Below are 141,344 nucleotides of genomic sequence, written 5' to 3' on the forward strand. Positions count from 1 at the left end.
CAGTGCTATGTTAGCACAGTGGTATAATCAGCTGTATGTGGGACATACAAGGAGAGCAAAACAGTCACATTACTTTTGAATCAGCATTAGATCATGTCTGCCTTCAGTACGGTGTAAGGACATATGCTATATCAGCTCCGGTGTTTTCAGTATAGCCCCAGTGCTACAGCCACGCTTTCAAACAGCTCTGTGGACTCAGTCTCTTCTATGCACTACATGGCAATCAAAATAAGCAGCACCAAGACTCAAGGGTCTGGTGAGGCTCCAGGTTTTAGGAACAATTGGCCCATGAAAAGGAGTGTCTTCTAACTGCAGTATAGAGAAGCAGACATCATTGATAAATAAAATTTCAAGACCTACCATTTTCTATCCAAGTGACAAAGAAATGCAAAGGCTAAAGTGAATATACTAAATTCCTGATGCAGCATCAAAGTCAGACATATTACTGGTCCTTCTCTTTGCACCAGAGGAAAACTCGAGTTGAATAAAGATATGTCTGGCTGAGGAAGACAGTGTCACTAGCTTGTGATGCAGACTGATTGACTGCTTTTTCAACTAAAAAAAGATATTTAAAGATAATGAATTTTCCTTCAAAACAGTGCAGGAGGGAATTGGGCCGACACTTGAAATGAAATGCTATTTTCATTGTGAAGATATGAACATATCTTTTGCTGTTTCCACTAGCTGCCAAAAATACCTGTCCTTAAGTTTGCTCCACATACTAGTGCAGAACATCATATAGCCTGTGGTCAGAAGGACTCTGCAGATAGACATCACAGTACAAAATCAAAAGTGTGGCTGCAACTAAATTTTCTGATTCATCTTAAAGACACTCGGGTCAGTCTTGTGCTTTTCCTTTGATAACTCTCAGGGTACCTAAGGTGAAATTGTCTCTGCAGTTCCATTTTGCTGAAATCACTGGGTGATGGTGACAACAGATAACATCAGCTAATAAATGTGTTTCTCAGATACTTGAAATCTTTCAAAAAATCCACCTCTCTCTGTGAAGCACATTATCATCACCAGGCTAATTATACCCAAAGCTGATATTCTAAAGGAGTTCAGGGATTTCCTTTTATATAAGAAAGTGAGATGATTAAATGCCCTTGCAGTGTCTATTTCTTTCAACAAGTAGATTTTTGCAGAACTGCTACAGTCTGAAACATCCCAGATGGTGCTTTCCAGTTGCACTGGAGCATGTATTTTCTGGTAATTGCACGGCTTACCTAATTCCCTTGATCCTGAAGTCTATTCTCTTGTAACAAACTTTTTTTAAAGGGAAGCATCTGTTTTATGCAAAACCACACTTACCATTTTGAAGGGGTTGGGATGTGGAGGACATAAGAAGTATGATTTTGAAGATTTGGAGTGACAATAGGGACCCATCTGGAAATTATAAGTAAAATGTCAAACTTGAAAAAAAATTGTAAATTGTAAAACCTCAAAAATTTTAAGTAAAAGGTATGTCTTGAAAGACATTGAAAGCCAATATTATCCTAGGACATACAAAAATGATTTGGAAATCAGGCCTCTGTGTACTGTGGCCTCTTGTCTTGTTCCCTACAAATTACACATTATTTTGTTCACAAATCTTTATTACTTTATCTTTTTTTATCACAGTAAAGTGCAATGTGCCATAGTAATCTATTTAACACTTCACTAAGGATTCTGCCTAGTGCACTAATGTGAATAATTACTGCATATGGTTAAATGTTTAATCATCTGTCCTAGCATTGTGTTGATAAAAGTAATCACTAATAGCAGAGGCATTTTATTCAGTACCTGAACACAAAATCTTTGGGAAAGGGATCAACTTAGGCCCTGTGACTAAAACTGAAAGATTTTTTTTCCAGAAAAGACTGGCAAAAACTGCTGAGGATTATGCAGGGGAAAGGGAGTTTGCAGTTCTCTAAGGATGGGGGCAGTTCTGAGGAATTATCCTAGGAAATGGTCTTCACAGATAACTTCATCAAATAAATTCCTTTCCAATAAGAACAGCCTGGTGCATTGACAAAACTCTCAGTGAATTCTGATCTCTTTCAAGGGTGCACGTAGTTTTTAAAGCTTTTAAAGCTCAGGGATTTTTTAAACTAGAGGCTTCGCATTTGCTGTTGAACACGATGGGACTGTGTGGGAGAGAAGGGGATTGTGCCAGGGACATGTAGGCAGCAGGGTAAGTGTGAGCCAGATATGTCTGCACTGAGCAGCTATTTCTGGCTGCTGAGGACAAGGACGCCTGGACGTCAGCATGAAAACAAAATAAATTAATAAAGTTGAAGAGATGGAAACCCTCTAAGATACTGCAAAAGACCTGATATATCCTATTTATACTCTTCAGCGACACATGAATAACACAAGATCACACTGGTAGCTGACTTTAGAACAAGATATAAGTTAATGAAGTGACTTGGCAATTTTTATTTTTGAAACAAAATGAGTTGAGTGACAAATAGGTACCACAACTTTTTGTCCATGCCTTTTATTACTTTACTCTGAGTAAGGTAGGGGGAAGGTATAAAGTGTTTGTCTGAAAATGTATGTGTATTTTCTGGCAATCAATTATTCAACTAATACTTTGATCTCAATACCGATGTAGCAAGTTCTGGTGAGTATTTTCATCATTAGTGAAATGGCTAACTTCACTGAAGAAGACAGCACCTTTAAAATAAAATCCAACATGCTTATCTTTTTTTGGTTGTTGCTCTTATTTTTTTAATTAAAAAAAAAGGGGGAGTATCAAACTAACTAGAATAAGAAAGAAAAAAAAAAGCCCAGTATTTCTGCAGCCACACAAATACCATATTGTGCACTTCCTTTAGCAGAACCAAACTGGACAAGGCTGCTTTTGTCCATCCATCAAGATACGCTGTGACAACAGACACGGAGATCAGTTTAAGAATCAGGTCACAGTTCTGTGCTTCTTTTGTGTCATTTACCCTGTGTTCTCCACCATCACAAATGAGGTATTAAGGAGTTACATGGTCTTCATCACATAACCCATAATTCAGAAAAGTTTCTCTCAAGATTGCCCTGAGGACCCCGAGCCAAATGTCAGACCCAGTACCCAACAAATTACTTCCTTCATCCTCAAAAAAATCAGGTTCATTGTGCAAGAGGTCCATATGCATGAGCACAGAAAAACAGCAAGCCAGCACCACGCTGGAAATGCTGCAGTTCTCTCACTTCTGCAGTTCCTGTCAGCTCACCTTATGGACACTTTTGACACGACAAACTTCATGTGGCCCAAGACTTGTCCACCCACCTGGTAGCCCGTACCACAGTGTCCACACATGTAGGCTGCAAGGCTGACCCGGGTAACTACAGGCCTGTCAGCCTGACCTCGGTGCCTGGCAGAGTTATGGAGCAGATTATCCTGTGTGAAATCACACGGCAGCTACAGGACGGACAAGGGATCAGACCCAGCCAACATGGGTTTAGGAGGGGCAGATCCTGTTTGACCAACCTGATGGACGAGGGAAAGGCTGTGGATGTGGTCTATCTGGACTTCAGCAAAGCCTTTGACACTGTCTCCCACAGCATACTCCTGGAAAAGCTGGCAGCCCACGGCTTGGACAAGGGCACTCTCTGCTGGGTCAGGAACTGGCTCGAGGGCCGTGCCCAGAGAGTGCTGGTGAACGGAGCTGCATCCAGTTGGCAGCCGGTCACCAGTGGTGTCCCCCAGGGGTCAGTGCTGGGCCCAGTCCTTTTTAACATCTTTATCGATGATTTAGATGAGGGGATTGAGTCCATCATCAGCAAATTTGCAGATGACACCAAGTTGGGAGGGAGTGTCGACCTACCGGAAGGCAGGAGGGCTGTGCAGAGGGATCTGGATAGACTGGAGAGATGGGCAAACTCCAATGGAATGAAGTTCAACAAGGCCAAGTGCCGGGTCCTGCACTTTGGCCACAACAACCCCCTGCAGCGCTACAGGCTGGGGACAGAGTGGCTGGAGAGCAGCCAGGCAGAAAGGGACTTGGGGGTGCTGATCGACAGGAGGTTGAACATGAGCCAGCAGTGTGCTCAGGTAGCCAAGAAGGCCAATGGCATCCTGGCCTGCATCAGGAACAGTGTGGCCAGCAGGAGCAGGGAAGTGATCCTTCCCCTGTACTCTGCATTGGTGAGGCCACACCTTGAGTATTGTGTTCAGCTCTGGGCCCCTCAGTTCAGGAAGGACATTGAGGTGCTGGAGCGGGTCCAGAGAAGAGCAACGAGACTGGTGAAGGGACTTGAGCACAAGTCCTATGAGGAGAGGCTGAGGGAGCTGGGGTTGTTTAGTCTGGAGAAGAGAAGGCTTAGAGGCGACCTCATCACTCTCTTCAACTACCTGAAGGGTGGTTATAGCCAGGTGGGGGTTGGTCTCTTCTCCCAGGCAACCAACAATAGGACAAGGGGACATGGGCTCTAGCTCTGCCAGGGGAGGTTTAGGTTAGATGTTAGGAAGAAATTCTTTACAGAGAGGGTTATCAGGCTTTGGAACAACCTACCCAGAGAGGTGGTGGATTCACCATCCCTGGAGGTTTTTAAAAAGAGATTGGACGTGGCCCTTAGTGCCATGATATAGTAATTGGAGTTGGATCAGGGGTTGGACTTGATGATCTTAGAGGTCTCTTCCAACCCTACCTATTCTATGATTCTATGATTCTATGATTCTGTAAGTAGCCACGTTTCCAATGTCGGCAGAAATTGTAAGTGGATATCTCAGTCCACCCCTCCGTAACTCCACAGAAATAAAGATGAGTCTGGCAACAACTTGATCTACTGCTAGACTCTGCATCAGGTTGTTCATAGAAATGATGTTCTTGTGTCCTGAAAGTGTGCCAAAACCTGCAGCAATATGGGCAAGGTAACACCTTTGGCACTTAATTGAATTGACTGGTATATGGATAAATAATAATCCTAGCTTGTGGCTTTGGCATGTTAGGGAAGATCTGGCAGCTTTCACAGTACACAGACATGCATCCCAATTCGTTTAGCACCACTGAGGTCCTTTTTCTGATTTCATCTGTTTTTAAATACCTCAAATGCAAAGACATTGTTCCTTGTGTAAACATCCATTAACTCTAATGCATGTCTGGACCTGCCCCAGCTTCCTGAATCACCAGCTCAAAAAGCATGAAAAAGGAAAACATGACAAATGTCACTGCAAAGTGAACTGAGTCCATCTCTATAACCATGTAACACAGAAATGGAGAGGCCTCAAAACATTGTCTAGGTCATCCCCAGCGGGTGACACTTGGACTTTCTCAGGTATAGTTAATTTTTTCATATCTCCCAGATGAATCTTTAATAATTAATTTAATGTCTCCTGTGGGTTACATTTCATAAAGCTGTTTCGCTATTGCCATTGATCTGCATCTTTTTTTGAAAGGAGGTATGCCAATAAGGAAATGATGGTCCAGATAAAGCCTAATAAAAAAACAAATAAAATATTTTTTCTTGAATTTTAGATAGAATGGTTTTTACTAAAAACCAGAACCATGTTTCCCTTAGGTTCTTATTTTTCCCTTTAATTATTACTACCTTATTTTTTTAACTTGTTTATTACTACCTCAACCAATTATCCTGCACATTGAAGAGGTCTAATTTTTTCTTTCCTTTGCATTTTTCTCCATGGAATTCAATTAATTCAATTAATCCAATTAATTGATTTTTGACTTCTCAAGTTTTCAAAGATGTTTTAAATGCTGATTCTTTCTTCTAGTCTACTGGTAACCCTTCACAGACTTTTACTATTTGTCTATTTTGTAAACATGTTCTCTAATCTCTAATCAACCAAGTCAATACTGAAAGTGTTGAACGATACTGGCTGAAGATGCCCTTCCAGAATCCTACTTATATGCGTAACAGAGAATCAGAAATAGCTACTGTTTAGGTACAAGTTTTCAAGCAATTCTGCATCTACTGATCTTGACCTAACTTTGACCCAAGAAAGCCAGAATACTATTTTCCCATAAGTTATGGATATGGCACATGGAGCTCATATTTTTAAAAACTTTCCTAGAGGCAAAATATGTCACTATTATTGTTTCCTGTCTATCCATCACACTACCTATTCAGCAAAGAAGAAAATTAAATTTGGAACTAGCTTTGGCTCAAACTGTTTTTGGCAATCTGTTCTGACTGTTTTTCATCGTATTATAACTTATTACATTTTTATTAATATTTCTCATTCCTTTATTGCTTACAGTTTTGTTTTGTTTAAGAGAGTGTTCCTGTATCTTCCTAGGGCCCTAAGGTTAAGCTTGATTCATTCACAATTCTCCAGAATGTTACACATAAAGCATCCATTTCGTGCAGTGAAATCTTTCAGGTTGAATGACGTTGACAGGCGCAACCAGGGAAATTACTTTTGTGTTATGTTAGTGAGTTATGTTAAAAGCAGTCCAATATGTGATGGCAATTCATGCTGATGTTCAAACAGGTATATGTTTAAGGACTCAGAAGAAAATAAGGATTTCTACCCCAAGATAACCTCTTTCATATTGAGACTACACCACTCCGTATTCTAGCTACAACAGGTTCTCTGAAGTCCTTTAGCCACAAAAGGTAAACTTGCTCAGATATGCAAAATATTCTTTTACTTCCTGGCTGCAGTCACGCTTTTCTCTTTCAAATTTCTGTTGTAACTGCACTTACACAGAGCTGTGGATAGCTTCTGCACTTCAGTTCCCAAGATCCAACATAATTTTTGAGTGATTTATACAAAGCTTCTACAGACTATTAAGGGAAACCTTACGCACAAGACTAGCATCTGAAACTATAATCACACATCTTGAAATACCCTAGCATTTAACCTTACCCATCCTCTCCCTCTGCCTTTCCAAATAAATCTGTGGAAGCAGATAACCTTGTAAGAACTGTATGACAATACTTAGATTATGAGGAACCATCCATGGAAAAAAGGATCTTTCCAATTTTGTATTCATTTTTTGTTTAGTCTCCCAAGGCAACAATTTTCAGGAAGGGTTTTATGGTAGATCAGAATGCACAGTTCTGCCAGGGATTCCTCATTCACACAAGCACAAAATCCGTCAGCTACATCACCAGAAAAGCTATGTATAGTCCAACACATTGTGAATTAAAGGAGGAACGAGGAAAAAAGCTGCTCAACTTCCAGGATAAAGAAGAGAAGGAACATGTGAAGAAATGGTTGCTAATAAACCAAATGTAAGCAAGCATTTTCTTTTTTCCAAGCGAGTATGCAGGAATCTCCTTGCTTTGGTGAACTGCAAAAATGAAGTGGACTGTAGACTTCCTAATTAGGCAAACTTTTCCACAGTTGTTTTATGGGTAGGAACAAAATTCTGATTCTTGAATTTTTTTCCGGATGTGTAAATAGTTTCTCCTATGATGATTCATCTGAAATAATTAGGAAGTGTAGCAGAAGGTGTGAACATCACTTGTACAGAAGCCACGTGTTATCCACATTATACTTTTAAGCTAACAATAATCCTGAGAGGCAAGAGAGAAATTGAAAACAATTAACATCACTTCTAGAGCTGTGAGCTCATATTTACAACATCAGGAAGTGGTGTTTTTTTCTCTTTGAAAGCAGGTTGAATTTCTTAATATAAAAAGGTTCATATGAGGTACAAAACTACCTAGAATGGGGAAATTGCTGAAGGGGACATAAAGATACAAGCAGTGGAAATCCCAAGGACCAGGGGAACATTGAAAAAGCAAACTGCGAGAGTGAGAGAGGCGAGGAGGTTCTGAAAGGAAATGTGGGGCTGGCTCAAACAGAGATCAGATGGGAGCAGGAGACTTGGATCAGAGCAAGGAAGGATGTGAAGAGAAGCAGAAGAAGATAACAGCAAATTGATAGATTATGGGAACTGTATATCTTACATCAGAGTCTTAGGGTAGAAAAATGAAGTCTTCAACAAACAGCCAGATGGGAAGGGCACATTTTTATATATGCATTAAAATCTGAATTTTTCAGACTTAGAAAAACAAAATCAATGACAAGACCACATAGGAAAGCTCAAAACCAGAAAAACATCTGAATAGTTTTTAATAATTTTCATATAACTGTTTTAGGAATAACATGTTCGATCTTTTTTTTAACAATTGACATTATAAACTACAGTGCATTGTAAACCAGAAATAACTAGTGCTATAAAGCGTCTTTAGCAACCTAACTCAAGAAGAGATCAGGTTGAAAACTTTCAATCAGGAAATCAATCTGTAGGGATATAGGGAATTAGCTATGTCCTTTTCTTAATTACTACATTCTGGCAAAGGCCCTTCAGTAGGAGTCTAAATGAACAGGACAAGTAGATTAATTACGATGTATGGCTTCCAGACACATTATTATTTAATCTTTGCACTTTTCAGTTGGCTTTCATTATTAGTCAATGAAAAAATTTCTTCATCATCATCTGTTTGCTATTTACAAATCTAACTCAGTTATCATCTCAGACTCCGGAATTCCAGGTCTCCCTGTAGTCCTTCCTTTTCTGACAACAATCTTTATGGAACACAGGCAAAAAATGGAAGGCTTTCGCTGGTGAATAGGGCATAGCCATAATATCTTCTGTTTCTACACACAGCAGAAAACACAACACTACACTACGCCTACTAAGACCTGCTTGATGACATCATCAAGGATGATGACTGTGCATATGCTGTGTTTCAACATAACATTCGTTGCACTGATGGCTCTAGAATCCCTGTGTAAGAGAGACATTGTATTCACAGGAAAACTAGATTACAAAAAGGAAGATGGAGCAGAAAAATATATTATCAAATTTACTATTTATCCTAAGGAAAAAAAGTTGTATTTGTGCCTAGAATGGATTTGAAGTCTTCCACTGGACAGAGACATAGGACACAGTAGTACATATTTTATTGTCCCAGACAGCACAAAAGAAGGGTAAGGCAGGCATAAGCTTTCCTTTTTCCTCTCTCCTTTGCATGGAATTCTTTAGAAAAGTTACTTTGTTGTCATTTCAGAGCCTGTGCTGAGACCACCTCTTCCACAGAGAGTAGGAAAGGTATGAAAAGCACAAGCAGAAACTAGAAGACAATGTACTACATCAAAATAGGAAATATTCCTTGAAGCATGGACCTCTTGATTTCCTTGTGTATCACATTCAAGCACTGAAGTTCATGAGTGTGGAACAGGGTAATGTAGATCTATAAGGTAAATTTAGTCCCTAATCTATTTGTTTGAATGTAGTCCATATGCTTCTATTCTGTTTTATCTAATGAGCTTACCTTAACAGGGACAAACCAAGTTGATTTCCATATAGCAGACTTTTGTCTTTAATCACTGGAAGAAGTTATTACAGTGGTCTGGTACAGCATGATGATTTTTGCTGTTGTCTTACTGAGCAAATAAAAGTGTTCTCAAGTGTACGGCATTTCCTTCAGTGATCCCTTCAGTGACTCCATATAATCTATTTATCCTAATTTGTAATTGCCTGTACAAAGCAGAAAATAGATAAATTCCCATGTATATTTTTTTTATGCAAAAGATATATCATGTTAAGAAAAATTAATTATTTTTCACCCCATAAACTGAAAATTGTTTGAAAGCAAACCAAAATAGTAGCTTAATCATCTTGGCCTAACTTAGTTTTTTTTTGATGAACAGGACAATGAAGAAAAATTACTTTACTTATACTTTTTCTGTCACTGAGAAGCTTTCAAGGGAATGCTTAGTGTTTACTGCTTTCAGTATATTCAGCACCTCACAGGATATACTTAATACGTCACAAAACTGGACTCAGAAAACTAAAAATGGAATTACTTAAAATGAAGTTATGTGGACTATGAAACACTTTGTTTTGAGAGATACAAACAGAAAAGCATAAGAGAGGAAATTGCGGGATTTTTTCCTTCTCAGTTTAACCACCTCTAATGACTGAGAACCCCACAGAGCATTTTTAGCTCACCATATGCAGATTTTCAGCTAGAATAACTATGAAGTGATTAGAAGGGTGTTTTTGCTAAATTGTTCAACCCTTTCGTGTGCATCTCTCAGTGCACTCACACCATTTGGAAATGCACTCTGGCATGAGTAGCAAAATAAAACATTCTCTGTGCTTTTCTTACAAGATGAGGAGGAAGGAGCTAGTAGAAATAGTGAAATGCAAAGGTCAATGAAACTAAAATAGTGAAGGAAAAAAATAGCCTAACAGCTTTATTCAAGAGTAATGTAAAAAAAGAGAGTTTTGTGAGCTTGCTGTTGAAAGGTCTGTCAAGAGTACATGAAGCTGAGTAGGTCAAGTACAGGTCAGAAACAGTTCAGCTTGCAGTGCTTTTAAGTTTTATAGAAAGCAGCTCTCATTTGTCAGAAAGTCGATGGGACAAAAATATCCAATGTAAGTAGCTTAGGATCAGTCTTCTTTCAGTATGCAGATAGTCCCAAACACAAAAGCAAAGAAAAAATTTTCTGTTGTGGAAAATGATGGTGTAGGTAAAATAGAGGTATGGAATGAAAATGTCCTGCTATGTGATCTGCAAAACCAGTCATTTTTGTCTTGTATCTAGTGCACCCCTGCAATCAAAAGTTCCTGAACTCAGTTAAAAACTTCAGGTGCAAGCGAGCCAATTTCTTCAAGTCAGTTCAGCCAAGACGTAAGAAATGCCCCACTCTCCTCGCTGAAACACAGCCTGTCTCGCCTCTGAACCAGAGAAATTCCAGTTTCTCTAAAAAGTCTTCTGTCTGAGCTTGTAGAGCAAGCTGGAGAAGTTCCCTAACACTTAAAACATCAGTACACTTTGAACACGGATTTAAAACAAGTCTTTAAATTATTTTGTGCATCTCAGTTGAGCCCTGTAAATCCCTTGGAGGGAAGCCTTCATATGAGAGACAGTGAAAAAGTGAAACCCAAAGAGAAGGTGTGAACAATAATAATAGCGCAAATTTTAGACAAAACGGGTTCAGTCATTTTAGTAAGCACCAGATACAATCAGCATTGCTTATAGATTTAGAGATTTAGGTGTTTTTTACACCAATAGCATGCACAGACATAGACCTAAATACTATTCTAAGACAGCAAGCTTCTCTTTTATAGGCTGATGTAGACATAAATTGGGGCACGTGCAAATGATGATTGACTGATTGAGTGTCATTGGCAACTCTGGACAGACTAACTGCCCGGAAGGTTCCCAAGGCTGTGAGTGTGATATCTGGGATCTGTGGAATCTGTGAGCTGAGGGACTGTGGTGGAAACCTTTCTTAAATGTTTCTCTACCACATGTGCCTTGCACCTGAGTGATTTTAGACTTTTAACACAATTCATTGGTACCATTGTCCTTTCTTCATCCACAAGGTCTTCCTGTCCCTTTTCATTTAGGATGTATGAAGAGGTGTGCACATTCTTTCACACAAGGAAATCAGAAAATATGCTCAGGTTCCCAGTGCCCTGTGTGGGGGTGAGTTGCTCCTCTTTCTACAGCACGGGCAACAGAAATATCACCCAGAGAGGCACTGTTACCCAATATGGCGCTAAAGAATATATCAGTGTGATGTACAGAATGAAGACACTAAGGAACATTTTGTGTAGAAGAAGTCATGTCATGCCAAAAAAAAAGTTTGGCAAGCCTCCTGGCCTGGTGTGGCAATAGCCAGGCAGCCGCATGTCCACTGGAATCTGCAGAATTATGAGTGCATTGTTAATTTTAATGAGATTACTCTCAGAATTAAAGTTAAACTTGAAGGGCTTTGGTGACTTTTACTGAGAGCATTGCTTAAGTTGGTAGGTCTACAGCATGCCAACAAAGCTTAAATATGGGTGCTGCACAGTCAGACATACTGACCTTAAGTCCTTTAAGTATTTACAGAGCACTTACTTTATAAACACAGTGTTCTTACAGGCACTTGAGGCTGTGAAGTGTCAACAAATATTTATAGTGCTGTGGAAAGAGCTCCTTCACACAAGTGTGAGGGGAAGCTTTGGAGTGCAAAGTACATTAAAAACCCAATGTGTGTGTTGTGTTGTTTCTGTGCTGTGCACTCTCTTTGCTTTGGCTCAAATCCAGACTGAAATCCCAACACTCTCCACGAAGGTGGGGAAAAGCTGTCTCTGGGACTTGGTCTTTTATCTCCTAGACTAGATCTGAATAGAAAACAGGATTTTTTTTTTCCATTTTTCAATGGAAAACTCTTTCACAAAGAAAGTCATATAAATAAACAGCTCTATTTGCTGCTTGGAGAAAAGAATTATAAAGAATGGCTCCTTGCCACCTGGGTGGAAATTCCATTAGCTGCAAAAATGCACCAGATATGGTGAAAATGTTAATTTCGCACAGTGCTTGTTAGTGATCCACAATTATCCACCAAAATACAAGACAAAGGAGAGTTGCTCTTAGTGTGGAAAACAAAGAACCAGTAAGAAAGGAAAGTATGATCCAAAAAAGCTCAAATAACACTGAGTAGCTGCACCTCCCAGGGAATCTGCTAAGACTAAAACAGGACAAAACAGAAAAGCAATCCAGCATCCTCACCTTTATTTAATTAAGAAAATTAAAATCAAAAAAAGTGGAAGGCTGGTGGTTTCCGAAACACTGTCATGGTTCTCTGGACAGCATGTGCAAAGCATGGACACAACGGGCTGCCTAGACAGGCTATCTGAATCTATTCTGCAATCTGTATGAGATGGTGAACCACGACACTGTCATATCATGATTCATTTGAGAACTCCATTTTTCCCTGCAGTGCACAGCCCACTAAGACAAATAAAACAACAGAAATATAATCCTCATGAGTCTCTGAGGCAATATAGGCAAATAAATGTCTTGGTTTTCAGAAATTTCATTTTTCAATCCCAAGAAACAAAAAATTTTCACAGAAAGCAGAGACTTTTTTAATGAAAAATCACGTTTCATTCACAATCCAACTTTTCGTCAACAGAATTTATGTGAAAAATCTCTCTGGGTGATGAATTTCAGGCTTATTTTCTTGAGAGGCCAGATCCACTCATGGCATAAATCATCACAGTCCTATTGAGCTCATCACTGAGTTTACCAGCTCAGCCCTACGCTCAAGTATAACTGAGTACACACAAACATTAGTTTTAATTTTCTGTGGTGCAAGAGAGATCCCTGCTGCTGAAGCATAGCTATTTAGCAATAGTTCATTTCACAGGAGTTAAAAAAAAGAATAAAGGGACTAAAATCACAACTTAAGAGGAGTATTTCTTAATTTTTTCAACAAACTTATGATATCTTAAAGTATTTCTTCTTCAGGTGCTTTCAAGAGAGAAGAAAAAGAAAGAACAAATTAAAGGGAAATAATAAAACCACCTCACAGAGTGCAGCCTGAGGCTGTAATTCTGCTTTCAAGAGGAGACATTAAAAGAAACCTCAGAAAAGCCTTCAAATATCAGGTGAAAGAGTATAAAAGTCATTCGTGCTGTGTTTGATGTGGTGCCCTGACGTGGATCTTGGAATTGGTTTTATCAGCTGTAATTGAATTGAGATGAAGGAGACAATTCACACACCCTCCCCATCTCAGGCTGGAGAGCATCAGCACAAAGCAGCCTACAGTCAATAGTTGATCTGCTATCTACAGAGGAGAAGCCTGATTAAGAGCCCCTGGTTTGTGCAGTTTTGCAGCTCTTGTAGAGTCCCCATAAACGTATGTATCTTTGGAAAACTATCATGTGTTTTCAACTTCCTGAAGAATTCTTGTAAAATATAACTGAACCACATTACCCTTTGTCCTGTGCTTTTATTCCACTAATGGACAAATTGGGAGGAGGCTGAGAACAAATGTGCTATTAATTACCCAGATGGCTTTTTAATAGAACCTTGGATGATTGCGCAGCTACTAAACATTGTCCAGAAATTTCTTAATAATGCTGGTGAATGAAGCATTCCTTGGGAGAGAATAAAGATGCCATTGACCAGGAGGCTAAGTTATGTCAGGTTAGTTTAAGAGATAGCGGACAAAGGGTGTGTATTGTACGGAAGGAATGACAGGCCATATCCTAGCTGTCCGGCTCCTCCAGCAATGACAGATTTTCTAATTCACTGCAGATTCTCATAAAAGTGGGTGGTCAGTTCTGTGGAACCAAACAGTGGACCTATTGATAGTGGGTGGGAGAGATGTAATTTTGAATTAACCTAGGTTGATTTAATACAGCAGAGAGTCTTAGTATCAGCATAAAATTAGGATTAATACATTAAATGTTAGGTCAGAATGTTAAATCCCATTGTTGAAAGACCTACATGCAGTCAGTCAAGGCTCAATATGAGTATTTCCGTCAATCAGAGCTACTGGCTGGAGCGTGCCACACTTCCATTGCAGTAACAATGAATGCAGTAGTTAGAAACTGAAGATATTGTCATGCTTTCTCTTCAAACAGTAACTTTAAACATTCACATTTTTAATGTATTTGTGTCCATATTAATTTTACCTTCACCGGACATCATAATGGATAAGCCAATAACTGGCTCAGGCTTGTCCCAGCATTCTGTAAATGATCTTGCATGAAGAAGAGCTGTTCCTCATGTTTGCTGTATATACTGCAGTTAATTTCTGCCTTGGCTTTCACAGATTTTTTGATACACCAAAAGTTATATGGGAAATCATTCTATCCAGTATCATTATAGTTCTCCAGGCTATAGGACTTGAACTCAGGAGGAAGAGAACTGATTTGGCTTGTTTTTTCCTGCCAGAAACATATTTTTAAAACAAACAAACAAGCCCAAAAAACTAAACAAAAAACCCAAAACAAACTAACAAACAAAATCCCAAACTAAACAGTTGTGAGAATTATGATAACTGCAATGAAGAAAATGTAGCATGAAGCAAAGAAACTGCCAAACAAAATAGTAAGTGAATAAAAGAGAAGTCAGTAAGATCCCATAGAAAGAAATGCATTATATAAAAACAGATTATCTGTGAGCATTTAGTAATGCTTGCCTTTTTGCTTCAAAAATTAAGATTAGTCGGAACTCTATCCATGCTTATTTTACAAAGACATGACATGAAGTCGTAGAAGTAGGAATTTCTTTTAATAGCATTGCCACTCTTCTGGAGCAGCTGACACCCCCTGAGCTCTCAGCATATTTCACAGACCACCAAGATAAGATTAGAGACCAGCATCTCCAAAACCAGCATCGTGAAGTCAATATACTGTTGCATAAGGGTGTATTCTCCAGGCTAGCCAAGGTCTCATATCCCGCAATTGCTCTCCCACCTGAACATTTGACAGCACATGTTGCTTCCGCTTGACTACGCCATCCCTCTGCTTACCCCTTAATTTTGTAGTCTCCTGCATGTCTGCCTTCCTGTGCTTACATTTGTGGGTGATGACTGCATGATCTTATTCTAAGGAAAGAAGTTTCTTATTCACATAATTTCATTGTAGAAAACTGGCAGTGAAAAAAGTCACTAACCCAGTTAGGGATAATGGCAGGTTTTATAAGGCCATCCTATGTAGGAATTATTAGTGGTTAAAATAATTGGTCCACAACTAGGGTCAAAATGGTGGTTTAATTTATAAATGCCTTTATAAATGCTTTTCTCATTATTTTAATGTCTTTGTCATTTAGTCATTTTACCTTATTCAGGTATGTCACTTTCAGAATCATGTAGTGAGCCCATCTAATATAGCTTTCACAGGTCAGGAGAAAAATCTCCTAAATTCTTGATGAAGTAGAAGCATCCTCTTATGACCATAGCACAGAACAATCTTTAGATTTTAGAAGCTAATGTATCCCCACATGCCTGCTGCATTTTCAAAGATATGTACCCTTCAGTCTCAGATTTTAGCAGTGCAACTGCAGGGCAATTGGCATAAACAAAAAACTCACCCATTGAAACAAAAGATAGTTTTGCTACAATAATCTTGTTCCTGTAGAGTACATTAAGTGCAGGTTATGTTTTTACTTAAGGAACTCTACTTGAATAAAAATGAATAATGCACTTGTACGGCTTTTGCTCATCCTGGTTTGTTATGCTGGTATTACAAAAGTGATTGCAACACACCTTTACTGTCTCCTTAGTTACAGCCTTTTTGTATCTTTTCCACTCACCACTAAAACTGCTTTGCTGTCAAAATAGAATGCATTATACTGGTCCAATATGAACAGCATTTTCCTATACGTTTACAATAGACTATATTACAGCCATTTGAGGGCATGGAATAGCACCTTCTCCAAAGGAGAGATTTCATAGCACAGTCCAATGAAGAACTTCAGACTTACTGAAAAATGTGTTTCTAAGGAATGCGTTTATACAGGTTTCCAGGTAAGCTCTCAAAATCAGTAAACACCCACTTACCTGCTTCACTGGGAAAAGGATGAAATTTAGTAATTTTACACAGATTAGACATCTATGCTAAAATAAACATAATGTTGAGGAACTGGACAGGAAAATCAAGTGTATCATGGCTAATTTCAGTCAAACCTCACATTTTTAGGCAAGTTGTAGGATTGCACTTTAACTGTAGGAAATAGATCCAATATAATTACAAGCTGACCCACCAGTGGATATTTTACAGAAGTCTCTGCATTTCAGCAGTTCCAACAAAGCCAGATGTAAAGGTTGTGCATGTCTAATACTTTATGTGACGGTCACGGAGGTGATCCTATGGGCATCTACACTGCCCTTCCTGAGATGGTGTGTCACGGTCAGAATTTCCACTCTGATGGATTTTATATAAGTTTAACTCTGATCCTCCACAATATTTTGCCATCAGTATTTCCATTTAATTGCAACATACCAGTGGGATAAATGGAGAAGCAACAATCAGTACACACTGCAGTGTCAGTGCACTTACTAGAGAAACAAGAGGCTCTTTGGTTTCCAGCCTCTCTCAAAGACTGTGACAGACAGCCTATCAAATGGTGAATGCTTACTTCAGTATTTACAGTATTAGGGACTACTTTTTACAGATTCTTGCTTTAACTCTCTTAGTGAACCAAAAGCAAACCTTATGAAAAATCCCTGCACGAGGAAAAAAATAATTAAAAGAAAATAGGAAAGAAACCAAAAATTGATAAGCATGAAATAGCTTACAAATATTTTTTTTTCTCAGTCCTAAAGTGTCAGCTTTGAGTAGAACTACCTCTCAAAGAAGGCAGTGGGACAGAAATGGGAACTTAAGTACAGTGAAGCATCAAGGAAAATACCTGTAGAGTGTCAGTTTTTCTTGCAAAGACAACATTGCTCTTAATGTACAAAACAAAACACGATACATGGGGTCAAGACAGAAGTTGTCTTAGCTCTAAATATCCTGGCAATGTAACAAGCTAAGCTCACTGTCTGCCAAGAAATACCTGGCCAATACAGTCTAATATCCTTTCTTGTTTTCTTTTGGACATATTTTTGTAATTGCTTGTCCTCAGGTACAAAGATGCTTAGGGGAAGTCATTAATCTTTCATGAGACTATTCTACCATTTCTTAATTCAGAACAATAAAAGCTTGGAAAGGCATGCATTCTCATGTCACTGTCTACTTCAAGGGAAAGGAAGTTTCAATGGAAGATAAATCTGATCAAATGATAGCAAGAGATAATGAAATAACTGTGTTAAAAAGAGCAGTATAACAGAGCAAAAGAAAAAGTTCTTGAACTTCACTCTTTTTTTCTCTGGTACAAGACCAGATGGGTTGTACAAACTTTGCAAAATATTACAGCTGAAAGAAATGTGATTGGCCCAGGATTTTCCATTTTCCTCTTCCTCACGACCCCTGCTCAACTTTTCCTCCAGATACGGGAGATAAAAACACTTCTTTTTTGCTATCTGAAGCAGGTGTGGTTGAACTAAATGTAGAGAAGATGTCCAGCTGGAGGGACCCATCAGCCAGCTGCCCAGTGCAGGCTGCTTAGATAAATACCACCTGTTTCTAAAGAGCGGGGGAGAGAGGGGAACAAAAACAAAACAAGCCTAATGGTCACTGAGCTGAAACCTACTGATCCTCTGGTTACTCTGTAGGTGCTTTTGTAGCTGGTTAGTCCCCAAACTCAATATGAGTTTCACAGAAATTAGTGCATGCAATATGCTTAATTTGAGTCTGGACTATGATTAGATGCTTTCAGACAATCAGGGGAAATAATTCAACTCGTGCTCATAGCACACATGCAGAATGATAAACAGCATCCAAAAGGAACAGGGGAGGATCAAAAAAATGCACAGTTTTACTGGTGCTTTCTAAATGAAAGATCATATTGAAGAAAAGCCCAGCTAATAATATTAAAATCATGAGAGCACTGAGTTTATTTATATTCCTTTTGTTCTTAAAATATAGATCCTCCCTCACTGTGCATCAGTAATATAACACAAAAAGTTGCCATCCCTAAAAATAACAGCCTGCTTTTCTAAATCAGTCTGTACAAAATGTCCTGTACTTTTTTTCAGAGCATCTTACAGATGTGGTAATCTCTTGAACATTATTTGACCTGAAAGCAATTATTAAGCAGTGATTACAACACATCTGTACTGCTTATGGCTGTATATGAGTGATTCATTTGACTAAGATAGACTGTTTCCTAACACTGTGAGGCATTTCTCTTTCTGCTCAAATAGCCCCAAGGCAAACAACATTTTTTTCCTCAGCAGCAGTGAAGCACTGTGAATGCTCACAATCACAAGACTGTGCTCACAAAGCTAGTTTGACTAGAACTGTAGAGGAATAATTACCCTTTTGAAATGTCTTTGTCCCCTTTGTTACCAATACTTTAGCTTGAATTAGCGCTAACTTGGGCAAGCAGCATGATTCTGTGCTTAGTGTTAACCTGAACCTGAAAATGTGAACCCCCTTCCTCGCCTGCTGCTCTGCATGGCCTGTGTGACCTTCAGTAATTCATTTGTTCTTTTTCTGCCTCAGTTCCCCACATATGAAACAGATATCCAGCTATAGCAAAGGAAGCTTCATTCATATAGTCTGGATCTCATCTTAGAAAACTGACAGAAAATAAATGAGAACAAATACAAAGTCCAAGGGTTTGGAGGTTCAAAAGTATAGATTTTGCAGGATTATGATTTCAAGGACACTTCCTTAACCACTTGTAATAGAGAGATTTTATAGATGTGGTTGACTTTTATATATATATTTTTTAGATAGTGAGCATATATAAACAAACATTTGTGTGTGTTACAATCACTATATACCTAAAGTGTAATTTAATTTATCTAAATATATACAGTAAATTTTGCAACATCCAAGTTTTGTAAAATTTGGCTTTTTACTCTCTCTCAAGTCTTACCCTCTGTGGAGAGCTAAAACCCATCTCCATATTTGCCTGTGTAAGATGCAAACATTCTGCATATGTGCAGGATACGTTTGGGCACATTCTTGAGAGGTGTCACCACTTTCTGCACTCAGTCAGTATCACAAAATCCTGGAATAAGAGGTACCAGAGAAGAGTGAGCACAAGGTTCTATAAAGGCAAGTCATGGATCAAAAGAACTATTGCAGCACTTCAAATGAGAGACATAACATTCACATAAGCAAGAGTAAGTAATAGAATCAGAAGTTAGGACTAAAAAGTCACTTTCACAGCAAAGAAGGTCACCAGGGGATTTCACAGGGCTCTGTACAGAAGCAGGTGTCACTCGGTGTCACTCGTAGACAAGGGGCAGCAAGGTCTGCTCACCATCATACAGCTACATGAACAGTTTGCCCATATCTTTCCCCTTCTCAGGAAGGATACTGTAGAATGGCAACAGGTTCAGAGAAAAGCAACAAGGATAATCAAAGGGACAGGAAAGTGCTCAGGCAGGAACCAATGAGGGCTTTTCTGCCTGGAAAAGGCATCTGAGGGAGATTGGGAAAGGGGTCTGCAATACAAAAAGTAGCATGACAGATACAGATCAACTGCTCCTTGTCTCTTCCTAACCACAGTCTAAGAGGCATGAAATGAAATTAGTAGGTGGCAGGTTTAAGGCAGACAAAACGTATATAGATGCACATGCACAACAAATAGCTAAACTTTGGAAGTCCCTTCTCTCACACGTAATTAAAGGTAAGAGCTTACTCAGGATTTAAGTGAAGCCCTTGGATCCCAGGGACTCTTCCACAGATCTCACAAAATATTTGTAGCAGTTTCTCAGGGTTTTTTTTCCCTTTTTGCTAGGTTTTATGTAGTTATGTTAGATTATGCTTTAGCTATTAGCTGCACTGCTGAGCCATGCCAATTTGCTAGCATAGTGTGGTACCTTCCCTTTCACCTCAAAAATTAAATTAATGGGAAGGTCTTGATTCTGCTAATTATTAATAATAATAGTGAATGATGTGTAATTTCTGAATATAAAGAACCAATAAATTCTTTATGCATTGCAAATACCTTGATCTGCTAAACTCTCCATGCCAGTTCTTTAAAAAAAATTTTGTTTATGTCAGATATGCATTATTCCTTTCCCCTGTCACTACGAGAAAATGTTTTGTAGGACCCATTTATAAGGGAGACTGTTAATATTTTCATTTCTCTGTGAGGAGGGTCATCCATTTCCCATTATATATTATGTTTATATATATCTCAGTAATAAAAATATAGCTTTTAGTCTCTTTACTCTCTTTAAAGTCATTGACATAACCACTAATTTTGCCTGTATGAAAGCTAGTGACCCAGATTCTAGTCTAATTCTTAACATCCAAATAAATATACTTCAACTTGGATTGTGCATTTTTCTTTCTGTTTTGCCTGTGGCATGGCATAAAGGGAATTCTTTATACCCTAATAGTGGCCTCATCTTTCTAAATTGTAAAAAAATATTTCCTAGAACTATGGCCCAATAGTCTGAGGCCTTCTTACATGTCACTTTATCTGTGTAATCTGACCATGTACTTCAGTTAATGTCTGTCCCGTTTCTGTGACCCACTTACTTTACTGATGTTTGTAAAATAATGACTTTAGGTAACGATCAGCAGCAGTTGCATATAAATGACTTCTTTTTTAAAAAAAGAAAACCCTATAGAAGTTTCCTATTGGTTTATTTTATTCCTAAGGGCCAAGGGCTAGATGTTGTGATACCATGTACGCTAAAGGAATTCATTTTGTATTTGAGAGACCTTTAAATTATATCCTTTGTATTGCCTCTTAAAATACAGTCTTTGTTTAATACATGCAAAAAATAAATAGATGCAAAAAATGAAGCAAAAAATTATTTTATTTTATTAGGAAATACAGAAATACAGAAGAGCTACTATACTATTATGCTGCTTTCTAGTTACTACGTTCTGATGTTTTTATTGAGGGGAACGTTCTTGACTTTTCTATGTGACATCTTCTTAACCATGTTTGCCTGCAACAAACAGCCCCAAACTCTAAACACGTGGTTAATTTTTTTGACCATCTCCCTTGTAGTCCAGTTGTTGTCTGTCTTTCAGACAACTCTGGGTCTGGCCAGCATCTTACAGGTTAAACAGAAATAAAAGCATTAACAAAATATTGGGAAATCAATAATATTTAATGCATTAGTAGTAGTACTAGTAGTAACATCAGAAGAGATTCAAATTAGTTGTCTTAAGGGGAAAATAAAGTAAGTTTATCTGTTTCTTTATACACACCAGAGAATCTTGTAAAATACCTCTTATTCACTCAGACATAGTAGCTGATTTCACAAGGTGGTATGTGCAGACTTCTGCACTTGAAGTGTACCTATGACATTGGAATTAAATCTTTCCGGTTCAGAGACATCTTACAACACAAGTAAAATGGGGGAGGGGGGTGTTGTTTGTTCCTTAAGGTATCACTTTCTAGTTCATGGTGATGTCTAATCTAAAAAAAAAGGACTACAATTTTAATAATATAAGCTCTGGGACATGTTAGATTATAAACATGACCTACAGAATGTGCTTTGATCTTAAATAGCTATTGCTCTATTCTCCTCAAAATTCAGTGTTTCACTGATTACAAAGGGTTACCTTAAAGACTTTCATGTCTGAGGAATAATTTTTGAGAAAATGTTCTGACGAGTACATCTGAATAGGGAGTTACATAGACTAAGCATACTGCTAAATTTTGAAATTTTTTTGTTAATTTATTTAAACTTTCATTACGTAGAGCAGAGAAGTCTTGAGTCCATTTTGAAAAAGATTGATAAATAGTAAGCATATAAACTAGCTATTAACCAGATGTCACCATTCAGATGATCCCTGACAGGCTGGACAATTGGCCTCTTCTGAAGATCAAAAAGAATTGTAAAGTTCTGCACCAGGGGAGGAAAAACACTGTGCACCAGTACAGGCTGTAGAACACTCAGCTGGAAAGAAACTTGGCAGAAAGGGACCTGAGGGTCCAGGTGGACACCGGATTCAGCGCAAGACAGCAGCACATCCTTATGGAAAAGGTAGCCAAAAGCCTCCTGAGATGTGTTAGTCAGAAAGTTCTCACCACGCCAAGACTCCTCTCCACTCAGCACTGGTGACATTCTTCTGGGGTGTTGGTTCCAGTTCTGGGCTCCCCAGTACAAGAAAGATACAGACTTAGTGGAGAAAGTCCAACACAAGGCCACAAAAATGATGAAGGTGCTGGAGCATGTCTCCTGTGAGGAGACAGAGAGCGGAGACTGTTCAGCCTGGAGAAGAGAAAGGCTTAGTGGATCTCATTAATGTGTATAAATACCTGAAGGAAGGGTGCAAAGAGGACTCTTTCCAGTGATGCCCAGTGCCAGACCAGAGGCAATGGGCACAAGGCAAAACACAGAATGTTCCCTCTGAACATCAGGAAACACTTCTTCCGAGTGAGGATGACTGAGCACTAGCACAGGTTGCCTGGGTGGTTGTGGAGTCTCCATCCTTAAGAGATATTCAAAAGCCTACTGGTCCTGGGCAACTGTCTCTAGTGGCCCTGACTGAGCAGGGGGTTGGACCAGGTGACCTCCAGAGGCCTTTTTCCACATCAGTCATTCTGTGATTCTATAAAAGTTGACAGAATTACAGACATTTGTAAGGCTTTTCATCAGTTCTTCCCCTATTATGTAATAAATTAATAGTTTTCCCTTCAATGTATAGGTTGGAAAACTGTGATCTATAATGAAAAATACCAGCCAGCCTGCAGCACTATCAGGAATAGCATCCATCTTCTCCGAGTCCAAATTAGGTGCCTTGTTCATCAGGTCAACATGATATGAACAGCCAGAGCAATTGAGGGTGGCATTTGCCAACCATGGATATCTATAGCATGTATGATGAAAAAATCCTCAGCCTAATAAGAGATGAAGCTCAGTCTAAGAAAAGCTGATCTGTTTTCAAAGAGGATATTGCGTTTCCTCTGTGTTCAAAGAATCCCTGTGCTGATATTTGCACACTTTAAAGCCATAAGAGCACAAGTGAAAATAATTCAATTTTCATTTGAATTCCCTGTCATTTAAATGTCCCATCCCTTTCCTGTGGTATCTACAAAATGAAGACAAAACACTACAAAGTAAAGAAACAGAACAGAAATATGTGTTAATCATAGTCAGCTAAATGTATTGATGAAACAAAAGTTGAAATGTCCTAATGCTCTAATTTTATTTTATTTCATTCAGGTCAATCACACCTCCTAAAATGAAGAAGTAGCTAATTTTAAACATGTACCAGTCTGTGATGGATGGCAACATCATGTAGAAGAAAAAACACAAACTATTAGAAATTCCATTAAGCTATTTACTTTGGTATTACTCAAGAAAATAATGTGATACTTATGATCCATTAATTGTGAAATTCTTTGTGCTTGGTTTATGACTTTTCATTGCAGACTTCATGCAAAAGCTGTGTTACTAACTTGCATGTCAGTCCCTACTTTTTGTACATGACACACAGTTGGACTATTTGTTCTGAATGTTCTTAATAAATTTAGCCTGTTTTCTTAGAAAACCATTTCTGAATTTTGACTGGCTTTCCCTGAAGATATCTTTCTTATTTCTGAATGGTTTCGACTAAAATTCAGATCCCCAAACCCAGTCTTCTCACCAGCCCTCTACCAACAATGTATTTTTGATAAGAATTGCTGGACAAATCAGCCATAACTCCTGGTTGATAATTCTGCACTATAAACACTGAAAAAAAATCTCTGCAGGAGTCCAGTTGCCAGATTGTAGCAGTTTGCTTACAGTCTGATATGAAAATTGTACCTATATTACAAGAGGGGGCAGAAGGCATCATGACCAGACATACCTGTGGCAGGTTAGATTTAACTAGTTTGGGTAACCCAGGAAGCCAAGTTCAAGAAAATTGTACTGCTACGAGATTTATGGGCTCCCCTTAAGGAAAGGATCTGAACTGCTGTATCTTTACTTCTGTTGGTGCTAGAGTTGGTTTTCTCAAAAGTGGTTGATCAGAAGGTCCCCTGAACAACAAAGTATTTGGAGTTTCTTTACAAATACTGTGGTAAGAAGAAGAGGTACTTCTAATTCATAGGAGATGAAGTTCAAGTCTGTTTCTGGATTTAAGTAGTCGGGATGATGTCTGACTGTGTGGCTTGCAGTCAGTACCTGATTCTGCAGAGAAGAAGCAATAAGTTCTTGTTTAAGCCCATATGTTTTTTTAAATCACTGTAGCAATTGAAATCTTTCACCAAAGATAAAACAAGCAACAAATTGTCCCATCCTTTTTCATGGTCCTTATGGTAAAGTGAGTTGCCTGATCTTTAGCAGAGATGTTGCTGGAGTATATCATAGTGTGGAAAGGTGAAATGTGTCTAGCATAAGGCAGGGTAATCCATTCCAGACTCATGTGTAATGCAGGGGAAACAGGTGCAAACAATTGAGCTTGCTGTCAGTAAGCCACAGTGATCGCTTTTGATATCTTAATCGTTAGTTGATCCATGTGCAACATTGGCAACATCACTGTCATAGCTGACTGCCTTCTGCACATCTGTAAACCTTTTCTGGGTGCTTCTTGATGTGTGTGTGAGTCCACGAAGTCCTGACATCATGAGAAACTAAATTGGGCATGATTGCTGCCATTTCCGTTTTCCTGCTAGAAAACCAGAGGGTTGACAAATGTCAATAACTGCTAATAGCTCACTACTGTTTGTCAGATGCCACACAGGACAGGTGTGAAGAGAAGGCAGCATGTTTCTCTGAGCACCACTCAGCAACCACTTAATTTGTGAGACTGCTATCTAATTGCTTTTGCAGATAAAGAAGTTGCTGTTTCTTCACTTCATGACACCCTTTCAGCATTAAACAGGTTCCCATTGTGTCTACTGATCTCCAGCAAACCATGCTGCAGATTTCCTTACAGGTAATAACAATAGTTTGGAAATAAGTCTAGCCCACAGCATAGTTTTATATGTAATGCTATCAGCTAAAAAATTAGTCACCTCCTCTCTATTTTCCCTCAGAAAATATTAACATGATTATATACTCCCAATTTATGACCTTCCCAGAAAACATGACACAGATGACAGTCTGCCCCCTTCCTCCCAGTCAAAGGAGGATGATCTAAACAAGGCTCAAGCCATGTTTTCTAGCTTGTCCTAAAACCTTCCCATAAGGAAAATGTCTCCCACTTCTTTTTCTTCCAAAGTCTGATTAGAAAGATATTTACCTCATGACAGGACTCAGATTCAAATAGTGGATTAACTGTAGTCCCTTGTTAGGCTACGTAATTTCCTAACTTATAAAACCAGATGGGCTACCTTTGAGTTTTAGAATTGATAACCCTTAAAATTTAAGATTGGAAGAAGTAGGTATATAAGCTTTCACATGTGTTATAAGATACCTGTTTTTATACATATGAATATATAGATTCATTTAATATATGTATCTTTACAGGTATGTATAATCAAATTTATTTACATGTGATAAAAAGCAGCCTCCTATACCTTTCTAATGTCACTCTCCCTGTGAATACTTATATTTAGTGCTCCTACTTTCTCCATCTTGCCTGAATTAGATAACTTGTTAGGACTGAGGATACATGTAATGTTTATAATTGATCAGTGACTAACTCTTTTCATATGCTGAAAAAGAGCAAGTCATATCTCTGGGACGAGGAATTACAACACCTTCTTTCATTCAAATTTCCTATCAACCAAATGTGGGAATGTTGCAGGAGAGTGCAGCTGCACCCACAGGGATACCCACAATAACAGATTATCTCAATAAGGAATTGAATTTTACTACTATCATTCAAAAATATGCTCATCCGCTTCTGTTTTTTCCTACTTTCTTTTCAGGAAATTTTTAGAGATCCTCTGTCTTGACTAGGAATCTCTGTGCTCCCAGAAAGCTCACAGCTTACAGTTTGAACAAAAAGCATTAACTTTGGCTTTATTTGACATGTTTTCAAAGGCAAAAGTTTGACATATTTTCTCTTTTTGCAAGTTACATGTTTTTATGTACTGCTATTTTTCCCAATTGGAAAGATTTGACTCCTAGTGGTAACCCTTTGGAGCACCTGGCTCAGGAGAGTAAAAGAAAGGAAATCTTGATTTATAGAGGATGCCATTGACTTTCTTCTGGCTGTGAAACTTGGCTCTGTCCATCTGATGCCTTTTAAAGCACAACCATGTGTGAAAAATAATGAATCTTTATAACTTCCTTTGCCTTTTAAAAAAAAAGGTAATGTATTTCTTTCAAAACCTGATTGCTTTTTTTAGACTTATATTTCATTTCAAAATATATTGCTTTATACAATGTGGATCATTTAGAATGGATGCTGATAGGTAATCCAGTAGTACATCATTTATGTTTCTATAATATCATAATAAAATACTAAAGCATTGGAAAAACATATCTGGACGACATGATTGACCTTTAAAAGAAAAGCCTTGTAAGGCCAGAAAGAACCTATGTAATTATATGCAAAATTATGACCATGTAGTCAAGCCCAGCTGTTCTCACTGACATAATGCCATGTGTGTATTCCACCTATCCGGTCACATCCGTCCTCTCCGAAGTGTGCTGGAGTTTGCACCTAACCACATCTGCACTTTGGATAACCCATGGCCCCCCAGTCTGTATGTGCCAGCAGCCCACTGGCTCTCCTCAGTGTGGAAATGACTCAAGAGGAGCTCCAAGGCAGCAGAGCTGACTGAGCCCTACCCTGCTGCTGAACAGGGAGTTTCTCCAGAGCATGTGGTCAGGGAATGCTGCTGAAGCTCTCTGCCAGTCCAGCGGCTGCTGTGGTAGGGCAGGAGATGGGGCAGCAATGATTAAAAGAATTTGAATCCTGTAGACAGACAGGTGCAAAGTTATGCTTAGCTCCTATTTTGGCTGTAAATGTGTGGCAGAGTGTATTGAGAGACTGCCAGCGTAATGTGTGTCACATTTAAGAGCCTGGTGTAGAGGGAAGCAGCACAGGCTGCACTGCAGTACTCTGCTGCTGTGGAGAGGGTGGGAGCATTGCAGCCTTGGAGATCCACAATCAGATCCAGAAATACGACAAATAAGTTTTTGGTTTGGCAACCAGCTTTATCAGATAGTTGCAATAATTCAAACTTACAGAGGGTGATGTTTTTTGGCACATTCAGCTACATGCACCAGTAATGAGACATAATGTCTATATTAGAATTTGAGATGGAAAGATATATATGACCAATCAGATGTCTTCAGCATGGATTAAAATGCTTAGTCTGAAGAAGTGGCAATCAAGGCAGTAAAGATGGCAATCGATAAAATGCTGCATGGTATGAAGTTGAATGGGAAGTCACTGCTGTCACACAGTATTCTAAAAGTAGGTGGCATCAATTAAAAATATTTGGAATTATATTCAAAATTAATAAAAGAAGTTTACCGCTACCCCTGGTAAGACCCTCAAACGTAATGGATGCTGAGACATTACAAGGGTTCAAGCACTGACAGTACAAACTCACAAAAAAAAGCTCCGTTGAGGGCTACCAGAAAATCAGATAGTTTGTCTAAGTAAGCAAGACCTTGAGCTGCAAACAGGCGCTGAACTTTTCAACTATCCATTTGCTCTTCTCTCTTACATTTCTGTAAGCATTTGCCATTAGATGCTAATGAAAACAGAACAGTGGACTAAATCAGCCTCTATTCTCCTTGATATCTATATACTGATATATATTCTTAATTGCGCTGCAGGAAAAATTGGAGGACCGACTAGTTTAGTGGTTAGGTGGCATTTCCACTATTCTACAGTGACATCTGGCACATATTCAGAACAACAAAAGATTTTTCAACATAACTAAATGTGGAGAAATTCATTTCCAATCCTCTTTCCGTCAAATCCAATTCTTTGGGCAGCTTCTTGATCACAGCCTCAGCATTTGGCCTATTTAGATGAAGTACTTCCTCTCTACTTTATCAGGTTGCTCAACCAGGATCACCACAAATTTCCAGAAGCTCCCCTGTAAAGAGAAAATGCCAAATACTTCAAAATTAAGGGGACTTCTCTGTCAACCCAAGAGTAAAAAAGACTCTTGAAATTTATCTGCAGATCGGGTTACCACAGCCAGCTAGGCTTTTGCCAGCATATAAGGAATGAGAAACAATCCAAAATCTACAAAAAGGTTGTCCTTGACAGCTATAGCCAAACTAGCCTTTACATCTGTAACTTGGATCGAGGAGACTCTGGAAAGAATTAATTGTTCTGGAAGAAGCTGGATAAATCATGTTTTAAATTATTTTCGTGGGAAGGAAGCCCTTTAGTCTATTAACAAATGGCTTGCAAACTGACCCTGTATTCTATTTATGTATTAGCTGAATAGTTTAATGCATTTCAGCTTTTTGTGAGTTGTTCCAAAACAGTCTGTCAATGGTTACATGAGTCATAGGTCATTGTTTCTGAGACCTGATTGGATGTCTGTAGATTTTAATAAGGAGACAAAATGTGAAAAATAGCACCCAGAGAATAAAGCACTTAAAAAGGTCTGTGCCAAAAGATTAATCAATTATGGTGAAATGCCTTAGTTTTGAGAGTTATGGCCTTTTACGCTGTCTGAGCACTCAAAACACATGGGTGACATGACCTGCAAATAACAGCTGGATTCACCACTTCAGCTTGGACTGTTTCATACTCTACAACCACATCTATTTTATGTGACTTGGGTCAAGACATAAAGCGTGTTTCTTACAAAATAAATTTTTCATTTGCTCTAAACTGTTAAAGGCAGACAGTAAATGTGTGGCCTTGACTGCGGTTGATCTGAGTTGTTTCTTCTTGCTTCTTATTCAATGAAGAGCAGCTGCTCAAGCAGGCTAAGTTGAAGAAACGCAAGAAACGTTGAAGAAACGTTCTTCTGTCGCAGAACCACGCTCCTGTAACTGCTGATGTACAAGTGTTGATGGTGCATCACACCTGCCTCAGGCAGCATCTGCTGCCGTGCCTTGGATTTCACTCTGACGAGCCCCAGAGGTATTCACACACCACACAGCAGGTGACTTGATGCAGGAATCTCCCTCTCAGGGCCTGCTTTGTGAAACCAAGCCAAACCAAACTGCTCCTTTTCACCCCAGCAGGGACAAAATAGCTCCTCAGGTGCTTCAACTCCTTTGTATTATTGTATTGAGCTTGCAGTTGTCTGTACTTTGGCCATCATTGTCAGACTTAGTTCTTCCTGCCCTTGACTCCAGGGATACAGCTTTACAATTTTTAAAGGGACTGTTCCCCAGAGCAATTTTGCTGTCAGCACAGGCAGTGAATCCCCTAGACCATCTGCAAGCCCTGTCACAGGCTGCCTACCACAGCCACTCCAAACACACACATTTAGCATGTGCCATGCCTACAGTTTGCCCCCAGGATGACCCCATGAGCCATGTGCCCATCTTGGAAGTCTGCAGCCATAGGACCCATGCCATCCTTCCTGACAGCCCCTTTGACCCCATTGCTTGAGCATCCTACCTTAACTGCTTTCTGTCCTAGTGCCTAGGGCTTCAGCTTGTCAGTGACTGTTATGAGTCCTTTCCTCTTGTACACAATAAGGACACTTTTTCAACAGCCCTTTCCCATTCTGCAATAGGCTGCAGTCATTCAATAGTTATTCAGGTTGACAACTACAATGGACATCTATGTTACACATAGACAGCTATTTAATCACCAAAGTCAGATGAGATGAAGCCCTTCCAAGTCTCTACACCCTTGAGTAAAATTGTATTTCCTGAATGCCAAAGCAAGCACAGAGGATATACAGCCTCAGGGCCCAGGGCTTTGTTCAGCATCACCAAAGCAATCATTCATAAATCATTATCTTAAAAGCAGCAGCAATGGGTTTTAAATCCTCTTTCGAATGTTGAACATTCAATTCCTTGGCTTAACTATTTGGTTCTTTGGCTTCTAAGCCATTAAAAAGCCTCTGTTTTAGTGTTTCCTTCACAATTTTTGAGTACCTATAAATTTGTTGGGGGTTAGTTTAAATTTAAAGTAACTGGATTCTCACGAAACTCTCCCTGGGACTTTTAAGAAAAACACCAAACATTGCAACAGCAATCAGTCTTGAGAAGCAGTTGCTTTGCCTTTCAGTGGCATTTAACTCTCACATAAATCACAGCATTTGAACTGATTTCTTGACTCACTATTAGTGATTCCAGGACAAAAACCAGAAATGTAATTGAAATTTAGGCCAAATCCACCACCGACTGAAGGAAATGGTTGTTAGATGACTTGCACCGCAGTGAGAATCCCTGGGGCAGGTTGTAGGAAGGATGCTTGCAAGTGCAGTTAGAAACTAAGTCAGTTATACTGACTGTTAAATTTATCACTTTATTTATAATGATACCAAGATTAAATAGAATTTTTGTCTTTTAAGTGACTAGTTGTTTTTTTAGTACCTGTATTGTCAGGAGTTGAATTTGAAACACAGGGAAAGAAAATTGTCAGTGCTTCCTGATATAAGAATATTTTTGTAAAAGAGCCGAAGGAAACAACCTCATTAACTGTTCAGGTCACTCATCTTGTACAAGATCATAGAATCATATAATAATATAATTATAGAATGGGTTGAATTGGAAGCGATCTTAAAGATCATCTAGTTCCAATCCCCCTGTCATGGGCAAGGACACCTTCCACTAGACCAGGTTGCCCAGAGTTCATCCAGCCTGTCCTTGAACATTTCCAGGGATGGGGCATCCCCAGCTTCTCTGGGCAACCTGTTCTAGTGCCTCACCAGCCTTACAGTAAAAAATTTTTTCCTAATATCTAATCTAAACCTATTGTCTTTTAGTTTGAATCCATTTCCCCTTGTCCTGTCACTACATGTTCTTGTAAAAAGTCCCTCTGCATCTTTCTGGTAGGCTCCCTTCAGGTACTAGAAGGCCACAATTAGATCACAGCTAAGCCTTCTCTTTACCAGGCTGATCAAACCCACTTCTCTCAGCCTTTCCTCATAGGAGAGGTGCTTCACCCCTCTAATCACCTTGGTGGCCCTACTGTGGACTTACCTCAACAGGTCAATGTCCTTCCTGTACTGGGGACCCCAGAGCTGAACGTAGCAAGATCCCAGGGTCTTGTCTGATTCATGCAAGTTGTACTTAATACTCTTGGGACAACCTCCCCTTTTGACATGAAAAAGAAAAAAAAAACACTTAGAAGGACTCTCCTACAATCTCTTCCCATTCCATTTCACACTGAAAGACTTCATATTGTTTTACATTATCTGGGATGCGTGTGAGAGAGATTGTGTTCTTGGCATTCAGAATACTGTGCCAGCCTATGAAACACATGCACCAAACATTTTAACTTTTAAAGGACCTTTTATTTTGGGCCATTAAGTCACCTGGTGTCTGAATGAAGAAGCAGGCCACCCAGTCCCTCAAAGAGTTGATATTTAATTAGACAGAGGTTGTCCCCATAGATGGAGAGAGAATATGGATCTCCATTTGCCCTGGAAGCATCTGCTAGGTGCTAGAGTGAGAGCAGGAGCTGACCTGACTTGATGCTCCTCAGATTGTGAGCTACCAGCAAGCCAAAAAGACAAAATTTTAGATCAGCTTACTTGAAGGAATCTGTAGCTGCTCCTTAGAGCAGTTTGCCAGTGGTTTTGCATTGGCATAGAAAGATAAAGGTACAGCTAATACCAGGGCAGATGCAGCGCCTGGGTGAGTAAGCACAGTAGGCATGTCTAAGGAGAATATTATAGGGAAGTTAAAGTACTTGGAGGATTCCTAGGTCAAATACACCACAGGTCAGTGCTCCCTAGGATTTAGAGGGCACAAGCAAAAAGAGATGAAGATTCTTACACCAGAGGATTTTGCCCCAGAAATCCACCAAGGTTGTGCTTAAATCTGCTTAGAGCCACCAGAACAGCTTCACAAGGCCTAGGGATCACATTGGTGTCTACTTCACCTTTGCTCTATATTTAAGTAGAAGAAATGTGTGGTTTAGTTTATCCACCTTTGTAGGAATGCTTGGAAATTTCCATGTTTTCTCCCTAAATCCATTTTCCTGTTGTACCTTCGTTCTCATTTTTATTTAGATCTTTGTTTTATTTTTTGAGTCAACAGATCGTATCCCTGGAGGTAGATTGCATAATTGTGAAATCACAGACACCAGAGAAACAATCCCATGAGTACTCCCCAGGGCATAACCAACATGGAAATGGGGAAAAAATGTTCTCCCAAGGCTGGTGCCTCTGAGACAGTTAGAGTCTTTAATGTTCTGTCAGCTTCTGTCTTGCATATAAACCATAAGACACATGTCCTCTTTGCATCATTATTTTGCAGCTGCTTTTATTGCTCCATCATTGACACTAGAAGTCCAAAATTAGGCTGGAAGTAAAAACTTTCACATTTGCTGAAAAACATGGTGGTTGATGAACCTTACTCAGGTTCATATTTTTTTCCTTAATCCTTTAACTAGTCTTCAACCTGCTTGAAATTGCCAAGAAGTAAAAACTTCTCTGCCATGGCCCAGGGAGAACATGAACAGCTTGAATGCTGCCAAGGAATTGAGTAGTCTTTTATTTTTAGAAGGGTTTTAGCTTTTCTATTGTGTGATCCAATGTAACACACCCACAGAAAAGGGCAGGAGGCACCTGACTAAAAAGGTGATTACACCCCACACAGTTCTTTTCCTCCCCTCATTAAATATTTGAGATTTTCCATACACATAACAGAAAGCAGGAGAACAACTCTGTCCAGACTCTTTATTCTGAGTCTGTTGGTGGTGAACACTCAGGGAGAAGTGAGAAAGCTCAGGTGGTGCAGGCCAGGTCAGACGAGTCATTAGAAATAAGTCCATAGGTAAGAAGAGTCTCTCCTGACCCAAACACTCCTGAGACCTTGCTGGCTTTCTTTGCTGCAGCATCTTTCTGACATGCCTTAGGCTGGGGAGAGACATCAGGGCTGGGCAGTGCAGCGGGTGGCAGCCACCTCAGCAGGAGGTGCATTGTGAGAATTACCCTGGCTGCTATGCAAAAATCCCTGAGACATAAACTCCTTTCTCCTGGTCGCAAAGCGCCTTTTCAAAAAGAAAAAAAAAAAAAAGCTGTTTGCATAATTTTTGACAGGCTAATTTTTTTTTAATAATTCTACAAAGGATGATTTATTTCTTTTACTCCAGCTTTGGACTGAAACTGCACTTTTAGTTCGTGTTTCTCTATGCTTCTAGTGGCTTTTGGCAGTGTACTCCACAGTCAAAGTTGTAATGATGACTATAAAAACTTTTACTAACAGAGAATAATTTTGCTTCCCAGACCAGAAGCCAGAGTCTGCCCCTGAGGTACCTTTACTAAGGTAAAAAACCCTGCTCCCTTCCCACCCTGGGCTGATCAATTTCAAAACCTTCCCGAACCTGAGGAGTGGGAGTTCTTTGATACATCACATCTATTTGCCACAGCAATCTGTCTTGTGACAAAGTAAACACAAGAAGACGTCAAGATGTCCTGCTTTCTCTGGTTAGCATTATTCACAGTAGATATGGTGTTTACGTGAGGGGGTGAACAGACTTTAAAGCAAAACATAAAGTATAATCGAGGAAGGTTGGAAGGTTATTTAGATATATATCAGTTTAAAGCTTTTGATATAACATCATGATGTCAGCTGGGGTTAAACTTTTAAGATTGAGACTGGGTATAATAGAGATAGTCCATCATGGGGAATGGGGTTTCCAGAGATCTGTAAGGTTAATTTAAATTATCCTGGAGATTAGCCCTGAGACAGAGAATGGTTCCACAAACATCACCACTGCTGTCTCGAGCAGCTACGTGATACCTTCAAACCTCAGTTAGCATTTTCAAAGAGACTAATCCTGAGCTCACCAGTGAGGAGAGGACATAATTTTATAGGTGACGCTGTCACTCTCTCTCAGGGTGAGTTATGGGGCTGGGCTCCAGTGGAACAGGAGCATACAAGTTACAGGTCAAGCTCTTCAAAGACTGTCAGATCAAGCAAATCCACTCTGCAAATTTAAAGCTCTTCACCCTGAAACATCAAGCAATTTATTCTGTTTTAGAAGAGAAATAAGCTGTGACCCTGTTTCTTATATTTCTAGCTACTATCTTTGACTTATTATAGTCATCGTTCATCCACTTTGTAAGAGGCACCATCAGTAACACGGAAAAGTTCCGGGAAAGCTTTTCAGTACTTAGCTTGCAAGTCAAAAAGAAAGATGCTGAACTACCTGCTCTTTGACATCAGAAAGTGCAGATCGCAGAGATTTGCTACAGAGATTAATTCTGGGAGGCTTTTGTAAAATTAACTTCCTATGCCACTATTGAACACAGGTACGCAAAAAATGACAGAGCATCATTACTATAGGTAGCATCAGCGTATGTCATTTCCCACCCTGGCTTGCACCCATGGCCCAGCTGATACACTAAGTTTTCTTAGTACAGTAAAAACATTTGAGTTTTCGTTTTTTACCCCTAACTTGCTTTACAAATTACATAAGGAAAACCTGCATAGACTTCAGTTTCGAGTTTAGCAAATATTTGCTTCAGTGCAATTTTAAGGAAACACAGTGGATTCCTACTGCTAGAAAGCAGATTTGAATGGATCTGTGGACACAAATAGGCTTGTAATAAATTAGGAAAACTCAGAGTATGTAGGAGGTGAAATGACAAGGGCCACATGAAATCATACAATTAATACAGGTAGATTTTTATTAAACATTCAAATGATACCAGACCACCAGCTATTTTCGCAATCATGTTTCGCTCATTATGAGCACTATCACAGTAGGAAAAATAACACAGAGTAAGAATTCAAATAAAAATAATGTGTAATTATGAAATGATTATAAAATAAGGGCCAGTGCAGATGCTCTGATTATTTTTACTTAATTGTATTTTTAAAGTGGTGAATGAGGAACAAATGATGCATTAAAATTCAGGTAATTTTAAATACAGAAACATTAGAAACCTTTCTGAAGCCTGTGGGGTTCTATTTCAAGTGCCCAGAACTGCAGAAAACAAGAGGCACACATAACAGAAGCAGTTTTCTGTTTCATATATCTCATCTAACTTTCTTATTCAAAACGGAAATGGTGTGTGAATCAAGGAGTAGGGAAATCTCTTTCTTACTGAAGTATCTGTGGGGATGTGCTGTGTTAACATTGCCCCTTCTAAAATAATTTTTCATATAAGATAATTTCACACTATTGATAGTCTGAGTCCAGGAAAGAAGAAGGGACATCCAGGATCATTCAAGCATCTCACATCTGCATCTCTTTGTCCTTGTTACCACCCAACACTAATTGTCAGCTGAAGTGCTGGAAGTTTTAAAACATGCAGGTTTCATTTCTAGTTTCTGTTGAGAACTGAAATTGCCAAATAACAAAAAAAGAGGCAGCTGGTCACATTTTCAGCTCAGTTTTTCCAGATTTAAAAAATATGGACAAGTTGGGCAAGCTTCAAGCAAACACCCAAACAATTCAAAGCAGAGAAGTAGATCCAAATCAAACCAAGAGCGTGGATCTGAAAGTTCCCGCATTTCATACACACTTAGATTCAGATCCAAATATTTTAATGGACCCTGTATATACAAAGGGTTGAATCAAACCCATGCCCAAATCACCTTTCTTTTCTTCTTCCTCCTCAAGCTCTGATGGTGTTCGACTATGAAACCAAGTATTTGAGCACCATTTCTTATGTTGCTTTCCAGCTGGGTGCTTGATAACAGTTGAAACTAAACACAGATCCTTTGAGCATTGGCCAGCAAAAAACAAAGGTTTGAACAAACACTGTTGACTTGGCTGTGATCTCATGAGACAGCGTAACTGCGTCTGCTCTGAAGGCCAAAATATTTCAGATAGCAATATGAGCTACTTCACTTTTATCAGTGAGTACAGTAGCAGTAAGAGGTTCAGCACTTAACAGGTTTAGTTTTTGAAAAGTAACCAGCAATTTGGGGTTCTCAGTTTGAAACACCATATGCTTGATTTTTCAGAAAATGCTGAATATTTTAATTCTGAAAATTGGAACGCCTTAAAATTGCCAGTCTTTTTTTTTTAGCTTTAAATTGTCAAGTAACAATTTCCAGAAATATGAAAATTTTGCCACAATAGACATTATTTCTGTAAAAAATTGACAGTCTGCTGCTTTTTCACTTTTGTAAGTAATGTCTGTAGATTCCTTTTAAAAAAATCTTTGTTGCTAGATTCAGTCTGATGGATGGACAGCTGCATCAGCTGCTAAAGTATAAAATATATTAATTTAAAAAAAATCAACCTCATAAGATCACAGACTTATTCTGGTTGGAAGGGACTTCAAAGATCATCTAGTTCCAGCCCCCCTGCCTTGGGCAGGGTCACCTTCCGCTAGACCAGGTTGCTCAGAGCTCCATCCAGACTGACCTTGAACAATCCCAGGGATGGGGCATCCACAATTTCTCTGGGCAACCTGTTCCAGCGCCTCACCACCCTCACAGCGAAGAATTTATTCCTTATGCCCAATCCAAACCTGCCGGAGTCCCGCGGAGCGGCGCCGGGAGGCGGTGAGTTCGTGTGGAGGCAGCGCCATCTGCCGGCGGAACCGGCCCCGCGGCTCCGAGGGGAGAGCTCGGAAAACCCCGACCGAGAGGTGCCACCTTCCTTCGGGACATAACGGGACGGGCCGGAAAGGATAAAACGGGCCCCTGCACAATTTCCCACGCTGCTGCAGGGAGAGCAGCTCCGTTGTCGCTGGATCAGGTAGACACAAACGGCGTAGGAGGGGGAAACCGAGGGGAGCATCTGGCCTCCAAGAGGAAACGTGTAAGAACAAATCAGTTGCATCGGCAGAGAAATTAAGATAGTGCTGGTTTATGAATTGAGGGTCCCACTGACTAAGAGGGTTGAATTTACAGATTGCAACCACAAAATTAGGTCAATACCTAGGTTTATATGCTTTTGTGAATTATACTCTCCGTAAAGTACTGAGGAGACATCTTTAACTTCAGTGTTGGTTGATTTACAAGTTTAATCTTTGTTATTTTATTCCCGCTTTCTTAGCATGTTTTTTCAGTATTGCAAGCAGGTAGACCATCCTAGTCTTATCAGTACTCCAAGTGGTCATACAGTCCCTTCAGAAATACAAAATGACAAAAAAAAGAGCTGGTTACTACCCAAAAAAATAATAAAATCTAAAAAGTTCCTGTATTTCTTCCAACATTCTTCTCCAACAAAAAGAATGCTGTGAGAAGCGTTTTCCTGTGCTTGAACTGATGATCAACTAATTTGGATTTCAGCAAACAAGCATCAATGGCCTGGGTTGGAAGAGACCTTAAAGATTGTCTCGTTTCCAGCCCCCCTGCCATGGGCAAGGACACCTTCCACTAGACCAGGTTGCTCAGAGCTCCATCCAGCCTGGCCTTTAACACTTCCAGGGATGGAACAAACACAGTTTCTCTGGACAACCTGTTCCAGTGCCTTGCCTCCCTCACAGTAAAAAATTTCTTTCTAACATTTGATCTAAATCTACACTCCAGTTTGAATCCACTCCCCCTTGTCCTGTCACTAAATGCTCTTGTAAATAGTCTCTCTCAGAAATCAGGAGATATTTAGGGTTGACAATACTTAGTGATATTTAGAGCTAATGATCACTGTAGATTCATCAGAAAACAAAGTTGTGCCTCAACCACGTCTTTATCCACAGCAGAGTCCTATTGCTGTCTGTATCCATGGGTTGGCTCCTTTGACAGTGGTGAACTACAGCTTTCTTCAGGCAGTATTCATTTCAAGTGTGGGAACAAACTGAATGCAGGGACTGACTCAGTCTTTGATGTTACGTGTAAGGATATTGTAGAGCTCACCAAATGTAAACAGTTAACAAAGAATCAGACATTTTCTGACAGTAAACCATTGCAGCCTTCTCTGGGAATGCCTGCCTGGAAAAAAAAATCCTTCAGAAGAAAAAAATAAGTGAATCTAGAGAGGATTTAAAAATTATTTTTACCCTTCCTTTTTACTTTTTTGGCTGCATATTCTCAGCCATAATTATTTGTGCGGTTTATAAATACATATGATTGCCTATCAATGAATTAACCTATCAATGGCAATATTCTTGTGGATTCCTTGTAGAAACAGAAAACTGCAGTATCATACCTGAAATAAATTCTGAGCAAAAATCTTGGTAAAAAAGAAAAAAAAATTAAATTATCTGGATTTGGCATTAAAACTAAAATTGTTGTGTCTGTGTTTTCTCCAGTTATTTCAGTTACATTGTTGGTCTCATGGATTCTCCAGAGGAAAACCAGCCACTGAGGCCTGCTCTGCTAACAGTCACAGAGAGATGAGAAAAACGGTTACATGCTCATTTGTGTTTTCACTTGAGAAGATGTAATATGGCATTAATTTTTTTGGCACTTGAGATGTTGCTGATATTGGGCTGTCAGCCTATATGAAATAAGTCAGGCACAGTTTGAAGAGACATCAATATTTTCACTGTTTGACTGGTTGATAGAACTGTTAAGTGCACCAAGGCACTGGTGGGTGACCAGATTTTCCTTTTGTTCCTTTGCTGAAGAATAGCTTTGGGACACTGTTTACAGAGAATTTTAGCAATAACGTGATATTTGGCATATTTTGGAGGAGAAAAAGATTTTCCAGAAGTCCTTCTCCTTTTTTCCTTGCAGCAATCTCTTCCCTGGTAAATTTTGCTGCTCCCTTGGACTCCTTCCAGCCAATTTAAGCCACCACCATCATGACAGCCCTTTTCTAGGTGGCAGCACTAGCACTGACAGCAGATGGAGCGTCTGGGATATACTTATTCCTATCTGGCATGTTCCTCTTACCTCCTCCTCACTGTCTCTGATGGATAACCTCAGATGCTGGTGTAAGGGCAGCAACCAGAATTGTCCTCATCTATTCATTCCCAGTTTCTCTCCCCAGAATAACTCATCCTGCTGGGGAACAGCAATGCCGTGGCAGTGGTCACATTCACTCCCTCCACTGCTCTGCACAGGGCACCCTCCAAACTGCAGTCATGAAACCAGGGCCATGCCAGAGGGAATGCCATTTGCTTCATGTGGAAGTTTGGGAAGATGTATAACATTTCATAAGACAGAAGCCTAGGAAGGAATTTGAAAGAAAAGGATGTGGGCCAGGGTTCAGGAATTGCTATTTGAGATATTTTAGAAATTGAAAACAAAGAAGCCTCAATAATAACCAGTGACATGCCGAATGCCCTTTCTAAGTGACCAGAATATTGTAAGTTCCTACTACTAATACCGTCCTTCCACCTCTGTTCCCCCCTCTCCGCATATGCACATATACATGCCTCCCATAAAATCTCATACATACATGTAAAATCTCACCCGATTTTCAATGACCTCTGTTAAGAAGGAACTTCCCAAAAATGCTGAAGGTCTGGTGCTCTGTGTTTTTGAAAGAGTACAAGCTCCAAAGCACTATTACGAGAGCAAGTCACTTTGCCCTAGCATAATGTCATGAACTTGATACCCCATCCAGAAATGAGATCACAGTGAAATGAGGTGATGCATTGTTTATGTGAAAGAATGTTTGTACTAGATACCCAATTTTTATATGTATATAATCAGTTCTAATAGATCATTATCAAACTAAAGTAAACCTCTTAAATGCTCAATTTGTGAGTGTGTAAATGAAGTTCTGCAGAAAGGCCTCGGGATAGAATGAAGTTTATGAGGTTATAAGTGAGCTCTATTTATAAAACTGTTTGGGATTGAAACAAAGAGTTGTTCATCGTTTGTTCTACACAAACCATCATCCCTAACAAGCAGCCTGGGACCCCATACATTTGGAATTTCCTAATTCAGAGGGATGAAAGTATGTGACTCCTGTGTTTCAATACAAACAGAGTTTTTTCTAGCAAATAGACTGATTTTGAAATATACTGGAATAGAATATGCTGAAAGTATAAAAGAATAGTGGATCAAGTTCAGTTTCTGTCAGAATGTTGGTGAGAAAATCCATATTGCGTTTTAAACAGTCCTGATTTGAGTCCCCTTTTTCAGGACATAAAGTTTCATTTCATTCAATGGAACTATTTTACACTCTCCTTCAGATTTCCAGACTTGACTCCACTGTAGTTACCACACACTAAAATATTATATATTTATTACTCCTTGTCCTTGTGCATGTATATAATTAATTTATGTCATAAATTAACTATCTGAAGAACAAAGATTCATTTTAGAATCACAATAGGTGTGTGCTGTGGTCACTGTTACTTATGGGTTTTTTATACAGAGTGGATCACAGGATAGTTGAAAGAACATGATTGTACTGGATCTTTATTTGTGGTCTTATGAGCAGCACAGAAACTGTCCCAGATGCTCATCTTCCTTTTTATGACTCATTCTTTCAAGCCTAGGAAATTACTTTCTACCTTACTTCATAGTCATAAGCTGACCATCTCTACAGTGCCTTTATTACAGCGGAAATCTGATGCAGAAAATTATCAAAATAAGCCATTCTGGTGACTTTTTTTAGAGTTTGCCCCCATGGAAATGTTGACAAAAATTCAGTTAAGATTCAAAATAGAAAAATAATGTATGTCACAGATGCAGGTTGTTGGGTTTGGAACAAAGACCACTGATCTTTACACTTCAGAAAGCTTCCCCCAGCCTAGATAAATCCTTTAGCTTCCTATTTAATTTTCACAGATCTGTCTTTATAGGAGGCACACTTTATGAAAAGATCTTTAAAATATATGTATGTATCTATACATACTAAAACACAAATATGAAGAGCTTGAATCACAGGTTAAAAAGTCTGAAAAATGTCTATTTTTCTTTCTCCTCAATGAGCAGAACACAGCCTATGGAGAGGAAATTTTAATTCATCTGTATTTATTACAAGTGAATCACTAAAAAATGTTGTTTCAAACAGTTTTAGGTTCAAGACCTTTGTTCAAAAAAATGCAGATTTAACAGGAAGTGTTCAACAAAACTCATTGCACAGGGTCGTCTTACAGCCAGAGTTTAAAGCCTCGCTTGTGAACACTGGCAGTGCTCAGGACCTCCCCTGCTGCCCCAACTAAAGTGCCAGGACTTTGCACCTGCGATTTCTCCCACAAGTGCTCAATAACTATCTGGATCCAGGAGCAAAGAGTTTTATGGCAAGATCTTTCAGGCATGGGCACAATTTGAAGCTGGTCTCCCAAGGAGAGTGCAGCAGCAGGGTTTTGGGCAGTAAGCTCTGTGGCTCTCCTGTCCAGTCCCTGGCAGTCACCTGCTGTGCATGGAACCCACAACCTGCCCTGTTGGCACAAGTCCCTCGGTATCACCAAAAATCCTCCATTGCTCCATGTAAGGAGCAGGACATGTCCTCGCTTTCTAATGGGAACTACTGTATCGTATTGTGATGGTTTGGAAACTTCCCTGGGCAACGAAAGGCACAGGTCCAGGACTGCAGGAGCAGAGGGAGGTCTGGGCTCCAGTCACCCATGACTGCAAATGCTCTGGTGCAGAGGGAAAAGCAGGAGCAATGTCCCGGTAGTTTCTTCTGTATGTGCTCTAAAATGTTTCCTTCTGTACAAAAGTGCAGACAAACTGAACATGAAGCAAGAGACTTGTTGCAGGACAAATTAGGATTTCCATATATCCTAAAAATTTTTTTTTTTCACTTTATTGAACAAAGTAAAAGTCCTTTATTACAAGGTGAAATTATTTCTCTTTTAGAAAATTAAAAGCTTTTAAGCGGGGGTGATAAGTTGCATCTCATGTCTAAAAAATGCACTTTTTGCCTTAGGATACTGGGTTTTTTCTCTCTCAGTAGCTGGCATGTTCTACCATACAAACAGCTTGAGCTAATATTTAATTAGGTAAATAGAACATTAATGTTGGAGCAAGAGAGGCCGGTCAAAGCATTCTTGACTCAGGACAGCCTCTTAGACGCTCTGACCAGAAAGGAAATACCTCTACGTGTGGGCGAATGTAAAATGAGACATTTTATATGCAATATTATTTATTGTTCTATTTGAAGTTTGGATAACAATTGTAAACCATGCGTGTGTGTACACAGGCATGCCCTTAAAATAAACAGTTAATGAAATCTGGATGCAAATGCTGCTGCTGACCTCCTTCTATATATGTATATAGTGGGCTGAGCCAAAACACAAGCCTCAGGTTTTCCAGACCTGGATCAAGATCCAAATGTCGTGGCTCGTGCCCACCCCTACTTCTTTTCAAGGAACTAATTCATCAGTGGTGTGGACATTTATCTGGACTTTATTTTAGCTGCCAGAGATTTTTTGGCATTTTGTAATAAGACTAATTGCAGTGCACGTGAGCACCAAGGAATGAAGACATTTCTCTGCTTTAAAATTAGTAGTTGTGTCTGCCAAAGGGACATGCAGAAATGTTCTGGAGGGCAGATAGAAAGCTCAGTGAGGGTTTTCAAGGCCCCACAACCAAGTGCTGACTTTTTCAACTTAGCAGATACGGTTTTCTGAAAGACTTGTCTTCTTTTTATTCATAAGGGGTGCTGCAGCAAAAAGAATTAGAGTGAGCAACTCTTGTACTTAACCACTTGATTTCCTCTCTGATGAGTTTTCATCTCTGGTACTGAACAGCATGCCTTTTCTTGACTGTTTTGAATATTGGCTCCTTGGCTAATAAAATTTTACAAGTGATTTTGAAAACAAACAATATTATATTATCCCTTTTTTTCAACTCATAAAACAAATATTCCATCAAAGAGACTTTTATGTTTCACAGTGGCAGTTCTCAAATGACCAGCATGGTATCATGTTCAAAACAGGGCACGGTCCATTTTTACAGTAGATTTACTCAATCACAGTTACTAATCAGATTAGTACTGCTTTTATGTCTGACAAATTTTTAAAAGTTGGGGGTCATTAAAGCCCTTGCACATAGAGAGCCTGTGGTGCCGGGCTGTGTTTTCCCAGTTAACCATTTCTGCCTTGAAACAAATCAGAGAATTATATTTTTAAATGCACGTAGAAGTTATGTTGATCTTTTAGGCTGCAGTGCCACTGAGCATTTAAATCCATTGCTCAACTTCGCAAAGCACATGCTTACGTATGGAGTTAAGAAAAAACATCAGTTTAAAAGGTAGGAGAGGCTGAATGCTAGGGAGGGACTCATGTATGCTACTATCCAAAAGAAAATGCTTCATGTTCTCTTACGCCTTGCGCTTCCCACTCAACCATGTGCAGAAACTAACCCTCACCATCTGAAACACAGCTCTTGATATTATTACTTCACAGCTGTTGTCCAAAATTCTAATAAAAAATATTAAGGTTAGAATTAGCTGTCATGAGCTTGAAAGTGAATTCTCTTAGAAGTTAGGAAGAAACTATGTGTACCACCAAAGGGAGAATTCTGCCACCAAAAGACTAGGTTTTGCTCAAGAGGCTGAACTCCAGTGATGTCAGAAGGCTATTCCAGTTCTTGTAGAAGCATAATACAGGCCTTGTTTGGATGCTAGGCATGTATCTGCTACTCCAGCTGGTTTCATGAATTGCACAGGAAAACAACTAGAAAACTTTTACTCATAAAGTTACCGGAAAGTCCAATATCCTCTATCAGACAGTTGGCATAAAGTTCAAGCAGAATTAGTCCTATGTCAAAAAGAAAGCAGAGAAAGCAGACAAAAAGGGTAGAAAATGAAGCCTGATATTTCATTTTTTCTGGAAATTCCAACCTGGAGCTGGAGGAGGGAGCAGAGGGCATACAATACCCTTTCCAATAGCTAGTGCAGCATTAAAATTATAGGAGTGGTTCTGACTGGCTCATTGCTGAACAGGCAGAAATGGGATGTAAAATTGGTAAAAAACATACAAAACATTCCAGGTGTCATACAGCATCAACATCAACTAACAGTGTCTGTCTTTTCTTGGAATTCAAATCAACTTCAGTTCTAAAAGACTGGTACCAAAGGCTACCATGGGTGTTGATATCTGCAAATGGTTCCACTGCTGCCACCCCCAAATGCATGCAAACAAGAACCTTTCATGCAGTCATTGCAGCCATTGGAATGCCTTTATTTGCTCTAGTTTACTAAATCTGTAGGGTATAAGCAAAGGTTAGATTTCTTAATGGAAAATTTTTCTTAAAGAAAAATAAGACATTTAATTTTTTGAACATTAATCAATTACGACAAAAGGATTTCAGTAGAAAAAGATGCACCACAATACAAAATAACTAAAACAAAAATTGAATGAAATATAGTCTATGTTTCACATGCTCTCTATAAATACTAACTTCATGAGAAAGTGAATAGGTTAGCGTCAGCCAAGCACAAGTCAGGAAATGACCAAATTAAGTTTACACACCGTAGTTTACACTCTGTCCCCTGGGTACATGCATTGCTGTGAGATCTTTGATATTGATATCATATGTCATTTTCTAAACAATGAAGTGCAGTAGCATGCATTTAAAAAAAATATATAATTCTCCTATACAAATACACATACAATGGAGTCTTGCTGCCTGTGTGTCAACTCTTCTTTGGAAAGGAAAAACAAAATAAAAATAAAACCTAAATGCTGAGGCCTCCTTTGCAAGGCTGCAAAGTTCTGTTGCCCTGTAGGGTAAAAACAGTATATAAATATAAATCTAGCTTGCTATTCATTAACAGAGCTACTAGCTAGTCTGATGAGGAGATAATTAATGTGAATTATTATTAAAAACTCTGTCTTGTTTTTATGGTCAGGCATCAATTTATATCTTCTCAGTGGAAAACAGGAGAGGCATTTTTCCTTTGTTCTACCCCAAATAATTAACTCCTTGAGAGTTTCAAAACTGAATGCCACCTGATACCTACAGAGACTGTGCAACTACTATTAGTTCCTCAGCACTTCACAAATTAGCACAAATAAGCCACACGGAGCAACACACACAGTTTATAAAACTTCAAAGTCTAATAATGAGGCTGCTACTGTGAAGACACTGTAAAATACCATATAGATTATGAATATTACATTATATATCATATTACCATATCATAAGGTCTTTTAGCAAAATTAATGCTTGATGAGGTTTTGGCATTTATAAGGAAAGGTAATGATTGAATTAACAGATAATCCCAATTAGAAAAAAATACTAACTTCTGACAGTGGCACAGCAGGTCTTCCAAAGGCTACTATTGAGCAAGTTGCCAAATGCATGAACAAACCTCCTGACTCAGTAAGTCTATTTTAAAGGAAAAGTCACAAAATATGAAATTCACCTCTGTTGTGTGTTGTGCAAATTCCTCCACATTTTAAATCCCTTCTAAGGCCCCATGTGAAAACACCAGCACCATTGGATACTATGATTAGATGGGCAAACTGACACTAATAAATAATAATTCCTTAAACCATGTTGAGAAATACTAATTATAATCCTGAAGACTCAGGAGCTCTTAGTAGGGGCACAAGGATTAGGTTTCAGACAGAAAGTCACCAGAATTTAAGTGTCTACTGTGAGCCAAGGTCATCTTAAACTTCCAGACTAATCAATGGAGAACTAATCAATACAGTCAGTGAAGCCAGGAGAGCATTTCACCTTATCCTAAGATAAATAAACAAAAGAGGCATTCACGCTCCTAAAGAGAGATGTGGAGAGCTGTTTGAGGTGCTCTAGGACACTTGGGACAGAACCAAGGGAGGCTGGGCACAGGACATACAGAAAATCTCAGCCCTTCAAGAGTAGCAAATGGTGGCCAGGTGAAATATCCTGGAGCATCAAAATGTCACTAGACATACATGATTAGGCAGCTGAATCCCATCTGTACTGGATAGTGAGCTGAAAAACTCTCTAAGGAGCTCTAAGTTTGTGGATGAGACAACTAGTGCACATATGCATTCACTGCTAAATTTAGGTAGACACCTAATCCTGTGCATTATGTTAGTTCCATAGTTTCTAGCTAAAAGATGGATGGCCATGTACTCCTGACTACCTTGGCAAACTCAGTGAGAACCGAGAAGAGTATAATCTCAGGAGCAGTTATTTGCTGAACACCAAACAATGATGACCCCCAGAGAAGAAAAATATTGAAAGCACTAACTTAGTCATTTCATGTGTTTAAACTCTTGGCATATTACTAGTCACGCTGATCCAGTTTATTTATTCTTCTCAAGCAAAAATAAACAAACACAAACCCCAGGTCTATGGCAAGAAGACACTTATAATACTCATCCATTTCCAGAAATAGTAAAAGTATTGGCAGTAAAACCTTGTGATGAAGATGATCAAACAACTGGGGCATAAAGAATTTCCAGGGGAAGAACTCCACACTTGATTCATTTGCTAGGCTGTCTTTAACTAAGAGCAGCAAGCCCTACAGTAGCACAACATTTTTCCATCAGCAGGTCAGGAGGAAAGGCATATTTCATGCTCACATCACTGATCCAGACCTGTGGCCGAAAGGGAGTGATATTGATGAGCTCTGGAGCAGGTTTATCTGACTCTTAATCAGAAAGCCATTAGCCTGACACAGGGGTCAAAGGAGGGAGTATAAAATGTACTGATAAAGGAGGGATGTCCGTGATTTCCAGAAAAGGCTTGGAAAAAGAGAGTCTGTGGCACTTCCTCTAATCATTTTTATTACCATATTGGACTTCAAAACAGCAGCTCAGGAAAAGAAACAGTGAGGTAAAGTCTTGACCCCACTGAAATCAATGGGATTTTTATTACAGACCTCAGTTGGACAAAACTCAACCTCTTTTTTAAGTTTAAAGGAGTGCCTGCTTGTTTAGACCATATAAATATTGTAAGATGGGCAGTGATTTCAGTTGGACTGAGAAAGCTTTCTCCAATTTCCTGTGCAAACCAGAAGTTGTCAAACCAAACACGTTGCCTTAGCTTGGTCCTGCTGGGCATGTTTCCCCAGAGTCTGCCAGGGCCCCGACTACTGGCTTCCATGGTCCTGAGCAGCCTCACCTGGGACCCACACACACACCTTCTGCCCATGGCCTTAGGAGCCTCAGTTATGTTTGGCTTTGGGTTGTTGAAGTTTTCCCAGATATCTACCCTGAGTAGACACTGGGTCTGTGTGGTAGGAAGCTTTCTCTCCAACTCCATTTCTAACTGTAGCTCCTGCATGGACATCAGATCTGGGCAGTAGCCTGGCTGGTGTTCCCTGGCTGGACTTTGGAACTAAATCATTACTTTGACTTGTCAGAGACTATCAGTTGAAACCAGCAGCAACAGCAGGAGCAGCAGCAGGACCCTGTTCAGGTACTGTTGGGAGTGAGGCAACTGTGGCCTTTTTTCTCAGGAGAGCTAGAGTAGTCATCCTTGCTCCTCTGCTGCTCTGTATAATTTCTGTCTCCCTAATAAGATCCCGAGAAAGTCAGATTTAGTGACTGGAACTGAAACATTCAAATCACTGTGTTTCCCATTTGTTTTATGTTTTGTCATTTTTACACTGGTAGGTGGTTACTCATCTGTCCTAAATGTAGCTAGGGCACTAGCAATCCATTCCTATTGGTAGTCTAAAGTAATCATTAACAAATTAGATTTGGATGACTATTAAAATGTGTATCTCTGCATATGCAGTCCCACTGCAATGCTAACATTTCTAACATTCTGAAGAACTGGCTGAATGGCAGATCCCAGGGAGTAATAATCAGTGTAACAGTGTCTAGTTGGAGGCCTGTCAAAGGGACGTCTCCCAAAGTTCAATACTGGGCCCAGTATTGTTTAACTTATTCGTCAATGACTTGGATGAAGGGGCAGCTGCCTCCTCATCAAGTTCACTGACAACACAAAGCTGGGACGAGTGGCTGATACCCCAGAGGGCTGTGCAGCACTTCAGAAGAACCTCAACAGGTTGGAGAGGTGGGCAGAGAAGAACTGTCTGAAATTCAAGAAAGGCAAATGCAGGGTCCTGAACCTGGGGAAGAATAATCCTATGCACCAGCACAGGCTGGGGGTTGACCTGGAATCATACTACATTCTTTTTCTGAGATGAGAAAATAAGAACTGCTTACAGTATTTGAGGTCAGCATATTGTGAAGTTGTAGGATGGCACAGTATTGCTGCAGAAGAAATCCCTTCACACAAGTGTTGAGAAACAAAATGTTATCTCGTTTTGGAGTTTGACTGCACTCTTCTAACTCAAAGAAAGGTCAGGCCTACAGTTCATCTACAAAGGCAAGTGATTCCTTCAATAACAACAGAATTTTAAACAACTTAAATTGTCATCACTTAAATTATTATCTAATTCAATCAAACAGCTGATCCATCCTTGATCTGTTGGACCAAGTCTTGGCTAATAGGGAACTGAAACAGATTTCTCTAATAATCCAGAGATTCCTACATAATCCTAGGATAATTATAATTCTTCAGGTAAGTCCAAACTCTCAACCTGTGTTTATTCACGTAATCTTCTCTGCTTAGCTACCAATGTGTATAAGCCAGTGAGTTGAGTACCTCACTACAACTTCTCTGGCTTTTTGCAAGCTCCACTAAAGTTCTTGTCTAGAGAAACTGATGCAATATTACTGCAGAATCAAAACAAAAAAAGCTATCAATTCCTTATCCCATGCTCTAAGCGATATAAGTGACACTGATGCCACTTTTTCCACAAGGCAACTTTTCTAAAAAAATTTAATGTTCAAGTTCCTGCTACCTGACCTTTTCCAGGCAGACACTGCTTAAATTAACAGCCTGACTTGATAGGACAGGGTGGGTTGAAAACATACCATTGCCTGTGCTGCACATTTTTGTGGATAAAAAGAGAAATTTTACCTCTGGCACTGTCAACTTCTCATCTATGTAAGCCAAGGGAAAAAGAAAACCCTGACAGCTAGAGGGGGAATAGAGAGTAGAATGGAGTAATACAAAATGTTGCTAAAAAATTTAATCTATGAAATTGTTTTTATCCCTCTATTATGTTCCTTTCTTCAATAATGTTCTAGGTAATTAAATCTCAGAACTGACCTCTGGCATTATCACTATTCAAGGAAATCACCATACCATGCCCTGATCCCTATTTGAAAGATTACAAAGTCTTTTTAGCATTCTGCTAAGAATGTGTTTCTAATATAAACTGTTTTTCAGATTAAAATAGTCCCTAGATAAAGACAATTGGTTGCATGATGAATGCTAGAACTGCCAGTTAATAGTTTATGCATGAAGGAGATTAGTTGTTAGGCAACAGACCCAGGATGACAAGAAAGGATTAGAAAAATGAAAATCAGTCCCCACACTTATGGCTGCTTATACAATAAACAATACTGCCCCTCCCAGCACAGCAACAACCATCTGTTTTCATTATATGTATATATATATATGAATATTTTGTGGTGCATTATGCTATTTTTGTTGGTATCATGTTTTCTCTCTTTGTCACACCAGAAGACATCACTGGCATAGGTGCTCTTTTTGCAGTCAGCTATATTGCCTAGAGTAACAGAAGTAAAATACTTAGGATGAAATAAATGCAGATTGTACAGACATATATAAGCCTGGCTGTAGGAACATGTAGTTAAGTTAAATAGACAAGAGATCAGCCACTCTGGAGTCCTGGACAAAACCAGTCCATCTGCATGGATCAGTGAAACACTGTGGGGATACTTTGGCTGAAGCCCAGAGGGCCTTATTCACTCTTACACAGCACCACATCCACTCTATAAAACTCCCTGGGCCCAAGGTGCTCACGAAGCAGCTCACTGCAGTACACTTAATGCCTCCCTTCAAAGGGGTTTAGAGCTGGCCCTGTGTCCCTGCCTTTGCACCATGGTCAATCTCCAGCTCATGTGGACACCCACAAACAATGAAGATGTGACTATTCAACCTCACTCTATAGGAAGTTAGGGGAATAGCAATAGGGTCCTGTGATAGAGCAACCACATGTAAGCTGAGGTTTCTCACAAACCATATAAATGAGGAAGACTATATCAGGCTTTTCTATTAATATTTAGGTGTTGAAAGTCTTTTAAAAACCACATCTCCTTCTGGAAATTGGGTCCATGTTATGTTTTCCAATTTTTTTACCTGGAAATGCAAAGAACTGTGGCCTGCTCATGTGACACAGTAATTCAGGATCTGGGAGCTTTTCTTGGTGTGTTTCTTTTTTCAAGTTCTCACAATCCAAAATTTTCAAGCCGGGAACATGTCCTGTATGTTGCAACTGTAACATGACTGCATTTGGGGAATTTCTGTAACTAACAACCCAGGTGCCGATAGGTGTCCCTTCTTGAGCAGGGGCGTTGGACCATATGACCTCCAGAGGTCCCTTCCAACCTCAGCTGTTCTGTAATTGTGACACAGCTGGGCAGAAAGAGAAGTAATAAGTTAGTAACAAAATTATGTCAGGCCAGAAGTACAGCAATGGCATTAGTGTAGGCATTGGAGGATGGAGAAATCACATAAAGGCATGAAGGAGAAGGACAAGACCTGAGAAAACGAGGATATGTGCACAGAAGCAGTAAAATGGCTGAAATGGGAGACTGACAGACTTATGGAGACAGAAAAGATGGGTGGAAAAGACACTGGAAAAAAGTTCCTGAAAAAGGTGTGACAGAACCTCTGGTATAGAGAGAGGAGGACTATCTAGCACTCCTCATCTGAAAGAAGGTGCATGGCATCATAACTTGTGGATGGGACACTGACACAGAAAGGAAGAAAATGTGGAAAAGTAGGCCTTGTATGTACAATAATTAGGCCTACAGAAGCAAGGGAACTATGCAACACTCAAATTATCTTTAGATAAGCAGCAGGGCTGAGGTGCATCAGAAAAGCCTCACTTGGGGGCACTTATCTGGCTGCACAGCCAGGCTGTCCCCTTTCCTCCTGTGCAGGAGATGGGCTCCTGCCCTCTCCACAGGCACAAGTGGGGGACTAGTGGAGACTGAGCTGAAACAGGGGCTTTATGCTGGAACAGAGTAGGAACTTACCTGCTGCTTCTTCCTCTCTCTTCTACACCTCAGCCTCACTCAGGTGGTATCCAAAATCCTGTTGCCATTTAACCTACCCAAGCACAGACTGCCTGCGTGTCACACAAAGATGCTTCTTGCTGAACAGCAGCAGCAGAGCTCACTGCTGAAGAAGGACCAGGTGGGCCTTCACAGAAAATGAAGGAGTGAGAGAGACAAGGTATGGGCAAGTCTCTTCTGAAATTATTTTTTAATGGCTTGTGATGTTGTATGTGCTGTTTTCTCAAGTTGTGCTCTGACTGCCAGATGATAAAGCAATGGTGAATTGCACTTGCTGAGAACTTGCTGAGGTCAGTAGGCAGTAGGAGAATCCAGTCTTCTAAAATTTATGAAACAGGCCCTTTTTCTTTTTTAGTATGGTACCATATTGAATTGATCCATTTATTCCGCTGAGCAACACCCTTTAACTTTCTGAGATTAGCTACAGCAAACTGTATCACTAACTACAGATTCTCTCTAATCTACTGCTGAGAAAGCTCTTTTTTAAAACAAAAATTCACACGGAGATCTTAAATCATGTAGAACTTTTGGCTTGATGTATGGCTGTCTGACATATACATGAGATACCACTGACACAATATTGTTGTGACTTTTGTAAGCAGCGAATAAGTCATTGCTTTGACAGTCACCCATTTGAACATTTTATTGATAAATGGAAGCTGGAAGTGGAAGACTTAGTATTTTAGTGGCATTCACTTGCTTGTTTCCCAAGTGGCTGAGCTGAGCACCTTTCTCAAAACACGCAAGTGTATGTAGTCATTAACCAGCAAGCAAAGGGCTGGTTTGCACTCCACTTTGCATGTGGTGTTTGGTAATTGCCGAGCCTCAGAGGTCCAGCCCACTGTGGTGAGGGAAAAACAGTCATTGCCTATACAAGGCCTGCAAGTTAACAGTTTCTATTCTCCCATGCGCAGTCCCTCATTAGCAAAAAAAAAAAAACAAAAAAAACCAAAACAAAACCAACAACAAAACCCCTTGTGGTTTTGTGTTTTGGTTTTCTTTCTGATGGAAGAAGGCCACACCCAGCTGCTTTAATTATACTTCTAAATACATACTTGTAAATATTATTTCTTTGGCTTGGAGAACATAAGTGAGGAAAGGCTTTTCGTGGTTTCATTTCTTCCATCAAAGAAAGGCATAAATTAGTTACTGATAGCTACAATTGTTGTTCAAGTCTGATTATAATTATGGATGTCAAATCAGTAATTATAATTTTATACTTGTGTTTTTCACACAATAGTCATTCTTGTTTGAAACTGCCATGCTTATTTCTGTTATAAAATTCTTTTTTAACAGAACACAGTAGAAATGGACATGCAACTTGAAATACAACTTCGCTTATATTAGCTTTTTTAAAATGCTGTTGATTACGGTAACTGTTTGCCAATTCACAAGATCATTAGCTTATGCAAATTCTAGTAGTGTCATTTAAGAAGTTGTTTATAAGGGACTTCTTCCATGTTATGTGGCCTAGTCTGTTTTCCCTTGTGTTTATGTAACTATGCCAGTCAGCTCTGCAGAATATAAGGTCACACTCAGTGAAATCCGTGTACTCAAGGCCGTGGTAGAGAATCCAGGGAGAATTCACCAGGGGTAAGTTCCTTCCACTTTTCTTCTCAAGTGAGAAAATAGGGCTGTATCAGCAATTTGCACCTAATAAAAGTTGATAATGCATTTATCTTTCAAGCACTCGAGATGGTTGCTTTTGGCACAGGTGACATTAATACCAAGTTTCAGAGAAAGGTTACTTATTTCAACATGTTGTTCAGAAGTGGTCCAAAGTCTTTAATAAGGTAGTCTGAAATGCTAAATGTAAGCCTTTATGCTCAGGAAGCAAATGAGATTCAAAGGCTCTCAACACCTCAGAGTAGTCCATGTCAATAGGATAGAGAAGATGCATTCCTACCATTCACTTTTTAGCATTCAGTGGTTGAAATAGCCAACTAACATCCCTTTGCTCTCTATATAAACAACCTGAGGAAAAATTCTTGCTGATAATTTGCTGGAGTTCTGCTACATATGATAGTTTTATTACACAAAGGGTCAGTTACATAACCTCATTCTACCTACCTAAAGTGCACACTGTTGACATTTTTGCCATAGTCAAAAGGAAAGGGCACCTCCTAAAGGAACATTTACCACATCCTGAATAGGTGGCAGGGTAGACAGGATGGGTGTGAATTATTTTCTCCGTTGGTCAAAGAGAACCTTACACAACTTAACATGCAATTTGAATTAATTGTGTATGACAGAAATCTGAGGTAAATACCAACCTACAAGTATCAATACCACTCAGGTAACACTGCCACACACTAGTGAATGTGACAGAGTAGCACAGAGCTATATGAGGTACTGTTTTCTGCTTGAGAGTGCTGACAAAAGCAAGTGACAGGAGACGAAGACTTATTCTTTTAAAGCTAAGTTTAGGAATGTCTATAGCCCAGCAAAATACAGCCCCAAACAGCATGGAAGAGACCTGTAGTACGTAGTCTTTCTGTGTCACTGTACCTATTGTATGATACCATTTTCCAGAGCCCAGATTACAAAAATACTCTCTTCCCTCTCTGCCTTTTCATCCAATTCAAACAGTAAGACAAAGACCTGATGGCCTACAAAACTATCAATAGCACTCAGTCTCCATCATGACAGTGGCATGTATCCCCACTCAGCTTAACTTCAACCAGGCAAATGCATTTCTTCTATCAGTTGAATAATGCAATGTTCACTAAAGATGCACATCATCGTGTAGAAGGTAGTTTTTTGGAAAACCCCAAATATAAGCATAGCAGGATTGTAAAAACCTAATGGCAATTTTCTGAAGATGCTCAAATTTCTATGTGAACACACAGACAAATTCTGATGACTAAATACCTGCCACTGAAGAAGAGAAGCTGTGTTTTCAATCATGGGCTGAATATTCATGAAAAGAAACTTCTAAAGGAGACCAGACCCTAGGGAAGGCAGCAGTTGAACTTATACTTTAGGGTGGCAACCAAACACTCAAAGAGGGAAGAAGAGATAAGACAGAGCTTCTGCACAGAAATATTTGTGCTACAGTGCATTGAATTTGAGTAATTAAAAGTCATACTGTTGGAAAAAAAAGATGAAAATTATGTTTGAGGTTTCTTTCACCTCTAGTACAGCATAACATACTTCAAGTTAGACTGAATGTGTGGAGTAGGTTATGTGGAAAAAACACCAGCTCCCATTTTTTCTACCCACTATGCCTTTCTCTGTGTACCTTCATCTTTGCAAGTGACCTGCAAACATGTAGTTTTGTCGTTTACTTTATCACAGCAGCCAGGAACTGTCCAGTAACATTTGGCCCTTTATTTTCAGCAGTTTACTTACTGCTCACAGATCAAAAGGATTAACTATCTCTTTTGTAGGCTCCCACTAAAAAATATCTCTGCTGAATCAGAGAGACTTGAGATCACTTGTAAGTGCTCAGATAAAGCATTACAGAACTTTACTACTAATTTTTGTTGCTTTCCAGATCCAACAGATAGATTTTCTTCTACGTATTGTCATCCTAGACACTTCGACAAAGTGCCACTAGTAGTAATGATAATGATAATGATGTTCTGTTATTTACATGTTCACTGTCAGAAATAAAAACCATATGCTAAAAATAGAAACATATGGAAACCAGAATACAGTCATAGGAAGACCAGTGCAATTTGTATTTTCAATAGGTTCTAGCAGGCTACATTGCTTGAAGCATCACTGCCTATCCCACCAAACTCTACATTTTACTAAGCTAATGAATGTAAGACTTGCATAGTGAGAATCTTTGGTGTGACTTGTATTTTTTATATGTTAGCTAATTGGAGGTAAAAGAAGAAAATTTTTTTGTTGAAGATGGACTCCAAGAGATTAGCTGCACTCCATTCAAATATCTATGGTACAGCCCATCTACTTTGCTATTCTTCTACTAAAATTCTGTAAAATTAAACTAGAGAAGTGCATGAAGAGGTAAAACAGGACAATTCTTCACTTGGAATAAACGACAAGTACATGTACTTCTTCAGGTTCAGACAAGATATGTTGTTTAACCTTTCAAAGCTTATCTTTTCCTGGAAGAATGTATACATGGTGAAACCTGTGGGCAGAATGTAGGTAAGCCTAAAAATATTTGAGCTCTGTGCATGCTTCTACACTGCATAATAAAAATGAGAGATGTTAGTTTTGAAACCATCTGTGAGATGTAAGACTCTATGGTAGAAAAAAGAGATGGTACTTCAATGTGTAAATATACAAAGGTTGATGTTCGGGTTTTGGGCTTTCAGTAAGAAGTATGTCTAGTACCGGTATCAAGCAATAGGTGGAACTCAGCACTCTGAAGGGTTAAAGTGAACTTTAGTCTTCCACCAATCACCATTTGGTACAGTATCTTCATAAATTTCCCCCGTTTATGGAGTGTTTTTGATGGCAGGCAATTCTTTGTTGAAAGTTAAGTGCTCTTTTATATGAATAAATAAAGAAGGCATTGGTTTGAATGAATACATTATTTTGACAAATGTTTATTGGAAACCCAATTATGGCTTCATAAATCAATGCTATCTGTGGTACATCAGGTGAGCTCACCCATGCCATCACATGGCACGTTGAATATTAGTAAAATAATTAAAACAATTCTATTGAATGTTGTTCTTCTTACCCAGGCCTGACAGTAGTCAAAACAGGAAGAAATTGTTTATTAATTTTATTTTACCTATTAAAATACTTCTTGTAAGATGTAATGGGCATACTTAACACAAAAAAAAGGGAGAAAAAAACCCATTTGTTTTCAATTTGCAGTTAGATTAAAATGACAAGGTCAAGCATAACGCATGAACTGAGTGGCAGCTGAATTTTAAGAGTAGCCAGGAACAGAAAGGATATGTATGAAGTCTATTATTTGAACTTTACACCCAGGTGAAGTGGGGCTTTTTTTGTTTTGTCTGAAGTGGTCACTGGTGATATGAAATGTGTCTGGAGTCAATTCATGTGCTTCCTTGTCCACTCCACCACAGTGATTCTGAGTTAGAATGACCAAACAAATGAGAAGCCACTTTCATATGCGTGAAAATGAAGGGAATCAAGTGAAAAGCTTGAACTCAAGGTCAAGAAGAGAGGGAGGACTTTACAGTTGAAAAATTTTTATTCTCATAATATTCCTCTGTAGATAAAAATCTACAGGGTACAAGCTACCAGGATTTCCCATCTCTTGAGGCCCTATGACTGACTGCAAAATGGAGATATATCGGTGGCAGGACACTGAAGGTCTCTTTAAGTTTTATAGAAACAATGTACATGATTTCCCCAAGGATCATTTCGCTGGTTTAGGATATGGCTATATCAACAAGGATTTACAAGCATAAAATACGGATTGAAACTGAAGTAATTGGGTTTGGTGTATATTTGAATTAGAGTGATATAAACAGCCACCTAGATATCTTTCTTACCAACTCAACTTCAGCATAATATTCCTCTTAGTGGCACAGAAGAGGGAGAGAGGAGACATAAGAACAGAAGGCAGCATAATATTCAGCTTTTCTTTCATGAAAGAAAGTGAGTGTTAGGAGTTGGCCAGAGAGATGGCAATGAAATACTTTTATTTGGAATTTCTCAGCTCATTGAAAGGAGAAAAAAAAAATCAGCAGGACAAATTCTTTTGTTTCACCAGAAACTAACCTTCCTCCAGAGCAACTCAGGCTCCAGATTTCTTTCAGCAGGCAGACAACCTGGAGGCCCCAGGGCTGAAACACTAGGACTTCTCGGGATCCCATATTTCCCCAGAGATCTGCTTCTCAGATAATGTATGAAGTTTGAGGTGGTCCTCGAAAAAATGGGTAGACAAAAATTGTCATTTTCTTCAAGACAGAGATAATATTCTGCATTTTCCACCATTTTACCCTAGTCCCTTCTCAGGATTTTAGATAAACAAACAAGTGTGGCAAGCAATATAAGGATCATCTTCACTATTCAGGATCCTATTTTTTTCATAGCAAAATAAAAGTATATTCAGCCTAAAACCAGGCTAGCATTTTGCTGCCAAGGACACCATTACTGGTAGTAAATACTCTGCGATAAAGGAGACAGAATTTAGGGCAATCATGGTGCATGAGGTAGGGTGGAATCTTGGGCTTTTTCCTCTTACCTAAGAAGGAATGTTCCAGGGCAAAAAAATCTGGAAATCTCTTTTCCGGAGTAGAGAGAAGTGAAGATACTCTTTTACATATTAACTTTAGAAAAACTATTGCTTTAGTCTCATGGATTGTGCTTTTCTATGTCTTAACTTCTGGACTCACATTTAGTTATCCCTGAGTGGAAATGAGGGATTTTAGAAGAAAACACTTCTCACTACACTACTTTCTTATGTGTAGTCTCAGAAAGTCAGACCATTCAGTTCAAGCTATGCACATAGAAATTCATTTCCTTGACTAGGATTAAGGAGATGTACGTGGTTGGCATGGTAAAGAAAATGTGGACATGGAACAGGAAAGAATCATATCTAGAAAATTTGCTAAGCTCAGGTAAGGCTGGAAGAGTAACAAGAAAAAGGCAGTCTGCAGTCCATGAAGTTGATACAAAAGGCACAAGACACAGCTCTTGAGCACCCTAACTATCGACCTTATTATGAGCCATTCCCCCAAAGTTTCAGGGAAGTTTGCTGTCAATCAATAATGCTAAAAGATTTGGTTCCTGGTGAAGTTTATCAGTTTTTCTTATCTCTAGTCTTTTTTTCTCAGCCCCTGTTTCCTCCCTTTGATTTTAGCCACTCTAACTGCAAATGTGACTTACTGGAAGTGAAAATGGGAGGGAAAGAGCCCCAGGTTTTCATAATACAGATTTAAAACACGGAAGCTCTGAAATGATTCCCCTTAAATTTTATTTCTGAAGAAACTATCAACCTTACTTCCTTTGTTGTTGTTTTAGCATTCAATGAAATGTCGTCTAATTTCACTCTGCCTTCCGCCAAAAATTCTTGATGGACAAGATACTTATTATATCTTTTCCCAGTCCCTGTGAGTGCAATTTAGCAGAAGTCACTCCTCTTTTCTCTTTTCTCCAGTGACAAAGACAAAAGACTCTGCACCACTGTATACCTTGCACAGCCTCCTATTTCAGTGGAAACCAGCATTGAAAGTGTTGCATCTTAGAGCCCAAAGGAGACAAAAGCTTTATGGAAGATAGTTCTTCCTTTATATGCAAAACTCCTGTTGCCATCCATAAATCACTCAGGCTGCTATTATAACCCCGAACAAGCTGGTATCACCCCTAAATACAGAAGATTCTGTGAAAGATTAGCAGAACAAAAACAACAAAGGAGTCATTAAAACACCTAGAAGATAAAATGCTTGAAAATATCTCCCCAAATTTCCTTGTTGCAAGACAGTGATTGCGCCATAAATCAAAGCTATTCTTCTTTAGGGGATGTTTAGGGAGAAGGCAGTACAGTTTGTTACCATGTGCATCTAAAAACGAACTGCAGCTCTTACACTAACGGGGAAAAGCAGTTAACTGATCACTGCCCTCAGTTATTTCAAATGCACTCCTCTTTTCTTCCAGCAAGAAAAAAAAGCAAGCCTTATTTTTAACAGAATCAACATAAATGAATAGAATGTGGTTTTAATGCTAGGTTTCATTTTATTAACTTTTAGCTTTTCCTATGTTACATTTGCATTGCGAAAAAAACTAAAACAGTGGAACGTGTTGGATAGTTAGATTGTTTCTTTTTCAAGAGTAACTTTCACCAGCAGGTAAATATTCATGTTACAGTTTTTGTACAGTATCAGAAAACAAAGAGTTATTCAAAATCAATAACTCTGGTCCCTTATGTGATGATACATAAGAAACAAGACAGAGAAACAGATTGTCCAGCAAGTATTTGCTTTGAAGTCTTCACAAAAAAAAAGATCCACACCATTCACGGCATTAAAAAATTTTGAAATCTGCCCGTTTTCACTCTATCTTTTTTTCCTGCCACTCCATCAACTTCATCTAAACATGCCTGTGGTCTACAATAAGTAGTTGGATGAAAATGCCTATAATAAACAACAAGAAAAATAATACCTAACACCAGATGTAAAATAGTTAAGATGATCACAATCGTAAAATGTATTTCCTTGATAATGGAAGGTTTCCAGAACATATATACAAACAAAATACCTAGAGTTACTACAGTGTGAGTAGCATAATAAATAGAAATGCAAACTTTTGTTCTTTTCTCCTTTATGTTAAAAAATGTAAAAATTAGAATTATTCCAACTACAGTTCTGTACAGATATTCCATCTTCTTAGATTTGCAAAATGTTGTACCTTGTTTCAAAGTCCAAATGAAGCCACAGATCCAAAGAAATATCAGCAGAATTACAGAAATTCTAACACTCAGTAGAGTGATAAGTGAAATACTGAGTACCCAAGAAGTGATGGTAAGCAGTTTATAGAAGAGATATATGAACTTGGAAGGCACACGAAATTCACCTTTGTCAGGCAGAGATTTTCGTAATGACATCTGATAATCAACCATTGAAAAGGAGATACCACAAAAAGACATAAAAATGGCAGCATCTAGACAAAACACAAGGAAAAATGTTAAACCAGAGAAAAAGATACTTATGTTACATTATAATATCTGAATGAAGTTTTGGACAAGTTTATGCTTCTTAACACTTTACCACAATTTTATATTTACTCTGTGCTCTGGAACAAGTCACCTTAATTTTAAGGCTCACTTTAGTTACTGAAATCTAGGCATCTGATACTTGTTTGGTATGCCTATGTTATCCTGCCCAGCCTATGGTTCTTAAAGGTATTGCCTAAGTGACTTTTTATAGTGAAATCTTCCTTCTCATCAATTAGCAGAATGGACCATCCAATAGACAGAAAATCTAATTAAATGAAGGTAATTATACTGTGGAATGTGTGTTTTCCAAGGTATGTTTAAAATGTTATCCAATCACATGCATTATATTTTTAAGTAAGATACTCAACTTGCAAATTAAGAAAAAAGACTCACATTGATAGCAATTAGTTTTGCCATGTTGCATGAGGATGTAAATCTGGACAAAAAGTTGTGGCGTGGTCTCAAGAAAAGCCTTGAACACCCTGAGCATGTTAATATCAGTCACTGCATCAATAGCTTGGTTTTTAGTGAAGTTGGAAGGATCTGTTTCTGAAGCATCTCCACTGCTTTTTAGTTTAAATGCAGCTTGGCAGCCATATTTCAAAGCAAACCAATACCTATTAAAAAAACAAAACTGATTAGACAGCAGTTTTTAGAAGAGCAACCCAATAAAATTATATAGTCTAACAACAACTTTTCCCATTTCATTTTCCACTGATATTTATCTTTGAATGTAATCTAGCATCTTCTACTAAGCTAAAATTTTTTCTGATATCTGTCTGGTACCAGAGATATCAGAAAATCATTTAAGCCCAGTAATACTGTGCAATATAAAAACTAACAGAATCAGACTTGTCTGAATAAAGATTACAAGCTTTATTTTATTAGGTTCTTATTTCTTTAAAAGTACTGCATTTCTGAAAATTCCTTTAGCATCTCTCCTCAGGCCCTCTTTGGGATACTCATTCACTTTTTTTGTATCCTTCTGAGAGTACTAGTGAGTATCCAGCTCTGAACATCCACATCTATGTAAGTATAGTTTAGAGCCATAAGCTCCAAGTATAATCCCTGATGAATTGCAAACATATAACAAACTTTTTTAAAAAAAATTCACTACAGTGTTACTTTCTAAATACTCAGGAAGCCTCATTTCAAAAAACAATCTTCAAGATGTGGATTCCTGGGCTGATAGATTCTGTTAATAATCTAAGAGGTTTTCCATGATGAAGCCCTTTGCCTTGGCAAAGGAGTGCACCTGACTGACTTTTAGAATAGTTCTGGTTTATTTTTTTTTAAGCCTAAATTAACACTTCCTCTAAAAGAGCAGTAAATGCAAAGATACATGTAATTAGTCAGTCATGACTGGTGTATGTCCTGTGTACTTAAGAACTTTTTCTGTTCAGGGTATCTGTAATGCTGTGGCCTGAAGGATTGGCCCTCAGCCAAAGTTGACCTATAAGATGAACTCTCCAACCTAATATTGTATTTAGCCATATATCTGCTTATTTACCAAGATGCTATATAATCCTTAGTAATGCTTTAAGAATACACATTTATGCTTGCTAGCACAGCATGTTATCAATAATTAGTAAGGCCCGTATGTGTTATAAATATGCCCTTTTTTTTTTGCAGCCAAGGCTGCGAAAAGCAGTAGGCCTCACATGGTAGCAGCTAGTTCATATTTGAGATATCAATGTAGCTGTAAGTTCTGTATTTAGTGACTAGTCAAGGCTGTGGAGCATTTGATAGTAGATCGGCCAGATCGACTCCCTTGGTCTCTCTCTTGGCCTTGGCTAAGCTTCAGGGGAACACCAATGGAGGAAGAAAGCCAGATTGTTTTCCACACCAATCGAATGAGGTAAACTGGTTTGTTTAACGCTATATAAGCTGGACCCTCTCACAGCAAAGATGGAGGCTTCTCCTGTGAGTGGACACACAGTGTAGGATTTCCCAGTTACCGGGAAGGGGTTCGCCAGACCTTCACTGTGATCGGGGCCTTCCCAGCTGAAGTGCGGTCTGGATGATGACAAGTACTTAGGGTAATTGGTGATGGATCTCTCTTAATCACTATAAGACTTTCTTCGTAGTGATGATTAGATGCATTGCTAAGTGTATCCTTTCGTACTCCACTGTTTCTTTTTTAATTCTTTACTATTTTCCACTATAGTAAACTTATATACTTATTCTTTAAAGTTGTGTCTGTGTTCCTTAAATTCATCCTGATTACTGGAGTGGGGGGGGGAAGGGTGACGCAAAACAGATTGGCAAAACAATATCCCTAATGCTTTGCTTGGAGATAAATAAAACCTAGCTTTTATTCCCATTTGCAGGACCTTTGCTTCAGGCCTGGAGGTGCACATAGCACCTTAGAGGGAAGAGAATGGTTAAGATTTAATCAAAAACTCTTTGGATAATTAAGGGAGAAACTAGCTCTTGTACATGGTAATCTTTACATCTAAGTTTGGAAAAACAGGATGGTGGCTCTAACCTAATGTAGGACCAGAACTCCAGCTGCTGGAAATTATAGTATTTCACTGCCCCTAATGGACTGACACACAGAGACACACAGCCCTGGTGAGTGATCTGACTCATTGCATTACTGCTTTGGAAGTCAAAAAGGTAGGAAATGCTCTTTTCTGTAATAAATTAAAGGGGCAATTGCAGAAGTGGGTTTCGCAGCTAAAGACCTGTTTCCAGTGGAACTGTTCAGCAGCAAACAAAGACTCTTTTGGAACTAGCAAACAAATGAAAGCAGGGAGAAGTATCCTGTTAGTATGCACGTACATTCTGTCTTGAAGCAAAGCAACGCTTGCTCTCTTCTGCTGGTGACTTGACTTCCAAGTGGTCATTAAAACTGGCTGGGCAGGTTGTAGACTAAGCCTTGTGACTGCGGCACTGCAATAGGCACTGTCATTGCTGGTAACGTGGCATAAGCTTTGCAAGGCCTCAGAACTGAGGCTTACCAGGATTGTTCTTTCTGAAATTTTCTTGACCTGTCCATGACATTATATTACTTGGTTTAGCTTGGATTTTCTGCTGAAAAATTGGTGATTTCTTCCAACTGATTAGGTAGTTCAGGTAATTAATTTCACTTTTTTTTTTTTTTGTGTCCTACAGTCATAGTTTTATATAGGTAACAATAACAAGCATATATTGAATGAGATATTTATGACATATATGATGATGTAGGATAGAGAAATCTAGTCCTACTTTGGCAGCTGGGATCCTGAGATACGGAGACACAGAATACAGTGTAGAAAAGTGCATGCATGGGATGATAAGGGATGGCTTGACACTGGAGACTCCATGGCTATAAAGAACTCACCTATAGTCAGTTATAAAAATACAGACCTGGAGCTGGATGAAACAAATTTTAGGGGTAACAAAGAGAACAAAGTAATTGTATCTAACATGCATAAAAGGCACCATAGATAGTAAGTTTGGATGTAAGATGAAGCTGCAGAGAAGTGAAGAGAAAGGAAAGTCTGAAACTGTGCTAACATACAAGAAAAGTCCTAAAGTGAATCCTAAGAGTGATGAAGAAGAAACCATCAAAAAGAACGTCATGGTTCCTCCTGCAAGACTCCAGACACTGGTAGCACCCATAACCCCACCATGCACCAGAATGAAACTGCTGACAACCTTAAGACCCAGAAGAGCAGAGGAAAGGTGAGCAAAACATAGGAAAAAAGGAATAGGAAATAAGAAATATTTGCATAACAATTTTAACTGTATTATTATTTTTATTATTATTATTATTGTTATTTCTGAATATTTTTATGCATAGAAGTATTCTTTATTTTCCTGTAATAAATAGATCTAGACTAATAATGATTCTTGGAATCAACTGTTAGAATGTCACTATAATAAGTTCTTGGCTTTATAGGTATATAAATCCATGTAAATACATAAGTAGGATTTTGATCATAGCAGCCTTCAGACACCACTTTCAAGCCTATTTTTGTCTATTTAGTTCCCAGATGTCTTAAGCTTCCAGTATTCTTCTCCAATGAACCCACTCTGACTATAACCAGCAGGCAAGGACAGCAGAAGTAGTCCTTTTTTAAGAAAATTCACTGTTATTCAGCCAATTTTTCTAGTATCATGAACACTACTAAAGACTTTCCCCTTCAAAAGAATAATTTAGTTTAGTAAATAGATTATTACAATTACATCATTCATTTGGATCTATTTTCTTGAGAAATTAAGGAGAACACCACAGACCATTACTTGGTTATTTTAGGCAGTTGCACAAGCCTGCTAAATTGCAGGCTGAGAAAGGCAAGGTCCTATGCCTTAGCTTGCCTGCTACTTCCATTCCCTAAGGCTGCCTCTGACATGATTACAAGATTCATGCTAAAGTGCAGATTCCCAATTCCCTGATCGTCCACAGGATCATACGGACTATGGACCTGATGAAATCCATGCCATTGCATTTCCTCTATGTAGAGAACAGAGGGCAGCAAATCCTTAGACACCCAGATCTCACAGGATTATCTTGTCCCAATATAGCACTGGATCACAGTCCCCTTCTGCTTACAAAGGGAGCTAGGAATAATTCCTGACTTCTTCAGGGGTTGTAACTTTAACACCTCCAGCACCTTTAAAGGCCTTCAGAGACCAAATCCTTTGACCACAGGGAAGACAGCGTCAGGGGTTCTTCCACAGCTACAACCAAGATAGCTAGGATTGGCAGGTGCTTGGTTAAGTGCATGCTAGAGGATTCATAACTTATTCCCTGGTATGTTAAAGCATGTTGACCATACAAGTGAGAATTGTAACATGGAAGCATTGGTAGGCATAGGTGTGGAGCAGCTATGTTACTATTAAAGAGCCTTAGAGGAAGAGCCTTTGCTCTTCTCCTTGCAGAGATTCATAGACCACATCCCTGCCATTCAGGCTGATTCCTAATTCCATGAGCTGGCTCTAGATCCATTATTTGCTCCCAAAGGAAACTCTTTTCTACTTTTATGTTTTTGCATGTTTTTCTTAGTATTCTCTGAATAATCACTCATAAGTAAAGAACTGAACTGTTTGGCAAGGCATCTATAGCTTTTTCCATTTATAAAACAATTAGTATTCCAAAACATCTGGTTCTCATCTGAGATGTAAACATCTGGAAAGTTTGCAATGTTTTCAAGAAAAAACAATTGGGTAGACTGATCTGCTAGTTGTCCATGGACTCACTCACCAGAGCCTGTGTTTGTCCAAGCAGCAAGAAGTGGAAAACAGCTGCACAAATTTCAAGCTGCAGAGCTCACAGCTGAGAAGGCAGGTGATATGCAGGGCATGTTGTAAAAGGAATATTTTAGCTGGATGCACACCTGAAATCACTTGTCAGTTTTCAAAGTGCATTCTTTCTGAGCATGGTATACTAGGTTTATATTGTTATAAGATGGTATGCTATAGTATACCATGAAGTATACTCCTGACTGTATATAATACATTGGTTTTTTCTAGAAAAGTCAAAATATTTCTATTGCTTTTTAACTATATATTAAGCACGGTGATGTTCTCTGATGTTCTCTCCACATGCCTTTGTCACTTACTGTATTTCACTGTGAGAAATTTTTCATCATTTAAAAGTATCTTGAGCTTACACTCCCATTGTCATCTGCCCATTTGGCATGCAATAGAAGGACATTTTAGGAAGGGTTCATAGCCAACTTTTAGGCCTAGTGTTGGACAACTGCATTCCCAGCCTAAGGCAAAGTTCAGTCCATACTAAAGAGTAAGTCAGGTTCAAATTTTCTCCTTTATCATGCCCGTGGCTCACCTAAACCCTGTGCCTGCTCTGACCCTATCATAGTTATATTCCTATAATATATCTATTGCTGTAGAAGCTCTGTGCTTCAGTATTCATAAACCGTAAAAAGTCTTTCCAAAAAGGTACTTCAACTGTAATAAAAAGACATTAACTAAAAGTATTGGATTAGTTATGTATTTTAAGTAGATGTCCATCTTAAACTGAAGGTGAAATGGGTATGTCAGTAATACAGACAAATGCAGGTTTATAATTTACTTTTTCTTCCTCCAAATTCATTACATAGAATATGTTTTTCATTAATTCAAGGTATATAAGCTACTTGGAAGCTAACAGAGTAAAAAACCCACAATCTCTTTATAACTGGAATCATCATATGTGAATGGTAAAGAATTATCAGTGTTTCTAAATATCATATTTGCTTTGACAGGGGGAAAAAAGGTTTCTGCCTTTGCAGCGTTGCTTCGTGGAGAACACAGATGATAGGGCTCCTGCTTGTTATAAAAACTCATGGAAACACAGCTCCACCGTCTCTCTGTTCTTGAGATGCTCCTACATTTTCATCATCATTTCGTAAGGGATGAAATTTGCTCCTTATCTCCTGTAAAATTAGGAAGGCTTTGTCTCTGACTGGGAATTCACAGAGGTGACAGCTATTTGGTTTTGTTGCTTCACAGCTTCACAGCCTTCACATGTGACAGGCAAGCTGCCTTGCCAATGTTTCCATATCACATGCTTCCCCTCAGATTTCCAATGAGGACTTTGCAACACAATCCCAGTATTACACTACACATCCCATCTCATCACACTACACTGATGAAGATTTGGGTGCCATTTAGAAGTTCATACAGGCAGGGTGTGAGCAGCCTGGCAATAATGATTGTCCTGTCTAAATTCTGGTCACACTGTCACAGTATTCAGCATCATATAAATCATATAAATCCTTAATCAAAGGAAAAAAACTCTCTGTTGCATACTAAACTTCACCTTCTAAGTATCAAAATACTGGGATTAAATCCACAAAACTGATGCAACTAAGTCAGGACTTAGGTCAGTTAATATATATTAAGAAAATGTGATCAAACACAAAGAATCATAGAATAGTTTAGATTAGAAAAGACTTTAGGACCATCAAGTCCAACCATTGCTCTAACACTACCAAGTCCACCACCAAACCATGTCCCTAAGTGCCACATCTACGTCTTTTAAATACCTCCATGGTTGGTGATGTCACCACTTCCCTGGGCAGCCTGCTTCAAGGCTTGTCAAACCTTGCAGTGAAGAAATTTTTCCTAACATCCAATCTAAACCTCCAGGGACAAGTTGAGGCTGTTTCCTTTCCTCTCATCCTATCACTTGTTACTTGAGAGAAGAGATTCACCCGCACCTCACTACAGCCTGCTTTCAGTTGTGGCAGGACACCTGTAAAGGTAGTCACAGAGGAGATACACCTGGGAAGGAACTTGTTGCCATTGCCCCATAGCCTTAAGTTACTGTGCTCAACCAGGGGGAGAGAGGATAGGGAATTGTCCGTATCATGTCCTGTCACTGTTGGGCCTGTCTCGGGGAAGGCCAGGTGTGATTCCATCTGTCTGCCCCTCCCTGATACTCCTCAGCCTACTCACCTCCTCCCAGAGCTCTGCCACTATGCAGAGGAGTTCCTTTACCTGGATGCACCTCCCACACGTGTGCTCACTGCTGCCAGCTGGTACTAACTCAGAGCAGGGTCCGCACTGCAGCCCAGCACCAGGTATTAACAGAACATCATCTATCCTGGCTCTGAATTTTTCTCATTGTCTTTTAAAAGCATGTAATTAAATAATCTCAGATTCAGCAAAGCACTCACATTTACTCTCATGCCTCATGGATTTAGAATTAATCTTTACAAATATGCAAAAAAATCTTCCATCTGCTCCTTTTCAGAACATCAGGGCATCCTGATGCTACCTTTAAGCATCAAGAGGCACAATAGCACCTGCCAGTATCACAACGGCTTCTGCCCGTATGGCCTTCTATTCTGACAGCAAAGGTTAGGAATTGCTAAAATTTAGTCTCCAACAGGTGTGTCCTTGACTGATGCTGCAAACTGCTACACATCAGATGGCTCAGGAATTCATATGGTGCCCTAGGGAAATGTCCTATTTTCCCACATTCCCTGACTGCGTTATTGTTTTGTTATCTGTTATGTCACAGACTGTTCTCAATTCTACCAACATCTGCGTGAACCACTTCAATTGGTCAGGCTGAAAATCATTGTAGTCAGCATAGTTAATATATACTTTACCAACTTAATTAGGTCTCCTTGCAGAGAGGAGAAATATTTTATATTTCATATAAAATACAATTGCAGGTATACATTCTTTTCATTAAAAGAAACTAAAGCCTTATTAGATATGAAATATTTTTATTTAATTTTTCTTTTTTTAATATATATATGTATATACATAAATGTATACACATATATGATTTTCATATTTATTACTTAGCATTGGCAGTGTGATAACATAACCAAACTGATTCCCATTGTGTTGTGCACTGTACAAACATGACAAAGGTCCAGTAGCTAAAGGGTACCAGCTTGTAAGTCACCAGTACCTAAAGGGAGCCTAGAAGAAAGCTGGAGAGGGACTCTGTACAAGGGTATGTAGTGATAGAACAAGGGAGAATGGCTTCAAACTGAAAGATGGTAGGTTAGCATGAGATATTAGGAATGAAACTCTTTCCTGTGAGGGTCGTGAGGCACTGGCACAGGTTGCCCAGAGAAGTTGTGGATGCCCCATCCCTTGAAGTGTTCAAGGCCAGGTTGGATGGGGCTTTGAGCAACCTGGTCTAGTGGAAGGTGTCCCTGCCCATGGCAGGGGGGTTGGAGTGAGATCATCTTGAAGATCCCTTCCAAATCAAACCGTTCTATGAGTCTAAGTTCCCTGGTTCAAAGATACAGCAAGTAATGTAAAAGGCATATGAAAAATGGAAGAAGCAAAGAAAGAAGGGATGAAATGAAGGAAGATAATTTGGTAATCTTCCCAATTCAAGCATCCTAAATTCACTGGCCAAGACATATTTATTGGAGAGGCTCCCATTTTCATCTGTAGTTCAGGTTCCTGCCCCAAATGACCTTCTGGAAAAGCTCATCTTGACAAGTATGACCTGACTCATGACAGAATCTATTTTTATCCATTGACTGTATCCTTAGACCTGAGAGACTCATTGTCTAAATTAACTGCATAAATCAGATGACTAAGAGGTAGCACATGATAGAGTTGTACCTTGATACACTGAAGAAAACACATACAATAGGAAGTAGCTGATCACAAAGGTACAAGCACAGATGCCAGCTTGCTGTTATCAGTTTATACTTTACAGTATGCATTTTCACCCTGCTGAATTGTGAGGAGTGGTTGAAAGAACTTTGTAATTTATATGTATCATCTTGGAAGTTTTCCAGGTGTAAGTGGCAGCATAGGAGAAAATATCATTTGTGCAACAAAGAATAGGCGATCAAGTAGACAACACTGTCAGTGCAAAGGACAAAATAATGTTTGCTACGTAATAAGCCACTCAGAGAAGATGGAGCTAATTCTGGGAAAGAAGATTCAAAAGTTATAGAAATTCATGGTAAGAGGTATTCATTCAGGAAAGGGTATGAGTTCAGGTAAGTCCAAGAGTTTTGTGGATTACCTTAGAGCTAAGCAAAGATTCGTATCACAATTAACTCAGTCCCTGCAGAAGTACTGCTGCAAGTGTTCTTATATTCAGCTATTCATTTCTCTATTGAATTTTGGTTGTTTTTCTACATATGGTTAGATTCTCAGATTCAAAAATTACCTTTTACTTCAGCTGTCTCAGCTGTTTAGTGTGCATAACATCACTTTGAAAACTTATATTTATCAGTTACAACAGTACTACACTATAAAGCAAGCAGTTTTATTACATATGCCTTGTCAAAAGGCTGATTAATCAAACAGAATTGGGTTGTGAATGATAAAAATTACTACTTACAAGTAAATAAAAGAAGATCTACAGGTACATCAAAACCCGATAAAATTTACCCTGGCATAAGCAGACAAAAATCCACTTGCTTTCATAGTAATTGTTAAGGCCAAAACTGGTCTTGTCCCTGAAGCCACACTAAGCATTTCTTAATAACTGTCTTAAAGGAATATGATTTCTCATTTTAAGATAAATTTAGAGGTTTACGTACCTTATAAAAATTCCACAGTGAAAGAGATGAACTAGAAAAATCCATTTCAACTTCCCAGTATCAGTACCTTCCCAGTCATTTTTAAACCATTCATAACTAAATATCTGAGTTACTAATGATGAAAGACCTCTAAAACACAGTATCAATATACTCCAAGAATATTGTCCTTGACAGAAATATTTACTAGCTACCCAAAAGTCCACTCCAATATCAACTACATAAATTATAATTCCGCCAACTAAAAAAAAAAAATTCTGCTTAGTAAATTTCATCATGTGTCAGACTGCCACTTATCATTCTCTCCTCACTTCACGTAAAGGAATCCAAATGCTTTACTACAATAGAGTCTTTTTACTGATGATACCACCTGCTCATAGGGCTCTATACAAAGGAAAGCTGAGTTATGCATTTTTATTATGGCAAAGGGACTTGCATTTTTCTATGTTCTTGATCTAAATATTAAATTACTTCCTTGATACATATCTATTCTGGAAAAGATAAATGTAAATTGTCTTTTTAATTGGTGGAGTCATTCTTCATTAGTGGTTCCTAAAAACAAGAAGAAAAAAGGAAGATTAGCAGTAGCAATATCTCCCTCATTTAAAGTATCATACAACAAATTCTTCAAATTCTCACAACCATTTAAATAGGCAAGTACAAAATGCAGCATGTAATGAGATATCAGTGAAAATCAAGCCAAGAGAGGTGCATTTCTGAACCTGCTGAGGTCACTCTCCCAACCAGTGATTCTCCACTCAGGCAGCTGCTGAGGTAATTCCTAACAGTTGCAAAACACTAAGAAACAAGCAAGTTTTTAAAAGCCGTTTATGGGGAAAAGATTGATACCTTTCCAGAACTTTCTTAACTTCTGAGCTCTTCTCCTTTACTGTACACAGCACAAAACATCAAGAAAACTTCTGTCTTGAGTACACACAATTGTATCAGACTACACATCATTCTGCAATTTCCAACTGTGTTACCGCATTTGTGTGCATACATCTAGCGGTTTTATCATTCCTGTTTGGTTTTCCACATGCAGCAAGAAAGTGCTGAATAGGATTGCAGCTCTTCTGTTAAAGAGGCTTGTAATGACCTGACCTGCACCAGTCTACACCTCTTTGAGAATTGCCTCCCAAGCTGTGTGAGAAGTAGCTACATGCAGAGGATCTAACTACATAGTCCACTATGAATAGAATTAATTCACAGTTTGAACTACATTTACACTGCCCAACACTGTAAGGATTCTTGTGACTTCTTTGGGTAGTCCTTACATGTTTTTCCTCTGTAGATCTTTGGTATTTGCCAGGTGAAACAGAAAAGCTATATGGCAGTACATTCTTTGTCTCGTTCATGTCCAAGTGTGCAAAGCTAGAAAATTAAAATGACAAAATCCCTTATTTCATTTACATATCTTAGGAAAAAGATGCTGGCAGCAAACAAAGGATGGGATACAGAAAATGGCAACCCCACTGGGTTTGGGGTGGTGCCAGTGCCAAACAGCAGCAGACAACACATGGGGAACAGCTGCGCCAGGGATCTTGGAGCAGGAGAAGAGCATGTGTAGGCAGGTCCCTTTGGATTTTTGTGAATTCAGGCACACTGCCACAGAGGAATGAAATGAGAGAATTGGTTAATAACTCATGAACAAAGGTAATGACTATTCTTTGCTTGTGTTGACTGGGCTTGTCTATGCTGTGACCCAGGTACAAACCCAAAAAAGAAAATTAAAGCTCTTAATTTCCTAATAAAGACAAGTGGGAACATAACAGCCTGAAAAGGTGCTGAATGTGTAAACACTATTTTTTTTGATCTAGGCCTTAGCTTTTTCTAGCCTCTCATTCTATATCCTGCTTAGGTTTCATGTCCTGGTCCAGGCGATCTTTCAGCTGGGACAGTTGGAATACTTACACTGTTCTTTCCTACCCCCTACAGTAAAATACCACTAATGTCTTTCAAATTGCTAACGCAATTCATATCCAATTCACATTTAGATGCTGGGAAGTGGACTTCACTACAAAGTCCAACATAAACTAAACTTTGTGTTTACAAACACAAACAGACAAGTTATCCATGAGCCAGCAATGTGTCTGTGTGGCCAAGGTGGCCAATGGCATCCTGGGGTGCACTACAAAGAGTGTGGCCAGCAGGTTGAGGCAGGTTATTCTACCCTTCTACTCTGCCTTGGTGAGGCTGCTTCTGCAGTACTGAGTCCAGTTCTGAGCTCCCCAGTTCAACAATGACAAGGAACTACTGGAGAGGGTCCAGCAGAGGGTTATGAAGATGATTAGGGGCCTGTAGCAACTCTTTCAGGAGGAACAACTGAGGGAGTTGGGCTTGTTCAGGCTGGAGAAGAGAGAACTGAGAGGGGATCTTGTTAATGCATACAAATATCTTAATGCCAGGTGTCAAGAGGATGAAGCTAGGCTCTTTTCAGTGGTGCCCAGCAACAGGACAAGGATCAACAAGCACAAGCAGAAACACTGGAAATTCCATTTGAATATAAGGTAAGACTTGACTTTAAGGGTGAAAAACCACTAAAACAGACTGTCCAGAGAGGTTGTGGAATGTCCTTCTATGGAAATATTCAAAACCCGTCTAGATGCAATTCTGTGCAACCTGCTCCAGGTGAACCTACTTTAACAGGGAGGTCGGACTAGATGATCTCCAGAGGTCTTATCCAACCCCAGCTGTTCTGTGATTCTTTGAAATGTTTTATATCTGAAAACTTGTATAGGAACCAACAAGAATTTATTGCTACTGTTCATTAATGAAAATTCCAAAGGAAACGGTATTTACTCTATATAACATCATATCATTCTGCAAGTTGACATACCACCTTTGTCAAGCTGTACCCTTTTTTGGAACAAGAACATTATGCATTGCTTTTAGAACTGATTAAAACCAAAACCAACTATAAAACCAAAACAAAGAAAACAAAAAATCCCTGATCAGGTCCATTATCTGACTGCTGCAGGAAGCACAACAGCAAAAGGTTAGTTAGTCAATAACTGGATTCAAACAGAAAGTTCTTTGGAAGGCAATTTACGGCCAAAATAGGCAGTATATCAAGGTTCACATTTAATGAGTAATACTGTACTAGACATTCCAGTGGCAAGGATTAGCCTCTAATTTTGCACCTGAAATAAATAAAAAAGGTAACTAGATTCATCTCTCTTTACAGCCTCCCCACCCTTTTGTATCTGAGCACTTCACAAAGAGGAATATAAAAAAGAAAGTTTTATAGGCTATGTCTAGACTCCTCTGAAACAACAGCAAGAAAAGTAGCTGTGAGCCAGGTGATTTCTACCTCTGACAAGCCTACTGTCCAAACTGCTGCCACACCAGCAGTCTGCAGACCTATCTGGACATCTTGGTGGTAATATGAAGCCATCAGGTAAGATGGCTAAGATAAATGAAGAGCCACACCAGGCATGGCAGCTTGCTTACTGTCTCATAATTATCTTGAATAAGGAATCTAGTCTTGAAAGAGCCTTGGAATGGCTGGTAAGACACAGGATTTACATTTTGCTCACGGCAACCTAAAAATTGCTACCAGAGACTCACAAATCTGTATTGACAAATGTCCAGTGTCAGTTCCAAGTGCAAGCACCAATGCCTGCTCACAGGTGCACCTGCTTTCAGATGAAATCTCTGTTGAAGATCTCAGCCTTTAATATCCCCTATATTTTATGCATGATAGCACTCCAAAGAGCATCATGGTCTCATGTACAAGGTGGGGTTCAATTAAGTGTCACAGGAGAGAGTGTCTTGTATCACTCAGAACTATATTGTCCCCAGTCTTATTAAACATATGAGATCTAACATGACAGGAGCAAGAAGAGTAAAGTGACTGGCAGTCAGCATAAATGTAACTGCTCTAAAAACTAAAATACTTTTACAGAATCATTTTGTAATAAAGCAGAAACAATAAAATGTGATTAGAAAAATCCTTCCTTTCTCACTATACATTTAAAATTCTATTAAAGAATGCAGGGTTACCTGAATACTGGCCATGGATAGAGTTTTTTTCAGTTCAAAAATCGTAGATTTGCATATTTGCAGGTTTCCCATCCATACCTTTACAAGACTTGCAATCCAAAGAATGTTAAAGGGCTTACTGATATAACACAAAGTGAAACTAAATTCATATGGAAACCATGTGACACAGTTAATGATTTGCTACCTGTAAAGAACTGTCATTCTTAAGAATATATTCTAAAAATTCTATTTTAAAAACTTTAGAAGTCCCTGTCTATAGTTAATATTAAGCTTAACAGATTATAAAATTCCTTCAATAAATTAAGTTTAATCTATAAAAATTAAAAAAAAGAAGCACATTTTTTTGCTATAGTTAAAAGCTGTAGTACAATGCACTTTAAAAAAATGTACAAAAAGCTTTTCTGTGCAATGATACATGAAGAGTCTGCACATCTCCAAGGACAAATGATTAAAATTGTTTTTCTCTAGTGAAACTACAGGTGTTTGCACAAGTCTGCTCCAGCTGAGCTCTTGGCACTCAACATGAAATTTTTATTCATGTTTAAAATAGCTGCAGGGTACAAGGTGCAAGTGTTGTGATTCTGCCTCAATGACTGTGCTGCATATGATGATGCACACCCTCAGCCAGAGCAGTCTATAGCTTTTATAGCTCTAGACTAGGAGGACAGGAGGTACAATCCTATCTTCATAGCAAACATAATATCAATGCTTGCCTTTTCTTGTCCAACTTCCTGCTTCCCCCTTATAGGTCAGAAACATCCTACTCCTAAGCAGTCCTTGCAGTGCTTGAAATACCATTATTTTCATGTCATCACCCAAAGAACAGAATCAACAGATCAAGTGACTTTTCCAAAGCTAAAAAACCCAGTGCCTGAAGCCAAAACAGTACTGCATTATTCCTGGTTCAATTGCCCATGGTTCATTCCAGTGAGACAACACACTGGGAAAACACCTTAGCACATCTGTGGGGCCATAACGGCCTTCTGAATAAACACAGCAGAGGCCTTTCTGCCTGTGCAGAATCATCTTGGGGATGATTCAAAGATAACAGGCCTACTGTGTGCATGCCCAACAAGCTCTTTGTAATGGCTGTGAGCAACATGAATTCACTAATTAAAAATGTAGTTGTATATTGCTCCACAATAAAATCCCAGGGATGTCAGAGAAGAAGCAGCTCCGCAACTACAATGACACCTGTTCTGTCCCATAAATGGCCAAATGAATACAAGCATTCTGTCAGAATATTGCTTTTGGGAACAATATTTCTTTTAAACTCAGATTAGGCTACTGCGTGCTTTTGCAGCAAATTGAACATCTGACACCAACATAAATCTCCATAATATTTGCAAAGAAAAACAAAATAGTTTCACTATGCCAATCCTGTCTTGCTTACTCCTGACTCTGGTCTCCTCTGGCCTCCAATCAGGAGGCCTGGAGACACACCATCTATAACGCTGCTGATGCTTTTGAGAAAGCACGCAGGATCAACCTTGAGGAGAAAAGACAACGCAGAAAGAATCGAGCCTTGCAGAATATACCACCTAAGGAGTCTTTCTGCTGTGCCTTTTGCAACTGGACATGCCTATCTCGTATTGGCCTTTTTAGCCACCAACGCTCTTGCAAAAAACGTGGGTAGAGCCCTTCCCAAATCTTCGTTCGCGAAGCCTAGCCATGAACTCCTGACTTGACTGTTCCACTTGCAGAACATCCATTGGAATGGACTTGGCCACTGGTTCTTCACAACATTCACTTCACTGGAACCTTGATGGATGAGATTACAAGAGTAGCTGCAGACAAGATGGGACAGTGGCAAACTGACTGGACTAGACCATTTACAATTAGCAGCTTTTACCAAGACTGTCCCTCTCTTTGGATCTGGGCCAAATTTGAAAAGCACCTGCTCTCCAGTACAACATAGGTTGCTTTTAAACCCTATAAAATCTCTATTGATCTTAGTCAATTATTAATATCATTCTTTTCTGAATGAAAGATGTTAGTCATCTGATATGCTCTCCTTGAATTATAAAAATATACATAATTTAGCAGCAGAGCAATACATACATTATATACTGCATTTGGTATATAGTTTTAAATTCTTTTGGCTCCACCACAGCTTTTTAAAATTTGTAATAGGCTTTCCAAGCAAATAATAACTAAGCTACAGATTTAAATCAGCCAGATCACAAATTCACTGTTGTGACCTTTGTTATAATTTAAAAATGACAGAAACTCTGTCTGTCTCAACAGAGAGAGAGGCAAGGTTTGTGTATCTGATTCATGGAGTGTAAATCAAGCAGTTCATAAGCTAAATTACAGACTGGATAATTAATTTGTTCTCTAGTTAGACTTGGCATCAAAGCAAGCACATTTCTAAATTGTGACAGATCTCCTCTGGTATTCAGTACACATCCTTTTATTTGGTTCCAAATGGGGTAGGAAGGACCTTTTCTCCCTGCTTTGATTAGTGTTAACAGGACATAGAACATTTTATCTTTGAATTATTTCAGACATTGGAAACCAAGGTCCTCACTGGGATAAGCATAGAAATACACAGGATGAAATGCTGACCTAAAAAATTTCTGAAGATTTATTGTGTGTCTTTACTTTTGATACTTTCTTTGCAGTCAAGGAGTGATTTTGCCATTGATATTAAGGGAAGTTACCCGAGAAAATGCATAGCTTGAAAGAATGTATTGGTTGATGACTTCATCTCAGTGTAATAGATTCCCCTGCTTCTTCATGAATTATTCCTGTATAGTTGTACAAGCTGCCAGCAGTTTTCTATCATCACAGCTTCCTGGTACCCTGCTACAGCAGAACTCCTGGTCACCTGCCCAGGGAACCCAAAAGTATTTATGTTCTGAGCAGCATTAACATACAGGTTTTTAGGAGAACCTTACAAAGTCACAGATCAGCTGAGGTGGGAAGGGACTGCTGGAGGTCATCTGGTCCAACCCCCCTGCTCAAGCAGGGCCACCTACAACAGGCTGCCCAGGACTGTGTCCAGACGGTTTGTTAATACCTCCAAGGATGGACAATACACAATCTCCCTGAGTAACCCGTGTAGCACTTGGTCACCCTCACGCTGAAGAAGTGTTTCCTGATGTTCAGAAGGAACCTCCTGTGAGCAGTTTGTGCCCATTGGCTCTGGTCCTGGCACTGGGCACCACTGAAAAGAGCCTGACTCCATTCTCTTTGCATCTACCCTTCAGGTATTTATAGGCACTGATGAGAACCCCTGAGCCTTCTCTCCTCCAGGCTGGACAGTCACAGCTCCCTCAGCCTTTCCTCATTACAGAGATGTCCCAGTCCCTTCAACATTGCCTCTAATCATCTCCCATAAATATGCTGATCTGACTTTTTACATTTTCTACACAATGTTGCCTCTTAATGCAGGAATCTTGTACCCCATGGCCTTCCTCTGTGCAAAATCTTCTTCACTTCTGTTTCATTTAAGGTCTCTTTACTTATCTCTGTACCAGATAAAAAGCATAAAGAAAGAAATATTCTGCAAGTACCAAGAAATATATGCATATCTTACTTTTATAAATAGCATCTATAATTGCATCAAAATAACTTCAAAATCTACCAACTAAAAATCCTCTCAACAAGACTTACATGTACCAATGTCTATGAAGATAAGTCCGTCAAGACATTTTCTATCTACTATTCAGTTGATTCTGTCTAACTACTACAGATTTACATGCTTGTGCTTAGTTCTATTAAGCTATTACACAGCCACAGTGGAGAGGCATTTATCCTCAACATTTACAGCTAAAATGTGGAAGAAAGCCAAGTGCCAGTACTCAAAGATTTCTTGAATGCTAAAAATTCAAACAGTGACATGTGGGATTTTCAGAAATACCAATCTGTGTCTCATAGTTGTTACAAAATTAATCTTCCATGATACATCACATTGTATATTACCAACAATCTCTTTTTAGGTTTATTGAAACTCAGCTTTTTTTTCTTTTTTTACTGGTAGTCTAACACTATCTACTGCAGAACATCTTTTTGCCTCAAAATTTTGTCTTAACAATGTAAAACAAAAGAGAGAGCTAAAAGAACTTCAGGATATACATTCATATTTCTTGTACCACATTAGAGCATAATAGTAAGATTTTCACTACATGCCTATTAATTTCTGTATTTGAAGAGAAACAACAGACTTTTTAAAAAGATGGGCTTGTGCAGGAAATGAAAATAATAGGACTTGTACTTCGTTTTCCAAAGGTACCATTGCTGCCACCTACAGATGAAACAGATTCATAGCTCCTGCCTAACATGAGAAAATGCTTTACTGCAGGACAGTTACAGTAGTAAGTATTCCCCGGGGAACAAGTGTAGAGATCCCCAAACAATTCTTAATTTGGAAAAAAAAAAAAAAAGTCTTGTGATGTTAACTGGCACCTTACTACTTCTGAGTAATCAACAACATGTAAAATTCAGATAAATAATTTCAGAAACCTTCTCTAAACACTCAGAATTGTCTTAAAAGTAGAAAACCACTTAAATACACAATTTGCCTTGGCTTAGGTAGTAACTTCTTCTAATGACACAGCAACTAAAGACTGAAAACGGGTTGAATGTACCAACAAATAGCTACAAATTAAGCACAATAGGGCACCACAGGATTAGGTAAATTCGAGTCTAGTCACAGTTGCTTATAAAACAATATAGAGGTAAATGATATCGGACAAGACTGGAATATTTTGTATAGGGTTTTCTTGCTTACTTCAGCAGCACACCTGCACACAAAAAGGCTTCTTTCCTTTGACCTGAAACATCCTTTCTGTGGTCTGTAGTTCATGCTTTAATGAGCTTGAAAATAAAAAATAAATGCGATGGGTTTATATCTCAAATAAGTAAATAGATATCCTAAATCTCAAATAAGTGAATGTTTATGATATAAATCAAAGAAATTGTCTTGAAGGCCTAAATAAAGGGATTATCAGCATCAGCGGCACATTTTCTGTCTGTGGCTTTTGTGATGCCAACCAATTAACAGCTGCAATTGAAGTCCATGTCCAGGAGTAAATTTTTATAATTACTGCATGATATAGGCCTGCATAAGGTACTGCCTGGCAAGTCACTTGTGCATCATGAGGCAAGCTATTTGGCTGCATGGGTGACTGCAAGGTAGTGCAGCTGACGGGTTAGCAAGCATTTTAAATGTAGCTAAATTAGCACTGAAGACACAGCCTAGAAGCAAGATTGCTGTTGGTCTCTGGACAGTGAAGGTGCATCACTGCTGTCTGGCCAAGCAGCTGAAAGGCACCATTTGTTCTCTGACCTTTGAGGCTAGCTGAAAATCTGAGCTGTGAGCCGACACCAGCAAGTGCAGCATGGCTAGGTAGGCAGCAGGACCTACCTCAGAGCTGCCTCCCTGCCTTGTGCCATCCCCTGCCTCACACTGCCCAGGAAGCCAAAGGCATCAGGTGGATCTGTGCCAAACTGAGAACCAGCTCCCAGCACGGGAAGGAGGAAAGAGACACAATGTTAGAGTGGAGAACACCAGTTTGTCATGCATGGCAAGATGCAGACATTTGTTAGTATCTGAAGCTTTTAATAGCACATCTCCTGGCACGTATTGCATGTATTACTTGCCTACGATAGCATTTAAGTACATTTAAAAAAAAATTAAACTTTGAATTTTCATGAAGTTACAAAGTTCTGTTGAAGCCACAAAATTTTGTTTTCCAGTTCCATGCTGCACACTGAGTTTTTTGTTTCTAATAAGTCTTTTGGAACTTCGCCTATCAAGATTATGTTTGGTGATTTCTGTCCCTTCAGAAGACAGTGAGAATCTGTTCTGTTTTCCCATGCAAATCCTAGAAATGGCTCTAGATCACACATAAGAGTTGCACCTCTTTTCATTTTCACATAATGAAAAGAACATTTAAGAAAAAACTATGCTACCACCAAACACTTTTTGTTCTTTGTATTGTTATGATCATCTTAGAAATTTACATTTATTTGTTATCAGTAACATATGGGATCTAATATAGATATAAAACAATTAGATAATATTTGAAATTCTAATATTGGTAAAGTTCCCGTAATAATATTACCTGCTTTTATTTCAGGTTAAATTATGTTTATTCTTCATTTAAAGGTGGTTTAAGGAGAGAACAAGTCTGCCCTAATTTCTTTAACGATGTCAATTGAAAGGCAAATAATTGGGGGTTTCAGAAGGGACACTGCAAAGCCAAACAGGTGAATTTCAGCACCTTGCAGACTCTAGAACGAATGCTGTTTACAAACACAGTATTACTACCTGACAGTGAGAAAATTTCACAAAATCACAGAATGGCTGAGGTGAGATCACTGGAGGTCATCTGGTCCAAGCCACTGCTCCAGCAGAGCCACCTAGAGCCAGTTGCCCTGGACCATGTCCAGATGACTTTTGAGTATCTCCCAGAATGGAGACTCCACAACCCCCTTGGGCAACCTGTGCCAGCTCCTGGTCACGCTCACAGTAAAAAAGCGTTTCCTGATGTTCAAAAGGAACATCCTGTGTTTTGGGTTGTGCCCTATCGCCTCTGGTTCTGGCACTGGGCACCATGACAGGACAGACAGCAATGGCCCTGTGACAGAGCCTGGCTCTGTCCCCTATGCACCCTCCCTTTATGTTTTTATATACACTGACGAGATTTTCCTGGGCCTGTTCTGCAGGCTGGACAGTCCCAGCTCTCTCACCCTTTCCTAACAGACGAGATGCTCCAGTCCCTTCATCATTTTACTGGCCCTTCACTGGACACTCTCCAGTAGCTCTCCATTTTTTTTTAAAATGCTAAATCCTAAATTGCTCCTATATACCATACAGGAGCATATATAGCTCCTACATACTCTGTAAGTAGGCACGTTCCTGGAATATTGAGAAGGTGCAGCTGTCCCTACAACAAATTGCTCCGGAAGAATCCTGCAGAGCCTGGACCTGCCTCTCACTGAGCAGCAGCGAGGCACCGACCCGGAAAAGGAGGACTGAATTCTACTGAGAACTGTTCTCCACGAGGGATAACTTTATCCCAGTGGATCACCATGGCGTTCGTTGGCAGAGGCCGAGGTTCACGCGAAGACCGGAGGCCGCCCCGCCTTGGCCGCGGGCCGGGAGGAGCCGCCTGACGGCCGGTTCGCCACAGAGCCGGGCGGAAGGCGCCGCGATCGGGCACCGGGAGGCGGAGCACGGGGAATACAGGCTTCCGCCTTCCAGCCCGCTGGCGTTGGGAGGGGAGGGGAGCTGGGAATTCGGGAGGATTGGCTGCGAGGATGGTGTCGCTGCTGCCGCGCATCGAGCGGCTCTCGTCGCGGGTGGTGCGGGTGCTGGGCTGCAACCCGGGGCCCATGACTCTGCAGGGCACCAACACCTACCTTGTGGGCACCGGGCACAGGTACCGACCCTGCTGGGGAACGGGGCAGGGAGAAGGGGACGTGGCGGCGGAGGTCGCCTCTCTTTCCCCAGCCCCCGGTCGCTTTCCCTGCCCCGCCGCGGGGCTGTGCGCTGCCTCTGGAGCGAGAGGTGGCTGCCGGCCTGTTCACAAGTCCCTTAATTAGGGTGAGAAAGAGGAAAGAAACACTAAAGCGTTAAATTTTCGGAGCCGGTGCCCGGAGGTGGTTTGGACAGGTGGGGTGTGGGGCCTCGGCCGTGCGACTCTTGGGCGGAGGCCTGGAATTCCCTGAGGGAAGCGGGTGGGAGCCTCAGGCCGCGCAGCTCCCCGGCAGTACTAAACGATGGTTCCTGCTACTTGTCTCGGAGTTGTAAATGTGTGGGCTATGTTTATTGTTTATCTCACTTTTTAAATTGTCTTGACACGAGGTTGGCATATCGGGAAGAAAGAGATGGCGTCTGGATATGGAGACATTAATTATTGCCACATTTCCATGCAATGTTGTCTTCTTTTATTATTATTTGTGTTTCAGATGAACACTCTTAATTCTCTGCTGTTTGTATATCCCTCCCTTTTTTTGTCCGTGTGTAGAAGAGTCCTTATTGACACCGGAGAGCCAGCTATTCCTGAATATATCAGCTGTTTAAAGCAGGCACTGTCAGAGTTCAATGTCTCTATTCAAGAAATTTTAGTGACACACTGGCATCGTGATCATACTGGTGGAATACCTGATATCTGCAAAAACATCCCGAATGGTAGGCCAGAGGTTTCAGATATTGAAATCTCATTTCATAATAACATTGAAAATGTTAGATGCGTGGCAACTAAAAAACATTAACTGAATGCTTCTGTGCAAATCAGCTGGATTATTCTTCTGGAATCTTCATATAAGATACATGTAATTTCATGATACTGTTGCAGTGTATTGAATGAGAGCAATGAATAATCTGAATATTTTACTTGTAGTACTACCGTTTTTCTTCAATGCCTGTGCATACCTTCGTAGTGATTTTTTCTTATGTGTGAATAATGAGAACTTAGATTACCATCAGCAGTTTATATGGTATTAAGTGATGTGAGAAAAACTTGATAATCCTTCCTTTTCACATTGACTGCAGTGACAAATTGATTGTTATTTTCACTTATGTAAAAACAAATAACTTGAATTTTGAAAAAGAAACATGCATAACTTTGAGATTCCTACAGGAGCCCACTAATAATTGCTGACAAATTCATAGGCCTCAGATCATGAGGGGAAAGTGGTAGGGCAGTCCACAGGTAAATTCTGATCTAAAAATGTGTATTTCGTATTGATAAACAGTAGAAGACATTTCTGCTTTGGTACCTGGGAAGAGAATAAGCACTATGGATAATGCAGTAATTCTTAACATTGTTGAACTTTATAATGAACTTTGTCACAGGCTTTATTTTGTAAAACTGCTAGGTACTTTTCTGCAAAGAAGCCTGGGCACTACTGAAAACAGTAGTTGAATCCTCTTGGGCTTGTCAACCCATGAGTGTGGTTGTAAAGACTAGCAAGGAATATAAATGCCTTTCTGGGTTCTTATCCGTAGCTGTTCCAGCCAAGGCATGCACAGTTCAGAACAATAAAAGCTAAGGGAAGTTGCAGCTCAAAAAAGTCTCCAGTTTTAGGCAAATGTTGAATGATGCTTCTCTGAATCATAATGAGAATGCGAGTGCAGAAATCTCAGTGGTGTTGTAAAAGTTTATGCAGGGTGGCTCTTGACTCAAGAAGGAATATTTGTAAAGTATTATAACTACTGATATTTTAATTTCATTTCTGATTTTTTTTCATCTTCTAATTTGTTGCTGGTACAGAGTACAGTATTCAAAATCAGTGGTTTTCTCTATTCTTTACAAACATAAAGTTACTATACAGAATTTATTGTTTCTAGTTTTATATTCGTAGTGTGTGATAATTAATAGTACTCATTAAAAAAGTAACCTTTCTGTGGAATTAGCTTTGTTAGTGACAAATTCCAAACATCAATTTCTTTACTTTCTTTAAGTATCAGACTCAGGATATCGCATCTGTAAGCTCCCTCGTGTCCCTCACTGTGAAGAAACAATAGAAGGAGGACATAAATATTCTTATCTTAAAGAGGGTGATGTGATACAGACAGAGGGAGCCACACTCAGGTAAACACCAATTTCTGCAAGTTCTTTTTTCTTCAGAATTCTGACACGTACATGTATCCTAATTTCTATGACTGCAAACCCATACATCGAGTCTTTTCAGCACTTATGTATGTGGACTTCCTATCATAATCCAGCAGGTACGTTAATACAAAGAAATCGGTTTTATGAATAAGAATTATCAGGAATTAGCCTTTAGTCTTTGGACTCAGAAGAGAAATTAGGAACATTTCCCTAGAAAAATATTTTCTTCGGGAAAATCAAATAAAATTTTACATACTTTCTTATCACTCTTACATAAGTAGTTACTATTAAAATTGATACTTTTGTGAAAGTGTATGGTAGTCTGGATGGATTATTTAGCATGCCTTTCTCTTTACTTTAAAAATATTTCCCAAGGAGACACTAAAACATTTAATACTTAAAATGTTAAATTTTAAACCTTGAACCTATCAGGTTCTTGTAGGGTGCCAGTCTGGGAGAAATTCTTCCCAGGGAGTATATTGCCTGTAATGTCAGTTTGAATGAGTGTGAAACAGAAAGCCACTCTGCCTCATGGAATCACACACACAACAAAAAGGTCTGATCGTTCTCTTTTTGGGCTCCTTTCATTAACAAGGCATTATGCTTCTAAGGACAAAGTTTGCTTGTTTTACTCAGTTTAGCTGGGAATTATATCCCAACTTGCAGAATGTCAGTTGGTTGATTGGAAGAAAAAAAAAAAGCCACATTAAAAAAAAAAAAAAGGGTATTTTTAGGACATATTTGTCCAAAAGCATTTTATTTTGTTAGTGTAAAAAAAAATTTAAAAAAAAGAGTATTATATTGCATGTTGAAGACCTTTCACTTCCCTAAGTGGCCCATGTTTGGACAAAAATTTAAAGATGTAAACTGACTTTTTAAATTTCAATCCTAGTAAGACAAGAGAGGTACATTTTGAAGTTTGAGGTGGTGGAGGACCAGGCCTAAGCATGTTTTGTCTCAAACATTATGACTGTCATGACAAGAAAGTTGTGATTGGCAGAGAGGATCCCATAGAATTGGGGCAGCACTGAGGCAGTTCTGAGCCAACTTCCTTTTCTGCCTTCAGACTCATGCCTGCATCAGTCCCCCACCCCAGCTCACTTCCTGGAGGGCTCAAACAGGCTGGCTGTGCTGTTGTGGGAGTTGGGAGCTTGTTGTAGTGTGTTGTAAAAATACAGGGCTAGTTAGCCAACACCTTTAAGAAGTTTGTTGTGAGGACTGGGAGCTTAAGTGTGTTGTCAAAGTTAAGGGGTTGTTAGCCAACACTTCTGGGACTAAATAGTGGACTAGTTCCCAGAGTTATCCACTACGCACAGGAGTTCCCTGTCATGTGCTCTGGTGTCCTTGTTCAGCCTGGTGAGAATTTATAATAGACATCACAGCCCCTATGGAGTCATGACAGGGGTAATGCATCCAAACGTTATGCTTGGTTAAAAGCAGGTAAGCTCTTTAAGGATACTCTCAGATCCACCACTGGTTCCAAGATAGCAGTATCTGCATGTTAAATTTTAGTTAGCAACCCTCAAGTTTTCAAGGTGAGCCAGGCAGTGCTGGGTTCATTTTCTGTTGTTTTTCCATGTTAGTGGTTTCCTGGTAAAGTTTCGTCAAGAACTGGAGGATAACACTTCCCGCAAAGGCAAGATACAACCCATCATCTTGATTTTGATGTTGCTTCCATAGGGTGATGGCTCACCTGCTTCCTTCTGAGCTCAGTATTCAGTAAGAGCTGGAAGTCATTGTGTTGGATGGTGCTGCACTTGTGGTCTCCCAGCGCTGGCTGGGAGCTGTTTAGCCTTTCCCTGTACGCCGCGCTTGGCACCAGCTCTGTCAGTTCCTGATCGCTGCTTTGATGCATCTGCCATTAACAGGAGGATTGTGCTCAATTTCAGCAGTGATGCTGATCCAAGCTGTGTTACTCTGTCTGCATCAGCCTCAACGTAAGGCCTTCTGCCTTTCAGAAATCCTAGTGAAAGAACACCACAGTGCAGCTCCTTGGCAGCTCAGGTTACCATATATACACGCATATCTACTGTCCCTTTGTGGCCTGCTAATGCAGTGCTGATTCAAGATGTGGGTCCTTAATCATTACCATTCAGATGTTTAATGACCTGCACATAGAACAGCTAAAAGACCATGGTTCTTTGTATTTGATGGCTCTGCTCCTCTGTGCCATGGGGCTTTCAGGGAAAAATAAATTTTGAGAGATTTAACTTTATCTGGGTCAGGTTTAGAAGTTTAGAATTAATTTCTAAAGGAATAGACATCATCATTAACCTTATTGCTAAGTACAAGGTGTATGTCAAGAATGTCACGCTTTTCAATTTGGAAATAATATTTGAATCTTTCTTTTTGAAAGCTTCAGAGTAAAGCCCTCTAAAACAGAAATTGTACACGGCTAGTCAGCTCCCTTAATGCACTTGTATTATGATGTGTCATGTAAGTAAAAGCATGTCAGTAAGTAAAGTTAGAGATGATGATCTGTGTTCTCTACCTGGTATAAGGAAATGGACTGGGATTAGACAAAGTGATACCCTGGTTATATCAACTTTTCAGCCTTTTTTTGGTCAGTTTTTTTCTGATTCTTGTGGGCTGCTTTGTAAGTGTGTGGTTTTATTATTATTTGTTCTTGCTTCAAAAATGAAGCATATTTGCTGTATGAAAAACTTATGCTTTTTTGTTGTTGTTCCTTAAACAGAGTTTTATATACACCAGGACACACTGATGATCACATGATTTTACATCTAGAAGAAGAAAATGCTGTATTTTCCGGTGACTGTATTTTAGGGGAAGGAACAACAGTAATAGAAGACCTGTATGATTACATGAAAACTTTGAAAAGGTTGTTAGAAATGAAACCAGATTTGATATATCCAGGTAAGTGGTTCTATTTTTAATTTCTCTCTTTCACTATGTAATTTTGAAGTGTGTCCTCTAAGAATTTGAGAACTCTTATTACAATCAAACGCCATTCCTGACGTAACAATTCAAGTTCATTACTTAATAAGCGCTAGGATGACTTTATGGCATGGTGGTTTTCAAGACTTGAAAATTTTTAGTGATAGTTATCTTTCCTTCCTGAAATTTCTCCATTTGAGGGTGAATCTTGTGTTTCTGTGCCCAAAGCCTCCAGAGGCCAGAATCTTTCACTGTTTAAATTATACAGCAAATTTAGCTTTCTTATATTACTGTATCCATGTGCCTTAATGATACCCTGGAAATAAAAATAATAGTTGTTCTTTTGGTCCTTTCCATCCCCACATATTCTGCCACTGTGAGTACCTAGTAAAGTTTTTTGAGAGAGATGTCTGTCCCTTGCAACACAGATTAATCACAAATTCATCTTGAAAAGCTGCAGAACTGTGAAATGGTTGTCTTAGTTAATGACTTAGGTTAAATTTGAACAAGACGCAAACATGTTCTAAAAATAAGTTGCCGATTCACTCAGTCTATGACTTTTCTTTAATTTTTTTCCTCTCTTTCCTGCAAACCTTGGGAATGCATTTACTTTTCATATAAATCATGTGTCTATTTGACAAGACTGCATTTTAAGAACTCATTATGTAACAAAGGTTTAAGCTCCTCATTTGCTTTCTCAGAGCTACATCTCAGGATTTTTTCCGACTTTTTCTGTTTCATCATCTTCAACTTGTCATTCTGAGCTACTGTGTCTACGTTCTCAATCCTGTCTTGCTCCATTAACCATCTATGTTTGGCCTACTGTCTTGTGTTCACTCTTAAAATAGCCTTCTTTTGAAGTAGGTGTCCTTTAAGTGCTTTAAGATCTAGGCATAAAAATGCTATTTAAGAAAAACATCATTATAGATATTCCATGGACATGGAGGCTGATGTAGACAGAATAGCAACTTGGTCATAGTTATTGACTTAACTTCTGTTAAAACTAAAAATATTTTAGCTTCCAGAATCTCACTCAAATGTTCTGCTCTCTTTCAGTCTGTTCCTCTAATTGAATTTCTGCCTTCCAAAAGTCCATATATGCCAAATTCTATTTTGTTTATCAATTTTATCTGTTGTATTTCACTCTGTTCTTAATGGTTATGTATCTAGATTACACATTCACCCAGGCTGAATATTTGTGCCTTTTATATGTCACTGTTTCCTACTGTTGTATCTGTGCTTGTACTGTACTTACAATTAGGAAGCCAGTGTGATATTATGCATTTTCAGTGATGGGTAGCCAAGTATTGAGTTGGTTCAAAATTAACTTTCTTTTTGCATCCATGCACCACAAAGTGTATGTGCAGTTGGGTAGAAGATGGTTATTGCTCAATCAGAACAATTGTTTATGCTGTTGGGTAACTATAGCAGAAAGTAGTTTGCTTTACTATACATTCTATGTAAGTTCAGTACTTTGTCTGTACTGCAGTTTTAGGTCTTCATAATTTTTGAACTGTTTTTCTGTTCCCCATCCATGCTTTAGCACTCACATGGCAGCCTCAGAATTAGATGAATTTTTGTAACAAGCTGACTGCTGGCTAGGTGTGAGTAGCTGAATTTTGCCAATCGTTCCCCTTCCGTGCTTCTTTTTCAATTTAATGTAGAAGTGACTCAGGCAGAATACTCACAACGTCTACTTACAGCCAGTATTTGATGTGAATCCTTGGGACAAGAAAAGGGCTTTTTAGTCAGCAGAGGGCTCCCCATCCTGTAATAATGAACAATATTCCTTCATAATACAGAAAAAATGATACTGGAGTTAGGAATCTGTGCAAAATTTTATGAGCCAGTTGTTTTCTTCTGTTCTATCCTTTGTGCTGTAATTTAAAGTAAGAGAATCTGTATTATTTCACAGTGTGTCACCAGAAAATAATATGAATCTGTCTGATATAAATTCGTGGAATGACAGTACAGTCATATTTTGAGAGTGCTTTTCATGTGCTCAGAAACGTTTTACATTTATTCAGATATAAATCCATTTATGGATGAAGTTAATTGTATTGCTGTCCTGGAAAAATGATGGATGGGAAAGATCCACATCTGGATTTAGTTCCTAGATTTCTGACATCATTTTAATGTATGTATATGCATACACAACAGCTAGGGATCAGATGATGTAATGGATATGAAATGCCTTTAACTTTGCAAAATATGGATTCCAGTTTCAGGTCCGGACATTGGTCCTGTAGTCTAAGTCAATTAAATCACTTGGAAGAGTGGGGATAGGTTTTAAGATGCCTTGTGATTCCATGTGCAGGCCTTACTTTTGATTGCTTTAATGAGACTTCTGTCCTTAGAGAATGCAAGAAAATGGACAGTTACCGTTATAGTCTCTGCTTTGTATATCTTAATGTGTTTTTTCTAAGTTTAAAGTTTTGATTTTATAAATGGTAACAGTGTTATATTTGTAATTTACTTTGTAAGGGACAATAGCTTCAGATTAAATATGTTTGAAATCATTAAATATAAATGCATATGACAGTATAGTTTTATATTTGCACATTACATATCTTATATTTATGATACTATATTTACACAAGGTAAGCTTCAAGCTATATTTAGTAATTTCAGATGTGCTGAAGTGAGTGTATAAGTTGAGATGTGTATATTTTGACTTACGGAAGAACAGATCCCTTTGACACTTTAGTTCACAGATATTCAAAACATGAAAAATTAATTGCTGTTTTTCTATAAGCTGCCTGTCCTAAGGCAAAATGAGCTTTAATTTAAAAAGCCTTAATATTAAAAAGCCATTTAGTCAGTTAATCCAAAGTACAGGTAAAGAATAAGGTGATTTTTTTAAATAGTCCAAGAATCTCAAGAGAAACTGTCCAATTTGGATGATACTAAATAACTTCTAAAAGAAAGCTATAGTTTTTTACAGTACTTTCTTTTCTACTAATTTTATAAATTACTCAGAGTTTGCATTGGCAGAGCTGGAAATTGCTGTTGCTACTTCAGTGAGATATACAGGCAAAGAAATAGGAAACCTTGCTATAAAAAGCATGTGATGATTATTCATGCAAGTAGATTTCTCAATAGGTAAAACATTAAGTTTAATTTCTGTGCATGTAATTCTCATGGCTGAAGAATATTTTCGTCTGTCATTTTAGTGTACCATGAGGCAGTATTTGATATTTTCATAAAGGTTAGTGCTTTACCAATTAAGCCTTTTCATAAGGTGATTCAAAGACCTGTCAGTAAGCTGAATATTTCTGAACTGGCACAATCAGTCCAGGAAAAAACATGTGTGTTTTTTTTATTAACCAGCTGGACATAAAATGACCCACCTGTAACTTTCCCTGTGCCTTGTTTATTCCTGCCCTGACACATTCCGATTGGCTCACTGATTTGTCCCTTCTATTAATTTTTTTTTATCATACTTATGATCACTTACGTTTTTAAAGGAATAAAATACAGTGTATGAATCAGTTCTGAAGATCTGTCCTGGAAAATTACCTGTCACAATTAAAGATGCCACCTCAGTGCTTGCTAGGTAGTCCCCAACAGGACAGTAGTACCTGCGTCCTTTACACCAGCCACTATTGTTCAAAGACCAGTATCAGTTTAAATCATCAATATCCATGTCCTGGGGAGGGGAAGACAGGCAAACACAGATACTATAATAACATGAATCTCATTTTAAAGTCTGCTCAGCAATTAACTCCTTTCCATTTTTTTTTAATAGCCTAAAGTAGTCTTCCCTTGCTTTCCTCATTCCATCTCAAGTATTCCTTTTCCCCATTCAGACTTTTCATATCCTAATTCTTCCTTTCCATCTTAATGCTTTTCAGTTGCAGACTGTGATACAGACATTCAAACTTAATTGTGGCCTATTTATATGATGGGAAGAAAAAAAACAAACAAACAAAAAAAATCCCCCCACACAAAATCATTCAAAGAGTGTCTGACAATTTAACATCAAGGATACTCTGACAGGGTGATACATAAAGGTGCTGCTTCTTCCTTATGACTCTTAAATCTACCGGAATTTACATAGGAATGTTTCAATTATTCAATAACATACTTAATTCCAGATTTGAGTAATAGTGCTCTGGTACATGTGTTTTGATTTTTAGGTCATGGCCCTGTAGTACGTGATGCAAATACTAGAATCCAAAACTACATTTCTCACCGAGTTGCACGTGAACAGCAAATTCTAAATGTGTTCCAGAAGAATACTGGAAAATCATACACATCCTCAGAGCTTGTAAAGATAGTATACAAGGTAATTGTTGATTCAAAGTTTTTAGATCAAGCTAAAGAAAATTGAGGTTATGTTCATAAAATTGTATGTAACAGTTGAAGTCTTTGAGTGAAGACCATGGTGGCTTCTTAAAAGAGAGAAAAAAAAATGCTGCTTGTTCAGGATTCACTTATGAGTGCATCTAAATTGTATTACTTAAGCACTTCCTTGGAGTGAGACTCAGATGATTCTTATGAACTTCTTATTTCACTACCTAGATGGCCCTAAGCACAGTTTCATAGGATGAAGCAAAAGTAAAGTTGTACTACTTGGTTCTAAGTGGAAAGTATAACATGGCGAGTAGTCACTGATTTGCCAAACTGTGTTTGGAGTCTCCTGAAGATTGGTTAGAACTTGTAGTTCCTGATTTATCAGTCTGCAGGAGATTGCAGGTGAACTGCAGCTCCGCAGAGATGGATGTTGCTACTCAGAAGTTGGATAGCTTGTGTGTGTCATTAAACAGGCGTAAGAGTATTTTTTTGCTACTTTATCATTCTTCATGTAACCTCTGCAATCCCTGTTGTGTGGGGGTTGCCCCTCCTAGCAAGCAGAGATGATACAGCATTTACTCTAGGAGGAAGATGACAAAGTTGCCAATGGCTTTGGCTTGTGCACATATCTGTAACAGCTTCACAACTCGTTTTTCATGGTTCTGCTGACCCCCAGTTTCCAAAAGAATGAGTACATCAAATTGAATGTTTTGCAATGCTGATGTACCACTACCTGTGGCAGTTCAGCTTCTGCAGTTTTCCAGCCTGATCAACTAGTTTTTAAGTATACAGCCATTGTCATGTTTCTGTAAATCACAAATCGCTTGTCCTATATATATAAAAATTTTTTCAATACTACTAAAGCTTTATATTACAAAGAAAAGTGTATGCTTTCAAAGTATTTTAAAGGTTCACAATTTATTTAACTAATTTTCTAGTGAATTTTCCTACCATGCTCATATTATTTAGAGAAGAGCTTTTTAATTTTCAAAAACAAAAAAAAAAAGCTTTACTTTTAGGATGATAGAGCTGGAGAGGGGGATTTTGAGCAATCGTTATAGAATCATAGAATGCTTTGGGTTGGAGGGACCTTAAAGGTCATCTAGTTCCAACCCCCCTGCCACAGGCAGGGACATCTTCCACTAGACCAGATTGCTAAAATCCCTACCCACACTGTCCTTGAACACTTCCAGGGATGGGGCATCCACAGCTTATCTGGATGTTACTATTTTTTACCTAATGAGCATTGAAAAATTTTAAGAGATGTTTTGTCCTCCTGAAGCTGTTATATTTTTTAATTGTTCACTTATTTACAGATACTAATCACTACAGGATATTTAAACCTATGCAAATGTTGTTGTGGAATAGAAGTGATAGGTGTATGTGGAGAAATGCATCTTAAATTTGTCTTTAAAAATACTCAGCTACACTGACAACCCAGTGCAGACCAAGCTCAGAAGAGCACAGTCTTCTTGATGCTGGCCAAAGTTTGCATCATACAAACGGATAATGCAAAAAATGAGCGAAGTAAACAAAAATGTGTTGTTAGACTGCTAGTTTAACTGGTGTAAAAATTATTTACTCATCTCTGTTTCCTGTAACTAACCGAATGTTCAACATGGCAATTCAGAAGAGGAAAATATGTGATAATAAACCATGAGTTCCATATATTGAAAAAATAATTGATGAATATTTAAACAAACACAATATGCATATTTTTTGTTCCCGTTAGGAAATCCCTGAAAATTTACTTCCAGCAGCAGAAAATAACCTCCTAGTCCACTTGAAGAAGCTGGAAAAAGAAGGAAAAGTGTGTAAGTTGTGGATGGAGGGTAAAAGGAGGGTCATTTTTATTTTCATGTTCTGTGTACTGTTACTCATTTTATTAAAGTGCGTTATTTTATAGGGGAAAAAATGCAATTTGTTGCAGTAGCTGTGTTTCGGTTTGAAGTAGAATAATATACAAAATGGTTGTACCCTATTTTCAAACTTTTAGACAATATTCCATGAAGTATTTGTTACTTGCCTAGAGCACAATGCATGTACCTTTAAATTTTTATTTACAGCATACCATAGAATACATTCCTAATGCTAGCATTTATAGCTTTGTATATTTTCTGGAATTCATACCTAAATATGCAAGTACATAGCATTTTATGGGTTTACATTTAAGTTTCCGCATTTCTGAAATGCATATTTTTGTGTATATGTGTTCTAGAGATGCTTAAAATCAAGCAGTGTATATTTCTACGATTTCTGATTAGTACACTACCTAAGCAGAGCAACTGTATTTAGTTTACTGTTTCTATTTCTCTAATGGCATGTGCATATGGAAATGTTATTCAGACAGAAGCTAAGGAATATATTTCTTCCTGTTCGTTACATAACTGCACCCAGGACTGTCTACTTACAAGTAAATAATGACACAAATATTTACAGCTGTTTCAGATTTTCAGCATTTACCAGCCTGAATAACAACATAAAATTAGTGGGGTTTTTTCAACTTAGACCTTCTGTTTATTTTACTGATAAAACAGCTACTAGATACTAGCTGAACAACTGAAACTTAATTTTTGTAATAATAATAATCTTCTTTTTATTTAAAGAAAATAGACTAGCATCACACAAATGCAGTCATTACTCAAGTTCAGAAAATGTTGTCTTTAGACTTACTTGTGCAGAATGCCATAGAAGCTTACCAGCATGATACTGCACCAGCTTTTAAATATTATCTCAATTCTTGGTTATTAATATACATTATTGACCTACACATTTCTACACGTTGGCTCCAGCAGATTCCTCAAGGGCATTAGGCACTGTTGACTGGTTTATCCCTTCCTTTCACTACCAAAGTTGTTCAAGAAACAGCATTTTCTGTTTAGATCAAGTAGTGGATAAATTAACTTTCCCTTGAAAGATAGACTTGCAGTCTTCCCTACAAAAACCTGTGTGCATCTTGAATGTCTGGGAATTACTTTGTCTGAGCGAGCTACAGACTTAAGGGTTTATTTGTTTGTTTGTTTGTTTTTCCAAAAACACCATTTCTGTGTTTACTGAACAAAAATAACTCAGTTTTCCTCAGAAATCACTTTTCAGTTTTGAAGAGACAGCAGATACAGTCAGTTATTTGTTCACAGAGAATCAATTACTTGAAAATATTGATATGTTTAAATAACTAGAGGAGATACTAATCAGAATAATTGTGACTCTTACTCCAGTTGGAGGTCCTTGATTCAGATGTATGCTCCTGTTTTCCAGGAAGGACAAGAAGCGCCCTTTGAAGTTTTTTGGTTTGATTTGATTTTTAAACTTCAGTTTGTGCTCACAGAGAAGGAGGAAAACAATCATAACACTTGGGGTGCTGATCTCTGCAGTTGCTGAATTTTTAAATATAAGCTTAGGCCCAGGTCTATGGTAAATGCTTAACATCATGTGACCTTTGTCTATTTTTCAGTTCAAATTAAGGACATCTGTTAGGGAAAACTGATTCTGTTGGTTCTGGGCACATAGCATACCAATGCTTGTGTACTCTCATGGTACTTGCTCATTTGATTTTGATGTCCTTTGATGTCCTTTCCACCTACTCAGAGTTGGAGCATTTCAAGTTTTGTTCTCATTATGGAAGACTTGAGTTGTAGACATAACACTGTCTGCTTAATTTTCACAAAATATTTTTCCCAAGAAACATCTTGTCAGTATTGCTAAGGAGTGTGACAGGCACATTACAACCTTACAAGAGAGTTACTCAATGCAAATGATGGCCATATGCTGTCTGCTGCAGTCATTAATTTACCGCTTCGTACTAGGGATTGCAGTTTTTCTTAGTACATAACTTTTATAACTTCAGTTGGGAGTGACACTGCCTTTACAGATCTCCTTTTCTTACTTGAAACAGAAAAATAATGTCTTGTGAACAGGAGCACAGCACAACATGTGCATGAAAGCTTTCTCCCGTGTTTGGATATAATTTGGTCATTATATCATAGCTGATGAAGAGATAAAAATAATTTGACTGTTCTTAATTTAGCAGCACAGACATTTTTTCCCTCTAAAGTTTATAAATTTCAGAAAATACAACAACGGCTCTTCTACCTCAGATTTCTTAATATCTAGAAAGTTTAATATTCTGAACTTCAAATAACTAGAGTATTATTAAACCCTTTTTATTAATCACTCCTGATATTGCTAGGTTACATTGTGAAACAGTTAATGTTTATCACCTTCCATGAAAACTGAACATTGGCCTGAAGGAAGGTATTTCAATAGCTTTAATAAAACATTACATGTAGACATACATGTGCATGTACAGGTTTAAGTTTAAGATAGTCTAATGTTTATAAATAGAACCTTAAATGTTGGTTTGTGACTAATTTGGCCTTTTTTTTCTTAACAGTACGTGACGAAACTCCCAGCTTCAGATGGAAAAACAATTTATAAGTTATGCAAGATTTCTCAAGAATATATTTAATCTGCACAATTGCTGTATGAAAAAGTATAATGATGAGCTCAGCCTATATGTAAAATAAAAACTAATTTTTACTTATTTTTTTAAAATCAGTAACACAGTTTTAAAGCAATGTTACAGTCAGTTAACTAATGTTTTTCATATTCTACTTCATAGGGATTTTAAAAATATCCTGATAGGTACTGAGTTAATAAAGTGGAATGAGCGTGAAGAACCAAATCATATCTTTGTTACAAAATGCCCAGTTTTATCATCAGTGGCAGAAGACAAATAGCAAGGTCTTATGAACTTAATATTATGATATCATAAAGCAATATGATAAACTTTATAAATCAGATATTAAAAAAAACTCCAGTAGAAAGAAGAGAAAATATGTTATTCTAAACCCGTTTTCATTTGCTTGTGCTTCTCAAGAAGTGATTTTCTAATAAGTTATCTGTATGTTCTAAAAAAACAAGTTATTTCTGTTCATAGATGTAAATAATGGGGGTTATGTTCCTTTTCTGATTTAGCTGACTGTGCTCATCTTTGCTGGTTGTTTGCTGCAATAGATTTTAACAAATACTGGAAGTAATTTCAGGCTTCTCTGTTTTCTGGTGGAAACACCATTTCTATGGAATTCATTCAAAGAATTCAATAATTTTAACTAACCAGTGTCAAAAGACAGATTCTGCAAGAATGTAATTTAAAATCTGTATAAATCGAGATACGTATTACACACCGTATGAAGTTAACTTTGATTGTGACATCATAACTAACAATCTTCAAGTTTTGCTGTTAAATCCACTTAAATTACAAATATTTTAACTAAAGGTTGTATTTGGTTGTAAGATACTGTATAGTGTATTAAAATACAATGTTTGATGATTAATTTAAACTGTGAGTTCTCTTCTCTGTGTAGCTTACACCTGAAGAATAGTGCATAAATGTTTGCATTACTTTGTGTGTTCCAAGTATGTGGCTTTTAATGATACATATACTTCTTTTAATGTTGGCTCAACCTTAAAAAACAAAAGCAGATATGAAATGTTTTGAAACTACCAGGGACAAACATATGTCCCTTAAAACCTTTCACCATTCAATCCTGTGTCCTCATTTGTGAAATATGAATATGTTTGGGTATGTAAAGGCATGTCGTCATACTTAGCATTATTTTATGAAGTTGATGGCATTTGTTCTGATCAGATGAGACAACTCCAAAACAAAAATACTCCAGAGAACAGCATCCAAAACTGAAATCATATTCTAAAGTAGCAGCCAGACCCCTTCAGAAGGGAAATAATTACTTTCTGCTAAAATGATGCTTTTTGCAGACTTCATTGATCTGACTTTTGGCCACATCATGACATGCACTCACTTTTAACTTTTGGTGCAGTGCTGTTTTGAGGTCTTTTTCAGGTCTCCTAGTTTTCCTTTCTTTTGTATTTTCTGTTTACTTGCATTTTTCCGTTTCAGACTCTTTTTATTCCTTCCCCACACAAACATTTTTTTTCAATTCCTTTTGGATTCTTTCTCTCTTCATAGTTACTCAGAAGTTTTCTCATGGAGTTCTTGCCATTAATAATTAGTTTTCATGTAGCTATTTCATGAACTTGTAATTATCTTTTCCATTGTTAGGAATAAAAGCATAACTATCACTACTTCCTTTAAAAAAAAAAAAATCACATGCTTTTACATCACTTTGCTTCAGGAAAACAGAAATATCAGTGAAATGACACGGTTTTCTGTCATGAGGTCTGAAAACCTAAGACAGTAGGAAACCAGTATGAAGAGGTGATAGCTCATTCTCTTTTTGATCTAAATGAGAAATCTAATGTTGCCTAACCATTTTCTTCTGTTTTACTGTAAGTTTTTAAATACAGGGAAATGGCTTTAGAATCCAAATAAAGAATTGCTGAAACTTGCAGACAGCAAAGAAAGTAAGAGAATACAAATCAGAGAACTTCATGTTCTGTGCTGTGCTGCAACAAATGCCTGACATCTTCAAAAGAAAATGAGGGAAAGGGCAGTTTAACCAGACAAGTCATTAATGATTGTATATTGTGTCTTTGAAATATTAAGAGCAGAGTTTGCACTGTTACTAAGATATATATGTAATAAAGGGAGCTTACATTTGCTATGACATGTTGTAAAGGTCTCAAGACTCCTTGTTGATTATGTCAGATGGAATGTTTATTTAAAAATGGTGGTAATGTAAGCTATAGGCTGTGTATGTATAAAAATGGGGATTAGCCTATTCACATCCCTTATGTGAATATGTTCATCTGTGCAGAATGCATTAAAAGTTACAGATAAAAACAAGAGAAGGAGCAATCTCTGTCTCAACAGGCGAGAAGGGCAGATGTCATTTGCTGTGTTAACTTTCTAAACAGCTGAGGTGAGAAGCTGGAGGAAGCACAAGTTGTGTTTCCAGCCTTCCTGCCAGCTCATGTGAAGATTCTGTTCTGAGAGACTGCATCATTTATTAGGTTTAAGACCTAGGAAAGAAGTTTGATGGTAGTTATAACCTTTTTGAGGTTTTCTATTCTGTTTCTTGCTAACTTGCTTATTTAGACCTCTTTTAAAATTGTTCTTGGTTCTATCTTTAAGCATGTTTGATGACAAGTGAATTCAGGAAAAATTCCCAAATAGGAAGAGTGTTCTGTTTGTGTCTTACAACTGCAGGTGCCATAATACTCTTCCTCCCAAAGTCTCCACAGTCTTGCCACCTGAAATGCTTTATTTGATTTTCTTGGTGAGGTTTTGGGCACACACATGCACAGGTGCTAGTGGCTTCCCCTGTTTCAGGTGATAGGAAACTTCTTTCCTAAATCATGTGACCATTTTGAAGCCTAGTGGTGCAAAACATGGATATCTGGAAAGAAACCTGGCAAACATAGACCAGCCACCTACTGGCAAGAAGCAGAGTGAAGGCTGACTGTCTGGTGTTTCAGATCATCCCACTTTGCCTAGACAGCCATATGAAACTTCATGGGGCAGAAGAGGGAACTTCTGATAAAAGGAAGGTGTGGAAACTTCAGATGAAGCGACAGGTTGCCTCAGTATAGCAGTTTATAGACTGTATATATAGACTATCATCGGGACAAACACAAAACCAAGCTGAAACCAAGGGTCTCAGTGCTTGTATGACAGGACATCCAGCCAAATGCTCAAGGCACTTGCTGATTATAGCTTGGGAAAGCACGTCTTGTCCCAGTTAAGTCCTGTTTGTTATATTCTGTGGAGATGAGATGACCTGATTTCTTTTAAGTCTGAGGTGGGACATAGATGCAAACATACTGCAAAAAGGATTCCAGCCCAATATGTTTCATAGGTGCAGTATGTTACATCCATGACTACACTGTATGCAATCAGGGATATACTTTCACATTGTTATTGTTGAAGTAGTGTTCTGCTTACTTTAGAGTAACAAAATAGTGGTGTAGCCAGGGGATTAAGGGATTTCTAGGGTATAAAACATCTTAGGACTGAAATATGAATGCTGCTTCTGTTTAATCATAAAAAAACCACAGCTGTGCAAGGAAATTTTCTGTAGCCTTTTCTGTATTTTTAAGTATCCTAGATCATCTCCAGACACCAAATATATCTGTCTGATGATTTATGAAATTCACAGGAAACCTCTGAGCATCTACACAGCTGATGAAGATGTTTTATAGTTGAAAAACCTGGACATCAGTCTGGTCCATACAGCAGGAAGAAATGAACCTATTACCAACAGCTCATACAATATATTTGATACATGCTCTCAATTCTGGCAAGGAGAAGCAATACCAACCAAACAGTTGAACCTTAATTTCTTACCCTAATTTCTTACACTGTATTCATTAGCTGCTGGCAGCAAAAGCCATTCTAACAACACTAAATTTCAGCTATAAATTAGTCATTTTCTTGATCTTTCTTTTCCATATATCCACGGGGAGTATCTGCCACCCAGAAGCTTTAATAAATAAACAGAGCATGAATTTTGGAGGGGATGAAGGACAGCTGAATTCAGCCTGGGTGTCTTCTACATCGGTGTTGATTTCTCAGACCTCTTAATTCATCCGTTTAAACCAGGCAAGAGCCTCCTGTGACTGGCTTGTTTTTTTAATCTACTTCCAGTCTTCTGTTAATGTCTCTTCCGTCTGTACTCCTCGGTTAGCTTTTCTTCCCCTCTCCTTTCTTGCACTTGGATTCCTTGTTACTGTTATTGTTACATGTTACTTGTTATTTCTGGCTGCACACTACAGTGTGAGCAGAGGGACGGCGGGAGCCGCTGCCTGGTGACATCGGGACCGTGCGGCTGCGCCTCGGCCGTGCCCAGAACGAGCCCGGCGGGCGTCCTCCTTGCACCCTCCAGGAGCCCATCTTACAGCTGGCGGGGGTCTAGTGACCACCAAGCTTAGCCTCGGGGAAGGTGAGAGTGAAAAAAAAAAAAAGTGAACCTGGATGGCGGGGGTGCCGGGAAGGAGTGGAGTCCGACCCGACTCCGTGGCACAGCCCGAAGCGGGGCCAGCCCGCTCTGTTAGGTCGCGAGCCCGGCGGGATCCCCAGTCATTTTATGTCGCCGCTGCCCCGGCGGGAGAGAAGCTGGGCCAGTGCCCAGCGAGGGCTTCGGGCTACGGCCAGCGAGCATCCGGCCGCGCTGCCAAGGACGCAGCACCGCTGCCCAGGTGGCACAGCACGGCACAGCTCTGCTGACGAGTCCCGGCCACGCCGCGTCCCGGGGCCGCTCCCGGGTTGGTGGGTTCGAACTGCCGCCCCCGGGCGGGCGGAGCGCGGGCGGAGGCGCCGCCGGCCGGCAGGGGCGCTGCGGGAGGGGGAAGCGGAGCGGCGGCCGTGCCATTCCCCGGCTGCGCGGTCGCCTCCTCCCCCTCCCCCTCTTCCTGGCCGCGGCGAGCGGAGCTGTGCTGGCAGCGGGGAGGCGGCGGCGCCGGCGCCCAGCTCCCGGCCCGCCATGGCGATCCGCAAGAAGAGCAACAAGAACCCGCCAGTGCTGAGCCACGAGTTCATCGTGCAGAACCATGCGGACATCGTGTCCTGCATGGCCATGATCTTCCTGCTGGGGCTCATGTTCGAGGTGAGGCGGCGCCAACGCCCCCGCCCGGGGTCCTCGTCCCGCTTCCCCCTGCTCCGCCGGGGGCTCTCGGTGCTAGAGGGGGGGGAGGGAGTGAGCGGGAGGGCGCAGGAGTTCCGATGCAGCGAGGGCCAGCGCCACAGCCTCCCGGCGCACCTGCCCTCCGCCCCACGGTGTACGCGGGAAAGGAGCCGACTGCCGCCCCGCCGCACGGCCCGACCGCCAGCGCGGGCGCCCTCCCTGCGGTGCATCCTCGCTCCGCCGGAGGAACGCCCTCTTCCCCGGCTCGGCTCGGAGAAGCGCAGCCTGCGGCTGCCGCCAGGACCCGAGTCCCGCTTCCCCCCGCCGCCCTGGGAGGGAGGGAGGGAGGCCGTGCGGGGCCGGGCAGCGGGTGGGCGCGCTGCGTCCCTTGGCGGCGGCGGGGAGTTCCTGCGGGCGGCGGGGTTACGTGGCAGACGGGAGAGGGAGGAGGAGTGCGCGGCACGGCGAGGAGGGGGCGGGGGGCGAGGCCCGGCCGCCACAGCCGATCCCCCTCTCTTTGTGTGGCGGCCCCGCCGGGCCCCGCCGGCACTACGGCTCCCGTCGGGCGGCGCGGCGGGAAGGGAAGGCAGCGGTGACGTGTCCTTACAGCAGCGCTCGGGTCCCCCTGCCCGCGCCCCCGCACTGCCCGCGGAGCATCCCGGCGCTCCAGGCGGTTCGAGGCGCCGCTCGGATGGCGCTGGTCACCCCCCGCTGCCACCTCCCGCCTCGGAAGTGGGCCGAGGTTTGGCAGCGGCAGAGGGGAGCCCTCCCTTCGGCCTGAGGGCCGGCCCTGCTCAGGCCAGGCGCTCTCTGGGCACCCATGTTGAATGCAGATGTTTTAAAACGTGCCTTTTTGGCTCTTCTCGGTTACCTTCTGAGAGAACTGAAAAGGTGACTTACCTGTGTGACTGCCAAAATGTTGTCAGTGATCTGGGGTCACTGAGACTGAGATCATTGAGACTAAGATCACTGATCATCAGAGTAAGACACTTCATTGGCTAAATGTTTCTGGCTTTTTGGTATTTTAGACATTTGTTTAGACATATATTTGGGGTTTATTTTAGATATTTGTTTAGGGCTGTGGACCTTTTTGTTATATGGGTGGTTTTCAGAATAGTTTTATCCAGCCATTGGTACTGCTCAGTGGAGTTAGGAAAACTAGATACATATATACCTATGTATATGTGTATACATATATATATATACACAAAAAGTAAAAACAGGACAGACCAACAAAGGTGTTACATTTGAGTTTGCTATTAGAAATCACCAAGACACCACCAGTATGGTGGTTTTCTGGGGAATGACATTAAAGAGGTGGACCTAAACATTTACCTTTTAGGCCTACTTCAGAGTTACTGTATTAACAGTATTATTGATAGGGTTGGAAGTTTTGGGAGGGATTGGATGTGTTCTGAATTCTTTTGTTTCCAGTTTTTTTAACCCATGTTTTTTCTACCCTGGTGTAGAAAGGCCATATATCTTTGTTGGTACAGATGTGATGTGGCTGAGAAGATTGTAGCAATTTTTTTAATGCTTTGATATAGGTCTTGGAAATCACCTGCTCTGCTTGATGTTGGTATGGTAAGGTGTTTATACTGCCTGACTTGTGCAATTGAATTAGTACTGAGAGTAGCTGACAGAGCTTCAAAGGGCAGTTCAGAATTGACTAGTGTTTTGAATTGTCCTCTGAGGGCTCCCTTGATGGATAGCAAGCCCGAGGTGATCTCACTAATTTAGGCAAACTATTTGGATACCCTGAAGTTACGTGGACTGAACAATCTGCCATGTATTCAGCATTTCATAGAAAATCTAGGGCTTGTTGACAAAGAGCTGCTTTTAAAACTTAATTTTGTTTCCCGTGAATGATAATTAATGCTGGTAGTAACCTAATAATTATTTTCACATACTCAATGTATCCTTCCAGGATTCATAAAAGAGCTTGTTTTTTTCATCAGCCCTATGAATGCCACAAGGACGTTAGGATTTTACAGCAATGAAAAACTATCAGATCACAAATATTGTTGTAAAGCACAGTTATTTTTCCTTCTGTTAAGACATGTTGATTCATGTTGGAATTCAACTAAGATGCATTAGAGTTAAAAATAGGTTTATGCTTATTGACAAATAAGAACTTGTACTCCTGCTTATTTACTAGGGTTTTTAGAATATCTCCACCCCCAGAAAAAAGCCATTAGGACAAACATCCTCCCTCCAAATTGCTTTTATTCATTCTGCTTTTTCTTACAGCCAGTCATAAAGCAGTAGTACCACTACTGCTAAATTTAATCTCTTTTGTTTTACGCAACTTGCCAAAGGATCCCCAAGGTCAAAAGAATGCTAATTGTATTGAGTTGGTATGCCACTGGCCTGAAATGGTTTTCTGTTCTTTATGCTTTTTTTCCTTCCCTGTCCACATTTTTCAGATCACTCACAGTTTTATGAATATGATAATTGACTTTCAAATTTTGTCAAATAAAAAAAAGTAGTTTTAAATAAAGTTTATTGTCGGTAATTGCTGAATGCATCATGGTCTAGGGGTTCCATGATATTGTACATTCTGTTAATGTAATAATACAATATGGACTGAGGAAAGCATTGTAGCACGTTTTCATTTAAATGTTGTAGGAAAGACTATTTGTAAGTGGCATTTTCAAGGATATTTCATTCAGGAGGTTTGGTATTCTGTAAACAAACCTATAGAGACCAGGCAATGTGTGCTGCCTTTGAAAAGTCAGGTGAAGTGGTGTGATAACATGATAACATTTTTGGGAGGGGACAAATGTGCTGGGCAAGGGTGGTAAAAGTATTGGCATATGTCTTCCGTTTAATGTAGCTTACTTCCATGAGAATTTGTTTTTTTCCTCTTTCAGATTACAGCAAAAGCAGCTGTCATTTTTGTTACACTTCAGTATAATGTTACCATTCCTGCCACAGGTATGTATCTTGCAGGATGTTAGTTATGAGACTGTATATTCAGACATTATTAGTATGCCATGCTTTCTAGACTGACAGTAGGTGAATTTGTCAATTTGAATAGCTAGTAAGCAGCTTTCAAGGATTTCACTCTATTTTTATTAAAACTCCATTTTAATTAATTAGGTTAGAGACAATGTTTCTGTTCTAATATATTCATCATTAATGCTAAAACACTATCTGACTGGTAGATAAGTTCACACAGATTCTTACTTTGGCTTTGCAAGTGACAGTCTTTAATAGTCAAAGTGGGATGATAGCTTAACATATTTTTATTGTCCGCTTTCAATGCGTTTGGGTAAGCTTCCTAAGTGCACTTAAGTTTTTTGTTTTATAGTACCTCTTTCCAGAGTCAAAACAAGTTTGTGATGTGATGGAGAAAACTATAAACAATCTAGTGACCTAGTTTATGGTGGCAGTTTAATTTGACTTTTATTTGTTCAGCTGACTACAAGGTAACTTCTGTGAAATGTTTCACTCTGAGAAACAAACTTATTAGCCATTAAACTGTATTGATGCCTAACAGTTCGTTCTGTTTGCCTTTTAGAAGAACAATCTGCAGAAACAATCTCTCTCTATCACTATGGCATCAAAGACTTGGCTACGATTTTCTTTTACATGCTTGTAGCAATAATCATACACGCTATAATTCAGGAGTATGTACTGGATGTAAGTACAAAATATTAATTCCTTTCATCAAGAAAATAGTCAGGTTTTAATTAGACCTTAAGACTATTAACTTAAAAGTAATCTTCTGCATTAAAACTTTTAACTGTAAAAACATGCATTAAAACTTTTAGATGTTCTAATACAGTTACCAGGTAAATGTTAAGTACTGCAGCATATAAATAACAATGGATTTTCATTTCAGAAAATTAACAGGAAAATGCACTTTTCAAAAACAAAGCATAGCAAGTTCAATGAGTCTGGGCAACTTAGTGCATTCTACCTTTTCTCCTGTGTTTGGGGAACGAGTATTCTTGTCTCTGTAAGTATGCCTCCTCTTCTGTTTGTATTATGAGATTTCAAAAACTTCACTTAAACTGGTGATAAATATGGTTTTGGCTTATTTTTCTGTTTTTATCTGGTTTTAATTTTGAAGTGGGGACAAGTTTAAGAATTCTGTGTAGCTTGTAGTCATAACCGAGTATTAAGTCCAGTAGTGTTGCTGTTGTTCAATCTTGAGTTGATTTACTGTGAACAGAGTAAGGTAAAACCATTTAACTATTATGGTACTTAATTCTCTGTAGTTTTTTTGTGTTGGCTTATTAACATAAAATAAATGTTTAAAAAGCACTATATGTAGCATTTTGGAGCCTAGGAAATGGATATATGGGCCAACTGCTGTAGTCTCAAGTCAATGTGTCCTTTCAGGTTAAAGCTAGTGGCTGAATGCGAAGGGAGAGAGTATCTTCTTTCTTTTCCCTTAATATAATAACTCCTGGAAAAACTTTCCTTCTACTAGTTAAACTCAAAGCCTGTCAGCAGTTTACATGAGAAGACTTATGGCTGTAGAGATGCTGAAATAACTTCCATCTCATTCTATGTGGAACAAACACGTGATTTGATTGGTTGTTTTTTATTTTCCTAAGCCAGTACTACTGTCTTTTGTTTTGGGGAGTTGTTTTTTGGGTGGGTTTTGTTCTGCTTATTTGTGATTTCTTGGGTTTAAAAAAAAATTAGATCTGCAGCTTTTACTTGTGTATGTAGATGTGTACACATGTGTTTGTATGTACACACGTGCATATACATAAATGCATACGTGTATGTCCAGTCATTATTTCTGACTAGAAAGTAATATCTCTGAGAGTTTATTGGGAGGTTTTGTTTGTTTTTTTTCCTTTTTAGGAGAACTATATATCAGATCCAACCTCTCTGTGGAGGGACTATCCGCACACTCTGATTCCGTAAGGCCTCTTCCTTAGAGGATTGCTGGGCGAGAGGAGGGGATGTTTTAAACTTAACTTGTGTCACGTACAATTTGTGTGGAATAAGTAGTTTGTAAAACTATATTAGTCACTAATGCATTTTTGGTCGTATTTATGTGGCCTCTTGATTCTTTGACAATTGTAGCATACAAAGTTCTCTTTCTGTAGGCTGTTACTTAAAGAATTAAGTTTTTGCAAGCTTTATATTAATGATTTTGGTTTTTAAAATCTTAGTTTAAAGTTGGCTGGCAGGAAGGATCTGTATGTTTTCTTTCTTTAAGAGACAGTGATAAAATGTGTTCACTAGAAGGCTTCTGAAATGTTTTAATTTTATTCATAATAAGTAATGTGGTTCAATTCTTACTGTATTGCACAGGTTTCAAATGAAGTTTTTCTACATCTTACAGTTGGCATATTGGTTTCATGCTTTTCCAGAATTGTACTTCCAGAAAACTAAAAAAGTAAGTTCAAAATGTAAATGGAAGGAACTGCCGAGCAAACAGCTCAAACAGTGGAGTAGTTAATTTCTTTTGAACTTCCAGAGTAGTGTGTTACCCTAGATTTCCTACCCTATTCTAATTTGTGTTACCTGCTTTTCTTGATGGAATGTGGGGTGCTCAAATGTCCATGTGAGAAAGGGGTCTTTTTTATTTTAGTTATTTCAGTATTTCTAATTGCAGTAAAATTGCTGTATATCTGTTGTGTAAATAAAAATTACTAGTGTTTCCCATCTACTGAAAGAATTTTCCCTTGAGGAAATGAATGTGAGATTTTCTTTTCAAACTTTTTTTTTTGTTTCTCATAATTGGTGGTCTGAATAGTCTCATTGAAATCACAACTAGTTAATGAATCATGATATAGGTGTAGAATATAAGCTGTGAATAATTTTATAAATCAAAGTGATATTAAAGTCTGTGATTTGATTTAGGTACCACTATCCTCTGCAGAAGTTCTGGTTAGTTATGTATTGATAGTTTTTTCAGTTCTCAGTTTTTAACAGCAGCATTTTTTCCCTGAGGGTTTTCTGTGTTTGGTTTCTCATAACACTGAATTCACATCAGATTTTTTGTAGCACACTTCTTGCCTTCCTGACCAATTTAAGTAGGCTCTTCGCATGTTTTTGCTCAAGATCATTTTGCATATACATTTTTCTGCTTAAACTTTCCTGTTTTAACCTCTTCAACATGGCTTCACCAAAGGCAAATCGTACTTGACTAACTTAGGGGCTTTCTATGGTGGAGTGACTGCATCAGCGGATGAGGGAAGAGCTGCTGATGTCATCTACCTGAACTTCTGTTAAGGCTTTTCATAGGGTCCCCCACAGCATTCTTATTTCTAAATTGGAAAGAGATGGATTTGATGGATGGACTGTTAGATGGATAAGGAGCTGGCTGGATGGCTGCTTCCAGGGAGTTACAGTCAGTGAGTCAATGTCCAAGTGGAAACTAGTAACAAGCGATTTTCTTCAAGGATCCGTACTGGAACCAGTGCTGTTTGACATTTCATCAGACAAAGGGGTCAAGTGCACCCTCAGCAAGTTTGCAGAGCCACCAGGCAGAGTGTTGCAGTTGATTTGCTTGAGGAAAGAGGTGCCATCTAGAGTATCCTGACAGGCTTGGACTGGATCCATGTGAACCTCATGAAGTTCTACAAGGCCAAGTGTAAGGTCCTGCACCTGGATTATGGGAATCCCGAACATCAATAAAGGCTGGGGATGAATGGATTGAGAACAGCCCTGCAGAACGCTTGGGGGTACTGGGGATGAGAAATTGGACATGAGCTAGCAATGTACCCTTGCATCCCAGAAAGCCAGTTGTAACCTGGGCTGCATAAAAAGTGGTGACCAGCTGGTTGATCTGCCCCTCTACTCCACTCTGGTGAAACCCCACTTGGAGTACTGTGTCCTGCTCTGGGGTCCCCAGCACAGGAAAGGTATGAATCTGTTTGAGCAGGCCCAGAGAAGAGCCACAAAGATGAACAGAGGACTGGAGCAACCCCCCTGTGAAGATAGGGTGAAAGAGTTGGGGTTGTTCAGCCTTGAGAAGAGAAGGCTCCAGGGAGAACTTATTGTGGCCTCACACTGTTTGAACTGGCCTTATAAGAAATATGCAAAGAGACTTTTTATCAGGGCCTTTAGTGAGAAGACAAGGGGCAATGATTTTAATCTGAAAAAGGGTGGTTTTAGAATAGATACAAAGAAATTCTTAACTATGAAGATGGTGAGACACTGGAACAGATTGCCTAGAGAAGCTGTAGGTTCCCCTTCATTTGAAGTGTTCAAGGTCAGGTTAGATGGGGCTTTGAGCAACCTGATCTAGTGATAGAAGTCCCTGCCCACGGTAGAAAGGTTGGACTAGATGATGTACAAATGGCTCTTCAAGCCCAAACGATTCTGTAACTGTTGTTGCTCTGTGACTAGGCTGTATCTCTGCTGCCAGAGTTTATTCAAGAAAATGAAACATAGGTGTTATGTAAGCATAGGTCTTTGCTTAGGAGCCTAGAAGAGGCTTAGTAAAATAGTAATGAGATGCATTGTTTTTATGCTGGTCTGATACAGTATAAACACTGTTTTGCAGATGACCTGCAGCTCATGTTCCCATATTGTGCTAATGGTACCTCTCAAATGTAACTTCATAGCCAAGTCTGGAGATTTTTTTTTAACATAAGTTCAAGAAAACTGTCACAAGTGGCCTAAGTGCTGTATGTTGAATAATAGTGTTTCGGGTCAGTACTTGAAATTTTGGCCTCTGACTTTTGCATTAAGTTTAAAGAGTGATAGTTTATTTGTTTTAGCAAGTTCACAGTTGATATTTCTTTCACCATGGCTTAACCTCTGCCATCTTGGCTTCCTTGCCTTATTCCGTTTCTTGAAGGAACTGGCTGCATTTACTCAGGTCTAGTTGTCTTTACTGCTGACACAGACAAGGGAAGAACTTCTTAACTCCGTTTCCTCTGTATAGGCATGTATGTCTCCAGTTGCATTATTCCAGTAGACCTTCAGTCTACCAGTTTGTCTAAGCAGGCAGCATAGGCTGTTGAAATATTACCTCAGTTCTGAAGTTAGTGTAAAAGGCTCCTCCTGTTAGTACTTGGAGAAACTAACTATTTGTACTGACTATTCCCTAATTTCTCTCAAAGAAGTATTTTTTTGTTTTCTTTCAGATAATTTGGAGTAGGTCTTTGTTCATCTCTTTTCTTGCCCTTTGTCTGTATGGTGCTTTGTGCGTGGTGTTTGCTGTTGTCACAAGTGTTTGATTCTAGATGTTTGTTGGATTTGAGATTGAGTATTGAATAACATACTATAGATATTACAAGATTAAAATGTTAGGCCTTTTTTATTTGCATGTATACCAGATAAAGCTGAAGATCTTTGAACTTTATGGATTTTTTCCAAAAAGTAGGAGTTTCTTAAGCACAACTTGAATGTACTCTGCATACTGCTTCAAAACAGATTTTTATTGTGATCTGGCATACTTTAGTGATTCTTCTCTTCACAGATGGCACAATCTGCTTTCCATGTGCTGTGTGTCTCTTTATTATTTTGTCTCCATGAAGTGTTCAATTTAATAGGGCTGGCTAAAACCTGAATTGAAGTGTGACCATGAGGTTTAGCATGACTAGTTAATAACTATATTCTCTGTATTTGCCAGCAACAGTGTGTCAGAATTTTGAATGTTCTTGAATTTTTAAAATCAATGCCAAGACTAGGAAAACTTTTCATCTTGGTTTGTAGGCTGTTTTATTTCTGTAGCAATCTGACAATCTGATAAGCAGCAAACATGGAACTGTAGGAGCTGATGATACAGTTATATGTATACAAAATAAGTATTGTAATAGCTTGTACAAATTCATGGGAGTCATAACAAATAAAACTGGGTGCTTTTAAAAAGCATCTTTTTTGTGTTTGATGCATTTTCTCACAGTAGCATATGTGTAAGATTCTGAATATTATTGCTAAGTAAGCAATAAGTTATGTGTAGAATTAGATGACCCAGGCTGAGTAATTCAGTGCCAGGCCAGACCAGGCCATGTTAAGGTAGTTGATAAACAAAGAAGAATTTCCAAGACTAGGGAATAGTAATAATAGATAACATTGTACCATACTGTATAACATTGTGAATAAGTCATGGTTGTTTTTTTCTTCCTAATAGGAAGATATCTTTCGCCAGATTGTCTACATTGGACTTTACCTCTTTCATATTGCTGGAGCCTATCTCCTGAAGTAAGTCAATTGTAAACTTTTTCTGGCTTCATTCCCTTTCTTAAACATCTAACAAAATGTCTGAATGTTTGTTTTGTTTGTTTTGATAGTCTGACCCATCTTGGACTTGTTCTTCTGGTATTGCATTACTTCGTTGAATTTCTTTTCCACATATCGCGTCTTTTCTACTTCAGTGATGAAAAATACCAGAAAGGGTAAGTAGTCTTTATCTTTTAATTCATATAATTTCTATCTTAAAGCCTTTTGCATTTGACTAACCAGAAACCAAAATTACGAGGAAGTTCAAACAGTTTTTCTTAGAGACCACAGTTCTCCAGAATAGTGGTAGTACTTATATCTTTTAAACAACTGTTTTTCTAACCTTGTTTTAGCTTATTTAAGTAAATGTTAGTAGCAGTATAAAAATGAAATAAAATCTCACAATATGTACTAAATTTTTTTTTTTAAGTTTTGTAGAGAAAGGAACAGGATAGGTTCAGTATCCTACAGCCAGTGCTGTAGGACTTAATAACATGCTTATGTTCTAATAGTACTGGAAAGCACTTTTCATTGAGTTGAAATTAGTTTTCAGAACATAATGCAAGACTCGTGGAATAGGTGCGAATGAATTTAGGTAAGTTCTTATATTCCAAACAAATTTGCATGGTGAAGGGTAAACATTTGCCTTGTTAGTGCATGTGTTTTGAATGGAAAATTCATTTAGCATTTGTGGTGGTTTTATTTCTAGATTTTCACTATGGGCAGTTCTGTTTGTTTTGGGAAGACTTCTCACCTTGATTCTCTCGGTCCTCACTTTTGGCTTTGGACTAGCAAGAGCAGAAGATCAGCAGCTGAATTTCAGTACTGGAAACTTTAATATCCTGGCTGTTAGGTATAGTAAACCTGGAACAGTTCTTAAGCACGTACTGTAAACCTATGTTAGATACACAATATAAATGGTATATGGTATGGTATTAATGCCAGTAATTCTGAATGATTGAGTATTTTCATGCAACCGATGGGATCAATGGGAATAGCTTATGTAAGAAACTTTTAAACCACAGTGAAATGAATTGTTTACAGTCTACAGCTGAGAAATCTGTAACTGGTTACTCTTCTTTGTCAAAAGACACCCAGAATTAAAAGGAATATTCAATTATAAACACTAATTTTAAATGTTTGAGATTTAGTAAATTGAATTCTAGATATAATTGCAGTGAGTTTATCTATAGAGGTCAAGGTGGTATGCCCAGAGCATCCTTGGCCCTGGTTGAAGATTTGTGCCTCTTTCTCTGTCATTGTTATGGCTCCTGTTGTTGCAACATGATGCAGAATGTTCTGCCAACCACCTGGCCTTCTTATGAATTAAATCTAGAAAAGGAAGTTATTGAAACATTGGCAATGTAAGCATTACCCTGCAGAACTGATACTCAGAATGGCAAGACACTCTTAAACCATTTTCAGCTGTTGCTGATACCTTGAGAGTAATTCTGAAAAAGACAGCAGGAAAGAAACCTCGTACTTCCTGGTTTTGATGGGCAAAGACTTCACTATCACTGTATATCCAGTTTTGATCATCTGTGCTTAAGCCCAGTTGCCCTGTGGGATCAAACACTTGCATGGCTTAGCAAATGGATGTTACTAGGAGGAAGGGGTGGAAGTTGCCAAAAAAAAAAAATAATCTGAACAAAACTGAACTTCTAAAAATTTGTGTTATCTAGAAAGAATCACTCTGTGTGACAAACTTACTGATAAAACTTCACTTGTGTTTTGTTTCTAGAATCAGCGTGCTGGCCTCTATCTGCATGACTCAAGCATTTATGATGTGGAAGTTCATTAATTTCCAGCTTCGGAGATGGAGAGAGCATTCTTCTTCCCAGCCTCAGTCAGTGAAAAAGAAGTTTGTATCAGCTAAAGGAAAGACCTCCAAAAAAGAAAGAGGTTTGTAGTTTCAGTTTTTCTGTTGCCTTGACTTCTCAAAAACAACCTTAGGATGTGCAGAGCCTTTTTTAATAGAGTTGCTAAAGCAGCATTTTATATTTACCTTGCAAGTGAGAGGACTCCGTTACAGAAGCAGTATTAGTGAATATTACTGTGGGGAGAGTTGATTTAAAAAAACACACTATATATTGTTTGGATTTTCCAATTGCCCAAATGAAGGAATTACTGTTTGTAACATGATATTTTTATTATCTTTAATTTCAGTTCTTGAACAAAATATATGTCATGCTTATGTTTTGTTCACTTAAAAAAGGGAACAGACACAATTATAGATCTGTTCTCATAAATAATTATTTGTAAAATTTTTTTGCAATTAATTTGAAGCTTGTTGTTTATTGCCACAAAATTCTGAGGTTTTAGGGGAAAGAAATGGTTTGATGATCCACTCAGTCTTGTGTTGGACTCTTTTTACAAAAAATAGAATTTGATAGTTGTTTAAGGGGAGGTAATAACTACTTACTAGTCTAGACCTGTGTTGAAGCATTTGGAAATGTACTGATGACTCCAGGTTTCACTTTTTGATTATGTCACACTCTTTTTATGGAAAGGACGTGAAAGATGAACTGAATGCTCTTTCCTCCAAGAAAAATTACGTCCTGTTTTAAAAATAAAGTTTCCCCATACTTCAGTATTTCTGTTGTACCATCAGTTAAGCTTCTGTGTACTTAATTGCTAGCTGGAATAACTTCTGGATTTTTTGAAACTGCTGAAGTTGTTTAAAAAGCTTTTTTCAACATGATCCTTTGCTCCCAATCATGTATTACCAACCTGTTCCACTTTTTGATATATTAAACATAGTGTGTGTGAAGACCATTTGCATCAAGAACGGAGATTTGTGGTGAATGATATGTAATTTTTTTTATTTCCCCCAAGTTTCTTTTTTATTAAAATGATGTGCTTTAGATTATTGCTGCACTCCCTTTAGATGATTTGTAATTATCACAACTTGGCTTTTGTATGGTGTTGGGATTTTTTGTTTTCATCAGAAAATACAGGGGGATTTTTTTAATAATTGAGTGAAGGTAGTTTCCTATGTGAAAATGTCCCATTTAATCAGAAGTGTCCTATTTAACCAGAGCTCCGTGTTCATTGCATACTCACTATGTTGTTTCTTTATTTTAATTGAAGTCTTTTATGTCAAATAATTTTAAAATATAAACTTTAATAGTGTTTTCATCAGTGAGTCAAAAAGGTAGTACCTTTTTAAAATCTCCTAATCTATTTCATTGATATAATTTGGTGAATTTGCTGATTTTCATTCAACTTCAGTGGACACTTGCAAGTGGTAAACGAACAGTGAAAAAGTCAGTTAATTGGAGTTGTGGTTTAATTCACAAAATAATTGAGCTATACCTGTCTTGAGACTGAAGAATTTTTTTGTTTATTTTAAATAGAAAGAAAAGGACTTTGTTCTTTCATATTCTTCTGTTTTGAGTGTTCCTGTAATGTTATCTGTTCAGAACACCTGCACAGGATGCAGCAAAACTGTGTTTTTGAAAGAGTAATATATGTAATTGAACTGTTTAAAACACTTCTTTGTGTTTCACCTATTTCAAGTACTCTTTCCATGTACACATACTCATTGCAAATCTGAACTAGTGTTTTCCTTCTGTCCATCTTTTAAAGTATATGCTTTAAAAATTGTATGTGCATCTGTAGATAAAGGCTTTCCTATATATATGAAATACTTGTAAATGAAGGAGTGTAATTTTAGCAAAAATTTATAATATGAAATAGGTGGGACAAGTAATTAAGACCTATACAAGGGAATTGTGTATATACTGTGTGTCTCCAAAATTTCACAGAACATGTCATCTACAGGTCGTGTTTTACTTTTTCACAGAATATCTTCTAAAATATTGTAACTGGTCTTGATTTTTCAGTCTAGGTCTATATAATGCACATATTTCAGTGTCTGACCACATCAGCAAAGTGGAATTTATTGTAGTAAACTTTAAATTTTGCACTTTCTAAAAACTGTGTTATACTGTTGCATTCTGATGATAATTATGAGGTTTAATGAAGAAGATAAGTCAGAAAATAAGTTAAAAGACTGTTTGTATAGGACCTAGAAAAATGTAAAAAAATATGAAACATCTCATTGTATTTGAAAAACGTTTTTTTGTTTTGTAGAAAACGGAATTAATGGAACAGTGACCTCAAATGGAGCAGACTCACCTCGCAGCAGGAAGGATAAATCCTCGTAAAACTGGGGTTTATTAAGTTAATTGACTAATGTCCCCAAAGAATCTGCTTTTTACATGGATGGCTCTTCAGCACTAGAGATATTATGGATTAAGGAAAATACAATTCATGTTTTTTGATTATTGATGTTGTTTTGAGAAACTTTTTTTAAAAAGCCATTTTGACTAAGGAAAAAGGTTTATCTCTCTTCAAATACTTGAGGGGAGGATTCAACACTTTTTAAAAAACATTGACGCTTTTTTAAACATTTACTGTGATGAAATAACTTACTTAATGAGGATCACTGTTGCAATGTATTATTTCCCTCCAGTTTTTGTAATCTTGGTGATATATGATGTTCTACCAACTTCACTTTTTCCAAGTTCCTCAAGAAGTATTACAAAATTGAAGTAAAAACTTAGTATGCGTTTTCAGATACTCTGGCTTTTCAGTTAATTACCTTGACTCAAATTTACATTTCAAATTGGGATTCCAAGACCACACCAATAGACCTCTTTATTTTGTAGTTACTAGCTGCACAATGTCTGCTCTTAGAATTGCCCCATATCATTAAAACAGAACTGAAATAATCAGAAATGTTGCAGAGTCTTATTGTTTGTTGGTTAGAAATCTCTTACAAGGAACAAAAAACCTTTCTGAGATATAGCTTTTAGCACTTGAAAATTAGAAGGGAACGTGTATGATCATAGGAAGAGTTGATTTGAGTAGCACTGTTCACTTCTGTGTGTGCTTTTAAAGTGTACGTATCTTGGAGAATTAGTGTGCATTGGACCTTCTTTAAAAACTTGTCTGGCCGATTTTAGAGGGTGGAAGTTCTTACAATGTGTTGTGTTTGTTTTGGGAGGCAATTAATGCTCCATGAAGAGGGAATTAAATAAATGGATCAAGTTATGAGAAACATTCCTTTATTCTAACTGCTTTGCTTTGTTTCACCTCTGTTAGGAAATAGTTTGATTTCTCCTATATATGTTTTTATGAAAAAATATTTAGAAGCTACAACTTCTTAAAACTGATTTATTGTGCCCTTTGCTACAACTGGAAAAATCTCAATTTAAGAATTCTTCCATTATCTTTTAAAATTGTATTCAATGTGAAGCTTTGTCCAGTTAGTTTTCCAGTTTAATATGCAGATAATGTTTCCTCTGTGCGCTTTTGTAATGGATATAATTCAACCCATTGCACTTGAGAACGAGTGAGAGATTTATTTCAGTCTTAAGAAGAAGTTGCTAAATTAGTCTATCAAGTTAACCAAAGTATTGAACTGCTTATTGATTGAGGATAATTATGAGCAATCAAGCTGATAAATAAAATAATTTTAATTAAAAACTGTTATTATAATTGAGTTTATACCCAACAGAGTAATAAATCTGCATTCTGTATCTTCTACAGTTCAATTGCTTACTATTCAGAATAAACGTTTCCAGTACAAAATATTCTCTATAAGTAACTATCCATTCTTCAGTTGTTTAGTGCTATTTAGAGTTATTGCAGTATAAATTATTATTATATGTTTCTGCTAATTACAGTCGCGATTCCCACGTATTTGGTTCACACCTCCTGAAATGGACTTGGCAGACTTATACTTGCTTGGCTTGAGAATTCTAGGGCAGCATGCCCTGTAATATGCCCAGTCTGCTTCAGTAGAAGTAGCTATGCCATGCCTTGATTTGAAGTGGTGGAACTGTGAATCTCTCTGATTCTGGAAATCTGCCATGAAACTGACATGAAACTGGAAAATTGGAAATCAGAAATTTTGAGAGAATTGTATATATTATATACCTGCTGCTGAAAATCACATTTCAAGTCTGATGTTTCTAGAAAGACCTTCACAAATTCTGTGTGCCTTGCTCTCAACTTGTACCTTAAGCCGGGGGGGGAAATTTTAAGTGTCTAGTCTGGTACTTTGACTCTAAATCAGTTTGGTTGTGATATCCAGTTGTACTGGGGCTCTCAGAATCATAACAGGTGGAGGAACAAATTATGAAGGGAACATCTAAGGTACTTCTTGAGATCTTTAATACTTATAGGAGAGTTGTAATAGTTGTTTCCCTAAGGCAGACTGTTTCTTGTAAACCTCGTTCACAGTAGTCTTGAAATGCAAACTTCAGGTTAATTTCCAAAAACTTTGAAGGAATATATTCTTGACTGTTAATACTGACATTGCTTTTTGTCTCCTTTTGGCCTTATGGACAGAAATTCTTGGCCTTAGGACTTTTAACAAAAGCACTTCTGTTTCCACAATGGCTTAATCTTCATCCTTGCCTTATAGGAGTTGTCGCTGTCTGCCAAGTAATATAGAATAATAACAGTTGTTCTAGAATTTGGATAGAGTATTGGAAGCCAGTATCTTCTATCTTTTGTATCATAACTAAAAATACCTAATTATTATGTTTGAGGCAAAAGCAGTGATTTAGAATTTTCTACCTTGGAATGGAAACACTCATGAACTTAGAAGATTTTGAGACTTATGTTTCCAGTTTGATATTACTTGTTTTAGCATAAGATTATTGTCTGGCTGGATAATTTCTTTTTAATTGCTTAAAACTGGTTTTTAAATGTTATTGCATTTTTTGCTCTTTGCTTGTAATCTGGGATTCAGTAAGATGGAAGTCTAATCATGTTTTCTTAATTATGGAGTCAGGAAAAATAGAAATGGAAATGGCTGAAGAGTTCATCATTTTATTCCTATGTCTAATAAAATAATTTTTGCCTAGGCTGCAGTAATTTATCCTGGTCAGTTGACAAGTCCCGTGAAGAGAAAGATTTTCCATATAGATGGATTTTAATTGAATAATTATACATACAGTGGTTAGGGTTTTTTGGGTTTGTTTTTTGTCTTAAAGCCCCTTCCTTTTGCCCTGTCTTATCAGAACTTTTCAAGATTTAACAACAGATGATTTATAGCCTTTTTTGCCCCCTAAATGTGTGTTTGGTTTCTGTGCCAGAATCTACTATCAAAACTATTATTTTACTTTTAAAGTGATTATATTGAACTTCAAAGTACAAACAAGGAGCTCAGACCAGCTGAAAATAATTTTAGTTTTCATCTGGACACTTTGACTAGTTGCAAAGACTGATTTCTCCTATGTGAATTACTGATGAATGTGGAAATACTCTTTGGAAATACTGCTTTTCTGGTGATCCTATGTCCAAAATTAGGAATTATGAAGGAATTTGCTAAGCAGAGAAAATGCATAGGCTATTTCTGCTAACGTTAGATTATGCTGATGGCAAATTAAGTATGTTGGGATAATGCATATAGAAAATCAGTTATCTGTAAGCATTTGATATTTTTCCTAAATACTTTCTTTCTTTGAAAATTTTAGTTGTGTTTATGGAGTTATATTAGCCAGGATTGTAATGAGCAGTGCACTACTCCGGTACAAGTAATTGACTTCTGTAAAAACGGGCAATACACATTTGCAGTCCTTTTGTTCTTTGAAGATTTCTGAGTAATTGCACCTGAGGTAATTTTGTCGGTGGCAAAACTTGATATTAAAGGAAAGGGAGCATTTTCATGGTCATGCTAAGCTGAAAGTAATGGAGATTGCTGCCAAAATTGGGGTTCTGTCCCTTGCCTTGGCTAGCACAAGCCTTTCTGGTTGCATGGTGAGCCAGATCAGGGAGCTGGTGCAGGTGGTTGCTTGGGATTTTTTTCCATTGGATTAGTTGTCTGATAGTAATCCCAGAGGCTCACGAGTAGTTACGTATAAGCAAGAAGAAAAGATGCAGGGAAAAGATAAATCAGGTTCTAAGGCAGCTACCCCTTCTATTGACATGTTGCTTAAATATCTCACTAGGTTACAGTGTGAGTTGGAAGATCTTGAAAGGCTTCCAGTCATCATTACCAGAAGGGAGATTGGTCTCTGGTAGCTCCTACATGCCAAATCCACTAAGTATTAATGGATTTTTGTTGGATATTGTGGGGGAAGGGGAAATAGTCATTGTGCTTTACTGTACTGAGATACCTTTTAACTGTCAACAGGGTTTCCAAGCAGTGCAAAATTATACTGGTTATGTACAAACTGGAATTTTGAAAATGTAGATTGTCCTGGATCAAACAAATAAAACTACTTTCCTTAACAGCCAGGAAACTACAGCTTTTTTGGTGAGGGATTTTTTTTCCGCATAAAGTCTTATGTATTGAAGTAAATCTTCCAGAGAGTTTTGCAAGAATTGTATGATATACCTGTCTTGGTACATGGAGAGGAGGGTTGTTTGGTTTCTCTTATTTTGTTTTCAGGAAGTTCACCAGCTGATTCCTAGGTCATACTTGGGTTTGGTTCCATTTGTGACTCAGCCCTTTGGGCCTGTGTTGTAAATGATGGAGACTGGCAGCTTGAATAGGCTTCCTATGCAGTGTTGGTCATTGCTGTCCTAATTGTTCTCTCAGGAAAATCTCAGTATTGAAGGGACTTGAACACAAAGTAGAGACAGTCGTGCTACTTGTAACGTTTGCAGGCTGGTGAGAGCCTGTGCACAGAGATACTGCGTTCCGGGGAGGGGGGGCTGTGGTTTAATGCCCACAGCCTGTAGTAATAGTCATCTTGTTGTGCAAATATTTAGGCTACTTCTGGTGCAGAGTATAAGAATGTCCTACAAAATGAAGGCTTGGGGAATATTTGGAAGATCCTTTAAAAGGAATGAGACTTCAAAGGACTGGTGTCAGTTATCATCTGTTCATCATATTTGAATTTCTTTTGTTGTTAGCTGTGGATTATCTTTAGAGCACTGGATTAGCCCATGCTTGTTGGTTTGTTGGTGGGGTTGTTTTATATACCGTAGGTTGTTGTGCTGGATGTTTAATGAGTATCCCCTCCTCACACTGTTCCCTGAACTACTCAGTTTTGGGTCTGATAAGCCTAGATCTCTACACATTAAGGAATTTTGTGTGCTCTTCAGAATTAAAACAGGAGCAGGGCTGGACTGTTGCTGGATCAGACGTGCAAGAAATAAGCACATCAACATATTGGGTGTCATCAGAACCCCCTTAATGGGAACTGAAACTCTTTAGGATGAATACATTGCAATACAACTTATATTGGATGTAGCTCACATCCACAGAGCAAGTGCCATTGTAGATGAAATGGAACTGCTTTTAGCATCTGCCACTGTCAATTCCCTTTGGTGAGCGATGGGTGAGGAGTGCTGGGCTCCAGCAGCAGTAGACTGTTCTTTTGATGTTGTCAATTCAAAAGGCAACAACTCCTATTTCTGGTTTAAAAAAAAAAAAACAGCCTAGCTTTAAATCCAATACGTTTGATCTCTATGTGTCCTGTCACTTTTATTTTAGGTTTCTGCAAATACTTTAGTTTTATCCTGCTCAAGGATGGCAAATATGTGATATGAGTGCCAGAAATAACAACTCCTTTTTCTTCTTTTTGTGTTTGAAACTTTTTGCAGAATCAGAGCAGCTAGAGTGTAGCTTTATAATTCAATAGTCTTTCAGTATTCATTCTTTGTCTGTATTTATTGTGGTTAATATTAAAGATCAGGCATTGTCATGCAGCACAACACAGTTGTTACTTCTTCATTCCACACACAAGAGTGTTAAGCAATTTGATATACTGAGTTGAAAAAAAATACATTAGTCTTGACTGGTTTAGCAGAAATTGATATTCCTGTATGTTTTTCCTTTGCATATTGCAGTTCACTCTTACTGCCTTTCTCATTTAAGAAACTGGACACTTAAGGTCTCTGTATCTCTAGACTGTAGTTTTGCTGTATAGCACTTGACAAATTATGGTCTAGAACTTGAGCTTTGTGTCTCCATATATTGGTTATAAGTGTTGAAGATTACATTTTGCACTGTAATCAACAGATAAAAATTCAGCCCATGGTAATAAGAATACTGTAACAGGGTAGGAATTTTGACTCTTGAACTCCAGACTAGAAACCAAGCCAAAACTTAACTCGTGTTCTCACGCGGGTAATTTCTCCTTTTTGTTTCTTGATTAATCATTATATTTGTTTGGTTTATTTTGACTGTAAGTTCATGTGGCAAGGGTTGTCTTGTGTGTGTGTGCGTGCGTGTGTGTACCCAGGACAATAAGGTCTGGAGCCCCAGTCTGTGGAAGCTGTAATAAGCAATCACCTTGTTATTGTTTTCCTGGATATCATAATAAAGAGTATCAAATTAAAACTGTGCTTGAATAGTCTGTTACAAAAATGGAAGCATGTAAATTGCATCTGGCCTTGCTTACAGTCCAGCAGCATCAGCGAGATACTGGTCAAAGACAAATACAGTGTTTTATTTGGGGATATTCACTTAAACCAGTGAGATCTGCTTAGGCTGAAGAGGAATGGCATGTAACTCGGGCTGGAGCTGGAGTTTGCACAAAATTATCAGAAGTTCAGGATTGAGTGTCTCACCTGTCAACTTGAGAAACCACATTGGCCCTCCCTCTTGAGAAGGTGAGGTTTGTTAGCTGTAATGCTTGTGCAGCATTTTGTATCCTCTGAGTAGCACTTTCCAGCTTGAGAATGTAACCATGAACTTGGAGAACATCAAGAGCTGTGCTGGGCAGTGTCTGGTGTGGCCTGGGAGCTTGCTATTCTAGTGTCTCCACGCTCTTCAGCTAAACAACTTTTAAAGCCTTCATAGATTTCAGCCTCACTGATACAGAAAGAGTAAAATTTTATCCAGTCTGAAGCTGAGCCTCCACACTGCTCTGTTGGTGATCTCGACAACATGGTGGGACCTGAGGACTGCACCCAACTTAGGAAAAGTTAGGCTGTTTTTTGGAAACTTTTACCATGAATGTTACTTTCCTAGGGGTTTGATTTGATACATGGTGGAGGGGCTGACTACAGATCCCATGAGCTCTGTATTCAGTTCTGCTCAGCATACATCAGGCTGGTGCTTTTGAAGAACTGTTGAACTACCTAAGTAACCCTTAAAAACCTGCATTTATAACTTGTAAATCCTCAAACTAATTGAATGAAAATGTTAAGTGAAGGTTAGTCTTTCATGAACACACATCTTGTTCTTGACTTCATTGTTAGATATCATAGCTTAAACTGCAGCTTAAAAAGAATTTTGTTAGAAAATCAATGGAAAAAATATAATTTCAAGAATCAGAGCTATCTTGCCACCGTGTGTACTTGCCAGGTGACTAAATCTACTGTAGGTGGTAAGGACAGGTAGATATTGACAAGTAAGTGGCATCTTGGATGATTGTAGCAACTGCTACCTTATCTTTCCCCTGCTGCACCTCTCAGTATCATAATTTCATTCTACTGCCACTTTTGGAGGGATCCAGCAAACACAGATGGGAGGTGGAGCAGATGCAGTCTTAGGAGCCAAATCATGTGATGAGTTTGGGATGTGGGAAAAGCAGCCACTAGAGGCCACCAAAGTCTGTGACAGCTGCTTTTGAATTTGGGTGACTGGTAGCCAGCAAGAATATCTCCAGAGGCCTATGTTTTTGCTGCACTTTTGGCAAAAATTACTTTTTGCCTTTAAAGAATCATTGCTGCTGTAACTCAGAAAACAGAGCATTGAATTAAATTAGACCAAACTCCTTGTAGTTTTGTCATAGTAATAAAAGCCATGTTGTGTTCTGCAGGGCCTGGAAGGTGTCCTTATTTGGCCAGAAGCTACTTCCTCACTTCTGGTTGAGAGAACAGGATGTAGACGTCCAGTATTAAAGCTTTATGTTAACCCAAAAGTGCAACGCCTTAGATTAAAAGCAGCATTGAGAGTGCAAAATAAGCCTCCGATTATATCTGCCGTCTGTGATCAGTTTTGTAGACACGTACACAGTGCTGTGGCAGATGCTGATTTCTTTGCTTTAATCCCTGGGGTGGGAGAAAGTATAGAAAACCTGTGCTCTGTATTTCCACTAATTTTTAATGCTTTCAAAACAAAGTTATTGTTAGAGAAGCTTATTCATGCTGTTTCATGCACTGAAATTTCGGCTTTTATCTGCCAATAGGAGACCCTTGTTTGGTGGGAGTGTTGCTTATGGACATCTCCCTTAGATGCTGCAGGAGCCATATGAAAACTTTGCCTACAGTAATTAAACCAACTTCTCAGAAAATATAAGTTAAAAGTTGCAGTTTACAGATTTCTTTTTACAATAATAAGGAAGAGTTTTGTTCTTTTAGCATGTGCCCCCTTTTATATAGAAGAAAGTGTTTTGGTGTGACATAGGAAAATGGTCTGGTCCACCAGTTTTTGTTGTTGTCTTTGGGGTAGTTTTACCCTAGTCTGCCCAGAAAAATAATCCTGCCCTGGCTGTATCTGTTCTGGATCCTGGAAGGATTGCTTCTGCTGTTGGAAAGCAGTGCAGTGCAGGGAAATCTATCTCTGGAAGAAAAACAAGAAATATGGCTCTCCTTCAGGATTGTCCTGGGACTTTGGTGGAGTCTGGGCAAAAGTTTCCTGAACATCTGGATTTGGGTAGTCCTGGTAAGAGATGGCAAAGTATCTGAATTATGTCATGAGCTGTGAATGTGCTTTGATTTGTAATTCATTAAATTGATGATGACAGGTTGAGTGTCTGACTGGCCTAATCATTGGCTTAGTATTGCCACGCTGACCTCTAAGACAGACAATGTGCAAAGCATTAATTTGTGTGGCTCCACATCTATGAAGATGCAGTTGAAAATGGGTCCCAAGACTTGCGGTGCTTACACTGAGAAGGCACCATGTCAAGCATTCTCCTCTTGCTGTGGCTATCACTTCAGAGATGAACGGCTGCACCAAGACCTGCAGGAATTCAGCAGGAGCCAGGAGCTGTGATTGTGCTAGAAGCAGTTGATTCCCTCAGGGCTTGAATACATACTCCCTCTCCCCACCACTAAGCCTGCCCTGTTTCAAGAGCTTCAGAGATTTGAAACTGAAACTTTTTAATTTATAGTAATAAATGCAGCTCAGCACCATGGGGGACATTAGGAACCTCTGAGTATAGGATAGAGGATGCCCGACCCTGAAGAGAATGATGTAAATCATTCTAATTCTTGGCACTGGTATTTAAATTTTGTTCATAGCATATCATAAAAAACCTTTAAGACATTGTAAACTGTCTGTTTTGTCAAGAAAAGTCTCAGAAGCTTTCTGGAGGAAAATTTTTAGAAGGTGAATGAAATGGTTTCTAGAGGCAACATGAATGGTGCTATAGTTCTCTTGACGCTCTTTACTTCTGCTCTCTCACTCTCCCCTCTTCCCCTTCTCTGCCCCCCAAGTCAGGGAAGTCATGACAATGAGCTGCAGCGTAGGTCAAGAGAAACTATGGTTAACCCTGGAGGTTCCTCTTACAGGGGACCCTGCCAGACTTCTCGTCTCCTCAGCTGTAAGGCTCCCTTGCAAAGAACCGCTATCCTGGACAAACCCAGAAGACCACGTGCTCCAGTGTCTGGCATTCATGGCCTTTTAGGGAGGAGATGCAAAACTGTGAGAAGGGTCCTGCTGTTTCATCTCCTCAGTTTCTGGCAGTCATCAGTTTACGGACTTCTGAAGCATCTGGTGCATCAAAACTGTAGGGGTTTTTTTATTTTATTTTTAATTTTTTATAGCCACCAATGGAAGTAGTCTACACACATTTGTATAATCCCTTTTGAACCCATTTAAATACTTGGCATCCACAACACTCAGTAAGTTACACAATTTAACTATGCCTTGTTTGAAAGAAGTATTTCCTGTGGCTTGTGCTTTAAACCTGATGACTTCCTTGTGTGAGTCTCAAATAGTGAATAATCATTCCCTCTTCATCTTTCTCGTACTATGCTTGATTTCATAGACCTCTCTGTTTCAATCCTGAGGGTTCCCTGTCTATTTAGTATTTTCTTGTGCAGAAATGGTTCTGTACATATGATTATCTGTGCTATCTTTTATGTAACTTTTCTAGTTCACCTAAATGCTTCATTTTCAGCCTTATTTTAAGTTTATTGGGAAGTAGATCCCGACAGTTCATTCGCTTCTAGATTTGGGGGGTTTTTAACTACTTTTTTCTGACACACGTTTCACATCACAGAATCACAGAATGGTTTGAATTGGAAGGGACCTTAAAAATCATATAGTTCCAACCCCCCTGTCGTGGGGGACACCTTTCACTAGACATGGGTGCTCAGAGCCCCATCCAGCCTGGCCTTGAACATCGGGTATGGGACATCCACAACTTCTCTGGGCAGCCTATTCCAGTGCCTCACCACCTTCACAGTAAAGAATATCTTCCTAATATCTAAACCTACTCTCTTTTGGCTTGAATCCATTTCACCTGTCACTGCACGCTCTTGTAAAAGTCCCTCTCCAGCTTTCCTCTAGGCTCCCTTCAGGTACTACAAGGCTGCAATCAGGTCATCCTGAAGCCTGCTTTTTTCCAGACTGAATAAACCCAGTTCTCTCAGTCTCTCCTTGTAAGAGAGGTGCTCCATCCTGCTAATTATCTTGGTGGCCCTTCTGTAGACTCACTCCAACAGGTCAATGTCCTTCCTGTGCTGGGGACCCCAGAGCTGGATGCGGTATTCCATGTGGGTTCTCACGAGAGCAGAGTAGAGGGGTAGAATCACCTCCCTTGACCTGCTGCCCATGCTGCTTTTCATGCAGCCCAGGACGCAATTGGCTTTCTGGGCTTGTGGTGGGGGAAAAAACAGTATCTGTAGCTGAGAAGCTGGGACTTTTTTCCCTCCACTGTGACCAGCAGCAGGAGCAGCAGCGGCAGAGCAGTACTGACCGGAGAAACGGTGGCAGAGAGCCAGAAGAAGATAAGAACTGAAGAAGCAGCAAACCAAGCATGCAGCTAATCAGAGAGACACAGAGTTGTCTGAAGAGAGAGAGAGTTTGGGTAAGAACTGAAACAAACTCCCCAAACCCCTCTGAGACCTCCTAGAGAGGAGGAGGATGATGGACTCTTACTTGAGAAGAGTCTTAGAGTGCTAAAGCACCGAAAAGAGAGGAGCTGAGAAGCTCGGGGCTTCCTGGAGCTGGACCAGGACGGCCAAAGGAATCTGGAGGAGGGCTTTGCCCCTCGCCGCTGCTGCCAAGCAACAGCCTAAGACAGAGCACAGGAGCTCTGATAGAACTCTCGAGGCAAAGGCCTTCAACTGAAAGCTGCCCGAGACGTTCTGACTCAGGGGTGAATCCCCTGAGGAAGGGACCTTCATGGGATGTCTTGCACCCCATGATATGACGTGGTGAGGCGAGCCTTGTCCCTGCTACGCAGTCCATGGAAGAGAAAGACCCTCGCTTGGAGTCGAAGGGCCAAGAGGGGCTTGGAGACCCCCCTCGTGTGTGCTGACAGAGATCCAGCTACAGCTGCTGCATGGAAGAAGAGAGACTGCTGCCCTAGAGACACTGCTGCTCTGAGAGTGGAAAGGATCTCTTCCTTCTTCCCTCCTGGACTTTTATTTGGAGGAAAAAGAGATTTGATCCATTGTAAATACTGCTTTATCATAGAAAAGATAGTTATGATTGTATATGATGTATTGTAATATTTATTTGTAAAGTCATTGTAATATAATCCCTTCCCCCCATTTTGAGTCTTGTGTGGTGTCTGGAAAACCCATCTCACACTGGGTTGAGATGAGGGAGGGGGGCTTGGACTCGGGAATTGGATTTTGGGGCTCTCAAACCATTACAGGGCTGCAAGCACACATTGCTCATGTCCAGACTTTCATCCACAGAATCACAGAAGATGCTGAGTTGGAAGGGACCCACAAGGATCCAACTCTTCGCCCTGCACAGGACCATCCCCAAGAGTCACATCATCTGCCTGAGAATATCCACCACCATCCCCAAATCCTTCTTGGCAGGGCTGCTCTCAATCTGTTCATCCCCCAGCCTGTATTGGCACCAGGGTGTTGCCTTAACCCAGGTGCAGCACCTTGCACTTGGTCTTGATAAACCTCATGAGATTTCCATGAGCCCACTTCTCAAGTTTGCCCAGGTTCCTCTGGATGGCATCCTGTCTTAGGTAGTTTTGCTGCAGGAGTTTACACATTAGTTGAGTTGCATAACTCTATTCCTAGAATGCTGCAAGATTCATTTTAGGACTTTGGTCAGTGATACAATAGTTCTGCACTAGGAAAATAAACAATAACTTACCAATACAGAAGTGAAAGACTTTATCTTGAATGCAGCCTGGTCTTCCTCAGCTATGCTCACTCTCTGGTGGCCTCTTGGTTTTGTTTCTAATGTAGTGCCTATGCAGTGGTTGTTCTCTGTTGTTGCTCTTGTTGATGCCATCAAAACACTTTTCAGATGATTTATCTAATGTTTTTCAATAGTACCATTTATATGCAGGTGTATGGCTGGAAGTGGCCATGATACCTTAGTTCTGCAATATTTCAGGAGCAAGCACTGGGTGTTTCAAAGGTCTGGGATCATGAAGTCTTGAAGGAAGACAGTGTAACGAATTACCCCTTTCAGCAGGAGTGCTGCTGGCCTGCCCTCATTGCTGAGAGTAGCTAGGATTTCTTTCACTGGAGATCAGCTGATTCCTAAAGGATCATAACTAATTTACAATACATAATTTTAGAAACAAAAATCTTCAAGATAGAGCTACTTTAGCTGTTATGCTGGTTTGTTTTGTCCTTTTCCCATTTTACTAGTATCTTATCTTTGTCCATGGTAATTTCATAAAATGCAAAGTTGTTTTCTTCCAGTGAGGAGCTATCTTTCGGAGTTCCAAGCAGTATGGTTTGATCACCCCAACATCATCTGGCTAATACTTCTAAGGGCAGACTTAGATCTGATAGCAAAGATCTCAATCTTTTTGTGAGCCTTGGAATAGTCATTTTAAACTTCCTGCATGCTTCTCTTTAAATAGTGGTTCATATTTAGCTCACATAGATACTGGGACACTGACTTCAGGATCTGTGACCTACAAATGTATTTTATCTGCTGTGCCTTGCAGTTGCTGCTCTAAAGAAAAACAGTAAGGCCTTGTGTTCTGCATGGCCAGTTTCATGGGGAAGGTTATCAAAAATCACTAATAACTTCAAAAGCAGATTTTCCTACTCAAGGCATACTCTGATGAAAACAGGATGCTGTGCTGTAGTGCTTAGGGTTTTCCATACTTTCAACTGGGAATCCTTTGACCTGGATATCTGAATGACACTGTGAGTTAAAATAGCATGTCTGCTCTAGAATAGCTAGTGGCCCCAGGACTTGTATCTAAATGTGATAAAAGATGATCCATGTATTCGACAACGCTAACTGGAGAAGCAGTATGTTCTCATTTTACAGCAGGAGAACTGGAGCTGATGGTCCAAAGTCTTCTGTGATACCATGGAACTGAGCATGAATTATAGTTCAACCACTGGATGTGTGCACTGGAAATGTTGCCTTAGATGTGTTGTTAAAATTAATCTGAAGCCAGAAGCTGTGTTGTTTTTTGTTTGGTTGAGCTTTTCTTTTAAGACAAATTAAAAAGAAGAACTGAAGAAGGTCTGGGTTTGAGAGACCTTCTGATAACCAAGGCCTGGAGACTGTGGGGTGCCAATGTTTAGATGAGCTTGCAAGTGCCTACAACAAAAAGAAGAACTTTGTTCTGGAAGTCACATGCCTTCGAGGGAACTGCTGACTTCAACACTCAGGCTCTGAGGTACAGTACAGCCATTTATACTACTCCAAAAGTGTCCCCAGAGGACTAAAAACTTTTTCAGGGTTTTTCCCCCCACTCTGGCACATGGTCCCTTTTCCATGCCTGGAGCTATGAGCAGCATTTGTATCTGAGTCTGTAATTTGGTGCGGTTTGGGACTTCCAAGTTCTCCAGTGCCCCTACAGTTTTTGGCAGCAGCAGAATTGCTAAGCAGCTGAACCTTTTGATCTCCATTCAGGCTGCAAATGAACATTTCATCCAACACCTCCATACCTGTGTTCCCCAGAACAATCAGACTCTTGATTGCCTCCTCCATCCCTCCCTCCCTTTCTCCCTCCCAAACTGGGGCACAGCGGAGTAGCTCCACAATGGATGACTATACTTCCAGCAGCGTCTGGAGGACTATAAATAGCCTTAAATAAATGCGTGTAAGGATCCAGTGTATTGTCTGAATGATCTAAAATTAGATTGGTCTAATGTTTGTGCATCAGTCTTCCTTTGCTGCAGGAAAATGAATTTATTTCCAAAGTATTTAAGCTTGAATTATGGTTCCTTAAGGATGGGAGGGGAGAGAGCAGGGAGGCTGCTTGAGGGGAAACTCCTGTAGGGATGGGTCTATTTTCTTTTGAGAACAAGATCAGCTGCAGTCACTACTGAGGGGAAAAAAAGCAGCTGCAAATTCCTGGAAAGCACAGACATATGTAGTTGGAGTTTGTTCCCCAAATATCACCTTTATGCTCTCTTTATTTTTCTCTTTCGAGGGCATTTGCACTTTGAATGCAACAAATATTAAGAAAGAGTTTTACAGAATGTGGGATGGAAAAGTCTCTGAGAGCACATTTTCTTCTTTATTTTTCTTTTTTTTTCCCTGGGATTAAATGACATTGTATGTCCTATGTTCTAGGTATTTTAATTCTTAATCTCCAACCATTCTTTGCAACACATAACAGTAGCTATGTATTTTAGATAAATTTGAACATTTCCTGATATCAGCTGGAAATACTTGTTAGCTGTTACTCCTGTGAATAAGCATAGTATTCATACTATATAATGAAATAATGTTTTCTTATTCAAATAACTTGCTATTGATTTAAGAGAATACAAATCTCAATAATTTCAGTCTTCTATTCCCATCTTTACTCTCCAGTGGTTTTGGGGAGGAATCTATTGCACACTGATATTTCATATAAAAATTCTAATGTACTTAACTTTTTAAATATATTGTGATTTGTTAGCAATGAAACATGGAAAATAATGAATTGTTCTGTTGATTAAATTGCAGCTTGACTGGAAGTAATACTGTTTTGAGGGGGTTTTTTTGTCCATGGGGACCTGTTTATGCAACCTTATTGTGCTAAACTGCATAAAGAAGGGTCCACTGCATTGAGACAAAATGAGAGGCATCCTCTGTTTTGCTATCAAGTTGGAAACCAGGCCAAAGGAGAGGGCTCTGAGGCATTAGGATGCAGTAGTGCAGCTCTATTAAAGAGCACTAATAACACATGTATGCTTATATGCAGTAAGGGACTCTGTCATTACACTGTATGTTGGATTTATAATGGCCATTCAGGTGAACTAACAGATAAATTGATGAGGTCTCTGGACCCCCCAAAGTCTTGAAATTCTCACAGAAAGTCTTGTATAGGATTCAGCACACCCTGAGAAGAGATTTAAGGATGTGTGTTAATCCTGTCAAGGGGTCAGGTAGTTTCACATCTTTAATTTCCAAGCTAGTCTGTGAGTTTAACTATTAGTTATCTAGAGAGCAACAGTTCAATCAGTGTTTGCATATGAAAAACTCGAACCCCTACAGTCTCTTTTGTATGGAGTTGTAGATTTCTCCATATAAAATCCCAGTTTTGTTTTCTGTTTCTATCAGCCTTTTGAGGGAGATAATTTTTTTGGCCTTTTAACACAGATACGAGGTGAAATTGCCTATTCCGAGTGAACTTTGTGCAAGGTGTATTATTGTACTCATACTTTTGCATGCATGAACTCGTATGTGACTGTGCATTGAGATGCAAATCTAGGCGAGTAATCCTTTCTTCCCTGAATTTTCACGCAAACATCTGCAGTACCGCTAAATTAGCAATAGTGGGCTTTAACCACACGAGGGAGCAATGTTTATCTGCACTGGGAACGCTGCAGTCACTAGCAAGGCTTAGCACTTATTTACAAGGTTAAAAGTCTTTATTTTCAGTTTTTATCACTGTTCTGTCTTGGTTTTCCTATGTGTCTTGGCGACGTGCGTGATAAAAAGAATGTAAGTAAAAGGATAAAGCACAACATATTTGATTACGAACCTCCAACTATGTCAACTTTCACCTGAAAATGGCAGAGTGGTTTTGAGCAGAGTGAATCAACTGAACCCTGAGTACTTACTACCGAGCCTACAGCCTGGTGGAGGTAGTGCTTCTGTCAGAGGATTTCTCTAGCAGAGTTGAAAACTGCAGCCACATCTCCTGATTCTCCAGAGCTATGCTTTCTCCTCTGATTCCCTTCTGCTCCCTTGGAGGCAGGAATTGGAAATATAATTTTATTTCATCATTTACTAGACATTAAATGAGTTCAGAAAGCAAATGACTGCCTTTTGCTGCTGCAGGCTGCTGGTGCATTTTTTTCCTTAGGGTTTTGGTTGGTTTTCTGTTTGTTTCCCCTAAAATATTACAGTTACTCTATTAAAAAGTTTGTCCTGGACAAACTGGAGATTCCTGAGCCAGGTTATAAGCACCTTCAGAGGAGAAGGCAAAAGGGCTAAGAAGGGGGTCTGGTTACCTCCACCAGCTACAGGCTAAGGAACGTACATCCAGTTGTGCAGTATCAATCATAAAATAAAGCAAACTGGGAGCCGCAGATTGAAAGTGACTAATTGCTGGGGGGGACTTTTGGTGATAAAAAGCTTGAAACTGCAAAAGTAAGAGCAGGGTGGAAAGGAGGGTTGAGGAGCAAGGAGGTTCAATAGCTGGTCAGGGAAGTGCCAAGGGATGAGAAGTCTTCTGCTGTTCAGCCTGTGGTCTTGGGGCGAGAACCTGGTAGGGAGGACTGGAGTCGCAGTCTGCTGCGGGGAAGGGAGCAGCTCTCCGGAGAAGAAAAGGTGTAAGGGCTGGCCATCCTGAGACTGGGAAGCAGCCTCAAGTCACTCTTAAGAATTCTCAGATTTGTAGGTATTTGTAAGCTACTGTATGTATCCACACTCTGAATACAGGTCTGGGTTAGAAGGCTATCTGCTGCCTCCTTAATAAAAAAAAAATCTCAGTGATCTGCCAGTAGATAGTGACATGGCTTAACAGAAAACTCTTACTGTCAATATGCACTCATCCCAGCTCCACCTGGAGTCTATGCGAGCTTCCTTGATTTACCAAATGAATAAGGCTTAAGTAAAGTTTAAAGGTGGTGTTATAAAGGAAAGATTCTTTTGTTTTATTTTTCCTTATGTGCCATTTTGCATTTTGTTTTCATGCAACAGATCTCGCTTGGTTTTTTTTTACTGTATCTTCCTTTTCATAGCTGACTACAGAGCTGGTGTGTAACACAGAAACATTACACTCCTAATGGCAGCCTTGTCACTGTTCATGAGTTGTCTTCTCTGGCAAAAATGAGAAATGACAAGTATTTTGCAGTAGCATAGCTGCAGCAGCCCCTGCTAGCCTGGTACAGCAATTGGACACGCAGCAGTGCCCTCTTCCTCCAGAGGACTTCGTGTCTTTTTTTAGAGGGGGACAAAGAAAGACCGCAACCAGCTTGGTCTGGGAGGGGGGATGTTTTCTGGGTTCTTACAAGTGCACCTAGTAGAGCATCATGCTCTTTCCAAGCTTTCACAGGGGTGGTCAAACAAAACTATGAGAGTCTGTTAGTTCAAAATCCAGTTTACAGACAAAACCAACATATCCGAATTTGTTTCTTCCGAGCTTGTGATGTTATGGTAGTTCTTTTCCTGCCATAAGATGAACACAACAATTGAATTTTGCATTGTGTTTATGCCTAGAACATGGAATGATGAGGAACAAATACACCTCTGGCAATGTTCTCAGGGTAAGTAAGGCTGTAGATGGTTGATTAGGCTAGGGGATTCAGTAGAAGTTTAAGTATTTGCATACGATAAAATTGGCAGCTGTTAGAGGGTTTTATTACAGGGTTTGATCTAAGCTATAATAAGAGTCTGAGCCTGGAAACAGAAAATGGTCCTTCCCACCAACAAAGCTCTATGCATTTTTGACAGCCAACATGACCAAAAATGCTGGAACTTCCCAATGGGTGTATCCCAAAGAACAAATTTTTATAATACAACCAGAAATATGCTTTAGATCAGAAAGACTGGGTAGTTTTGATCTGCTTTTCTTTACATAAAGAAACTTGGCCTTAGTCAGAAAACCCTTTGTACAAAAGCTAGTTTTTTCTCTATTTCTAGCTGTTTAGATGATTAACTGGCTTTTTCTGTCTCATTTCTGTCTCATGGATGCTTTGTTGCTTAAGAGATAGGTGTAACTATAGGTAAATTCAGTAACAGAGACGTAGAATCATTTAGGTTGGAAAAGACTCTTAAGATCAAGTCCAGCCATTAACCCAACACTTCCAAGCCCAACACTAAACTCTATCATGCCTCTAATTGCTGTATCTGTCCCCCCAGGGATGGCGCCTCAACCACTTTCCTGAGCAGCCTGTTCCAGTGCTTGATAACCCTTTTGGCGAAGGAATTTTTCCTAATATCCATTCTAAACCTCCCTTGGCACAACTTCGAGGCATGTTTAGTTCAGTTGCCTTTCTCTCTTTTACAATCAATTTGTAGGAAACTGAATTATCATGGTAGTTTGTGCACCTCAGAGATCTTTCTGAAAATGCAGATCCCCTCCAGCACCCCTGGACCAGGGCAGCTGTGTCCTCGGTCACTTTAATATTGCTGCAGGTATGATAGTGTGGCTTTCATTCTTGTAGCAAAGGCAGTGATAAGAAGGAGAAAAAGAAAATAGGAGCACATGTCTTGTTAGTCATCTTCGTTTTATGACAATGCTAGTTTTAAGAAAGATGGAGTCAAGCTAGGCCTTTACTCTTTGATTTTCTCTATAAAATACCGGCTTTGATTCACAAAGACACTGATAGTAAGTTCCTGACAGCATCACTTGGAGAACGTGGAAAGGAGTAATGCTGGTTTAGAAATGTTTTAGCAAATGAAGAAATGTTATGGAGGGGAAAAGCTTTCTAGTGGGATAGTTGAGAAGACAGCCAGAAGAAATCAGTGCTGAGGTACAGGTGGTGGTGACCAGAAGTTTGAATTTGGTTTGGGAAACAAAACATTATAGGTGTCAAGTTTTGATCTCCTTGAAAAACAAAAAAAACCCACACACAAACAAGCAACCAACCGAACAAAAATATAGCAACAAAACAAACAAACAAACAAACCCAATCAAAATTAAAAAAAAAACCACAACACAAAAAACTCCCCCCAAAACAAAAAAAAACGTTATTGTTGGGCAAGAGAGAGTTAGTATTCACAGGATACCCTGGTTCACTTTTAGGGATGCTGAAGAAATGCTGGCATGATGAGAGCAGTGCTTCCATGGGGGAAGAAGGAATCTTTCAAGTTCAGCTTTGCCAGTCCCATGATTTTTATGTGCTTTCCTCTTTCCTCTTGCTTTGCTGAAATGACATGGTGAAAGAATAAAACCATTTTTCATAATATTGCTCATGCTACTGAAGTGCAGCTGTGGAGTGCACAACCTTACTCCTGCTTGTAGTGAAGGATTTCCCATATCATGTGGTCAGTCCTTACTAATGAGACATCACAAGTGTAAAGATAATTACAAACCAATACTCACCAAAAAGCTTAACAAAACAAATTTGTTGTATTTATGATAGTGCTTTTAATTCCAGAGGAGCTCAGGGAGTTTTAGTATCAGGAGGGTTATTTCACCAAAGACTGAATCACAGCCACTTCTGCTTCAAAGAGCAGTATCAGTTTGACAACTCAGAGCTTTATTGCTCAACAGCTTGGAGCAGGAAGAGGGGCCGATAGTCATCTCGAAGGAGTCTGAGGACAGCTTCCAAAGCTGGAGCCTGGCCAGGAGCCTGGGCTAGGCTGTCTTGCTGAAAAGCCTGTGCCAAAGTCTTTCCCTTCACCCACAGTCATCCAGCACTTCATATTTTGGTCTAGTTCTGTAAATTCTGACTGTTTTTTACTTCTTGAAAACCTTTTTGAAATACCAGTGATCTAAAAATAGGACTTGTATGCAAAAGCAGGGAAATTTTTTTTCTCAGCCACTAGGTGCTTCTGGATATGCTCATTTTAGACATGTTATTCAAGTGTCAGCTGGATGCTTTAATTCTGTGACTATCCTAGCTCATTTCCAGTTGCTGTTCAAAAACAGGCTGAACAGAGCAGCTTTCTGCTGTAGTCCTAGGCAAGCAAAAGCTTACAGAAATTATATGAGTGTTAGACAATTTTGTCTGTTTTCTTCTTGTTCCAAACAAGCATTCCTGGTTTTGTACATTTATACCAATAAAACAAATAGCAAGAGTTAAACTTCATTAGGTCCCCATTGGCTTGGAGATTACACATCTTCCACATTCCAGGAACCTTTAGTACCTCAAAATACAACTTGCTCAGAGTAGATCTGGGAATTTAGCAAAGACCTATGTTTTATTGCTACATCAAACTTTCTTCTTTCCCTTGTTTTGCCTTTTACCTTTCTTCCTTTCCCTATTGGGTCCTTGTTTGGGTCCCTGTAAAGGATCTTAGAATTGGTGGGTTGTATTATCTAGGATTCCAAGTGAATCAACATAGCTGTACTGCTTCGGATGGTTTGGGTTTTTATTTTTTTGTTTTGTTTTCCAGTTGTCTAGGGTTTCCCAGGTCTCCTAGTGCTCTAAATGCTGAAGAGTTGATTCTATACAGGGAAGAAAAGCTACAAAAATGTAGCAGGCGAAACAAAAGTCCTCATATTACTGTACCTGTTCTTATGTTGCTGTATTCTTTTTGAGAATCAGATCTGGCTTTTTTAATCTCCACTTCTTTGCTGCATCTTCATCTCTGTAGAGACACCCTACTTAAGTAACTTTCCACTTATAGCAAAACAGCCCAGATTCCTGTGCAGTGCATCAGCATCACTCAGGAGGTGATGTTAATAAAACAGCATTACAATGGTAAAGCATTATTCTCCATCTCTCTACCATTTTAGAATCCTTTTAACTTGTGTTGATATTATGTTTATATTCCAGATTATGTTAACAATATTCATAAAAGTAGACTTTTATGACCTTTCAAACTCTAGTAAACTGGAATAAAATGAAACATTCACTTTTGTTACAGCAAGGAAATTCTGTGTTAAGGATTGTTTTCGCTTTTGGTAGAGAGAAAAATGAGTGCTTTGCATCTGTTGAGCATTTAACTGTCAGCAAGGTGATGGAAAGGCACCTCTCCTTTGCACTGTAACTGACTCAAAGAATGATCTAGGGACAAAATTATTTAAGTCCAGGTTTATATACCTGGTAAAGCAGTGATTGGTATCAGTGATGCTATTGCTCTCAGCTGCAGTCAGATGCTCTCTGATGCATAACGATGATATGTTATGTCTTAAAGACGCAGGAAACAGGACTCACAGGCCACAGATTTCTGAAACTCACAGAAGACTTTCAAATACCTTGATTTTTGTCACTCTTCTTGATGCCAGCTGCCTTTGAGATGCCTGTCTGCTGCACTAACCACCAGGCCAACTTCTTGAAGACTCCTCTTAGGATTTCAGCTTGGCTTCACAGAAAAATATACTCAAAAATATTAATTATTTTTTTGAAATGTCTGAATCTTTCTAAAGCATTTGGAGCTTATTGGCAGAAAACCATTAGAAGCAACTGTGAAAGTTTTAGGAAACAATACTGTGTAACACACAAAGCACTTGGCTAGGACAGAGGCTCGGCTCTGCCATTCACTCAGTATATACTGTCAATCAATTTTCATTGTTATGTATTGTACAAAAGAAGTTTTTTCCACCTTTGAAGTATATTAATTGTATTTTATTTCATATTTGAGACCAGTAACAGGGTCACTTAAAGGAATTTAGAGACCTTGGACCTGCAAATTCTTGACCACAGTCCAGGGGCTTCTAAGGCCTCAGATGGTTAAATGACACATGCACTATGAGTGGATCAGGTTGTCTTCATCATGCTGAAGATGAAGGTTCATGCTGTTCACAGAGAGCCCAATGTCAGATTTGTTGCACATGGATAGATCTGTTCAGCGATGCAGTTCTCTTACATGTATGCAGCTGTATCCCCAGAAAAACAACCTGTTCCTAACAGAAAAGCTCTGTTCCCTGTGCTTTTTCTGCACCATGGAGGGGTTTCTTTGGTCATATACTATGAAATCACATAGTATTTGCTATGTCTGCCAGCTCTATTGCAAATAATGGGGGCTTTCCAAATAGATGCTCAGGCTCAAGAGTTCAAGCCCTTGCCTCAATACAACACCACTTAGTTAAAGAGCCCCCTAGCCATGGGAGGGTGGATTTTCACAACAGGAATTTTTCATGGCCTTACCTTAGGTTACTGAGAAGAGCCCTAGTTCCTTTACAATCTTTTGCCATGCTTCCTTTGCAAAATATCTTTCAAGTTGTATTTTATATATATATAAAATATATATGTATAATCTCAAACTATATATATACAAATAAATGTCAAAACCAGTCACATAGCAAAGGAAAAGCAAAATGAAACATATCAAAATGTGGGAGAAAAGCCTATAAAAAGACTCTGCATGCATATATATCAGTGTATAGATGTATATACATGTACACACATAACTTTCTGGAGGCTTTCTGGTTACATCCCAGTCACAGCTATAATGTATTCAATGTGTTCAGGTGATTGGTTTCCTTGAAGGGCTTTTGCATCATATCTAAATAGTACTGTTTGAAATAGATAGCTGGTATGGATCAGGAAAGAACTTATTCAAAATGACACAGAATTTCTTGGAAACCTCTCTCACTTAATTTTTTGTCAAGCAGTTATTTTTGGTTTCTTTTAGAAAACCACCTGTCAGCATAAAAGCAACATTTTTATGTCAATGATTGTTTGTGTCAGAGTTTGCGTACTGTAGATTTACTGTCTCTCTCCAAATAGAAGTTTTCTCATAAACAACAACTATATATATCTCCATATTTACATAAAACAAATTTCAATTTTATTTTTCTTTTAAAAAATTCTTCTGTATTTCCTGAGGTTAGGGATTGTTTTTGCCAAGAGGCTGGGTTTTGCCACTTGTAAAAGTCATTACCCTATTGGCTTCGGTCAAGATGGCCAAGTGCAACATACGGAATTGCTGTTCTGTGGAAATGTGTTTATTTTTCCAAGAGGTGATTGTGGCTCCCAAAATAGCTTCTGTATGACTGTGTAGTAAATTTTAGATTTGCCAGTCTTGGCACTATCCTTTCAAACAATTTATTTTCTCCTCCATATTACTTCAATAGTATCTTTAATGAGTGTATGTCTCAAGCAGTCACAAGGGCAATTTGAGTCCATCTCATTTCCTGGTAAACATCCAGCCTTCAGTGAAATAAGCTCTTCTGCATTTTAAGTTGTGTGCAAACTTTCACTTGCATTTATTAGCACTTCCTTGGATCAGTCAGTGGATATTATAGCAGCAAGTGAAAAAGACTTTTATTCTATTAATTCGTGAGTGAGAAGGGAAACAGGAAATAAAAGCATAATGTGTATTTTTACTTCTCTTTTAGTATTAATATTGCTAAAGTGGGTAGCACAAATCAAGCTTGATTGCTTTTGTTCTAATAAGACCATAGTATGTTTGTCGTGTTTTAACCCCAGCCAGCAATTCAGCCCCACGCAGCCGTTCACTCGCTCCCCACGGTGGGATTGGGGAGAGAATTGGAAGGATAAAGTGAGAAAACTCGTGGGTTGAGATAAAGACAATTCAATGGGTAAAGCAAAAGTAACACATATAAGCAAAGCAAACCAAGAAATTAATTCAGCACTTCCCATGGGCAGGCAGATATTCAGCCATCCCCGGGTAAGCTGGGCTCCATCACACGTGATGGTGACTTGAGAAGACAAACACCATTACTCTGAATGTCCCTCCCCTTACTCCTTCTTCCCCCCATTTTGTATACTGGGCATGATGTTATATGGTATGGGGTATACCTGTAGTCAGCTGGGGTCAGCTGTCCCAACTATGTCCCTTCCCAAATGCTTGTGTACTCTGAGCCTGCTTGCTGGTGGGGTGGAGTGAGGAGCAGAAAAGGCCTTGACTCTGTGCAAGCACTAATCAGTAATAGCTAAAACATCTCTATGTTATCAACACTGTTTCTAGCACAAATCCAAAACACAGTCCCATACCAGAATTTTCTTCTGTCAATGAAGAAAATTGATTCTACCACAGCCGAAACCAGCACAATCTTTTCAGCCAAAAAGACACTGACAGGTAAAAAAATTGGTAGAAGTTTTGTCTGAAAACCAGGGAGATATCTCAAAGCATTCGTCAGTGATTGGGAGAAAAAAAATATTACAGGGATGTTGCAGCATGAACAAAGCATCAGAAATGCAGAGAAGGCACAAGAAAGGCTAATGAAACACAGGAAGCTCTACATGAGGCAGGCCAGCAGTTAGAGGGCTGCTCCTTCTTGCAGCTTGATTAAGGTTGTGAATCCTGACGAAGTCACACTTTTTATTAAAGATGCATTGTATGGTATTTTCCCTTCCTGTAAAACAGTGTCGTTAAGCATTTCCCTCCATGGAACCCTTGTGTGGGCTCTCTTGCTAATCTTTGACAAGTTACAGCATCCTTCTTGCCTCATGGGACAGAAGCCAAGCTGCTTTCTGAAGAGGATGTATCCCTTGTACTGCCAGCGGATGGAAAGGGACAGTGAAAAATACATTAAGAGAAACAGTGACTGTCTTTGGGAAGGGTGGCCGGTGGCCAGGGTCCACATTGCTGAGAGCAATGGGAGGTGACAGCTGTTTGGAGAGGGGATGTTCCTCAGTAGGGTCCCATCCAGAGCTCTATTTATCATGGCTTCAAGGAGGACAAATGTTTGGAGCTTGAAAGCAAAGGCCTGTGGGGCAGGAGGAATTTTCTGCTTGTGAGGTCTCAGCACTTTTCAGTTCTGTAGGGAAGATCTGAATTTCTTGGATATAATCGCTTGGGATGGGCCAAATGTGATGCTGTCTTCTGCAAGTTCTCGTTTTCGAAACAAACTTTATCTCATGGTCTGCCCTTGTCAGAAATAAAGTAACAGGCCTGTTCTTATTCTCAAAAAATTACTTGTAGTCCCAAATGATTAATTTCTTCATTTTGGGAAAGACATTTTTAATCGAAATACCACAAAAATTGAGTTGCTATTTTACTGATAAAGTAATGCTTGCATCTACTTGTGGACTACCTCTGTAACACCAGCTAAAGACAGATAGCAAATCTTCTAGTCTACGTAAACCCAAATGCCTTGCACCTTTCTTTCTTTTCAGCTTTATAGCAATGTTGTCCTATACACTGAGTTATGATAACTAGAAATACAAAAATCCTTTAAAAAATACTGAAAGCCTGACTTATTTTTATATTGGTAAAGCTTCTGTAATTTCTCAGCTGTCTTGTAGCTTCAGAGAAAATTCAAAGTACCAGCAGAGTAAGCATAGTGTGGGAGGGGTTCAGCTGAAGCATAAATTAACTGTATTTCATTTCCCCATAATAAAGAATTTCAGTTTTTCCACAGCTAACTGTATAATCAATTTGATCCCCTGCTGGCTTGCTAACTCGCTGTTGGCTTTGCTTCAATAATATCAAGCCTGTAATGAGGGAAATGGGAGGCTCTAATCACACAGAGGAGAAATAAGCAGCTGCAATTGAACGTGTAGTTTAGCTGTGCAGAATTTTGTTGGGGCTTTTATCGCTGAAGAGCTCAAATACGTTTCCCCCCATGTCCGCCTTGCTTTGGAGACTAAAAACCAGTGTACTCCTCCAGGCTCATTAATCATATTTCACTGATTGGGTGACACTAAATACTTAAATCCTATTCAGTTTTCATCAGCCTTGAGCTTACTGCTTCGTCTCTGCAAAGTTTTAGCTTTAAGCTGTACTTGCGTAGCCAGGGTGCATTGCAGCTCTGCTTTGCTGTATTAGTAATGTGACATAATGCGTTTCATTCTGATGTGAAATCGTTAGTCAAAGTATGCTTTAATTGTAACATTATTGTGCCACAAGTCTGGGAGAGATTATAAAGAAAAAAAATAAATAGGGTATAATAACTGCTGAGTTTGTTTTTCCTGCCTTCCATGCCTGGAAATTATACCCTGTGTTATGGGTTTGTTCAGTTACTCACTTGTAATTCCACATTTTTTTCCAACACTTTGGGTATACAAGACACAAGTTAAACACACAAGATAAACAAAGATTATCTTTAGTCACAGTATCGCCAGACAAAAGACTCTTCTGAGCAAGCAGTCCCCACCCCTACATTTCTATTTCTGCTCTTCATTCTAAATGCTCTACTTCTAGTTGCAGATAATCTGACTGACAGCACTCTGCAAAAAGGAAAGTCTTTGTGTCAAATTAAACCTACTTTTTATTTTTTTTTCATTTTTTTTGTTTGATTTCAGCATTTGTGGAGGAATGACTTCTGCTTCATATCTGAATTTTTTTCTTTTTTTTTTTTTCCTGCCAGTGCAAGGGGGGAATAACTGGGGAGAGGAGGTGGGGGTTAAAGTTCAGTTTTAGTTTTCTGCGTCATTTGATCTCATTCTGACTTGTGGCCATGTGATCAGGCAGAATTCAGTGCAAGAAGAGGCAGTGTGGGGGAGGCTGAGCCAGTGTCGGAAAAACCTGGAAGAAATGTAAAGATCGTTAATTAAAATTGGATTTTGTCTACTGTTCTGCCATTTTTTTCCCCTGATTATGAATATAAAATTATAGCTCATAAACAATCTCTTGTTGCTTCCTCTCTTCTTTTGGAATCCCCTATGTTCAGAGTCCTGATTAAAAAAAACCCTTTTTTTTATTGTACAAAGCATCACAAATCAATATTGCTGCAAAATATCTGCCTATTTTCTATGTCCGTGATGTCATTCCAGAATATGTGCCCTGTTTATGATGAAAATTTTAAAAACAAAGTGATGTAAATATAATTAAGAAAACAATCTTGTTTTGATTTATAAACAGGATGAAGCTTACCATTGATTCTGCCAACTTAGTTCATATAGCAGTGCATAAAATGGTCCTCTTTTTGAGAGGAAAGGGGTAAGAACTTGTCCAACACCTTTTTTTCTGGCTTTGAATGGGTGTCACACTGTGTGTGCATGCAGGCAGGTATGTGAACAGGTGGGTGCCAGCTCAGGTATCAGGAAGCTGACCAAGGGTGGGATAGCTCATTGCCTTCATGCTCCTTCAGACCACACTGTTGGCCATAGTGCCAGAGCTGTTTTATCTACTTCTGTGTTTGGGCAGAACCTATTAGATACAGCCCAAAACCGGGGCTCAGAAGAAATTCTGTGGGTTACAGCCTGGCAGGGTGGAGTCCTGGAGATGCTGCTCAGGGCCAAGCAGCAAAGGTGCCATGCAGGAGGCAGGCTGATTGCAATGCAAGGATGAGCCAAGTACATGTGCTTATTTCAAACATCTTGGGTTACTGCCAGAGGAAGACACTTAGAGGAGTGAGAGATCCTAGATAAGTGATGGTGGACATTCTCTGCTACTGTTTTGTGTGCTGGCTGGACTGAGAATGCCCAGTTCCACTTTTATATTTTTGTCTGGTATGATCCCAAGATTTATACAGATGAGGCTTTCTATCTTGGCTCAAAAGACAGAGTTGCACTACCTTTTAATTCTGGTGAGTCACCATTTTCAAACCTGAGTGCATAAAATCAAGGATGAAAAGCATATTGTTTTGGTTTTAGCCCTTCAGAAAGGGTAAAAAAAGTTATTAATGAAGTTTTATGGTTCTCCTTCTCCATAAAGAAGAGTGGTTTGTATTACAACATGACTACTACAAAGTTTCAGAGAATAACAGCAGCAGTGAGGAAGGAGTACACAGAGACCCTACTGGGGATGTAGTAGTTGTTATATTTATTAGAAACTAGGCCAGAAATTGTCTATTATCAAGGCAATTGTCAGTAGTAGCCATTACCTTAAGCATTGGTTGAGAGAGAGGAGCTAGAAAGCCTCAGGGATAACACAATTTCAAGGAAGCTTTGGCAGGAAGCTTTGGCAGGATAAGGAAGTACCAAAGCCTGATGGCCAGAGTGATCTGTGCTAAACAGCAAAGTTTGTGGCTTTAGTGTTCAGATGACTTAATATGATTAGAGATTCAGCTTTCAGAATGACACATTATTAAAATGTTGGTCAGAATTCCTGTGAAAAATGCACACAATGAGCTCCTGCTCCTCATGATGAATACTGTTCATGAAATAATTTAAGAATTATTGAGAACATGTTCTTCTAAAAGGAAGCTGCCTGTCTTCTCCTTTCGGCTTGATTCTTTTGTTGTGAATGATGGAGATACTACTTGGCACAAGGCCTTTGCAAAATGAAACCCTTCTCCATGGG

At 39.1% G+C, this 141,344-nt stretch overlaps 3 protein-coding genes and 1 long non-coding RNA gene across 11 annotated transcripts; 3 read left to right on the plus strand and 1 right to left on the minus strand.

The window, feature by feature from the left end:
* Positions 1 to 56,785: 56,785 nt before the first annotated feature.
* Positions 56,786 to 78,866, minus strand: XKR9 (XK related 9). Of its 8 annotated transcripts, none has more exons than XM_027696676.1 (5): positions 73,654 to 74,922; positions 69,655 to 70,203; positions 60,083 to 60,306; positions 59,548 to 59,634; positions 56,786 to 58,357 (listed from the first exon to the last, which is right to left on the minus strand). In XM_027696676.1, exons 2-5 carry the CDS (start codon positions 69,927 to 69,929, stop codon positions 58,302 to 58,304), a joined length of 642 nt encoding a protein of 213 aa, XP_027552477.1. In that variant the 5' UTR covers positions 69,930 to 70,203; positions 73,654 to 74,922; the 3' UTR covers positions 56,786 to 58,301. The 8 variants fall into 8 exon arrangements, with proteins under 8 accessions (XP_027552477.1, XP_027552229.1, XP_027552305.1 ...); XM_027696428.1 differs by lacking the exons at positions 56,786 to 58,357; positions 69,655 to 70,203; positions 73,654 to 74,922 and adding exons at positions 75,331 to 75,440; positions 76,317 to 76,483; positions 78,389 to 78,866 and having other exon boundaries at positions 58,693 to 59,634; XM_027696504.1 differs by lacking the exons at positions 56,786 to 58,357; positions 69,655 to 70,203; positions 73,654 to 74,922 and adding exons at positions 75,331 to 75,440; positions 76,317 to 77,130 and having other exon boundaries at positions 58,693 to 59,634.
* On the plus strand, positions 71,818 to 75,709 carry LOC113974048. The gene is made up of 3 exons (XR_003536429.1): positions 71,818 to 72,158; positions 72,836 to 73,048; positions 75,357 to 75,709. It is a non-coding gene; the product is annotated as an uncharacterized LOC113974048 (long non-coding RNA).
* A 1,909-nt stretch (positions 78,867 to 80,775) lies between the features above and the next one.
* Positions 80,776 to 95,236, plus strand: LACTB2 (lactamase beta 2). The gene is made up of 7 exons (XM_027696957.1): positions 80,776 to 81,044; positions 81,633 to 81,796; positions 83,078 to 83,201; positions 85,918 to 86,096; positions 90,257 to 90,405; positions 92,146 to 92,227; positions 94,807 to 95,236. Exons 1-7 carry the CDS (start codon positions 80,923 to 80,925, stop codon positions 94,848 to 94,850), a joined length of 864 nt encoding a protein of 287 aa, XP_027552758.1. The 5' UTR covers positions 80,776 to 80,922; the 3' UTR covers positions 94,851 to 95,236.
* A 4,408-nt stretch (positions 95,237 to 99,644) lies between these two features.
* TRAM1 (translocation associated membrane protein 1) lies at positions 99,645 to 118,837 on the plus strand. The gene is made up of 11 exons (XM_027697079.1): positions 99,645 to 99,937; positions 102,829 to 102,892; positions 103,479 to 103,600; positions 103,803 to 103,919; positions 104,780 to 104,838; positions 105,236 to 105,320; positions 109,011 to 109,081; positions 109,171 to 109,275; positions 109,809 to 109,952; positions 110,841 to 111,001; positions 113,195 to 118,837. The coding sequence occupies exons 1-11, from the start codon at positions 99,815 to 99,817 to the stop codon at positions 113,266 to 113,268; spliced, it is 1,125 nt and encodes a 374-aa protein (XP_027552880.1). The 5' UTR covers positions 99,645 to 99,814; the 3' UTR covers positions 113,269 to 118,837.
* The last annotated feature ends 22,507 nt before the right edge of the window (positions 118,838 to 141,344 follow it).

The sequence above is a fragment of the Neopelma chrysocephalum genome, unplaced genomic scaffold, assembly GCF_003984885.1.
Source record: "Neopelma chrysocephalum unplaced genomic scaffold, ASM398488v2 Primary Assembly neopelma1_22, whole genome shotgun sequence".
NCBI lineage: Eukaryota > Metazoa > Chordata > Aves > Passeriformes > Pipridae > Neopelma > Neopelma chrysocephalum.

What these genes read in the sequence shown, in the direction of transcription:
- XKR9 (XM_027696258.1), bottom strand. Translation starts at nt 69,929, where the DNA reads ATGATGAAATTTACTAAGCAGAATTTTTTTTTTTTAGTTGGCGGAATT. An exon ending in CACTGTGGAATTTTTATAAG is followed by an intron (nt 60,307 to 69,654) that starts GTACGTAAACCT and finishes TTTTTTTAATAG; the next exon opens with GTATTGGTTTGCTTTGAAAT. An exon ending in CAAAACTAATTGCTATCAAT is followed by an intron (nt 59,635 to 60,082) that starts GTGAGTCTTTTT and finishes TGTTTTGTCTAG; the next exon opens with ATGCTGCCATTTTTATGTCT.
- LACTB2 (XM_027696957.1), top strand. Translation starts at nt 80,923, where the DNA reads ATGGTGTCGCTGCTGCCGCGCATCGAGCGGCTCTCGTCGCGGGTGGTG. An exon ending in CTTGTGGGCACCGGGCACAG is followed by an intron (nt 81,045 to 81,632) that starts GTACCGACCCTG and finishes GTCCGTGTGTAG; the next exon opens with AAGAGTCCTTATTGACACCG. An exon ending in TTGTAAAGATAGTATACAAG is followed by an intron (nt 90,406 to 92,145) that starts GTAATTGTTGAT and finishes TGTTCCCGTTAG; the next exon opens with GAAATCCCTGAAAATTTACT.
- TRAM1 (XM_027697079.1), top strand. Translation starts at nt 99,815, where the DNA reads ATGGCGATCCGCAAGAAGAGCAACAAGAACCCGCCAGTGCTGAGCCAC. An exon ending in TATCCGCACACTCTGATTCC is followed by an intron (nt 104,839 to 105,235) that starts GTAAGGCCTCTT and finishes TGTATTGCACAG; the next exon opens with GTTTCAAATGAAGTTTTTCT. An exon ending in GACCTCCAAAAAAGAAAGAG is followed by an intron (nt 111,002 to 113,194) that starts GTTTGTAGTTTC and finishes TTTGTTTTGTAG; the next exon opens with AAAACGGAATTAATGGAACA.